General features: G+C 32.7%; 7 protein-coding genes across 8 annotated transcripts; 3 read left to right on the top strand and 4 right to left on the bottom strand.

The window, feature by feature from the left end:
* Nucleotides 1–7,549: 7,549 nt before the first annotated feature.
* Nucleotides 7,550–8,668, bottom strand: LOC145566807 (LIM domain-containing protein WLIM2b-like). The gene is made up of 5 exons (XM_081626109.1): nucleotides 8,534–8,668; nucleotides 8,268–8,370; nucleotides 8,104–8,120; nucleotides 7,927–8,016; nucleotides 7,550–7,831 (listed from the first exon to the last, which is right to left on the bottom strand). Exons 1-5 carry the CDS (start codon nucleotides 8,666–8,668, stop codon nucleotides 7,550–7,552), a joined length of 627 nt encoding a protein of 208 aa, XP_081482235.1.
* Nucleotides 8,669–10,386: 1,718 nt separating this feature from the next.
* LOC145567709 (DEAD-box ATP-dependent RNA helicase 6-like) lies at nucleotides 10,387–26,833 on the top strand. The gene is made up of 10 exons (XM_081627070.1): nucleotides 10,387–10,944; nucleotides 15,962–16,022; nucleotides 18,118–18,352; nucleotides 18,560–18,798; nucleotides 20,328–20,579; nucleotides 20,670–20,850; nucleotides 23,763–23,851; nucleotides 23,941–24,014; nucleotides 24,088–24,180; nucleotides 26,299–26,833. Exons 1-9 carry the CDS (start codon nucleotides 10,616–10,618, stop codon nucleotides 24,164–24,166), a joined length of 1,539 nt encoding a protein of 512 aa, XP_081483196.1. The 5' UTR covers nucleotides 10,387–10,615; the 3' UTR covers nucleotides 24,167–24,180; nucleotides 26,299–26,833.
* A 1,712-nt stretch (nucleotides 26,834–28,545) lies between these two features.
* On the bottom strand, nucleotides 28,546–31,009 carry LOC145567708 (remorin-like). Its single transcript, XM_081627069.1, has 5 exons — nucleotides 30,722–31,009; nucleotides 30,137–30,214; nucleotides 29,916–30,003; nucleotides 29,346–29,427; nucleotides 28,546–28,931 (listed from the first exon to the last, which is right to left on the bottom strand). The coding sequence occupies exons 1-5, from the start codon at nucleotides 30,864–30,866 to the stop codon at nucleotides 28,737–28,739; spliced, it is 588 nt and encodes a 195-aa protein (XP_081483195.1). The 5' UTR covers nucleotides 30,867–31,009; the 3' UTR covers nucleotides 28,546–28,736.
* Nucleotides 31,010–45,507: 14,498 nt separating this feature from the next.
* On the top strand, nucleotides 45,508–49,342 carry LOC145569114 (putative purine permease 4). Its single transcript, XM_081628482.1, has 2 exons — nucleotides 45,508–46,243; nucleotides 48,620–49,342. Exons 1-2 carry the CDS (start codon nucleotides 45,543–45,545, stop codon nucleotides 49,077–49,079), a joined length of 1,161 nt encoding a protein of 386 aa, XP_081484608.1. The 5' UTR covers nucleotides 45,508–45,542; the 3' UTR covers nucleotides 49,080–49,342.
* Nucleotides 49,343–91,139: 41,797 nt separating this feature from the next.
* On the top strand, nucleotides 91,140–96,865 carry LOC145567707 (uncharacterized). Of its 2 annotated transcripts, none has more exons than XM_081627068.1 (9): nucleotides 91,140–91,525; nucleotides 91,617–91,817; nucleotides 91,945–92,067; nucleotides 92,259–92,308; nucleotides 92,395–92,506; nucleotides 92,677–95,322; nucleotides 95,500–95,655; nucleotides 96,025–96,134; nucleotides 96,235–96,865. In XM_081627068.1, exons 1-9 carry the CDS (start codon nucleotides 91,457–91,459, stop codon nucleotides 96,479–96,481), a joined length of 3,714 nt encoding a protein of 1,237 aa, XP_081483194.1. In that variant the 5' UTR covers nucleotides 91,140–91,456; the 3' UTR covers nucleotides 96,482–96,865. The 2 variants fall into 2 exon arrangements, with proteins under 2 accessions (XP_081483194.1, XP_081483193.1); XM_081627067.1 differs by having other exon boundaries at nucleotides 96,019–96,134.
* A 4,810-nt stretch (nucleotides 96,866–101,675) lies between these two features.
* Nucleotides 101,676–103,954, bottom strand: LOC145569113 (F-box protein SKIP23-like). The gene is made up of 2 exons (XM_081628481.1): nucleotides 103,794–103,954; nucleotides 101,676–102,927 (listed from the first exon to the last, which is right to left on the bottom strand). The coding sequence occupies exon 2, from the start codon at nucleotides 102,888–102,890 to the stop codon at nucleotides 101,955–101,957; it is 936 nt and encodes a 311-aa protein (XP_081484607.1). The 5' UTR covers nucleotides 102,891–102,927; nucleotides 103,794–103,954; the 3' UTR covers nucleotides 101,676–101,954.
* An 8,059-nt stretch (nucleotides 103,955–112,013) lies between these two features.
* Nucleotides 112,014–113,209, bottom strand: LOC145569112 (protein LURP-one-related 11-like). The gene is made up of 2 exons (XM_081628480.1): nucleotides 112,862–113,209; nucleotides 112,014–112,753 (listed from the first exon to the last, which is right to left on the bottom strand). The coding sequence occupies exons 1-2, from the start codon at nucleotides 113,105–113,107 to the stop codon at nucleotides 112,382–112,384; spliced, it is 618 nt and encodes a 205-aa protein (XP_081484606.1). The 5' UTR covers nucleotides 113,108–113,209; the 3' UTR covers nucleotides 112,014–112,381.
* Nucleotides 113,210–121,896: the final 8,687 nt, after the last annotated feature.

The raw sequence follows: 121,896 nt of genomic DNA, 5'->3' as shown, positions 1-121,896 counted from the left end.
AAAGGTTTTTATATTGAATGGTTTTGTTAAGGGTCTGGTTCCAAGTTGTAGGTTTGACTTTATTTTACTTTGGTTTGACTTTACTTTCGGGAGTTGACTTTTAAGTTGAGTTGTTTTAAATATTTTAAAGGAGAGTTTTCCGCTGTGTCTTTGATAGTTGCCTTAGCCGTTTTCACGGTGGCGGTAATATCTTAGATTTTCCTATTCAAAGTTTTAAACAGGGCAAAACAGATATTTCAAAAGAAAGGAATTTCTAGGGTGTTACATCAAATTTCAGAGAATTCAAATCACAAAAATGGAGAAATCAAACAACACGATGATAATTGAAGGAGAATCTGATTCACCTATATAATCAATTTCGAGTTCAATTACTGCTGAAAACGGTATAATTTGTTTCATAATTTTAGATCGTATTTAATTTTAGATCATATTTAATTACAGATTGTATTGAATTTGTACAATCAATTTTGAGTTTATAAGTTTTCGCAAAAGCATTAATTCAACTTTGCATGCGATTTAAATTTGCATGCAATCAATTTCGACTTATAATTTGAATGGAAGGCTAATTTAATTTCAAATCGTATTTAATTTTGACTTATAATTTGAATTTGTACAATCAATTTCGAGTTTATAATTTTTCGCAAAAACATTAATTCAATTTTACATGCGATTTAAATTTGCATGCATTCAATTTCGACTTATAATTTGAATGGAAGGCTTATTTAATTTCATATCGTATTTAATTTCGACTTAATTTTGACTTATAATTTGCATGCAAAGCTAATTTAATTTCAGATTGTATATATAAGATGTCACAGTAAATTAATTTAAATTTGATTCCAATTTATTGATAATTTTAAGTTGTGAAATTCAAATATACTAATATTAATGATGAATGCAGCAGATAATGTAATTATAGAAGAGAACACCAATCAAGAAAAAGATGATGAAGAAAGAGATGAAGATGCTGCAAATATAATAGGTATGTTTGTTTGAAAATTATAAAAATTATAAGTACAATACACTGATAATTAAATGCTATGTAATTATAATGATATAATTGCTGACAATTAATTTAATATAGTCTAATTTCTGACAAAAATAATTTAATTCCTGACTAAATTAACCTAATATTTGAGAAAAATAATGCATACCTAACTAAAATAATCTAATTCCCGACTAAAATATACCAATTCCTGACCAATATTATCTTAAACCTGACTAAAAACTATTAAATTCCTGACTAAAATATTGTAATGGCTGGCAAAAATAGACCAATACCTGACATAAATTATCTAATTCCTGACTAAAACATGCTAATTCTTAAGACTTAAATATTGTAATTCTTGACAAAAATAGACCTGTACCTGACATAAATTATCTAATTCCTGAGTAATACATGGTAATTGTTGATAAAAATTAATTTCTAATTCAATTCCTGACTGTATAAATCTAATTCCTGATTGAAATAATCAAATTCCTCACTGGCTGAAATAATCTAATTCATGTATGTAATAATCTAATGAACAAAGGAACTAGGATTTTAAAACATACCAATTCCTGACTAAAATATTGTAATTCCCGATAAAAATAGACCTATACCTAACATAAATTATCTAATTTCTGAGTAATACATGGTAATTGCCGATAAAAATTAATTTCTAATTCAATTCCTGACTGTATAAATCTAATTCTTGATTAAAATAATCAAATTCCTGACTGTTTTAATCTAATTCCTAACTGGTTAAAATAATCTAATTCCTGTAAGTAATATTCTAATGAACAAAGGAACTAGGATTTTAAAACATACCAATTCCTGACTAATAATATCTTATTCCTGATTAATATTATCTTAAACCTGACTAAAAAACTATTAATTTCCTGACTAAAATATTGTAATGTCTGACAAAAATAGTCCAATACCTGACATAAATTATCTAATTCCTAATTAAAACATGCTAATTCCTGAGACCTATAAGTTTCAAAAGAAGTTTAATTACTGACTAAAATATTGTAATTCCTGACAAAAATAGACCTATACTTGACATAAATTATCTAACCAAATGAAAATACATACTTAAAAATCTCATATGTTAACTGTGAATATAACCAAATGAAAATACATACTTGAAAATTTCATCATATTCATTCACTTCAAAAGATATACAATAAGCACCTAAATACTAAGTAATGTAGCCCTATGACAAAATAAAACTAATTTTTGACTAAAATACTTTAATTCATGAAAAAAAAAATAACATAAAAAATTACCTGATGCGCCTGACCAATAAGTAAATGATGTTCTTCTGTAACTTTAGATTGAATTAAATCATCAAATTTAGTAAAAACCTGAAATCATATGTATAATACAAATAAAAAATATATACATTTATTTATATAAAATATCAAAGTTAAATACAAAAATTATTTTAATAAATTATTCAAATAAAATACAAATATTAGACCTTAGATGTGCTGTCATCATCCTTGTCATTTTTACTTTCTTTTTCAATAGTTACCGGAATTTCTTCTTCAGTAACTTCTGCATTTTTTTCTTGAGATGGTTGAGGAGATGGTTGAGGAGTAGGAGGAGTAGGAGTAATTAATAGAAACTTAGGCATAGGATCAGCTCCCTTGGAAAAACTCCTCCCTTCTTGCACAACCTTAGCTTGATTCTCATTCAAACCAGCAGAATAAAATTCATTGAGTCCCTTGGCTTTCTTTGGTGTTCTTGGAGGTGATGTCGAAGTTTCTAATGGTCCTGTGACAAGTTCAGAACCAACAACAATTTTTGAACCAAGAACAACTTCCCCACCAACTAAATCAACCACATTTTTTGATGGTCCTGTGCCAGGTTCAGAATATATATCAGCTTCTACACCAACTGATACAACAACTGATTTTGGTTCTCTATTCAAATTTTGACCAACATCAGTTCCTTGGTCAACAATCAAGACATTGCCTTCATCTTTATTACCCTCTGGTATCTCTTCAGGCATATCAGTTTCAGGCATATCAGTTTGATCCTCTACATTGGTTTTGTTGCCTTGATCTGCATCCTCTAAATTACCTTCATTATCTTGACTTTGGCCTTTTCCCAAATTAAGATCAGCAATAACATTATGCACCTATATAAAATCAAAATTAATATAAGATACAAACCTTAAATGAATTTAATATATAAAATAATAATAAAGATAATTAAACTTACAATATCATCAGGCTTAAACTTAATATCAAACTGATCCAAATTAGAAGCTAACTTTTTGCTGTGCATAGCAGCTTCCACTATTTCATCAATTTTTGCTAAGAATTGAGGATTAGAATATATATCATCTTCTCCTTGAGATTGAGACTCTTGTGAAAATGTATTTGCCTCATCCTTAAAATCAATAGCAAAGTGAATTTGGTTCTCTGATACGATCTTCAAGCTAAGTCACGACCAAATTTCATCATTTTCTTCTTCACAGGCTAATAAAAAATAGAATAAAGAGTGAATAAGTAAAATATAATAAAATATCTTAATTCCTGACTATGAACAAAAAGTGAAATATTATAACATTCTTATTCCTGGCAAAAGTAATAATTTCTGACTGAAACAATCTTATTCCTGATTGAGATAGTTTAATTCTTGATAAAAGTAACCTTATTCCTGACTAACATTTTTTTTATTCCTGATAAAAGTAATCTTATTTCTGACTGAAACAATGTTATTGCTCATTGAAATAATTTAATTCTTGACTAATATAATTTCTTTCCTGACTAAAATAATCTAATTCCTGACTAACATTTTCTTATTCCTGATAAAAGTAATCTAATTTCTGACTGAAACAATGTTATTCCTGATTGAGATAACTAATTTCCTGACTAAAATAATTTCATTCCTAGCCAATATTATCTAAAACCTGACTAACATTTTCTTATTCCTTATAAAAGTAAACTAATTTATGATTGACAATATTAATCCTCATTGAGATAATTTATTTCCTGACTTAAAATTTCTTATTCCTGATAAAACTAAACTAATTTCTGACTGGAAAATTTTAATCCTAACTATATTATTTAACTCCTGAAAAAAATCGCTTAATTCCTGACAAAAGTTTAAGTACATATGTAGCAGGTTATACAGTATCAAAACTTGAATAATAAACTTTACAAAATTAATAAAAAGATGAAATTTTAAACTTACGTAAATATCCATCTTGTCAATCTCATCATCAGTGGGATAATCTTGAGGAATCCTGTACATTACATATCTAGCTTTCTCATCTTCAACTTTCAAATTAATGCTAGCAGATTGTACACCATGGCCTTCCCTCTTTTCATCAAAATCTTCATCATTAGTATCTTCAAGCTTAAACTCAATGCTCTCAAGCTGAAAAGATTTTAAAAGAGCCTGTTCACTTTTTGCCAGCATACTGTTTTGGTATGGTATGAGGATACTATTTCAGAGTACCATAATCCATATTTTCTGCAACAGACTTAATCCTCTCATTCAGACTTTCACAAATCTAATTCATTATAAATGACTTCCTATCCAAAGTGATCCCAAACTCAAACTTTTGCAAAACAGCAATTACAAACACAACCAAACAGCCATTTACTTGTCTTGATTTAGTTTTCCCTTCCCCTTCTGCCTTCCTCTTCAAAACAAATGCTTGAAAGTCTGCTATTGAATCACATAACCAATTCATCACATAACCAGCCCAATTGTAAGTCTTTATGAAATGTACATCTTCTAAAGACTTAATGATATTAAAATTGGGGGACTTATCACCCATTGAAGCCAAAAAATTAGATACAACAAACATAATAAAAAGTCTCTTGAATTCATAACCCCCTCTCTACATTTCTCAAACAACTTTTCATAAGTACCAAAATTGACATATGTCTTCTTCTTACTTTGAACAGCTTTTTCAGATTCATTTCCAGTTTTCCTCTTCTTTTTCTTCTTTGTTTCAGATTCATCTCATTTTTCAGATTCATCTCCTTTTTCTGATTCATCTTCTTTATCCAAACACAAAAACTTCCTCCACTCTAACTTCAAACCCTCATCAGGATTAAATCCTTTCTTGATCTTAGAAATCTCTTTCACAGCTAGATCGGTATAAGGAATACCCAACACATCAGCAATATCATAACTATCAATATGAATGGCATGTTCCTTTTTACCAACAATTAGATTTCTAGCCTTAGGATTATAATGAGTTACTACATAACTGCACAATTGATGGCTAATATTTTCCTTCAAATTAATATGAAGCAAACCACCAAAATCAATTTCTATTACATCCTTCTTTTTCTTCTCACTTAAATCTTCCAGAATTAGACAAAGTTGATTAGCACCAAATTTATTACCAGGTTCTAGGTCTGAAATATCATCTTCAGTAAGAGAACTGAAAATTTGAAAATTAAAAAATCACATTAAAATTGTAAGTTGACTAAAACATTCTTATTCCTGACAATAATTATCTTATCCTTGATAAAAGTAATCTTATTTCTGAGTATAAATATCTTATTCCCGACAAAAATAACTTCATTTCTGACCAAAATAATCTAATTCATGACAAAAAGATGGTATTGTCAAACAAAAGCTATCTTATTCCTGATAAAAGAAATGTTATTCCTGACTAATGTAATCACACATATATCTTATTCCTGGTTAAAATAATCTTATTTCTGATTGAAACAATCTTATTCCTGATAATTTAACTCATGACAAAAATAACTTAATTTTTGACCAAAATAATCTAATTCCTGACAAACATATACTACTATCAAAATAAAATAATCTAATTCAAGACAATCTAATTTGCAAATATGATTTATCACAGAATAATAAGCTAATTTCTGATACAAATAATATAATTCCTGACAAAGTAATTGTGAATCCTAACAAAAATAATCTATTATCAAATTACAACAATATAATTACAACAACAATAAGCTAATTCTACACAAGAATATTCTACATAAAAACCAAAAATGCTATGTTTCCTAACAAAAAATATTCTATAATAAAACAACAAATACTATATTCAAACAAGACTTTTTGCGAAATAAATAGAATAGAATTTCACACCTAACAGCTCGACTTTGTTTAGAACCAGGTTTAGGACCACGCTTCTTCGATGGAGGTTCAGAATGATCCCTACAAAACGTAATAATAACTTATAAAAAAGGATTTTAAAAAAAAAAGTATAACCTAAAAATAACTGAAATATAATAAACCTTTCAGCCATTGCAACTGTCTTCTCCTGTTTTTGTGCTTGTTTACTTCGTTTAAGATAAACTTTTAAGGGCGAAGAATCCTTAATCGACGAAACGTCAGACATTAATGGAGTCGAGAATGACGAAAGTTAGGGTTTATATATAAGAACTAAAAATTACGTACATGCAAATAAAATTAAAGCTGAAAAATGAAGTAGTGATGCGAATTATTCGGGAAAATGGAGTTAATTCCTTAACCTAAAAATTCATGAATATTTAAAGTTCGGGCTGCGCGCGGGTTGAACTTTAAATAAACGGGCTGAGCGCGGGCCGATTAATAGAACGGAGTCCGTTCTACACAATATTTTTCGTAATGCAAAAGTAGATTTAATAGGTGATAGTGGTGTCTTATATATACTCCGCATTAAAGAGTAGATATGATAGGAGATAGTAGAATAATTTTTAAAAATTGGATATGACAAAGTATTGGACCCTCACTTTTTGGGTAAGACTTAAGAGAAATGTTCAAAATAATAATAGAGTTTTTGAAAAAAAAAAAAAAAAAGGTATAGAAACCAATGTGGGACAATTAAAAAAGAAAGTGTCAATACTAATTTGAGACAATAAAGGGAGTAATGAATGGATGGAGATATCATATGGAGATGTTATATTTGTTTAAACAAATTACACTTACGTGAACTGCAAATTGTTCAACTACTAACAGAATTTGTACATGGTTAAGTGTTTGTCTTGCATAAAAATAAGTGTGTAGTAAATATTGTAGATTTGATGAGATGATTGAAAATAACTTTTTAATAAATATGAGATAATTGGATTAAAATGTTAAATACAAAGAATATATATTTGTTTTGTGCGGAGAAGTAGCATAATTACTAAGTTTAACATACATCCACAACATATATATGGCATTTGTGGGTACAAATTATATCAAGAACTATTGAAAAGGGAATAATAAATAATTTTATTAACTCACATAAAATTGAACCACAATGAAAATTCTCACTTACAAAAATGCATCTCATTCCAAATCTAAATATAGCCATAAACTCAAAAGTACACCTCAATATCGTTCCAATTCAACAAGGAGTTGTAATACGACCTTCCATATTGTATTACCCCTCAATCATATGCAAATTAAAGAACATGATTTTTGTTCTATTAAACTCAATGAAAATTTTGTTTATTAACTGAGCGCCTAGTTTACGATCTAATAATAACCTCGTTTGATATATGATCCGTATAGGTTAAATAAAGGAAGATGAACTTGGAATTGAAGAGCAAACAAAGAGGTTGCATTTGAGGCATACTAAACAAATCACTACTCTTGTGATGATTCTTTCTCTTTTTCTTGTGCTACTTCAAGTTCTGAAGTTGTATGTTGCTTATCTTCTTCGAAAGATGGAGGAGCAAAACTATTTTTCTTCATTGAAATTGAATTTGTAAGGTAGTTATATGATCCCTTTTCCTTAAATAGTTGGGCAAAGTGAGGTTTGCAATACAAATATCCATCTAGAGCAGCATAATTTGACGCGGAAAGGAAGCAACCTCCTTTTGCACACCTAAAGCATGTCTTGTGGTAATTTTCTCCCTCTACAACAATCTATAATATGTTGCCATTCATAAACAAGAATGAGTGAACCTGTGATATTATATATAGACTAAAAATGGTTAAGTATATCTTATATATTTGCTAACCTTCTCAAGGGGGTATGCGGTTTTCTTACAGGTAGCACATTTGTCTTGGGTCCCAGAAAACATTAATGAGAGCTTGCTAGAAGACTTGCTCTAAAATCACAAACATCAAAGAATTTAGATTTTTTTTTTATCTTGACATCATTTATTAATTTGATGATCAAAGTATGAGAAGCTTACCAATTCAGGTTTTGCAGCTGTTACACACACACACACACAAAAAAAAAAAAAGTGTCAGACTATAAGCATATACTAGTGTATCAATCTTAGAAGACTTATTCATACAAGAATAACATAGTATTCTGATCCGTATATGTATAAGAGTTTGTGGAGAAAGAAATTACATGATTGAGACTTATTATTGGAATAAGTGCCATTTTTCTTGAAATGTTGCTCAAAATGCGGCATACAATATAGTATTCCATCCAACGATGAAAATCTACCTGTCTGTAAAGTAAACAATGATGAATTGATAAATTGCAATAGATGTACCCAAACTTAAAATGTCATACAACCAATTTCGATATTCTATGATTACCTCATATGAGGTTTTATCGTGTAATTTGTATAAGAAACATTGTACTAAAAAAAAAATGATAAATGCACTTACCATAAGCCTCCCATTGCAATGGCTGCATTTGAAACAAGTTTTATGATAAAGAACCCCATCAGTCGTTACCATATCGACCACATACACCGTTTTGTCACATGCCTTACATTTGTCGAGGGTTCCTGTAAACACCATTCTAATTAATCTTCCTCTTCCTCCTCGTAAGATATAATTGGATTATCTTCGAATGAGGAATGTGGAAGAAATATGTTCACACTAATTGTATTCAATGGAAACACTTTGATCTCAATATCTTAGACAAAATATTGAGATATAAAACACAAACGAAGTTGATGTAAAAACTAGAGGCCACAAAATCAAACATTGATGGATGGACATTACCCACTTGATCTACCATATTTTGAGGAGATATAGATATATTTAGAAGATGAATTGTTGCTTGATTAACTCTTGGGAGATAAAGTTAGGAAGACAATTTGACCAAATATTTTGAAATGTATTAATTATGCTTCAAACTTAACCGTTAATATGAGAAAATAGAGTATATATCTAGTTAATTGATCTATATTAATATGTACTATTTTCAATCAATATTAACTTATTAATAGTGTCTTGTAAATTCTTATATTATCATTGTCCATATAGGGTATTGGTTTAGCATCATGCATATAAACCACATATTAAAAATTAATATATATTAAATTATCATGAATAAAAAGATGAATATCACCAATGTCTCACAAACGGTACAAAATATTTTGAAATCCAATAATTAAAATTAGAATCAAACATTTTGACCTTAAATTCTTTTTCTATAACATTTTAATAATTTTGTATCCAAATCTAAAATAATCCTAAACGTTACATCCCCTACCATTATATGCTAACCACTAGATGATATATTCCAGTGTTATTGGAAGCAAAAATATATGTTAGAATGAAGATGTCTTTTTTTTTTTTTTTTTTTTTTTTTTTTTTTTTTTTTTTTTTTTTTGTGACAAGTAGAATGAAGATGTCTTAAAAATATATAGAACGTGCTTAAATGAACTAAGCTTAGTTAAGCCTAAGTAATATGACGCTTTCTCAATTTTATTTATTTATTTATTTATAATAATCTTTAACTATTAGCATTTAATAAATTTCCTTGATAGATTTGATCTCAAAAAAGTTTTGACAGTGGCTAGGAAGAACACTTAAGCAAGGTGTGTTAATATATATCCTTACTCCTTTGTACTCCATAACTTAATCTTGTCACCATGTTTAACATTTAACATTTTTTTTTATGGTCTAGGGTAACACCTAGTTTTAAAAAAACTTACCAATGTACCCTCATAAGTTCAATAATGCACTAGGCAAATCCTAATATACTAGATTCCTTTTGCTATCGACCATTTAAAGTTTTATGTTAGATTATTTGATATTTTGTTTACAAGTGATAAATTGAAGTTTTATGTTAGAAGAATTCTTAGAATTCAATCTTAAAATCTTTGACAATGGATGATAGGTGTAGGCTTGTGGCTTGGTCATGGTAGATTCAAAAGAACATAGGGAAAAATTAGATGTTTTGAAGAAATCACGTGAGGGCTAATGCCGGAAAATTAAGTCAACAGTCAAATTTCATTCAAAGGTCGAAATTCATCAATCTTAAATACTTTTAAGGTCTAAGTTGTTTTTTTTTCCTTTTTGTTTCTTAATTAATATATAAAGAACCCTCTTACAAAAGGTATCCATTGAAAGGTCATTTCCTATTAATTTTCCTTGAAAATTAAATTTAAACCGATAAAATCAGATAAAATTCTCTCATCACAAGTCAAATGTACAACATTGCTGGATAAAGTTAGACGAACCGAGACAAAACCTGCTCGTCACAACTCACAAGTCACAAGCTCACAACAACAAGAAAGCAATCATCCAGTAAAAAAAGTGGTCGCAGTGAACTACTAAAGTCCCTCAACACCCACTCCTCTTACTACCAAAGAATGTTCCATTTTCATTTCTTCTTAGATCCAAAATAATACTCCATCAAAATTCTTCGTTCTTAATAAGTCACTCTCTACTACACTCTCTCTCTTTCTCTCTCATCGTTTACTCTTCCTTTGACCTTCATCACTCCAGATTCCGATGAACCACAACGCTCGGCCGAGGTTTCCGCCGGGGATCGGCAACGGTCGCGGCGGCGGTTATGTGCAGCAAAACCCTAATTTTCAAAATAGGCCGCCGTATCACCACCAACAACAGCAGCAACCTCAGTATGTGCCGCGCAACGCGCCGCCGCAGAATCAGCATCAGTATCAACAACAGCAGCAACAACAACAGCAGCAACAGCAACAGCAGCAGCAGTGGATGATGAGACGTCCTGCTAATTCTGCTACTGATGGTGGTTCTAATCAGTCTTCTGTTAATCAAGTTGAGAAATCTATTCAAACTGCTGCTTCTGGTGTGGATTCTAGGTATTGTTTTTTTTATCCCAATTTTAGGGTTTTTTGTTTGATTGTTTTGTGATTTTTGATGTTTTTGGAATTGATATGATATTGTGTAACTGTTGAATGAGGGATTGTGATTGTGGTTACCTTTAATTGATTTAGTCTCTTATGGAGTAGGATTGGAGAGTAAGATTTGGGTTTTTTCAGACTTTGAAATTTGGAGTTGTAAGTAGTAGAGCGTTTATTCAGGAGATACTTTGCGATTATTGATTCAATTTTGGGGTTTTGGAAGTTAGAATAAGAGTGAAGATCTGTTTTAGGGCATTTGATTTGGTTTTTAGAGTGGAGACCTGATTGGGGACCTTTTGAATCAAGTAGATGTTTGATTTGTCTTGTGACCGCGTACTTCTTGCAAAAAACACCCTTTATGTTGCCTGGACTCTTGGTTCTCGCTTTGTTTACCTTGTTTGTAGCTGGATAGGATGACTCAGGTAAGCTGTGACATTGTGAAGCAGGTAAAATTGGATGGAAGTTTGGTTTCTTAAAAGAGATGGGTATTCTCCTTACGACAACTATCCTTTGCCAGAGTTCAAGTATCTGCAGGTCCTATCATGATTGACTCTTGACTTCTTTGATTACATTCCGATTTTACCCTCTCAGCCTCTCATCATTAATGGATGGATAAGTCATTTGTAGGTTGTCAGTGTATTTGTGCTGAATTGTTATAATATTGGGGTTCGCTTGCTCTGACTATTTCAAATGGGATAATCGACATAATTATCATAAGATGAGCATCTAAAAGTATATGTTCATTTTGATGGCCGTATTTAGAATTTTAAATGAAGTTCTTTGTTTGTATAGTACATTAGTACTTGAGAGTGGATGGAGTTATGCTTCAGGTGGATAATGTGGGGGTTTGGTGCTTGAGGACTAGATTGAGATCTCGGCATTTGGTTGTTATACTTATAATAATCTACCATTTACGATTTGTAATGCTACATTCCATGTCCAAAACACGCTTAGGTGGCTATTTTCTCATTTATGTTATAGACTACAATCTTAAGACTAATTGGTGAATGGTGAACAAAATTTCAAATTTGATTTGGTATGAAGGTACTCTATATTACCATGATCCAAACTTCTGCATTCCCAAATGCTATCTAAATCATCATTTAACCAGCATGTTTGTGGCAGTGTTGGTGTAGACTGTAGAGATATAGTTTGGGTGTACAGTTCCTATGGAAAGTTATTCATTTGTATACAGGCTAACAGGCTATTAAATATTAATGGTATAATCCATGCTTTGTGGTACATGGTACAATGGTTCACTTCTAGACTAATTTTACAAAATCAGGTAGTAAATAAGTAAATTGTGTTGTTGTACCAATTCCACTTCCTAAACCATACCATGACTTAGGTTAACCTTTAATGAACATAACTCATGGGGCATTTATGTAAATTAACTGTGAAGTGATAGACTTGAGGTTATAAGAGTTAATGAGGCAATATTTTGTTGAAGTTAAGTTATATGGGCAATTATTATGGTATTTTATTGAAAAAGGTGATAGGAAAGTAGATGATGGGGGATCAAACTAGGATATTAAATAGGAAAAATAATGGGTTCTTTCTTATACAAGGAAGTGAGTGAGTAGAATTTTGTAATATTTGTTTGCTTTGGGTTGATGATTTTGGAAATTTATAGCCATATTGTATTATATATAGACAAATTGAAGAGATAGAAAAACTAAGAACTTACCGCCATTGCTCATTGGAAATAATTGTTATAAACAACTAGTTGGTGATTACAGCTATTCAATTTCTATCTAAAAAGGCTTTTTTTAGTAGAGCTTGTTTTATAAGTTTTATGCAAAGTAGGAGGATGCTAAAGGTAAGGAAAATAATAGGCTAAATCAAGGGTTCATAAGGATTTGAGATTTATAAGATATCTAGGAGGAGACAAATGATGACCAAGGACTTTTATAACATGAGGTGCTAAAGGGTAAGAACCAAAGAATTCTTGTTTTGGGTAGTGAAGGACAGATAGAGGGAATCTTTTGGTGAGATATGTAATAGAGTAGTAGGTGTTATTGCAGACATTTCATTTGAGAATCAAGAAGTTGGAATTGCATGGAAGGATTAAAAAATTATAGGTAGAGATAATTTGGAAAAAAATTAGAATAAGGAAAGCATTTGTGCTAGATGTTATTCTTATTGAGGTTTGGAGAAGCCTAGGAATGGGTTTGCTTAATCCACATTCATGCCTATTTATAAGAACAAAATAGATCAGTATGTCGAGGAATAAAGCTTACTACCATGAAATTGTGGGAAAGAGTGATTAACATTGATTGAGTAAATATACTAACATTATAATAAATTAGTTTGGGTTTATGTCGAGACAATATGAATAGTAGTTGTCCATTTGCAGAGGCAAATAATGGAGTATTATAGGGCAAGTAAGAAGGATTTGCACCTTTATTTATCTATCTTATTTAGAGAAGGCATATGACAAAAAATCAAGAGGGGCTTTGGTGGGTAATGATGTAGAAAAGAATATCACGCAAGTATGGGCCTAGTTGATGGTATAGATCGTGATGTGAAAACATTTGGTAGTGGAGCAACAAAATATTTCCCTATTACGATCAGTTTACACTAAAAACTACCCTAAGCTCTTCCTCTTTGCAATAGTTTTAGACATAATAAGGTTTATCTAAAATGATATACCATGGTGTTTGTTTTTTGTGGATGATATTGTGTTGGTTGTGATGAGACTAGAGTTTTGGTTGATGGTAAGCTAGAGTGGGAGGATACAAAGGCTGTAGTCTTGAGGTTTACACTAAATAGGAGTTATTAGTTCCTGATTGATAACTGGCTTGCTGGAGTTGTTAGTTCTGGGCTTTTGGCCAATGATGTTATCTAGTGCCTTGCCAATGCAGAAAGCTGATGCCTTCAACTTGGTTGGAAGCTGATATCCCATTTCACATCTGAAGTTCCTTGGCAAATTTCCCAATATCATTACTCCCATAGCGTTATATGTATCTTTGTGGACAAATTTGGAAATAGATAGGTAAATATCGTCAAAAAAAAAAAAAAAAAACAAACAAATCGTTACTTTTAATTTGGGAGGGAGGGGGAGAGGGGAAAAGTAGAATGATATTTTGGTCAAAGTTCATCTTTTAAATGAACTTTGAAAACATTGTGAGCTTAATCAAAGTCTTTATATTCAATATGGTTGTATACTCCTCTCCCCTCTGAAGTATATTCCAAGCTTTTAGTTAACTGTGAAACTAATAAGGTTCAAATCTGTTCTTTTCTTTCAAACATATATGAGTTGTCTTCATCTTGTCTGCCACATGTTCTTTAACTTTATGTGCTTCCCACCCTCCATACCCCAAAATATGATCTTGTGGTGCAGGTATGACACTTTGTGTTAATCCAAGGTTATTGTTGTTTTCATTTTTGAGAGCAGACATATATCATAAATATCTCATAACATGCTGATGGAAATCGTAAAAAATATATTGTTAGACTTGTATGGCAAACTACTTACAATATGTTCCCTTAATTCGGAATCAATTTTCACATTATTCTTGTCCCTCTTAATTAAAGATTGTTAGGAAATAAGGGTGTAATTGTGTTTGATTACTGTGGAACAAGTCAATGAAAAATAAGAACGAGAAAAGCAATAAAGAAGATATACAAAGAACACAAGAATTTAGGTGGTTCGGTCAAATTAGACCTACATTCACAGATGGGACGAGAGCTTCTTCACTGTGATGGAGAAAAAACGAGAGAATAATATAAGGAGTCTTAAATCTTAATGGCTCTATAAGGTGTGATCTAATTGATTAGCTAAAGGGTTTTTTATAGCATAAGGAAACCATATTAAAACTCAAAATTGTTCCTCTAGTATACTCAACGGCCATCATAGAAGGAATATAGTTATAGGAAATTTTCCATTAACCACGTAAGCTTAAAATCCAAACTAAAAACCGATGGACGTGCCTCTTTTTTGGCACGGATGTCCCTTTCGAGTCAGCATCGTCTATTCTTTGTAGAATGACCTTAACTTTCTCGTTTCTTTATCTAAATTGAGCATGACCTATCGTTGGAAGTTCTTCCAAACAAGCTATGACCTTTAACTTGAATCACCTCAAAATCACTTATAGTTTGAGAGATATCTGCATTCAAAGTCAGCTCTACTATATTTTAAGTCACAAATTAACAAGGATATACCATGAATTTACTAAAAAACACTTTATATTGGTTTTCTCATCCTCATCGTCTATCTTACTCTATTTTAGTGAGGTATGATGAGAATTTTAACCATGAATTATCTATGATTTTGTAAGCATGGCAATTTTTTTTTTTTTAATACATCCCAAAGTAACATACTTATTTCCAAACATAAGGAGTAATTTTTTTTATTATATATAATACTTAGTTTATAAAGCGTGCCTAGGCATAATGGTATTAGCGCAGTAAGGCATGAAAGTTGGCCGCCTATCTATGTTTGCTGCAAAGACCTACTAATGGCGTGCACCTATGCGCTTCTTTCTAGGCTGCCATGTGACTTTGCATGGGTCAGATTTACTTCGATTCTAGAGGAGAGAGAAACCCCATATTCCCCAATTCTGTTCAAAGAACCCTAGGTATCGATCACATGGCCTTTTTCACCTTATTATCAGAATTTTGTTTTTTGACTTATTTAATAGAAACTATTTTTTTTTATTAAAAAAAAAATTGTGCCGCACCTAAAGAAGGCATGATCCTTCTCCTCATGCCTTTAAAAACTAAGATATAATGAATGAGTGTTTTCAGATGAATTAGTGGTCAAACTTGAATCAGGAAAAAACAATAAAGGCTTATTTGGAATGCAGGGAGTATAACTCGTGTCTTGTTTGCCAGATCAATGAGATTGCTACTGTTTTATAGTTATGGATGTCAAAAAGTAATTGATATATAAATATCATGTACTTGTGTTTCTTTAATTCGATGCTAATTATGAAGGTTGTTGTGATGTGACTTAATATTGCCTTTGGTTCAGTTCCCAAGATTGGAAGGCAAACCTTAAGCTTCCACCTGCTGATACCCGTTACATGACAGAGGTACTGCATATATACTTGCCAATTTATGCTTGTTTCACATCAGTTACACATTGGTGTCTACATATTGCTTCCCCTGGATAACTGTAGCTGGCTAAACAAGAATTGTAGATTGCCAAATTTTTGATTTTGAGGAGTTATGGTTGCAAGGAAAAAAAAAAAAAAAATCAAGACTGAATTGTTAAACCTAAAAAATTATTTCCTGACTTTCAGGATTTTATATTAGAATAAGGTGATGTAAGTTCAATTTTTTTTTTTAATCGAAAAAAAAAATCTTAACAAATATAAAACAAGGTGGACCAGGAGAACTGAAAGAGTCTTGTAACTAGTGGACTTGTAAGTAGCCTTGAGAAAAATCATTTAGCAAGTTATCTCTTTTTGTGACAAGTTTGAAAATGGCCTTGACGCATGTAAAAAATTATACCTAGTTATTTGCAAGTCAAGTAGCTTGCCAGCTTGGTGTCGTGTAGCCTTTTTAAAATCAGAAAGTCTTCCTATTTTTTTGATTTAGATTTTTGCTTTGCACAATCATTTTAAACAGTAGAAATCATGGGGGCATGACTTTGATTCTAAGAACCTAAAATAGCTTTCTGTTTTTTTTATGAAGAGTCTCAAACATTTCACGCATTTTATAAAAAAGCCCCCTCATCTTAGGGTGAAGTCTGTAGCTTTAGTAATTGATTGTGTTGCAGTGGGAATTGAACACATAATTCATTTTGATGCTGTCATACACTTATATGTGCTATCTTTTTGTTACATCCACTTTTCTTGAAATCTTAATGTTACCAAAAGACAATCTTTCATGATTAATTCCAGTATTATATAATGCTTTCTCCGTTTCATGTTAGTTGACGCAGTTCACTTAGGCACGTTTGTCAATGCTTAACTTCAAATAGCATTATCTTCAATTATGTACAACCAAAAATTATACAAATTTGACGTTTGGAAAATATATGTTCAGACGGTTCAAACATGACCCGTTACAACTATGTTTTTTTTTTTTTTTTTTTGGGAAAATTCACATAATGATGTCAAAGTAACTTGTATGAATAGTGGTGAAAGTCAAAATGTGTTAACTAAATTGTAATGAAGGAAATATAAGAATTGGGATAAATGGGAAGGAAAAGGTGAGTTAGGGAAAACAGGCTTATGGCTTTGGAATTTGGAGTAGTGACACTGCCACTCTTGGTAAATTACATGAATTCTGTTTTCTTCTTCGGAAAGCAATAATGCACTAACAACATTGAAAGAAGTTCCATTATAAAGGTACTTGGTGTTGTTGGGGGAAGTTGAGACGGGGAGAAGTATTAGCGCATAGGACCTATTTGTTTTGAAACAAATAGGAATTTTAAGTTGTAAATACTAACATGAGTATAAAGTACTGTTAAAGGAATTTTAAGTTGTAAATACTAACATGAGTATAAAGTACCGTTAAATAGGTAAATAGTATCATTAAATGCTGTAGTGATATAATTATTTTTCTAATAGTACAAAAAAGTATGTAAATTGTACATCAAATGTTCTACCAGTGTGAGATTTAATAGTACTACTAATCAACCTATACTCTAATGGTATATATACATCAATAATGCATTACAGTACACAAAAAGTACCACTATAACCATAATAAAATACCTTTATGAATGTCAAATTACTAATTTACACTCCTATGTGTTTCCAAAACACATAGAAGCTATGCGCCAAGATGATAGGTAGGTTGATATTCTGTTTTGCTCATGTAAGAATTTCGCAAAAAGTGTGGCTTTATATGCATCCCTATGTGTTATTATATAATCATGCTCCCTCCGTTTAGCCTCATTTTGCATACGTATAAGTATATATTATACAGTAACGCATAGGGATGCAATTATATTGAATCCCTACTTGATGTAGCCATGAATACTTGGTAAAAGTTAAGACTGTTGTATCTATATTTAATGTCATGAATCTTATGATTATACTTCGTAGTCCAAACATTAATTAAAAAATAAAATCTTTAATGGATTCTGATTTTTACTGAATTTTGTCTCTAAGAGGCTCTCATAAAATGCTACTTGCTGGTTGATTGTAAGCTGATGTATAATTCATCCTGGATCAGGATGTCACTGCTACAAAAGGAAATGAATTCGAGGATTATTTCTTGAAACGTGAGCTACTCATGGGTATATATGAAAAGGGATTTGAACGTCCTTCCCCAATCCAGGAGGAAAGTATCCCGATTGCGTTAACAGGAAGTGATATTCTTGCCAGAGCTAAAAATGGAACTGGAAAAACGGCTGCATTTTGCATCCCTGCTCTGGAAAAAATAGACCAAGACAACAATGTAATTCAAGGTGATAACCAGTATTAATTATTCCAGCATCTGCCGATTATTAATTATTCCAGCATCTGCCGATTTGGGTAGCCTAACTAAGCTTTATTAGTTTCTGACTTTAAAAAAATAAATTATTCTAGCATCTAAGCATTGCTGCCTCAGCTGCGTGTTCTATTAATAATTACTTGTCTAGTAGCTCAATGGGTGTCCTGGTTGTTCACTGCAGCTGTTATACTTGTTCCCACTAGAGAGTTGGCCCTTCAAACATCACAGGTATGCAAAGAGCTTGGCAAGCATCTAAAGATCCAAGTTATGGTCACAACAGGAGGGACTAGTTTGAAGGATGATATTATGCGTTTGTATCAACCAGTGCATTTGCTGGTTGGAACACCAGGAAGAATACTAGATCTTGCAAAGAGGGGTATATGTGTTCTAAAAGACTGCTCCATGCTTGTAATGGATGAGGTACTTCCATATTTGCCTGAATATTTAGTGTTGATTCCTTACACTTTGTTCATTCTGCAAGTCCTTGCCAAATGCACTCTCTGCGCAGACCTATCATCATTTTGAAGTATATAAATTCATGTTAATCTTAAAATGCTAACCTTAGTAAAGTTTTTTTTTTTTTTTTTTATGAAGCACGGAAATCCTGGGGGCAGGTGTTTTTTGAGCTCCATTTGCATTCCCCTAGATGTTTCCAGAATGTTCCAGGTGCTCAAAATGTGTACAATACTTTAAAAAAAGTTTAGGGTGGCATACAGCTCATTTCTGGTTCTTGGAAGTTGAAACGTCTAATAGTGATATTATGAGGACATTTTGAGACAGAACTGTAGCTCATGCACGGGTCTTATTTGTTTTATTATTATTCTTAGAAATGTCTTAAGAAGAAATAGTAGTTGCATTAATCTCCTGAGCAATCCCTCAGGACCATGAAGAAGTTATCCTTGTCCTCACTCACTCTATTTTTGTCAGTTTGTTGGCTCTCTGTTAACATTTCTGGCCCGGGCTTCCCCAGAAAGGTTCTTCCGGCAAAATTAGAGTCAGTTGTCTGGTCAAAGTTTGTCTCAGGCAACTTTCTTATTTTCTTTGTCTTCTTATTCATTATCCTGTCAGTTACCATATTTGTGAATGACCAGTGAGGCAAAATGTTAGGAAGAAGGGATGGGGGACTGGGGAGAGCAGTTGATATAGGGATGGCAATGGCCAATGGGTCTAGTTTACTATCCTAATTTAAGGGTATGGGTCTAGGTTCAAATTTTGAGATTTGACCATTCAATCACCCACCCTTAGTGCAACTGTGGACTGATGTTTTGTTTGGCTGCTGGCCCATTTAGCCTTTTTTTTTTTTTTTTTTTTTTTTTTTTTTTGCGCATTTTATGTAATGAAAAAAAATAGGCAATAAGATTCTATAAATAGTATGTGAAGGATCCATATCGGATCCTAGACCTTGGCCATATCCTATTATACCCTAGGGTCCAAGTAAGGGTTTTAGTTATTTAGAGCTCATGGGTCAGTGTAGGGTATATGACTATACATAAAAAAAATAAAAAATATAGGGATTGTGCAGGTGTTATCGGACCCGCCCAAACCTTACCCATTGTCATCTCTAATATGATGAGTAACTTTGCAGAGGTGGTGGTTTTGGGTATTTAATATTTATTTAGTAAAAGATTAATGTGGGTTTTTTTATGGTTATTTTATTCTTTTTAATATATTATTTAATTTTGTATTTTCTTGTTCTTTAATTTAAAGGTAAGAATTTGTTTGTGTCCTTCTAGAGAAAAAGAATTGTTTTGTTTTTTCATAAAAGCAGCCCATGTATTTTTCTTAAAATGAATATTTCAAAATATATTGACTGACCATTTTTGATGCTATATTGCATTATTGATCTTGAGCGAATTCTCTTAAAAGCTGTTTGAAGTTGAGTATCAAATGCTAAGCTATTCTGATTAGATGTGGATTTATCTGATGCTCCATGCTTCTATTCTCTTCAGGCCGACAAACTTTTATCCCCTGAATTTCAACCATCCGTGGAGCAGTTGATTCGTTTTCTTCCTGGAAACAGGCAGGTTTTGATGTTTTCGGCTACTTTTCCCGTCACTGTCAAGGATTTCAAAGATAGATTCTTGCAAAAGCCATACGTAATCAACCTTATGGACGAGCTTACTCTCAAAGGTATTACACAATTTTATGCTTTTGTGGAAGAAAGACAGAAGCTCCATTGCCTGAACACGCTTTTCTCAAAGGTTTGTCCTTGTCCTATGTGCTAGTGTGTTTCTACTGTTTCTGCATCATGTCTGAAGGCTCTCTGATATCGTTATGGGTTTGCTTTTCAGCTGCAAATAAACCAATCCATTATTTTTTGCAATTCTGTGAATCGAGTGGAATTATTGGCCAAGAAAATTACAGAGCTTGGTTATTCTTGCTTTTACATCCATGCTAAGATGCTCCAGGACCATCGAAATAGAGTATTTCATGATTTTCGCAATGGTGCCTGCAGGAACCTTGTCTGCACAGGTAATAGAAAACATGTGATCCTAATGTCATAAACAAGCCTTTCAATTGGTTTCTGGAGCTTTCTCCTATTTCCTTGATGATCATTGGATGATTGTATTTGGGCTGTAGTACTAGGTTGGGTGACCATGGGAGTTCTTTGTTTTGCATATCCTCTGCTCCACTGACCCTGTATTAGTTAGTTGGAACTTGGAAGTGTTGTAAGATACTCTTTAATGATTACTTGATTTGTGTGATTTGGTCAGGATATTGTTTGTTTGTTTGTTTGTTTATGTTTATGTTTTTATTTTTATTTTTATTTTATTTTTATTTTTTCTATGGGCTATAATGCTATATACCTGAAGGACGAGGATGGTCTCTTAGTTTGGTGGACTTAGAACTAGGGTGATGTCTAAGCAATTGTGCTATTACCTTTCCTCTATTGCTTTCTTTGTAAGTGCTTGTAAGTATTCATTGGTTGTCATATTACGCATGGACCAGTGCTTGATTGGTTTCTCTTGAGAATAACAACTGTGCCCTATAATTCTATGTGCAAGGATATTGGAAAAGCATAATGATGATTCTTCCTCCCTTCCTCATATCCTAGACGAGTGGAAACATACCTACTAATTATATCAAATGATTTAACCATAATGACAACTTGAAAAATAGAGCTACTTCATCATCACGTTCTAATTCATTTTGGGGGATATCAGATGTGACTGCTTATAGGCAATAGTATATATCCTCTTTTGGATATGTTAACACAAACTCTTCATTGCTTTCTGTAGGACTGGTGGCACCCTTTACTTTTAGTGCTGTGCCAATTAGTACTACTAGAATCATGTTTTTTGATCTTGTTGGATATTAGGGTGCCAGGATGTTGTTGATAATAGGTGTTTATATGTGGGATTGGAAGGGGCTACATGGATTTGCTATTTGATTTTGTTAGAAGTGAGGTAGAGCTAGACCTCTTAACATTTGATGAAGATGCTGTCCTGCTTGGTGTTGTTTGTTTCGAGGGTGACTTGTCTTGGCCACAGCGGAATTGGAAATTACTTCTTCCGTTTTTTATTAGATGCATCACTTTTTAAGTATGGAAGTATCAATTTAGATGCATCACTTTCCCCTTAAGTTAATAAATTCTTTCTATCTCTCTCCTATCACATGGTCCTCCTTTATTTTTCTCTCTATCTCTCTCTACTGCAAAACTTTACCTAGGAGTCAGCAATTACAAAAGTGATGCAACTAAATAAAAACGGAGGAAGTATTTGTTTGGCCCCTTCTGCTTTGCAATGGGTCTTAATGCCTAGACAATAGTCATTTATACTATCTCTTTGATTTTTAGTCCTTCAATGCTTCGCTTAAAAGCTTTTCTTGATTTGTACAAAGATTTCATGCTTGTGATGGAAAGTAGTTTCCTCTTGAGTTTCCTTTAATCACTTCATCATTACTTGTATTAGTTGCATTTTCAAGAATACATGGGATTTTCTATTTAAAATTTTCCTGGTTACCTGAAGATTAACAAAACAAGCTAAAATAACAATCTCATCTTTGTTGGACTGTTTGTGGTAACCCTGAATATGCTGCTCAAGTTTATGAATGGTCTTGCTATTGACAGCCACCTGACACTGTTACTGCTGTTGTAAAGTAATCATCTCTGGTTTTCTTTCTTCCCCTTTCTATGTTTTCCCACTCTTTCAGCTCATCAATGATAAGTCTAGGGTTGTTCTTCTCCCGGAATCTTACCCTTTTTTCCCAACTCCCACTTTCATCTGTTTGGTCATTGACAGTGTTACCCAATGCCCCCCACCCAATTGCAGAACACTTTTGCTCTACTCTACAATAATTTGGTAGCAAACAAACTGCATTCCGCGATATCAGCATATTCCCAATTGCGGATTAGGTAACACTTGTCTCCGTAGAAGAGTAAGGCAAAAGTGTAGTGGAAGACCACAATATCAGAAGCAGCAATGGGAAGCAACAGTAGCAGTAGTGGCAACAGAGAGGTCTTTTAATGGTGTAGAAAGTGTTGTAGGTAGGTGCAAGTGTGCAACCACCACCACAGATTATAGTAGAGGAGATAAAGTGTATGAGAGAAAGTTGGTCATGAGAGAATTCTCGAAATTTAGTCTTTACCTTTGTGTCTTGCGGGAGCCAAATCTTGTCCAAATAAAAGGTTTGGTAGGAAGTTTTATAAATGAAATTATTACTGTTATCCCTCCGCTGCACCCCCCCACCCACCCCCCCCCCCCCCCCCCCCCCCCCCCTCTTTCCTGGTTTTGTTCTCTCCTTGCTTTCTCCTTGTTGATGTTTGTTATTGGTAGTATGGAAAAGGAAGGAGTTGAACAAGGCATATAATTTTCATTCCTTGCCTCACAACTTACGCTATTACTGCTAATCAAACTCTCCTGCTCAGTTCATTTGTTTTTGGAAAACATAATCTGGTTATCTGGTCTATAATGTGTCACCCTGCCATCATTTTTAAGGGCAAATTGAAAACAAAAACAGTTAACTCAGGGATACCATGGGCAATCCCAGAACCTCAGATTTGTTTCGGCTATTCATTCAAACTTAAGGGTTGCTGTACATAATTTCATTCAAACACTTTTTTAGTGAAGTATGGCTACATAGCCTTTTTTAACTGGAGAAACAAGTGTTCTACTGGTCAATTGGTAATTGAAGAGTGGAAGTGCGTCATATACTAGATTTTGTTATAATTAGTGATTATTCTTTTCTTTGCATCTGTTAATTACACTTGCATTAGCATCCATAATTTCTTACTAATAATTTGCTTCTGTGGCAAAGTTTCAAATTACATGCTGGATTGCTCTTTTTCCTACGAGTATGTAGGATAGCTTCTCTAATATCTTTTTTTTTTGGCACCAGTAGGTGTTATGTGCTTACAGCTAGTGTTCTTGTTTGGCCTTTTTCAGATTTGTTTACAAGGGGTATAGACATTCAAGCAGTAAATGTTGTAATCAATTTTGATTTCCCAAAAAACTCAGAAACCTATCTGCACAGAGTATGTTAGGTTCTTTCTTTTAATTTTGGTCTGCTGTATGTTTTTTTTATTCTCCCCTGGAATGTACTTAATATCTATCTGCTATACAGGTTGGTCGTTCTGGAAGATATGGGCACCTTGGATTGGCTGTCAACCTAATCACATATGAGGATCGCTTTAACTTGTATGTGTTGTGAATTGACATTCACAGGGAGTGCCAACAATTAAATGTTAAGCAAAATTCTTCTTTTTTTCAGGTACAAGATTGAACAAGAGCTTGGCACCGAAATCAAGCAAATTCCTCCGCACATAGATCAGGGTATCTACTGCCGGTAACAAATTGTTCTCTGGTGAGTTAGTGGGACAATAATCCACACATGGTTTTTGTGGCTCCAAGTTTCTGTCTTTTCTTGTATGTTTAAATGTTTTTTGACTATTGTCTTTTTCATTTTTATAGCCCACATCCCTTTTTTTTTTAAATCAGTGTGTTGGGTTGGGGGGGGGAGGTGTGTTTTCGTGTTTGGGGCTTTATACGCTCAAAATGAATTCTGTGAGAGAGTAGCTACAGGTGTGAAGCTACTTTTCTTGAGGTAGTATTTTGCATGAATTCTGACACAGTTTGAGAGAAAGGGTTTTGGCATCAATGGTTTGAATTTTTTTTTTACAGGATATTAAGGAGTACTTTTTATTATTCCTAGAAGTACGAGACTGATTTGACTTCTGAACATACTTGAGTTATTGTGGTTTCTGAGGTGTTGTCCTCGTAATCACATTTTACTTGAGAGTTGAACTTTTTCATTGCAAGGATGTGTGGTGCTAATTTTAGTGCATAAACTGCCCCCCCACCCTCCTGTAATACAATATTGTTTCTCTATGCTGAATATCTTAGTGGTGTGATCTGATGTGATTGCATTACTGCTGATTAAAATTGTTTGTTTGGGATTGTGAATTGAATTTTGGGTTATGAATTTGTGATTCCTTCTGAGAGTCTGTAGTTTAGGGTGCTTCCAATGATAGAGATTGCCATCTCCTGCTACTTGTGCGACTGGTTTTTAGTCTGTAGCTTGCTAACACTTGAAGATTCAAGAAAGTAACAATCAGAAGTTGTAGTTTCAAATAACAGCAAATTTTTTTTGACAAATGTATCAATTTTTTTTTTTTTTTTTTTTTTCCCTCGACTCACCTTTGTCTGTATTTACGTATGGCTGAAGGCCCTCCTTTCCCTTTTTAGTGATTTCTCCATAGATCTTCCCTTCCTCTGCATGAGCTTAACTTGTTTCTTCTGATTGGCTCTGTATGGAAATAACTTGCTTCTTCCTCAAAATATTTCGCCGGTCAATGCCACCCTTACTCTTGTTGCTCTTCTGGACAATACTCCCTCTACTCCTGTCAGTATGTATGGACCAATTTCTTGTTTGCTCTTGTTGAGTACTCTGTTTGATACCCACACTTGTCAAAATTGAAGTTGAAATAGTTTCTTCTTTATATCAGATGAACTTTGTTTCTTTTCGATATTCAAAATTGTAAGGAGTATATTGTTTGAAAATCAGTTTTGCAGTTAATTTGTAGATAAATTGAAAGGAAAGTGAATCTTCCCTTATGGGATGAAAGATATCTTGCTATATACATCCCCCAAGAATTCAAGTTTGGGATTTTATTAAAACTAGATATGAACATGTGATCATAAAACATCTGGTCTGATGTAAACTAGCTTTGCTGCTTGAGCTAATTTGAGTTTAATTGGATAAAATGATGTTAGAGATTAAATTGTAGCATCTAGAGTTTGATTAAACCATAAAGGTGTTTTTGGAATGAAGTTTATCAGAAATTATTAAGCTACATTAGCCTTTTTTTTGGTTGCAGTTAGCACTTATAATTATGTAAATTGGGCATATGTTGCCCAGACTTGGGCTTGGGTGTCGTGTCCGATACGGTGTTGGATCCTCTTATACTCTAGATTTATAAAATCATAGAAGGCAACTATATATTTGGGTGTAGTTTTGAACTGTTGAGGATCCAACTTGCGTCATCTTACGTACAGCAGGGCGTTGAAGACTTGAAGTAACATAGGTTGGGCCATATCTCATTGTAAGTTGTTCAATATTAAATAGAACAAGCACCTCCCTTCTCTTTTCCTCCTCCCACTGCCCCTCCCACTGTTCCTCCCCCGTGTGTGTGTGCACACTCAAATACACACATTTAGCCTCTGCCTTTTTGTTAGAAATGTCAAAGTTGGCAGTCTTGATGAGCACATTTCAATGGAAAAATGTATTTTCACATGCAAACTTTGTTAGAAATTTAGCTGCACTTGCTGTGGATGGTTGGTTAAATGGATCAGTGCGTTCCTTCTTCCTTTTGCCTTTCTATATTTGGCATTTTCCTTGCACTTGTATATTGATTTTAAGTTTATCCATTGTAATTTCTCTCTGTAAGGGTGGACTGATGTTTGAGCATATTTCTGGTTCAAGGATCAATGCAGAGGATGGAGAAGAAGCTAGCAACACTTTTTTAAGAGGCAGCTGAAGACCTGTGCTGATTTGTGAGATGATATTGAGGGGGTTGTCCATTAGACTTCCCTGAAATTGATGAAGCCCGACTGCTTGAAGACGCATGTTTGACAATTCACATATCCTAGCAGTGAAAAGGTTTCTGTAACTTCCTGTTTTTTTTCATATTCTTTATTTGCATTTAACTTTAGGCGTCAACTTTCCAAAAAAAAAAAAAAAAGAAAAAAATAATAAAAACCAAAAAAAAAAAGGTAGGCATCAACAGCTTTAAACTTAGTTACATGTAGAGGGCTTTTAAATCTTGTACTTTTTATTTTAATCCTTTTAGAATTTAGACTGTGTATTCATCGTGTTATTGCACATTAACTGTAAGGAGGTGGAATGTTACGTGATAGATGTTAAATTCCAGCAAACCACCAGAATCTGCTTCCATGTTCTGAGTGGAAGATGTTACTCTGGTGCATCAACCCTCTATATTGTGGTTTTTGTCCTCAAATTGCGCATTGCCGTTGTAGTGTTTTTTTTTTAATTTAATTTTTTTATTTATTTTTTTATTTATTTTGAAACCTTCAGCATATTCTCATTCGTTGTCATCAACAGCGATAAAACTTTAGGGTGTTACTCGAGAAATGTGTTTCATGACTCATGATCGTCAAATTCATCACTGATCAGTTCTCTCAATGGTCTATCTGTCTGTCATGGAGATGCCTTTGATCAGCAACGATACCACGCTTCTTAGATTGGAGCATATTTTCGTCATTCTCTTAACAAGACAGTTATAAAGATGATGGAGGATGTCAAACCACATTCTTAATGTTTTGTGGAATATAAACTCTTTAAGTTAGCTGTCCAACTAAAAGGTGCGTAAGTATAATACCTCAAATGACAGCAAGCATAAGAAGAAACCAAAATTATTAAGAATTCAAGTTAGCACATGGTAAGTTGGAAGTTGTAGCCCTACCAACTTGGGTATGACTTGTCTGTCTTTAAGGGCAATTTTCAATAGTTGCAAAATTAATTTTGGACCTTTTATCATAATTTTCCAAAATGTTTTTATGATGAACTTTTTGCATGCAGTACAAGTGAGGTCAAATATATGCGAGATTGTGACCTTGTAGGATTTTTGTTTAAAGAAAGAGGATTTTTTAAAAAAAAAATATTTTTGACAAAAAATTTGTTAATGATGAATTAGTGATAAATAAAATCTGGATTAGTTAGTCAAAGTATTTTGTTGACTAAGTCGTAGAGAGCTAGTTTATGCGTGACATGATTTAGGAGACTTATCTGATTTGTAAGACTAATAAAGGAATTGGCAAGAGAATGATCATTAATACTACTGCTACATTATAAGCTAATCTTTATGTTAGGGCTATAATGTAGAGAAGAGTCGATCCTAGGTCTTCGGTACTATCCTTGAAGTTAATTAAGATAGTTGACATTTATTGATAATGTTTTTTGTAGACGTAAAACAAATTGATTTTATTTAAAGTCAATGATTTGACATGTAATAATACACTTCATTCGTTATTTTTATTTGTAACAGTTAAACTTATGCATTATTCACTTACTACCTCCGTTAACTTTTAGTTGCAACTTGTAGTACTTTGTTTGGACTAAATTTGATGATTAATACTATAGTTAAGAAGAAAAAAAAAAGGACATTTTATAAGATTTGCATCAATTAGTACTATTATAATATGAGGTTTTATTGATTATTTTTTTTATATATTTTTATTAACTAATGATTAAAAATATTAGAGGTTTAAAGTGTATTGGCTCGTGAAATAAGATGTGAAACAACTTAAAACAGTTTAAAGAAACATCTAGGGAGTTTTCTTAATTTCTTTTATGGTTTGTGTTTGTCTTAAACTCAGTTAGAAAGAGTTGAAAGTTAGGGTGTTTTTGGATGATGGGAGAACAATTAGAAGAAGGTTAGCCCTACCTCTAATGATATCGTTGGCACAACATTTGTTTTCTAAAAGTATATGTCGGCAAAACATATCAAAATTTACACCCTTTCAAATTTTCACTTTTTCCCTAAAAAATTGACAGGAATATCACTTAGTAGTTGGTATCTGTTTTTTTCAAAAATGGGGCCTGAACTTCAGCCCCACCCTTCTTTAAAAATTGAAAAAAAATAATTAAAAACAATATAAAAATAAAAGTGAAAACAATAAACAAAGATGATCAAAATTACCCATAGTAATGTGCAAACAGTCAAACACTGAACATAATTTACTGATAAGTAATTAACCACACCAGACAAAATCTTCACTGTACACATTGACAAACCAAATCCAGACACCCAAACAATTGAAAAAAAAAAACTTATAAAAATAAATAAATTACACAATTACTTTCAATTTTTTTTGTACTAGAATTAATTAATAAACCAGCAACTAAAAGCAGCCAAGAAATTTCTTTGGTACATGGCCAGTAACACGGAATTTAGCAGCACATTCTTCTGCTTTAAGTAGCTCTTCTCCTTTCTGGGCTTCAATCATTGCTCTCTTTTCTTCTGCTAATTTGTGCACTTCTGCCACCTTATTCTTCATTTTCTCTGCATACTCTGCCTTCTTTTTCTCCAATTTTTCCTGTTTCATTACACACGAGTTTCTATATTACTCCTTCCGTCCCAAAATATTAATAATGAAATGACTAAAGGGTGCGGATATAATGTGACTATCATCAGTTATTCCTGTTTCATTACAGGATTATCAGGAATACTCCTTCTATCTCATATGATAATACCACTAAAGGGTGATGAATTGATGATAATACCAATTCGAGTGAAAATGTGTTGATATAATGTGACTATTACCAATATCTCCAATTTCACACAGGATTTTCACGAATACTCCTTCCATCTCATATAATAATACGACTAAAAAGTGTTTGAGGAAAAAGGTGTTGACATAATGTGACTATTATTTTCAGACCGTCAAAGTGTTTCAGAACTGGAAGTATTATCAAAACATCAATACATGTAAAGGTTATATTTGAAGTACCTCCATATGTCTGAGTTCAGCTTCTAATGTAGCTTTCTTGCTCTTTTCCCAGGCTTCTATGTCTGACAGCTTTTTGCATGCCCTGTACATTAAAAACCCAGCAAATTAATCATCTTTGTCAAAGCATATATATTCTGGCAACTCCACTTTCATAAGTTAAGATTACTTCAAATATGATTAACAATTCACATAAAGTTGACAACTTCACAGAACTTGGAATTAAAGGATGATAAGTACAACTATACAACTATACAAGTTGTCAATTAAATTCATTAAACTATTGCTTAGGCGATAATCTATGATCTTAATACTCGTATCGATTTTCTAAAATGTGTTCATGACCACTTATTAAGTTTCATCATACTCCGTATTTTATATTTAGGATATTTCTATAGTAGATAAACCGTAATAACTACCCATGGGCACTCGTTAGAAAAACCGTTCTATAATTAATATAACTATATGAATCACCCCCTAACAGTCCAACTGATGTACTAGAATTATGGAGGTTATAATAAAACTAGTAAACAAAATTATGGTTAGCAGATACAATAAGAAAAAAGTACATACTTGTTTTCTGCCTTGGATTTTTCACTTTCTTCCCATGCTTTGACAAGGGCCAATTTCTTGTCTTCTTCAACCTTTGCCATCACAACATCTGAATTTTGCAAAGATTAATAATAATTCAGTTTATTTTAATTTCAACCGAAAATACAGAATTATTTTTGTAACCTAAAATTTAAAAGAGTAATAATAAATAAAAATATTTAAAAAAAAAAATGGTAAAATACCTCTGTCAATTGAACCTCCTGAAGGTTTTTTCTCAGGTGCAGGAGCTGGTGGAGGTGTTACTACTGGTACAATAGCCTCTGCCATAATTACAAAAATTAATCACTCATTAACACCAAAATTACTTCATATTATCAACAAAGAAAAAAAAAAAAAAAAAAACAAAGAAATCAATTAATTAAATAAAACTAGGGGCTAAAGCTAAATTAATTATTTTTATTAAACTAATTTAACCCCTCAAAATACTTAGATTATAAAGCTTGGAAACTACAAAATTCTTCAAATTAAAGAACTTTAGGCTAAAATAAGTAAGCATTTAAACCAAAATAACTAAAATTTAGAAACCCAAATCATTTCAAATTAAGCAAAAATGAGTAATCAATTAAACAAAGGCTAAATATTGTAAGAAAATTAAACTAATCCAAACCTCACAAAATTTTCACTAAAATTAACAAAAAATTAATCAATGGCTAAATACTGTAGGAAAATTGAACTAAACTAATCCAAACCTCACAATTATTTCACTAAAATTAACAAAACAAAATTAATCAACGAAAAAAAATTATGGGTTAGAGAAGAAAAATTACTTTCATCAGCAGGAGGCTTGGAGTCAGACTCTTTGTGATCAGAAACAACAGGAATCACACTCTTTTCTTCACTAACATCTTTTGATGTTTCTTCAACAGTTTGTGTTTTCACTTCTTCTACTTTCTTTTGTTCTTCTTCACCCATTTTTTCTGTTATTTTTGCTTACAAAAATTATGGTGTTTTTGGTTGAAAATTGAAGAAAAATCTAGAAAGAAATGAAATGAGAGTGGTAGGAGAGAAAGAGAAACAGAGGAGATGATAAAGAGAGGTGGAGGGCAGGTTGAAATTATAGGAGTTTATAATAATAATAATAATTTATTGTATGATGTGCCAGGAGAGCATATCAAAGATACAGCTGAGATTTACCAAACTATTTTTATTTTTATTTCTGAAATTATTAAAAATTTCATCATTTTTATTATAAAGATTATTATTTTGTTGTGTTGTGTTGTGCTGTGTAGGTATGAGTTGTGTTAGATACTGTATCAAAAATAGCATGAAGACTAGTACTATTTGTTATAGGTTTGTTCTATAGAATCTTGACTTTCATGGAAATAATCTTCTTTTAATGGTAACCCCAACTAGGACTTCTAGGAGGATTTTGGGGTGGTCAGGTGGAGAGATTGTTATATACACTCGGGGTGTACGATACATTCAAGGGTATTTGTTTGTTCATTTGATGATAAAATGAGCAACAATCATCGAAATGAGCAAAAAATACTCTTGGGTGCACCGTACATCATCATCGAAATGAGCAAAAAATACTCTTGGGTGCACCGTACTTCCGGGTATATAAAACAATTTCTAGGTCAGGTGGCAAATAAGTTGTTTGGTTTGGGTACGATGGTTGTTTTCGAGTTAGACTCTTCGATTTGAGTATTTGTTGACTTGCTTTTAAACTTGTACAAAAATATATCGATTTTAACCATGGTCATTTATAAATTGCATTGCCACAATTTTAACATAATAATAGTACATACTATACATTATATATACCACTTTCTAAAATTTAAATTAACTAAGCTAATTTTTATCTGCACTTGAGGAATTATGTAACTCTTCTAATTGTAATATTAGAGTACTACTTCATAATTTAAAGTCCTTAGTACTCTATCTTTTGTATGGTGCATTCTATTCACCTAAAATTATCTAAACTTAACTTATTAAAATCAATCATACCTATTTATCCTTAACTTTAATCTTATTGTTTATACTTAATTGACCTTGATCAACTTTGATTAGATCTAATTAACCTTAAAACTTACTTTATATATATCGGGTAACCAGAATACACATAGTTACAGGCCTGTCTTAGAGCATGTTTTTTATGATACACAGAACAGGGCCCCCAAAATTGAGGGCCTAAAATTTCGTTGGTTCAAGTCCAAAAGAAAAAAAGAAAAAAAAAAGAGTAAATATCTCATCTTTATCATATTCCCGTAAAATAAGGCTACCATTCCAAAACCATATCCAAACTCTTCACATTCTTTCTTCTCCAAATTCAAGTCTTTGATTTTAGTTTTTAAATTTCCAATTAAAATTAAACACTTTTATTATTATTATTATTATTATTATTATTATTATTATTATTATTATTATTATTATTATTATTATTGTTGTTGTTGTTGTTGTTGTTGTTATTAAAATAAGGCTATACTGTGTGGCCTGCTGCACCAAAAAGACTCTGTAATAATAATAATGCTTTTTTCTTTATTTAAAAATGGTTCTTTAAAAATTATTAAGAGCCTAATTTTTGTAATTAGAACAGGGTCTCCAAATTATCGGAAATGGCCCTGCATAGTTATCTAACTTACCTTATACAAAGTTTATCTGGAATCAGAGGGATAATATATGGACATATGGTAAATAAAATTCGACATTTTTTTTTAAAACCAAATAAAATTCGACATAGTAAACCTCAATAGCGTGTTTACCTTTCTCTCCAAAAGAAAATAGGGAAAGAATTAAGTACATAAAAAATATAAAAAAAAAAAAAAAGAATCATGTCGGCTCTATATAGTATACATCAATGCTTGTAAAATGTGAAAGATATAAAATTCTGAAATGTGTCCCTCATATTATTTCAATATATTTTTTTTTCTTTAAAAAAAATAAAGGGGAAAAAGAGAAAGTAATGTAATTGTGTCCCATTGGATTCTATATCCAAAGAATAAGTTCACTTAAAGATTTTTATGAATAAATAATCAATCAAATATCGTATGTGGCCTGTCTTTGACCATATCCAAAGGCCCAAATTAGTAGGCCCCATTTATGGGTGGCGAATGACCTCTTTCTACTTTACACTCTACTCTATTATGTCCACATAATTAATTGAGTAATTAAGAGAACTAATTATAGATTCACTAGCTAATTAGTTGCTTTTTTGAGTTGTTGATATATTCCTATAATATTTCTCCATTTATTTGGCCACCTAAAAAAAGCTCTTTAAGGATTCTTCTTTTCACTTGGAAAGTACTGGAGTAGCTTACTTTCTTCTTGTTGATAAAGATGGCACGACTAAAATACAAGAAATTAACCTATAGCTTGGCTACTTTAAGAGCGAAGTTAATGTATACTCTATTCGTTTTACTTTTTATATTTCGAAAGCTCTATTATTTACTTGATTTCTATAATTCTATAGATAATAATTGACTTTGATATTTTCTTATAAAAACTAAGTTTTACTGAAATAACAACATAGACACCAAACTATGAACATTAGAAAATGTTCCCTAGTTCAAAATGCCACAAAAAATTTTGTGAGGAGGGGTGTGTGTATTGGATGTTCCAGCGTGCAATAACCACTTGTTACCATCAATGTTTCGGCCCAATTTTAACCATTGACAACTCTGATAATCTAATATTACTCTTTTCTATTCAAAATATAAGTCGTATTAAAATAAGAGTAATTTCATTTTATCTATTCAAATAAACCATTCTATCATTTTTAATACGGAGTAGACCGTGTGTCATTATAGATCATTTAACAGTATTAAACTACTAACGCGGTATTTCATAACTTTACAGCACCAATAAAATACAACTTTAAAAGATTTATTTTTTACTACTCCGTAAAATCAGTAGAACTACTGAGTTTTTGGATTCGTAAGTAGAGAATTTTGCTAAGTTAAAGGTAACTAACAACCTCGGAGGAAAAAATAACTGACTAACTGCTCAAGTGAGTCTTTAAATTCAATGTTCACCGGCCATTTTGATTTCGTTACTACAAGGACGTTAGTCTTTCAATTAGTATAACACTTGTACCTCTCAGCCTTTAAAACTGATTCCATTCCTTTTTTGCCTGTCTTAGTTCATTGAATCATTAATTGGGTCACACGTAATGTCATTCAATTCTTTAACTCAATACTTGGTATCATAAAAAGTTTTATGAATTTGTTATCGTTTAGTAATAAATAAATGTGAAAACTAGAAAATGTGTGCTATCAATTTTCAAAATTAACATACTACTTTCATTACATATTAGTTACAATTTTGGAATATTTTATATCACATGAACAATACTCAAAAGTTATAACTAATGTGTAACGGCATATTTAAACTCATTATACAATCTAGATTAGTAATTTTTTGGTCAAAAGAATATATTAATGATTATGATTTTAAAAATCTAATAACCAAAAGCTAGAAATTGTATTATACTTAACGACCTAAACTTGTTTTTCTTAGCTGAATTTTGGTTTCTCATGTGATATGCATGAGCCCAAAGATCATTAATTATTCCAGCCCAAAAGAAACTGGTTTCATATCCTTTATTGGCCCAAAGCGTTCATGTCGTAGCCCATGTACAACAATAATGGATTGTGCCGAGTTCCACTATCCCTGCTAAGTTTTGTTGCACATTAGAGTTTGTACGACTATTTTTTTTATTTCTTTTCTTTTTTTTTTTTTTGGTAAAAAACTTTTCTTAAAGCATACCTACATTAATATAAACGTAAACAAGATCTTGTCAAAAAAAATAAAATAAAATAAAAATCACCCCTTAATCCCTTTACGGATCATAACTAGAGTTGGGCATGGGTCGTGTCGGCCCACGGGCGGCATGGGCAGATTGGCCCGACACGACACGAGCTTTCTAATAGCACGACACGGCATGGTTCGGTGACCGAGGAGTGGGCCGTGGTCCGTGCCGTGAACACGATTTCAAGAATCCGACACGAGCACGGTTCAAACCTGCAGGCGGCACGATAATTTGGCCCTCCAGCACGGCACGCCAAGCACGAACATAAAATAACATAAATAATAATAAAGAACTATAATAATATAAATAAGAATAATAAAAAAAAACAATAATAACATAATAATAAAAAAAAACATAAACATAAATTAATAAAATAATTTAAATTGTTTATCCATTTTAAAAGTTGTTAAATATATATATATATATATATATATATATATATATATATATATATATATATATTATGGACGGCCCAGTGTCCGGCACGGCACGCCAGACACATGGGCCGTGCCGTGGGCTAGGGTGTGCTAATTGGTGGCCCGACACGCCAAGATGCAGACACGACATGAACCACCACTAGACACGGCAAGCTAAGACACGATCTGCGGCGGCCCAACACGGCACGTTGCCCACCTCTAATCATAACCATTCACATGAGAACTAGACCATATTTTTTTATTTTCCCTTTCATGCAAATCACAACCGTTGAAAAGAAAACTAGGTAATCAAATTCGCTATCAGGAAAAATGTACTCCATGACTAACAAAAAATGTGACAGGAAAGAGAAATTTCCATCATCATTGCAAGGCATGTATGCACCACCACGTTACATTTTGTCTTATATAATTACACTTTCCTTTATTTAAACAATATAGCATGAAATTTCCTCCATTGTTATATGATTATATATGATTTCCATAAAAACCAGGTGTTAGACATACACTTTGCCAACAGAAATAAATTCACAACAATTTCGTTAATCTCGAGTACATTACATTGCACCAAAAACCATGACTTTGCCTGTTTTGTAACCCACAGTTTCTCTTCATATCTAAACGCCCTTCTATTTATATAAGTCATTTTCATTCCACCTTTATTCTCTTCATCAACTAATTACATATAATTTCCTTACTTTTTCCTATCATTTGCCTAATTAATTAGGCATAAATTCTACGGTTGTGTAACTGTACAAATAGCTGCTGCTTAAATAATTTAATTAGTGAGTTAAGCAGATAAGCACATTGTACGTACTTTTTGTTACTACAAATAGGCAGTTAATACTTAGTTTTTAACCAAGAAACTATAGTATAATGGATGTGTTTATTCCGGAAGAATATGTGATTAAGAGAAGAATGGAGAGAAGGGCTGAGGCGGCAGCGGAGGGGTCGAAATCGAGATCGAGGTCAGGGAAGTGGTCGGAGACGTCGTCGTCGTCGTCAAGTGGCAAACAAGTAACTAATAATAATCAAGGTCAATCAATTTCATGGGTTGATCATCGTAGTGACAACTTCCTACATAGCTGTTGCTTTTAATTAAGTTATTTATACTAGATATAGTAAATTACCGAGCTCTTTTTTGTATTACCTAGTTGAGTGAAAAAAATAATGTAATTATTACCGAGTTATATTTTACCACTAGACCATTACTAGCTACTTTTTTATTTTTTTTTTATTACTTCATACAACAATGTTGTCCTGGGCTGGGGTTATTCATCCCAAGTCTTACACTGAAGAAATAAGGAAGAGATGACTTTATTATAAGTGAATTCGCACTCTAATTAGTATGAGATTTTTTAAGGAAAGTGCCTAAAAATAAATTGTTGCGAACTTGGTTTGAAGCGGATATTATCATAGATTGTACTTGTGCTAAGCTGCTAGTGCTAGCTAATGCCCACAATCAAATAGTCACATAATCTCTCAGTTTTTTCAATAAGTTAGAGTTAGATTTGCATATTTGTCGAGATATAATTTTGATCATTAATATCAATGATTAGAGGTTAGCAAAATTTATGAAAAATAATAATATACTCCCTCCGTCCCCAAATGATAGTCCCTTATGGGCAAAAATCACGGGAATTAAGAAACTTAAATAAAAGTAGTAAAATTACATTGGAAATATAAATTTACATTGGGTATGTAAAATAGTAGAGAGAGAAAGTAATAAAAGTACATTGAAAAACAAAATTTACATTGAAAAGTTAAATTTGCACAAATATTGTTGCAATTGGAGAGAATTTTGATAAAAAAATTGATATTAATGTTACTTGAAAAAAACAAATGGGACTATCAATTTGGGACTAAAAATAGGTCATAAGGGACTATCATTTGGGGACGGAGGGAGTATAAAAGTAGACATTATGACAAACTCAACAACATGTTACTCCCTCCGTCCCTAAAAAAATGATTCTTTTGGCCAAATTTTAGTCCCAAAATGTTCATTTTATTTTTGCATTAAATACCCTCCTATTTGCAATATTATTTGTGCAAAATTACCTTCCCAATGTAAATGTTTCTTTTTCCATGTACTTCTATTACTTTATCTCTGTACTTTTTTGCAAACTCCATATAAATTTATCATTTCAATGTATTTTTATCAGCTTCCCCATACATTTATACTTCCAACTTAAGTTTCTTAATACCCGTGAAAACTCCCCAAAAGGGGCGTTCTTTTAGGGATGGAGGGAGTATATGATTATATTTATATATTTATAAAAAAAATTAAATTAATGATGACACATAAATAGTGGAAAATCTCAATTCTAGTTTATAAAAATAAAAAATAAATAAAAAAAACCCGAAGAGAGTAAAATCTAAGGAAATTTGGACATAAAAAATAAATTGTCACATAGATTTTCCATATATAACATAAATCTTGTTGTTTTAATGCCTTGTAAGAAAATAAGTTGTATGATTAAATTAGCATGATTAATTTTTAAAATACTAGAATCCGACAACTTAATCTTTAAAGTTTGTAATCGACTAATAGGTGAGATCGAGTTTTGCACAAGCTAGCTATCGGGGCAAAGTGGCGCAACGTTGAGTATTTTTGTGATGTAAAAGAAACATGAGGCTGGTTGCTCGGCTTGTGCAAGTATCAGGCGAACTCGCCACGTCTCTGGTTGCATGCCACTACGTCTGGAGTGTCATGTGGCTTCAAACTCTCACTCAAGAGTGCACTTGTATGTGGAGTGTCATGTTTCTCGGTCATACTATTTTTTATGTAGCCTTCAAAACACATTATATTACCAAAAATCAGTACTATGATCACTAATAAATATAGAGTAAGGGCCTGTTGTGATTTACTGAACTGAGTTGAATTGAACTTAGCTTAACTGAACTGAAGTGAGAGACGGAAATTAGGAACTGAACTGAGTTGAGTTGAACTGAAATGAACTAAACTAAACTAAAATTAAGCTAGAGAAAAAGTCCTAATTTAAATTTGGTGGTGTATGTGATTGAATCTATCTTTTTTTGTTATCCGTGAATCATTTACTAGAGGAAGATATGATTTTATATTGTGAGATTTTATATAATATGAGAAATGAATTTTCTTTTGTTGTGTAAATTACATTCTAGTGTGTTTATATACAAGTTTTTAAATCCTATGTTAGAACCTTTTTCATCAGTCTCATCTTATTAGTTATGAAAAATAATACTCCGTACAACCTTAAATTTCAAATGGTAGGTAGTACTGTGAGAATTTTTATTTGGATACAAAATTGAATTATTATGTTATAATTTTCCTTGACTAAAATAGAGATTTAATAGCGCTTACAAAAAAGTTGTAAAAAACCTGAACTCTATATTAAGTTTGTAATGTAATTTTATTGGGATTAGCTATAATAGTGCTTTATAAGAACTATTTTCAAGCGAAGAAAATTTTATTTAATTTAATGCTTAACTTGTATTAGGGCCCGTTTTATTCCCCTGATCACTGCACAAAATTTGAAATTATACATTTAATTCATTATTATCTTTGATCTCTTAATTTAATTATATTTCTCATATTGTCCTTCACTACATTTTAGAAAATTAGTTTGCCAAAAAAACCATGAAGTAAGATATCATTTTTTGGTAAGACATGTAGTGTTAAAACTTGAGATTGCGTGTTTTTTTTAATGTTATTTAATTCATGATAGTTAATTTGCGTGGAATGAGAAACAATGAATGATAGAGAGTGTCATATGACTTCTTTTGAAGCGTTTTTTTTTTAATATATATCTATAGATATAAATATAGATGTGGTGTAGTGTACATAGTTCATAATAAGTTCGAAAATCCCCTAAATTGCCACCTCATTATAAAGAGGCGATCTATAACTAATATGAAATAACCAAGAAAAGAGGGGGGGGGGGGGGGGGGAGGAGAATCAAATAACAACAATTTCAAATCAACAAAACAAGATAAACCTATCTCAGCAATTACCGAGATATATGAAATAGGGGTTCTTAATCAAAGCTAACACAAAGTAAAGCTAGGAATAAGGTGTAATCACAAAGATTACAAAGTAGCAATCACAAAGAAAGCAAATAATCACAAAGATTATAGATAGAGAGAGAAAATCTCAATGATTTCAAAATTAAGCAAAACTTCATCCCAAAAGAAAGCTTAGCCCTATTTAAAGGCTTTACAAATAAACCCTAAAGTTCTTAAATTACACCCATTGGATTACAAACGAAAGGTCAAGATTAAAAGACAACAAAAAGAAGCATAAAAGAAAAGAAGTTGTCCGCTTGAAACAGGGCCTCGGGAGTGACTGCTCTAAATGGTAGGAGCGGGCGACGCTCCTCACTACTGAAACTTCAAGTGACACCCATGAGAGCGGGATTTTGAGGAGCGGACGCTCCTCCTTGGGGAGCGGGCGCTCCTTGTAAGGGGAGTGGGTGCTCCTCGCGACTGTCTGGACAACTCAACTTCAAACGTCCATAACTTCTTCTTTTCTTGCTCAAATTTAGCATTATGTGACTTGTCTTTGGAAAGCTATATATTGAACTCTACTTTCACCTCCAACTTGAATCACCTAAAAATTCCTTGTAACGAAGGAGATATGGTTGAATGAAGTAGTTGCATCATACGTTGATAAGTTTCTTTCTTGGATAACACATGGAATCCATGGAGCTTTATTCTAAGAAAACAAAACTTACTCAAGTTTGATGATAGTCAACCCCGAGAGGTGACCACCAAGGAGTTTAGCACTGCTACGTGTCACAACACGTGGCACGTCTTCAACTTCCTCCACCAAGTTCCATGCACCCGCGTCAATAACGTAACAATGAATCTAATAATGTAAGTGTTCCATCCAAACAATGATTATTAGGTTACAAAATCCTTATTTTTTCTTGATGTGCCAGATATTTTTAGCCAATCTCCTCTTATGATTACGCGACGACATAGATAAAATAAGAAAACACTTACAAGCTTGGAATGAGTAGAGGGCCATGATGATCTAGCTCGCTCACATGCTTTAGGGATGCCAACCCTCAGAGGAACATTAAATTCAATATAACCAAGGCTTGCGGTGGTGGAAGAACAATGTCGATGTTGAGGCATGTGATAGAGTATAAAACATATTCTTGTGCCTCAACAATTAGCTAAAGCTTTTGGTTGGGGCCTGGAATATGTTTTATACTCAGCTCTATCAAGTTAACCGACCAACTCAACCAAAAGGTTAAGCTAATGATTAAGGCTTGAAATATGTTTTATATATACACTCCATCATGCCTCTTCACACGATAGCGCGTGGGGCTTGAAGTGTGGATGCAGCATGGACCCTCCACATAACCCACGCGAAATATTTCACTTTGAAGGTTGGGGGTGGATGAGATTCGAACCCGTGACCTTTGTGTCACGTTGGCTTCGATACCAAGTTAATGGTTGATACCCAGAAATATGTTTTACACTCTATCAGCATGGGTCAAGGTAATCATGATGATGGTCAAGGAAAGTTCCAAAGCTATCACACCAGATTCTTGAATTAAGAAATTTAGTAGTGATAAGATTTTTCCGCCCTATTGGTGGTATGTTGCCGGATTTGCTTGCCATTGTCCTTAAATTAGCTTAGCTTCCTTGATTAGGTTAGTTATAACTTATAAAGCTTGTTGTATTTTTTTTATTTTTTAAAATCTAGTATATTCGTCTATCCTGAGGCATGGGAAATTTATGTACATGGACCTTAATAATTTCAAAAAAAAAAAAAAAAAAAAAAAATCACTTTATCTAGCAAACAATCTATTGGTCCCGAAAGTATCAATTTGTACATACGTCAGGTACATTTATAGCTTTAAAAACAATAGACACGTATGCGATAAAAATCACATTTGGCCCACCATTTATTTCAAAGTTCTGCCTGATAAAAACTAGAAAAATTATTCAGGTGAGATTATGTATCCTCCTAGTTCCTAAAGTTTTGGAGTAACGGATATCTATGGAGTAATTTTGACAAAAAGATATGTACATTAAAAAATTCTATTGTCTGGCTTGCTTTATCATTAAAAATATCTCTACTTTTCATTTTCTACAATTAAAAGTAACGAGTATCTTTATAATCTACCGGAAGAGGCGAGGGAGTGATGCCCTCATGAAAAGACTTTTTAACCCCTATTAAAATATTGACCTTTACACATAATAATATCTTAATGATTGACAAAAATAATACATTCGACAAAATCAAAGGAAAAAACAACATAGTATCCAAGTGATTTACTAATAATAATCCATATTTAGGTCATATATTAGACAACTTAATGCATAACACATTTGTTTATATAATATAATCAACTATAATCAATTGTAAGGACAGAGGTGTTAATGAGGGTAGGATTATGCATGTATTCCATTATTATTAATTAAAAAATTTATACCTATCACATAAGCATTAACTATTAATTACGGAGTAGTTAATTATTAGTGAAGTATTTTTTTTTTTTTTTTTTTTTTTGACATAGACTTACTTAGCTTAGTCCTACACTAATTAAAATATTTCACAAAATAAAATAATAAATTAAGAAAAAAGATATATGCAGCCCTTATAAATTTTCAACTTAATACTAAAAAAAGACGTATATTAAATATTTATATGCGCATATTTCCTATAAATATATACCTCTATCACTTTGTTTTTGGTTCATAATATTCTTATAAATAAACACCTCTCTCTTTGTCTCAATTATTTATTTATTTATTTATTTTTTATTTTTGTTAATTTTTTTTTGGTTTTTTTGACGAGTTTTATCACTTTCTTTTAAATGGAATAATTTTATAATTTACAAATTATTGTTGTCGAATTTTATTTTTTTTATTCCTCAAGATCGAATATTAGCTTTCAAGTCATTTTGTGTTTGTGGGATGGAAGATATTGGGTTGCATTGTATTTTTTTTTTCTCATCATCAAAAATAGTTTGTAAATAAAAGATAATTTCAATTTGAATTTTGGATTGAAATTTGGCGGGTCAAATGAAAAGTTGGTAAATCTTGGATCGAATTGGACTCAATATTTCAAAACATGCAACCAAATTTGAATTTAGATTGGATTGGGTTGGATTGGATTAGATTAAATTAGATTAGATTGGACTTTCATCCAAAACATACATAAAACTACTTTTCTTTTTACTATACTAGCTTAGGGCATCTACCTCGCGCAATGCACGGGTCATAGCTAGTTATATCCGGGAAGTATTTTTGGTTTGGCCTTATGTTTATGTGACTTATGTCATCACAACTTTATTTGTTGCAAGGATTAATAATGGAAAATACGTAGTAAATAAATATTTTTAATGCATAAATGTTCGCACACTATTTTTAAGAGTTAAAAAAAATAACTAACATTAATGAGGAAAAATAAGAAGATAAACATGTCAAGGGTCATATTTTTTATTTTTATTTTTTCGACAAGAAGAAAGGATTTCAGTAATAAAGATAGTCAAACAGTACTGACATGGGACAAATAACTCTTAGAAAAATTAGAATTCCAACACAAGTACATATCATCTTAGAACTAGATATATTGCAGATTCGATCAACAATTGCCTTAATAAAAGAAACTTCATCTGAAAAGTTAGAACTAATTTGGCTTGAGGTCCACTAATGAATAGTTGTTTGAGTGAAAATACTCCTATGGTCTTCTAGATATTTTCGAAAATTATGAAACCTAAATCTTCAATATACGGCAGACAAACAAAAAAAGAAATTAACCCTAATAGAATAATTACCATCTCAAAAATGGAATCCATATATATTCTTGAAAGTAATTAAAAAGCTTTTGGGGATTACAACTGGTAAAAACACCAATGAAAGCCCCTATAAAGATTCACAAAAGAGATGAAAGAGAAAGAGAAAGAGAAACAAAGAGAAGAGTGAAGGAAAACCTTTTTTAAAAAAGCAGAAAAAATCTAGCAATAGAGGCTAGAAAAATCCTCTTAAGGTTGAAACCCTAAAGAGAACCAGAAAAACCCTCCCAAGGGAAATCTTAGAGAGAACCTAATAGTACTTCTTAAGTTGATAAAGTTTATATTAAGGGTCGTAATTGTTTCAACACTATTTATAAAAATGCTGTAAAAGAATTATATTTAAGGGTAAATATGTAAATAAACATTTTAAAGGGCATAATTATCTCAACACTATTCATAAGTGTTTAGTCATACTTTTAAAAAAAAGATTAGGGATACACCCATTTAATTCAGAATAATAATAATACTCCCTATGTATACATAACTCCCACAAGTCACCCAACAACCCCAAAAAAAAAAAAAAAAAAAAAAAAGCCTTTATTATGCTCACTTTTATTTTTTTCTAAACTTATTATTTTGGTGATTTTACTCAACAATTATATGTAGGAGTAGGGTCCATAAAGAGAGAGAAATAATAAAGTGTCATATGTAGAAGTGGAGACCAAAGAGTAAAATAAGACATTTTGGGGCTTAAATGTAGTATCTATACTAGTTTAGGAGTTTATTAAAAAAAATTAAAAGTTTATGTATCAGTATCATATGTCACTCTCTTCTAATGCAAATATTTAGTCTCTATGTCAATTCTTCAATTTTTTTTTCAAGAAATCAATATTATTGCTCCTCCATACAAGAGTATAAAGTATCGGATGGGCGCATGACCGTATTGTTATGAACAATGAGAAATTAACCACCAATATAATTTAACATCATTATTCATAGTTAAAAATTTACAAAAATAAAGTCTTACAAGTATAATCCTTTAAAAGACAAGATTTAGGCCATGTTTTGTTTTTTTTTTTTTTTTTTTTTTTTTTTTTTTTTTTTTTTTTTTGCCGAACTGAAATTATTTTTTGTTGAAATTAAATTATTTTTACTAATTAACACTTAAAATTTCTAATTCTCTACAGCATTTGTTTTTTGAATTTCTTGATTTATATTGATTAAAGGCCTGTTTACATTTACTGAACTGAACTGATTGGAGTTGAACTGAACTGAACTGAACTGATTGGAGTTGAAGTGAGCTGAAATGAATATTTTATGAGAGAGGAAAATTTGGAGCTGAACTGAACTGAACTGAACTGATTGGAGCTGAACTGAACTGATTAGAGCTGAACTGAACTGAAATTAAGCCGAAGTGAATAGACCCTAAAACTTATACTTATTAAATTGAACTCATTTTTGTAGAACACGAATTATTTTTATTGAACTGAATAAAAATAATTTTAGTTCGTTATAACTAATTTCAGACAAGTGAAAATAATTTAAGCTCAACAAAATTAAATTTAGTTCAGTAAAATTAATTCTAGTTCAACACAAATAAGGTGAAGTAAACAAGACCTTAGGGTCTGTTCTAATTGACTGAACTGAACTGAATTAAACTGAATATTTTATGTGAGAAGAAAATTAAAAACTGAACGGAACTGAACTGAACTAAAAATAATCTGAAGAGAACAGACCCTTACTCAACTACATATGGTAAATATAACTGTGCATTATAAACATCTTTTCTTGGTAAAATAATACAAATTGAAGTACAATTTAAGCCGTTGTTTTTTCATTTCCAAACTTTTAAGGGTTTTTTTTTTGAAAAAAAAAATATAAATAAAATAAAATCATGCAATCAATTGTATAGTCATCAAACCCTTTGTTCTTCACTAGGCAAAGATTACCAAAAGTATTCTTTCAAAAAAAAATTATAAAAAAAAAAACCCAAAAGTAACAATATGGAGCATCGCTCATGACACTCATCAATAGCTATTAACTAAATTATCATAAACAAAAGGAAAAACAAAAACCTCTAATGATTTTGATCTTCAAATAATTACTCTGTACTTTATTTTTAGTTAGACTAGGGCCTGTTCTTTTCAGCTAATTTTCAGTTCAGATCAGTTTAGTTTAGTTTAATTAAGCTCCAATAAGTTCAGTTCAACTCAGTTTAGTCAATCAGAACATGCCCTAACCCCTCAATTTGTTTTGAAACCAGACTAAGGTTATTGTGAAAATGAGAACAATGAATGATTCATGACTGATTTTTCATTTTTAAAAAATAAAGCCCATTGATAAATAAAGATAAATTACATTTAAGAAGATATTAAATCATTTGAGAGTATTATTAACTAAGCTTATACTGTCATCCATTTAATTAGTCACATTTTTTTTTTTAAAAAAAGGGGTGATTTATTAGTATCCTTAAAATATTTTTAAAAGGGAAATAAATCCGCTTACTTTTTTAGTCCTCACAAAAAACTCACAAGACATTCACCAATACAGCTACACTCACACAAATTGTCCACTGCTCACAAGACATACACATTTAAAAACCCAAAAGTTGCAACATTTTTACTAGCCCTTCATTTCTTTCTTTCAACAAACCAAAAAATTTATCCTTCTCCATTTCATGATGACTCCTTCCTCTCAACCCAAAAAAACGTCCCCCGTCCACCAAGCTCCACCACCACCACCACCGCCCACCACCACCGACGAAATCATGCCAATTATGTCATCCTCACCATCGTCGTCCCAAAAACCAACAAAACGTTACATGGTGCTACTAGTCTTAAACTATATGTTACTCTTTGTAGGCTCCTTGGCCTCCTCACTCTTAGCCAAATTTTACTTCATCCACAATGGCTCAAGCCGGTGGGTCTCGACTTGGGTCCAATGTGCCGGCTTTCCCTTCCTTATCATCCCTATAGTTCTCCCTTACATGTTTAAATTAAGCCCTAGAAAACCCTTCAAAAAATTCACCAAAAGATTAATTCTCCTCTCTATGATAATTGGAGTTTTATTTTTCCTAAACAATTTTTTAATTTCTTGGGGCACTTCTTATTTACCGGTTTCAACTTCTTCCTTGCTTTTATCTTCTCAACTCGTGTTCACATTAATCTTGTCGTGCCTCATTGTTAAGCAAAAAATCACCTTTAACAACTTAAATTGTGTGATTTTATTAACCATAAGTTCGGTTTTATTAGCTTTAATTTCTAGCCATGATCGTCCCGAGGGTGTCACCAAGCGCATGTATTTTATTGGCTATTTTTGTACCATTGGTGCCGGATTGCTCTTCTCTCTTTATCTTCCTCTCATGGAGAAAATTTATAGGTACATTTTTTTTATTTTTATTTTTTTCATGTCGTCTTAATTTTATGATTTAATTACGTATACTCTTTAATTTGTTTGTGAATTTCTGTCTCCATTTTTTGGTACATATTCGTGCATTAATTGCATGCAAGATTGTTATCTTAGGAGAATTATTAGAGGGAATTTTTTTTTTGGTAATTAAAATTATTATTGGGGTAATTATTATAGACTAGGTGACATTAAACTTATTATTGGGGCAATTATTATTATTATTATTATTATTTAGGTGACATTTGGTATTTTTTTTTTTGTTTAATTTATTTATAACTTTTTTTTAATAAAAAAAACTTCTAACTATTTTTTATTTTTAAAAATATAGTCCCTTGTTTTTTTAAATAGTCCCTAAAAAAATAATCCCTTGTTTGTAATTCATAAATTCTCTATACATTTCTCAAAAAAAAAAAAAAAAAAAAAAAAAAAAAAAAATGAAGTTCTCTGTACATTTTTTTTTTATTGTATCGTTACAAAACATGTGTTATGTGACAAGGGTCAACATAAACTGTTTTGAAGTAACTGAAATTTGGAATTAATTTTAAAATGAGTAAACAACTATAAAAAGCTAATGCTTTCTCCGTTTTTCAATAGATATACACAGCTTGAAATTTTACATTGTTCATAAACTTTCTTTGACCCTATGTATCTTAAATTATATATCCCGATACATATATATACATTGAGATGTAAGCAATAACAATTAAAATAACGACATTATTTATCATTTCCTCAATAAAAAAAAATGACATCATTTATGATTGTATATTTATTCATACATAAAAGTATTCAAAGTTAGTAAATACTTAAATTGATGCATCTGTTAAGAAACGAAGGTTGTATAATTTTTTTTTTTTTAAAATACTCCGAATCTTTTAAAAATCCATTAATAACTATGTAGTATAAGAAGATAACCATAGTACTCAATCTATATTTGACATTACGATGATGGATTAAAAGAATTCAATATATGTCTTTTAAAAACAATTTTAGTTGAATTTCTGAAGATCGCTTCTTAGCTTGATTTAATAATTGTGCTATCCACATCTTTTTTCCAACAATGTTATACGATCGAAACTAGAAAGAGAATGAAAGTGACAAAGCCATATTCCTATTATGGATATATAAATTGCTTACATTTTTCTTTAAATCAATCCAATAATGGGTAATAAATCACATATGTTTTGTGTTTGTTCGTATTCCTTTTCAAGTTAATTAATCCATTTGAAAGTGAAAAAAAGTTTTTGGGAATTTGGATTTAGCAAATTTTCATCGTAGGATAGTACCAATTTCGTCTACTTAAAGATTTTACCAAAACTCACGAAATGTCAGAAATTCCAAAAATAAATTAAAAAAACAAAGATTGGAATGACAAGCTAACTAGTTATATGCCTAGAGCAAATGAGCAATTGAACACAGATCTTTACAAATTCACCTTTTACTTTTTATTGTTTTTTTTTTTTCATTTTTTGTTTATTAATCTTTTATTATTATTTTTTTTTTGTGGCTTTTAAAGAAAAAGACAATTTTGCATTTGATAAAGTAAAGAAGTATTTGCAAAGTCCATTCTATTCTACATATACACGGATAGTTTTGGTAATAAAAGTGAGAATAAGAATTAGTGGATGACGTGGTAATTCATTAACTTCTTACTTGTTATATTGTTTGGATTGTAACAAGAATGGTGTCGAAATACGTTATAAAACTACCCATAAGCCTGGCCTCCTTAACATGTAGTTCTCCTTGTCAAAAAAAAAAAAAAAAAAAAAAAAAAAGGGTAGTTCTTCCTTATTAGATCACAAATTATTGTTCATAATCTTTAGCACGTTTATTTAATTCTTATTTCTCACAATTATTATTTATGATTCGTCTATACCATTTTTTTTCCTCCTTACCATATATTTATATTTATATTTTATTTTTGAGGAAAATTTATATTTATATTTACATTTTCATTTTAGAGTTCTTATATTTTCATAAATAACATTAAACATATTACATATATACCAATAATTATATTTTAATTTTATAAAATGTATGAGTCAATGAAAGTTGTCAGCTACATCCATTTTCTTGACTAAGCTAATTGACTATCTATAAGCTATCGCATCACATGAAATCTCTCATATATGCTAACAAGTCAAAATCTTATGCAACTTTAATAAGAATAGTCTTAATTTGTATTTAACTCCATGAAGACCTAATTACATAAATAAAAAATGGAAAAGTACTAATTGATTATAATGCTCTTCATGTAGTTAATTAAACACTAATTTTCATTTATCTTATTTTCTAATAATATTAAACAATTTATGTAACGTTACACATATATTGTTCTTTATATAGGGAGGTGTATTGCTATGAAATGGTGGTGGAGATGCAATTTGTAATGGAATTTACAACAACGGTGATCGCCACCATAGCAATGGCGGCGGCTGGTGGTTTCAAAGAGATGAAGAGGGAGAGCATGGTCGAATACGACCTAGGTCGTAACATGTACTGGCTAACCGTGATGGGTAACATAATAAGTTGGCAAGTGTGCTTCATGGGCACCGCGGGGATGGTGTTTCTGACCACCTCGTTAACGGGTGGCGTGTGCATGACTGCCCTCCTAGCGTTGAACGTGATCGGCGGGGTGTTAGTGTACGGAGACAACTTTAGCGGCCCTAAAGCTGTGTCCACCGTGATATGTGCATGGGGGTTTTGCTCCTACGTGTATGGGTTGTATGTGAATAGGGAAAAAGGTGGGAATGATGAGAAAAATCGTGCAAAAGAGATGACCCAAATTTTAATTGATGAACATTGAACTTAATTTTATTATCTTTTGAAATAATAAGCCTAGCAAAAACAATGGTATAGTGTTACATACATCTTACATGTTATGAAAAACAAAACAATACAAAGTTTGTTTTGTTATTTACAAAATGTTTGTACTTTTAAATGGAAATGTGTCAATGGGTATTGAACACTTGCTATCAGTTTTGGTGCATTGTATTTTAAATTGGGTTTATCTTCACATTTTTTTTTCTTTTTTTTTTTTGTATAAGCTAAGTAAACAAAAGTAGTAAATCTAACATATCAAAATTCTCATAAATAAGGCTATATACAATCACTCTACCATTTTGAGGGTTATCAAGAAACATGCGTTTAGGGTAAATAAATTATTATACGATATATGCTTCTAGAAATTATACGTGTAATATGTTAGACTCTTTTCTAAGTTATTAACCGTGAGTGCACGGATCTTACTGTAAATGTAAATGCCAATCAATACATGTTGTGTTCCACACTAACTAACCATAATACATGCAAATTATGAATATGAATCAACTATAACTAAGTCTACTAAGATCACACTTACATGGTACTTGTATATGCTACTTAGATAGGCAATGTGACAAGGACGTAACCAATTAATTATAAATGGGATTAGGACTAGGATTTTTCACTAGTTTCCACAAATGTTAATGTCTACTCATATATAGTCGTCTACGACTTGCTTTAACGTTATATTAACAAAAGGATGAATTATATACTCAAGAGTCAAGAAGATACGTGCAATGCCTAAATAATACCAAATTAAAACAATATTTGATAAGTAAATTGTCTTCAATTCACAAGTTATCTATTTTTATGGGAGCAAACATGAATTGGACATTGGATATAGAACCCTAACATACATACAACTGATTCCTACCGCGAATATTAATGAGATAGTTCGTGGTAAAATTAGTGTGTTTAACCAACTTAGCTCTTCAATTTAGATCAAAGTTGTATCATGTATGTGTATATCACAATATAATGAAACCCAACTTCATATAATTATAGTGCATTTTTTGGCCAGAGTCTGTACCTTTAGTCCTACAATATATGTGTGAGGACCGAGGGATTTATAAAATTGTGGTGACGTTGTTGATGTTGTGTTACTTGTGTATAGCAAATGTGAATGATGTGTGAATGATGAGTTATTTTCATCTCTTAAATTGTAAGAAGTATAAATTAAATAATCAAATTTGAAGTAAAGCATTAATAATTAATTGTAAGTCACCTAATATGTTGGAATGTGGGGTAAATTGATGTGTGTAGGTTTTTTGAACTTTAAATTTGCATGTTGAGAAATTCTATTCATGTGAATAAAAAGAAATTGTCCCATTGCATCGAAAAACTTGGAGAAAAAAATTTCCTCCACTCTAATGTATCTTAAAAATAAATGTATGTATAGTTTTCCTCAAAAATGTAATTAATAGTTACAATCTTTAAAATGGGAAATTGACATGGTATGCAGTCTGCCAATATATACGCTTATCTATAGTAATATATAAAGAAAAAGACCTTCTTAGTTGATAAATTAGTCTTTTTCCAAAATACCCTTCTCAATTTGCAAAATTACCCTTCTTAAATTTCAAAACTACCTTTTTTTTTTATTTTTTTGGTTACCAGAAAAATTTCATCAATATTTGCCGGTTACACACCAGCACAGTATACCACAACTGTTCCCACTCAAAATTTCCCCATAACTACTTTCTTTTTTTTTTTTATTTTTTCTTTTTTAAATTAGCCTAAAAAATAGGGTGCTCTCCTTAATAGTTTATTCCTGAATCCCAAACAATGGGGTAACTGCAAATTTAGCCAATCATCTCCATATCATCTACTATCACACGTAATTTCAAAAACATGCACAACTCACGAAAGAGAGAAGATGGAGAGAGCAATAAATTAATTAATACACCAATTCAACATGTATATGTTGGATAATAAAGAATTCCTCTGAATTCTTTCTTATGAAAAAGAATCTGAATTTGTGGGTAGTTTGACAATTGACACTTGCTCTTCGATCAAAAGCCAATATCAATTGATTTTATTTTGTGAGTCCTCTATTCTTTTTCCACCTATTCTATAACCCCTGATTTCGTGTCATGTGCCTTTACATGTTTGTAATTTTTGTGTTTTTTAATTTAAAATGTAAATTTTGTATTTTGTACTTCTGTTTAAGTTTAATAATTGAAGTTCTTCTTTGGTAGAAATTGAATTTGAATTTCGGTTGTATTGTTTTATTTTATGTAGTAGTAGTATGCCCCTTTTTTTTGGGAAATTCTCTCTCGTAATCACGAACTTTTATTTTTTCTTGGTGGTAAAGTCTGAAATTTTTTATTATCAATGGTAATCACAAATTAATATTATTAAGCCAATGGTAACATTAATGATAATAAAACATAATTAAACGATTAACTAGGGTTAATCTTGGTTAAGTAACAATGAATTTACATTAATACCCTTCAAAATATTTAAAAAAAAAAAAAACTCTAAACTCTCACCCAACCGGCAGTCAGCCACCTGAGCCGCCGCCGTAGAAACCACCCACGAAACCCCTTCCCCTGCTTTCCCTCTTTCTCTCCCCCTATTACTTTCACTCTCCTCCACATTGCCCCAACTACCACCAGCGCCACCCACCTGAACCGTTGGCGTAGAGACCACCTGAACCACTCCCTATCCCTCTTCCTTTCCTTCCCATCTCCTCCCTTTCCCTACCTAGAAAACGCCCCCTCCTCGAGTTTTCAAAACATCCGACAATATGCCATGGATAATTAGTACTAGATTCATGGTTAGCCATTGTCCAAATTAATCTCTCCATAAAAACAAACCCCCACAAATAAAAAAAATGCTAAGCGTAGAATTGAGCATTTCATCCAACATAATCAGTAACAAATGGGAGGATCTGCCGAACGAAATCCTTGAAATAATTGCAAAACCCCTTCAATCTCGTATCAACATATTTCGATTTTGCGCCATCTACACTTTGATAATCATTCTCCGGCGAATTACAGGTTGTTAGCCCACTCTCTACCAAACCATTTCTGGGTAATAGTAGTTTTCAGAGGACGATTAACTTGGTGGATTTTTGATTAATTGAGTTAGATAGAGGTTATCGATCTGAGATTGAAGCTTCGCGTTAATGGAGGTCTTCGAGAAATTCAGGTGGGTAAAATCGAGTATTTGGGTGTTTGATTCTTGGGACAGGTTTTGGAATTGATTGATTGTTGGAGATTGGTGAAATGAGAAGTTAGGGATTTGTATAGATAGGTTCATTTTCGAAGATGTTATGGACTTTGTGTCTTTGTTAAAGAAGGTGTGTTGCCATTGATGTTGGAAGGAGGAAAGAGAAAGGAAGAAAAATAGGGGAAGGAAGAAGGGGGTCGTTTTTGGGGTATTTGTGTCTTTTTGTAGTCTAGTAGCTAAACTATGGTTAAGGATTAACAAATTGTTTAACTTAAATTACCATTTGCTTACTAATATTAATTTGTGATTACCATTGATAATAAAAAAATCAGACTTTACCGCCGAGAAAAAATAAAAGTTCGTGATTACCAGATAGAATTTCCCTTTTTTTTTTTTTTTTTTTTGAAGCATGTTACCCATGTTTTTGCTAATATGGGATTTTATGTGTGAATACAGACTACATTTTTTGTATCAAATATTGTATGAGTATGATTAATGTTCATAAAATTGTGCTCGGAAATAAGTATTACATACGTCATTATCCTTTTTTTTTTTTTTTTTTTTTTGTTCAGTTTGACCGACTTCTGTATATGGGTAGTTTGCATAAGTAATTGTTTTGATTACTGAATAAATTTCTAATATTCTACACGTGTAGCGTGTGTCTCTTAACTTGTTGTTTTAAAGATGGTGTAGTAGCAATCTACTATATATACCAACCTATATTTCTAAATTATCGATTGACTTTGGTAGTAGGACAGAATAAGACCCTATTCACTTCACCAAATTTTTGCTAAAACTAAATTTTTTTACAGAATTGAAATTAGTTTTGTTGAATTTAAATTATTTTTACAGAAGTGAAATTAATTTTACTGAAATGAAAATACGAGTATTATTTTTACTAAATATAAATTATTTTTGATGATTTTTTATTATATATCTTCTTTAAAGTTAGTGATAAAAAAAATTAAAAAAAAAAAAAACCGAACTTATTTTTACTGAACTAGGGCATAAAATGACTCGGAACGACTGCCAAATAATCCCAAAATGGTAACTATAGTTGATCAACTTGGCCAACCTGCCCAATTTAGGGCATAATTTAATTTCATTTCAAAATTGAATTTTTATAAAGGGATCCTAAATTTGATCACATATAGACTGTTGTTATATATATATATATATATATATATATATATATATATATATATATATATATATATATATATATATATATATATATATATATATATATTAGCCGCTGACATCATCAGTTTTTTTAAATTGTACACATGTCACCTCCTCTTTCATTTTTTTCCCACCCTAACTTTTTTTCCCTTTCATATCCAAACTTTTTAGTTTTCATTGCTTTTTTTTTTTTTTTTAAAAAAAAAAAAAAAAAAAAACTCTTAAAAACCTGAAGGAAAACCAATATCAACCTTTTACAATTTACATATGTGATTATTCCATCTAATTACAAAACTCGCTAAATGTTATTGTAGACTTGAGTTTTCTTTTGTTTATTAAATTATTTTAATTTTTGTCGTTTGATTTATGTTAATAATGTCGTCTGTAATATAAAGATTTTACATATTTTGACTGATATGTCTTTGAAGTAGTTTACACAATTATAAAAACTTTTGTTATATCCGTGCATAGCACGGGAGTTAATCTAGTGTATATATATATATATATATATATATATATATATATATATATATATATATATATATATATATATATATATATATATATGTATATATATATATATATATATATATATATATATATACACTAATACGGTTTTGATTTTAACTTCCTTAAATAATTTATAATTTTAATTTTGCTCTTTAATTTTTTATACCTCTTTAATACTTATCGACAGAAAATATTAGTGGCGGTAAAAAAGAAAGAAAAAAAAAACTACTGTTATTAGTACCTTAAATTCTCCTTTTTTAAGGTGGTAAATAAAAAACATTAAGCGGTAGTTAAAAAAAAAAACAAATTTCGTTTCATCTTTAAGATTACAAATTTATAATTATTAAAAAATTATGAATAACTAATAAAATCGACTTTATTAAAGGTAGCGAATATTTTTGTTTTTAAATAAACTCATATTATTATCAAGGTACAAGTTAGGCCCAAAACAAAATACTTAAGCCGATGTTGGCCTAGCCCAATTGTTCGGGCATAGGTTTAGTCTTTAGACGGTAACATATATTATGGAATCGACCATTATCTGGTCGACTGGATACCGATCCATGATTACCATATGTATCCTACCTAATTAAAACAATTACCCCATGGTCTCCAACTCTCCATGGTGGTCCAAGTACATGTTTGGGTATTATGGTCTCGGCACTGCACATGTTAGTCAAAGCGATACAAATATTAAAATTGAAGTGATTTTAATTTTCGTTCTTTATTAAGATGTCTAACTTTGTCACAATTACACAAAAGTATTTACAGTCATACAACTATACAAGTAATCAAGTATACAACATCATGTGACTTAAAAACAAAAGGCAAACAAGCTTGGCTACTCAAAGTGATCATCCCCCTTGTGACTAAAGTTGTTTCACCTGTTTACGGACTTTTATGGCTGAACAAATTTATGGTTTTTGACTACAGATAAAGATCAACTAGGGTTTTAGGCTAATCCATTCACATTTACATGAACAAATATTCTTTAAATGGATAAACTAACCAATTTCATTATTCATTGAATTGAGTCATTGACCTTTTTGTTTGTCTGATATCAACTATATTAGTACCTTTTATTTTTAAATTAGGTGACATTAACAATATTAGTGTGACCTTATGTACAAAATAGTAAATATATATATGAAAGTAAAATGGTGGTCCTTAACAGTCATTTTTACGTGGAACAAATTAAACCCCACAGCCAAGACTAATAATCCCGCTAATAACCTTAAGCACACATTCATTGCTAGCCACCGGAGTGGCGGAGCCAATCCTTGTTGATGTTGTAAAGCTCCATTCATGAGTATATAACAATATTTGGAAAGCGCCCCCCCCACCCCCCTAACTCTGCCCTTGGTAGACCATATACTCCATCGCAACTCACCATGTTAAGCATTTCGTACTTTCTCACTTGCTTAATTTTTGAACGTCCATATGTGCAAAATATGAGTATGACATAACGATTTTCAACTATGACTATAATTCACGGCAATCAGAGTATATATATAAGGATTTAGGAGTAGAGATCATGTATTCATAATGATACGTGTTCTTGTCCTACAAATTGAATTTTTCAACTTCATGTGAACTTTAATTGCTTGATTTTTACCAAATAAAAATCAGTGAATTAAATAATTTAAGTTCATCAAAAATTATTTAATTTTAATAATATACTTTAATTGTTTCAAATAAGATATACTTTAATTTAAATTCAATAAAACTAATTATTTAATTTTGATGAAATTCTACACTTTAAGGCTTTAATAGAACATGGCCTTATTTGATGAGTGAAATCTCCAAATTCCAACGAACTTTATAATCGTTTTTAACAAGTGTAAGAACATCGATCTAACAATTATTATTCATAAAACACTTGACAGCAAAATTCAATAGTGTAAACGGCTTAACAACTATACCAGCATTGATGACCGATTATCAGGCATGATCTTGTACCATTATGAACAACATTCCACCTTTTTTTTTATGCAGGTTTCTAGTTTTCTACATGTGTTCTTCTTTGCTTCATTTATGTTTCGAACTTTTGAAGGTTAAAGTCTATCAATTGTTTCATTTTAACACGTTGCATGGCTCATACACCATTAAATGGTGATATTTTATCAAAAAATAAATAAATAATGATAGGGTAATGCTACATTAAAAACACTCTTGAAAATTGTACAAAATTAGGAATTTATGACAAAAACATGCGTAGATCAGTGTAATTAGTGTGTTTTTGTCATGACTTTCTAAATTTAAACAATTTTCAAGAGTGTTTTTTAATGCTTATACGTAGTGCTAGGGGTTATGTATAGCATTTTCCTATTTCATATACGAAACAAAAATCATGTACTCCCTCCGTCCCCAAAACTTCGATCCTTTTGGCCTAATTTTAGTCCCAAAATGATCGACCCATTTACATTAAAATACCCACCAATTTACAGAATATTTATGCAAAATTAGCTTCTATATATAAATTTTTTTTTCATGTATTTTTAATAAATTATCTCTCTACTTTTTTACAAATCCCATATAAATTTATCTTTCCAATATGTTTTTATTTCTTTTTGTTTAAGTTTCTTAATAACCTCGAAATCAACCCAAAAGGGTCAAAATTTTGAAAACGGAGGAAATATAATGTTCTTGTATCCGTTTCAATGATTAAAACTTTTTTTATAACGTGTCACACCAATATTTATTAGTATAAGTCGTGTGTAATATGCTAATTAAAGTTTAAATGCATATACTCCGTACATATAAATATAAATATCGTACAAGTCAAAGATAAATGTCAATTTCAAGAGACGACGAAAGGTTTATTAATTTTTAACGACAATAGACTTTAAAAAGTGGATTTTGAAAATACTGGATTATATTGTTTACGATTAATACATTACTTTTGATGTGAATCGCAGTTTCTTTTAGGCAATATGGAGAATACTTCATCATATTTATCTAAAATGTATTAACTTGACTAATGCATTCGCCAGTTAATATGGGTAATTATAGGTTTAAAATTGTAGACAGTTAAAATAATATTATGAAAAAACAATGTGACTAATACAAGTATACATCAAATGGAAAAAATGGTTTTTATACTAATATTTAATAATGTATATAATTGTTACATAATAACAACTATATAAATTATTAAATATCAGTATAAAAAAAATTAGATCATAAGTAAAAGTGATCAATTTAAAAGTAAATATAGATGTTTTTTTTTTTTTTTTTTTTTTTTTGGGTGGGATTTGGTGTGTGGCTAATGAATTGTGGTAAATGGACAAAATGGCCCAATCAACATACATACACCAACTACTAATGGCTAGACCCAAGACTACGGGGGCCCAGTAGACATAATATTGAACTTTCTGATGGGGGCCTTGTAATCTAATAAGAATCGCTATTGGTCCCAAACTTAATTAATAAATAAATGTTCCTTCAAGTCGAATAGTTTTTGTAACCTTTTTTTTTTCTTTAACGAAGGAAACACACAAAGAACTAAAAAACAAAATAAAGTAAATCCCTATGCCGAGCAGCCCCAGCAAGAGAGTGAGCCTCCCCAACTGAAACCCTTGAATCCTTCCGAATGTGACACATAACAAAGGAGCCTACGATATCATGGATTTCCTGTAGAATCCAGACCACCGAAATATCCTTAGCTCCAAGATCTGAAAGCAGCTGAAGAACAACCAAACAATCAGTAACTAGGATAATCTGAGTAAACCCCTGTTGGGAAGCATGCTTAAGCCCAAACAGACAAGCCAATAACTCAGCATGGAGAGCCGAACTGGCCACACAAGCTCTGGCTCCACCCCCTAAGTACTGGGACGAGGAGGAGTCCTAAAAACACCAACCGGTACCGGCCTTATGACTCCCTTGCTCCCAGGCACCGTCAAAGAGCATATAAATGTCATATACAGAATGTAGAGGACCTCGAAGAACCCGAGTCAAAGGGAGGCAAAAGAAACCGAGGGGAATACCAACCAATAAGTCCAAAACCTCAGGAGCCCGCTTACTTCTATCACACCAGTCATAAGCCAAATCCAAAACAGACTGGGGGGAATAAACTGCCGATCGAAACTTAACATGATTCCGCGTTAACCAAATCGCCCATCGAACTCCAAAAAAAAAAATCTAACTTAGACCATTCCCTGGCCTTAACATAACCAGAATTAAGATTTGAAAACCAACCAGTAAAAGAAACTGAAGTGTCAGGCCTGGGGAGATGGATCCAAGAAAAAGTGTCCCAAAGCCTTTGAGAAAAAGGGCAATCCTGAAATAAATGTTCTACAGACTCGTTGGAATGGTGACACAAAATGCAAGTCAGGTCGATAGGAAGGCCCTTGATCACAAGTAACGCTGCTGTCGGAAGTGCATTATGTAACACTTTCCAAGCAAACAACTTCCACTTTGGAAGCACAGGTAAACCCCATAAACGTTTCCACCAAGAAGCTGGAAGAGATCTGCTATTCGAGGGAAACCCTTGAGAAAGTGTACAAGTTTAGGCTGATTTAGTAGAGAAGGATCCATCCCTGGTGTATTTTTAGTAAACAAAATCATCAATCTTCTGAGGTGGACATTCAAGACCAAGAATTGTAGAAGCAACGCACTCGGGAAACAGATGCCTAACCAGTGAGGCATTCCAAGCAGACGAGGTTGGTAACATCAACTCCGACACCAAGGATGGACGAGCATCCTCAGGAATACAATCCTTAAAAACAACCGTAACATTAGGCACCCAACTGTCATTCAGGATACTAACATTGTCTCCCGAGCCAACCTTATAAGCAATACCCTTGGATAAGACCAAGCGATCATGTAATAGACCACGACTACCCCAAGAAGGATAAAAACAAGTAATACATGGATTGGAAGATAATAAAAAAGGATACTTAGCTCTAAGCACACGAGAAACTAGAAGCTGTGGGTGATGCATCAACCGCCACGCTTGTTTGGCAAGCAACGCCGAATTGAAAGATTGAAGATGGCGGATACCAAGACCTCCTAATCCTGTAGGGAAATGCACCACAACTGAAAAGGCCAATACCATGCCCTTAGAGTCTTTACCAGACTTCCACCAAAACCAAGTGAGCAAAGAATCCACTTGGTCACAAATAGTAGAAGAAACCTTGAACACTGAAAGAATGTGATTAAAAGAGGCTACCAAAATAGAGTTAATAATGACCAAATTTGCTGCAGCTGATAAATTAAGAGAGGCAAACGACGACAGCCGTTGAACCACTCTATCCACCATAAACTGGAAATCCTTGTATTTGCTACAACTCAAGTCCACCGTGAGACCCAAGTATTCCCCTATGGAAGAACGAGACTGCATTCTGAGCCTAGACGATAAATAGTCGCGGTAGTCGTCAGGAGTATTGGAACTAAACCTGACAAAGGATTTCTGCAAATTAATCATCTGACCTGAAACCGAGCAAAATTCATTTATCACAGAAAGGATATGGTCACAAGTCACAGGAGAAACCCTGAAAAACAACAACGCATCATCTGCATAAAAGAGATGAGAAACAGAGGGGCCCCGACATGAAACACGCAGTCCTTGAAATAAGCCCCTGCGCTCATGTCGACGAAGCATCAAGGAGAAAAATTCCATGTAGAGAACAAAAAGTTAAGGAGACAGAGGATCCCCTTGGCGTAGGCCACATTTAGGGAGAAAGGGCTGGGAGGGAGAACCATTGACCAGAATCTGGTACGAGACCGTAGTAACACATTGTTGTAACATATGAACCTAGTACTGAGGGAACCCAAATCTACGGAGTGCCTCCCAAAGGAAATCCCAATTCACTCTATCATAAGCCTTATTCATATCCAGTTTCAAAGCAGCCGAGCAAACTTTAGGAGAAGAAGTCGACATAGAAGAGAGAAGCTCATGTGCCAGCAAACTATTATCTACCATCAACCTACCCGGGACAAATGCATTCTGAGTATCAGAAATTAGAGAAGGTAACACCCGACGAAGTCGATTGGTAAGACACTTCGCAATACATTTGTAAAGCACATTACATAAACCAATGGGCTGAAACTGGGAAGGAGTTTCAGGGTGTTCCACCTTCGGAAGTAAAACCAAGAAGGTACGATTCCACTCCTTTAATAAGTAGCCGTGAACAAAGAAATATTGAATTGCTTCGGTGACCAGTTGACCCACCACCACCCAGTGTGTCTTGAAGAAGCCAGCCGTGAAACCATCAGGTCCTGGCGATTTATCAGAACCAATATGAAACATAGCATCCTTAATTTTTGAAGTGGAGAAAGGGGACGCAAGAAATTGATAATCCGAAGGAAAAAGAGTGGGAATTTCCAAATCTTCCCATTGACAAGGACTAGGGGTAGGAGAAGTCCCCTGACAATTATGCAAAATAGAAAAATGTTTTCCTAAGAGATTAGAAATCCCAAGCTAATCAGAAACCCAGTTATCAGTATAATCTCGTAAACTCATAATTTTATTCCGTCGTCTACGGGTTTGCACCGAATGGAAGAGAATACGAGAATGACTATCCTCTACAGCATCCCAGCGAGTCTTGCATCGTTGTTTCCAGAATAAGAAAGCAGCCTAGGCACGAGATAATTTGTCTTCCCGTAGTAAAAAAAGATCACCCCGGGCCTGCACACTCTGCAAATTGGATGAACCCGAGGCTAGAGAATGTTGTAAGTCTTGCCAGTCAATACCCCATTTCCTTTTATTTGAAACACACCAAGAAAGAAGACTGTGCTTTACATCATCCAGTTTTTGGGAAATCGAGAACATATGATAGCCAGGATGGGAAACCTGCCACCTATAACCAATAAGAGAAGAAATTTCTTTAAGACCCAAACACCAATTTTCAATCTTATACGAGCGCCTCCGAAACTCGAAAAACCCCATTTCTCGTAAAATAATAGCTGCATGGTCCGAGAACAGGATCGGTTGATGGAAATTAACGCCTTTGGATGTAAATCCAACCAAGAAGAGGCAGCATAACCTTTATCTAGTCTTTCATAAGTGGGGTTCTGAAGTTGACTATTAGTCCAAATAAAGTGGGGTCCAGAAAACGAAATAACCATCAACTGAGAGTTTAGCTTCCACTCTATAAAATTATGGCGACCAGGAATATCATAAGAACCTCCTACTATGTCACTAAAATACTCAACCTGTTTAAAATCGCCTTGTAGAAATGTATTTGGAACTGAATGTAAAATGGAAGTTATTTCATCCCAAACCGAATTTCTAAAAGTAACACGAGGCAACCCATACACAAAGATGATATATTTTAGTTCTTGAACAGTAACCATGACTTTGCAAAATATTACATGAGAAGAAATGAAAATAGGCATAACTACTACCGGGGCAAACCAAAAAACAACCAAACCCCCACTAAGCCCTAAATCATCCATCCCACAAAAGCCATCAAAGCCAACTAAAGACAACTTTTTAACAGCTATATCTACAGAAACTAGAGTTTCCTTAAGAAACATAATATCTACACCAAAAGAGCGGACTAGGGAAGCCACATACGGAACCTTAGGGGAGTCCACCGTACCGAGGACCCTGTAGTTCTACGGCGCTACATTCATGGCTGCCTTGGTGGCTCAGTTCGGGGAGCCACCGTACCCTCAGAACTGGTACAAGAAGAAGAACCATCATTTCCACACTTGAGCTTCTTAAACGGTATAAAAAAAGAGAGACAAACTGAACCAGCATCTAAAGCTTGAGGACGCGCAACTGGAGCTGTTGGAGATATAGATCGGTGCTTACAGGACAAGAATCTTTGACCCAATTCCAAATGAGATCCCCTTTCTTGGATAATTTCAAGGTGAGAGGTGTCTTGCGCTAACCAGTATCACGTACAAGTTCAGTAGAAGCTTCATAGGTTAGAGAGCCTGGAGATGGAGGCATAGATATTGGGGGAGAACAGTCCATTGGGACCGGATTGTCAAAGCTCGTGTCTGAACTAATGTCTTGAACTTGATTCCCCCCAAGAAAATCCGAAGACACCTGGGAATCTTGAGAGAAAGCAAAATCGTCTGCAGACAAGTCAGCCATGTAACCTGATTTTTCAGCACTTTCGGTCGGAAAAGAGCCTGCAAGAGACGATGAGGGAGAAGGAACTGAGGCCGGGAAAGCATAAGGTTGAGCAACGGCAGCAGGGGCATTCTAATTACTCGGCCCTGCCTCAAAAGGATTCGGGAAAAGCGGGCCGGAAGGGCCTAAAGGCGGCGGAGAGAACCGTCGGACCGCCATCGTCTGACTTGGTCCCTGAATAGAGCTCGTAAACAGAGCATATGGGTCGGAGTTCCTAAACAAAGGAGCAATATGAGAAGATTCCGAAAGAAGACCCGACCTTACAGGTGCATTAAAAATCTGGGCCTGTAGATGGAAATCCGAACATGGGCTTTGGCTCCCATGGAATTGCAAGCCCATATCAGGTCCCGAATTGAGAAAAGCCTTAGACATGATTGGTCCAGGTAAGTTCACAGATTGGGCCAAGCCCAAATTAGAAAATTGAGCAGCAGCTTGATTAAAAGGACCTAGCTGATTGTGGGGAGAGGTAGGCCCGTTGAAACCATAAGGTGGATCCCTAAATTGGGTTGACTCCAAAGAGATAGAAAAGGACAGAGCTGACGTGGCATTAAAACTCCCAGATGTCGCATTCATATCTGATCCTAGAAGATCAGGACGGAAAATCTGATGAGGCAAAGCTGGAGAATTACGTGGTAGCAGACTACATCACGCCGAACAAATGTGTTTTACATAGTTGATAGGTGGCGGGGAGTTGTGCCAGGTGCCGTGATAAGCTGCACAACGAGAAAAAGTCATTGGGAGGGTAACACGTGGTACCTGAGTCTGGTGGCTGGGCATCACCGGAGCTTCGAATTCCGACTGCATCGCTCGATTGATACCCAAATTTCGACGCCATACCTCATCCTGCTCATTTCTGAAATTTCCTGGTGTAACATTTGGGAATAATCCTGGCAGAGTACAGGAAGGAAACAAGCTTGGTGGCAGAGAATCCAAGTTACCCGCCCCAAAAAAATCACCATCTGAAGGATGTGAATTCCCGGAATATTCAGAAGGATCATCGTCATCATGGTCGCCAAACCGAAATTCCGTTGTCCAAATCTCCAGGTTCGGTGAAATCCCTCTAATTGCATTGAATATAAAGGAATATTGGTTGGACCAAATAAAACTCGTGCGCCGCCTTCATGTACCTTACGAAAGCGACGCTCAAGGTGGAACGTCACTTCATCTTGTTCTTTATTACACGTAGTCCGACCGTGTCCGACAAAATCACACTTTTTACAAAATCTAAATATACCTTCATATTTAAATCGAACCCATGTAGCGCGGTTGTCATAGGTAGGGAAGTAACATCCCGCAATTAATGGTAGAGACAAGTCCACCAAAATCTTTACTCTAGGACGAGGAATAGGAAATCCACCTTGTAACTCTTCCTCCATAGTAACATTACCTACATGAGCTAGAACCGAAGCCGCCACCACCGGAGTTGAGTAACGGATGGGAAGACCCACAACTGTGACCCACAACTGTGACCCACAACTGTGACCCACATATCCGCCAGATTTAGGTTGAGGTTCTCGGGAACAGAGTGTCTTCGAAGGCGTTGGATTAGCATTAGACTTCCTTTAAGATGAACCCAACCTTACGTATCAAGATCAACAACATCCTCTTCATTCCCACAAAAAAAGATAAAGTCTTCAGCATAATTGGCCGACCGCACGGTTAGGCTACCTTTGGGAATTCTTGAAGATATACCGGTTCAAGTTGGAAGAGTATTTGTGCCATGTGATTTTGTGGTAATGGAAATGGAAGAAGATACTACGGTGCCCCTAATCTTGGGAAGACCGTTTTTGAACACCGCGGGTGTTGTGATTGATATGAAGCAATGAAGATTGACCTTGAATGTGGGAGATGAGAAAATATCATTTTTATTCCCACAAACATTGAAAAAGCCATTGTATGATGAAGTTCATAGAGTTGATACATTGGAAAAGGACTTAGAGAAGTTCCAAGAAAATTTGTTTGAAGGAGATCCTTTACAAGCTATCCTAATGGGAGGCTTAGTTGAGGAAGGTGAAGAAACGAGGGGGTATGATCTTTTGCTCAACCAACCTTTAGTCCACAACGAAAAGAAAGTGGAAGTGCTTAATGTGGAGGTAAAAGAGGAGAGGACTACGCCTCCTCACAAGGTTGAACTTAAACCCCTTCCTCCTTTACTTAAATATGCTTTTCTTGATGATAGTGAGAATTATCCCGTTATTGTCAATGCTAAACTTGATGATACCTCTCTTGAGAAACTCCTAGTTGTTTTAAGGGAGTATAGAGGTGTCATTGGGTACAAAATTGATGACATTAAGAGGATAAGTCCTACTATATGTATGCATAAGATTTTACTTGATGATGATCATGCTTCCTCGATTGAGCACCAAAGAAGGCTCAATCCAAACATGAAGGAAGTTGTGAAAAAAGAAGTTTTAAAACTTCTTGAAGCGGGCATAATCTACCCTATCTCCGATAGTAAGCGGGTTAGCCCGGTTCAAGTTGTGCCTAAAAAAGGAGGCATCACCATCATCAAGAATGATAAGGGTGAGACCATTTCTACGAGGTCGGTCACCGGGTGGAGGATGTGTATTGATTATCGAAAATTGAATAAGTCCACCCGGAAAGACCACTTCCCACTCCCCTTCATCGATCAAATATTGGAGAGACTAGCATCACATAGTCACTATTGTTTCTTGGATGGATACTCGGGATTCTTCCAAATCCCAATCCAACCCGAGGATCGGAGAAGACTACATTCACATGCCCTTTTGGCACCTTTGCTTATCGAAGGATGCCATTTGGACTTTGTAATGCACCTTCCACATTTCAAAGGTGTATGATGTCTATTTTTTCCGACATGCTTGAATCATCAATTGAAGTATTCATGGATGACTTTTCTGTTTTTGGTTCATCTTTTGACATTTGCCTTTCAAATTTGATTAAAGTATTGAAAAGATGTCAAGAGGTGAACTTGGTTTTGAATTGGGAAAAATGTCATTTCATGGTAGAAGAAGGAATTGTTCTTGGTCATGTAATTTCTAGTAGGGGCATTGAAGTAGATCGTTCCAAAATTGAGGTCATTGAGCGCCTCCCACCCCCTGCAAATGTGAAGGGGATAAGGAGCTTTCTTGGACACGCGGGTTTTTACCGCCGGTTCATAAAGGATTTTTCAAAAATCGCAAAGCCGCTCACTCAATTGTTGGTAAAGGATGCCCCTTTTGTGTTTACTAATGATTGTTTGCTAGCATTTGATAGGTTGAAGGAGGCATTGATTTCGGCTCCTATCATTCAACCCCCTAATTGGGAGCTTCCTTTTGAGCTTATGTGTGATGCTTCGGATTTTGCCATTGGGTCCGTTCTTGGACAAAGGAAGGATAAGAAGCTCCATGCTATCTACTACACTAGCAAAACTTTGGATGATGCACAAAGGAATTACACAACCATGGAAAAGGAGTTTCTAGCCATTGTTCCATGCAATTGAGAAGTTTAGGTCATACTTGTTGGGATCTAAAGTCATAGTCTTCACCGACCATGCGGCCTTGAAGTACCTCTTGTCCAAGAAGGAACCAAAGCCAAGATTGATACGGTGGGTCTTGCTCTTACAAGACTATGACATTGAGATTAGGGACAAGAAGGGTGCCGAAAATGTGGTGGCCGATCATCTTTCACGGTTGCCTATCCTATTAGGTGATCTTGATAACTTTCCAATCGACGATTCATTCCCGGATGATCAACTATTTGCTATTCTCCAAGCACCAGCACCATAGTTTACGGACATTGTAAACTACTTGTCTTGCTCTATTCTCCCTCCCGACCTCTCCTATCAACAAAAAAGGAAGTTTCTTCATGATGTTCACCAATACTTTTGGGACGACCCCTTGCTCTTCAAACAAGGTGTTGATGGCCTTTTTAGAAGGTGTGTCCCGGATAATGAAATTGAAGATGTTATCACAATGTGTCACTCCTCACCTTGTGGAGGACATATGAGTGCCAACAAGACCTTGGCGAAAATATTGCAATGCGGTTTATTTTGGCCAACAATGTTCAAAGATGTGTGGGGTGTGGTGAAAGCTTGTGACCGGTGTCAAAGAACCGGTAATATTTCAAAAACAAATGAAATGCCTTTGAACAATATCCTTGAACTTGAAATTTTTGATGTATGGGGCATCGATTTTACAGGGCCTTTCCCGAGCTCTTTTGGGAACAAGTTCATTCCAGTGGTCGTCGATTACGTATCAAAGTGGGTGGAAGCGGTTGCATCTCCTACTAATGATGCTAAGGTTGTGGTCAAGCTCTTCAAAAGAGTAATTTTTCCAAGGTTTGGAGTGCCCCGGGCTGTGATTCGTGATGGAGGTTCACACTTTGCAAAGCGATCCTTTCAAGCTCTCCTTGAGAAATATGGTGTGAGGCACAGGGTGTCATTAGCTTACCACCCCCAAACAAGTGGTCAAGCTGAAATTTCAAATCGGGAGGTAAAAATGATCCTTGAGAAAACGGTGGATAGGTCTAGAAAAGATTGGTCTACAAAGCTTGATGATGCTCTATGTGCCTATCGCACCGCGTTCAAAACTCCTATTGGCACCACACCATACAAGCTTGTTTATGGGAAGTCATGCCACTTGCCGGTAGAACTTGAGCATCGGGCTCATTGGGCTATCAAAACATTGAATTTCGACCTTCAAAGCGCCGGTGAGAAGAGGTTGCTTAACCTCCACGCCTTGGAAGAATTAAGAATGGATGCATATGAGAATGCAAGGATTTACAAAGAAAAGACCAAGGCTTGGCATGACAAGCATATTAGCAAAAGGGAGTTTAAGGAAGGTGATAAGGTCCTACTTTTCAATTCCCGGTTGAAGTTGTTTCCGGGTAAGATTAAGTCAAGATGGAGTGGACCTTTCACCGTTAAGAAGGTGTTTCCATATGGAGCGATAGAAATCTCAAATGACAATGGTGAATCGTTCAAAGTGAATGGCCAAAGGCTTAAGGCATACTTTGACGGTTATGTGCATGAGGAAGCCAAGGTTGTTCACCTTAATGAGTTTGATGTTCCTAACTCTCATTGATCTAGCAATGTCGTCAAGCTAGTGACGATAAAAGAGCGCTTCCGGGAGGCAACCCGAGTTTCTCAACTCTCTCTCACAAACTATTATTTAATTTCCATTACTCTTACTATTACTAACTTTTCTCTCAATGTCTTTTGTAGGTGTTAATGAAAAGAAAAGTAAGAAAAGGTTAAAAGTAAGAAAAGGTTTTTGTGGAAGTGAAGTAGTAGATAATAATAATAATAATAATAATAATAATAATAATAATAATAATAATAATGGTAATGATAATAATCTTATTATTATTGTGCCTTACTATTACTATTATTCCAAAAGGGGGGGGGGGGGGAAGGATCGTGCAGCATCAGGTCTGCACGGACGTGCAGAGGCAGTCAGAAGCAATCAGAAATTTTGATATAAATTTCTCCAGATTGGCACGGACGTGCCAAATTAAGCACGTCCGTGCAAGGTGGCTAAGCACGTCCGTGCTAAGTATTGCACGTTCGTGCTGAACAAGTCAGTATGTTATCTAACTTTCTGTCTGAGGCTGCACGTCCGTGCCAAATTACGCACGTCCGTGCAACGTAGCACGTCCGTGCCGCATATTGCACGTCCGTGCCAAATAAGTCAGTACCCTACCCACGTTTCTGTCAGAGGCTGCACGTCCGTGCCGCCCGAAAATGGCTGGCAGCAGCACGGTTATAACGAAAAAAAAAAATTTCTCATTCTTATTTCTCTATCTCACGATTCTCACTCCTCCTCTCTCTAAAACTCTTACTTCCTCCTTCAAAACCCACTCAATTCTCCATTCTCACCCAAATCCTCACCCAAATTCAACAATTTTCTCCAAAATCTTCACTCCATTTCAACATTTTCACAATCTACTACTCCTTTTCTCACATTCAAACCCAAAAATCACCCAAAATACTCAAACCCTAACCTTGAAAAATCAATTTGGGGGTTTTCTTTGGAGTTAAAGTTCAAGACAATTGGTTGAAGGAGTAAGTTCAAGTAAGCAAAAGGAAGGTTAGAAAGGTTCATTTGCGGGTTTTACACCCACGATAAGCTTGGTATAATCGTTCCTCCCTTTCACTAATTTCATGTTTAATTCCTTGAATTTTTGCATGAAATTGCTTGAGAAAGTTTGTTTGAATTGGTTGTGAGTGATTGATAGTTGATAATTGAAAAGCATTATTGAGTTTGAATGGATTTTGGTGTGTTTTGAGAATTGGATTTTTTGTAAGTGAGGTTGAAAAATTGATTTTCATGAAGGAAGAACATGCTTGTTTAGGTGGATTGTTGTGTTGGTTTGTTTGATAATATTGCATGAAATCGATGTAGAATTGTTGTAGATACATTATTGAAGTGGTCTTTGTTACTTGATGATTTGCTTGTTTTAGGTGGGAGACTTAGAACTTGACTTGATTGTGTTGTGTTCATTGGCCTTGTTTGAGCTTTGGTTGGTCGACTTGTGGACTTAGTCTCTTTGTGTGGTTGCGAGGTGATTATTTTGTCTTGGTTTGTTTGATTGCATTGCATTAAGACCGACCATGTCTAGAAGAAATCGACCTAGAAACACGGATGCTAGGTACCGCAACCCCTCTCCTCCTCCTCCCGTTGATCCACCACAAGTGGACACTATGGGAATCGTGTTCAATGAACCAACATTTTTGAACAACTATATAAGAATAAGTAGGAGGAGAGTTCGACCTACAAAGTTCTATGACGAGAGTGTTGCCGAGGCTTTAGGGGTAGGGGACGATGTTAGGATGCTTTTCGAGGGTTGTGGATTAGGAAATTGGCTAGATTTAAGCACCCCGACCTACAAAAGGTTGACACTTGAATTCCTCTCCACCCTTCAAGTGCAACGAGACAACAACAGATCCCCCCGCCGTCTTACCTTCTAACTCATGAACACCCAACACAACTTGAACATAAAGAGGGTGAACCAAGCTTTTGGGTGGCCAATTAACGGCACCATAGGACCAAAGGATAGGCCCCCCCATAACTATTGTGCGGGTGAGTTTTGGAGGAAGATCACCGGCCTTTTCGACTACAACCCTAGGACTGATAAAGCTACGACCATAATCCACCCCGCCTTTAGGATGTCACAGCGCACCATAGCGAACACGACGTTCGCTAGAGGTGATAGTTCGGGTGTAGTGTCCACTAGGGAGCTTCACTTCCTATGGCACTTGAGCGAGGGTAATACTGCCCTAGATGTAGGGGCCTGGTTTGTCGATCACCTAGAGGATGTTGCCACTGGGTCCGGCAACATCACCATAGGTGGCATGATCACTATTATTGCTTCTGCTCTTAACCTTGATTTCGCAGATGAGCAGGTTTGCCCAGGGTCGACGCAGCTAGACATGCAGTCGCTTAGGACCATGAGATGGGTTGCGGACGTGGAAGGGCCGCATCCTTACTTGTGGCACGTGTGTGGCCGCCCCTATGCCTACCTCCCTGATCCGGAGCGGACCTTCATCTACGACGAGAGCAACTGGGTCTTCGAGAGGGACCACCCTTGGATTCCTGGTGATGATGAAGAAGAGCATGAGCAAGAGCAAGAACAACCGCAACAACAACAATTCCAACAACAACAACAATATGAGCACCAACAAGGGTACCAAGAAGGGTACCAAGGTCAAGGCATGGGTGAGGAAAACCCACCCCTTTCCTTCGAGCAACAAATGCAAATGATGAATGCCGGGTTCAACCGCATGTCCACCGAGTTCGAGACTATGAGAAAGTCTCACGAAGACATGAGGTCCTCCTACGACAATACGAGGACAAGCTTTGAGGATCTTCGATCGGAATTGGGTGAATTCTGGAACGTCTACCGACATTGGTACCCCGGGGGCTCAAGCTCCCAAGGAGGCTCGAGCCAATGAGTTAGTTCTCTTTCTTCCCCTTCTTGTGCTTTAATTGTTTTAACATTGGGGACAATGTTTATGATAACTTGGGGGGAGTCTTTCTCTTTGGTTCATATGTTGGTTCTTGTATGTTCTTGTTGGTATAAACTTTGCATGTTGTTTGTTCCTTCCCCTAGCATCCAAACCCCTAAAGATCCAAATTTGCTCCCTTTGAAATCCAACACCCTAAATCCAAATCTCTTAATATGTGAATACTTCTCTTCTCTTCTCTCTTTATTTATTTAGATGTATAGTTGTGCTTCAATTTTTTTTTTTTTTTTATGATTAGCTTAGTTTTCTTAACTTTTTATCTATTCTTGTTTTCTAGCAACCTCTAGTAAAAAAAAAAAAAAAAAAAAAAAAAAAAAAAAAAAGAAAAAGAAAAATGGCCCTTGGATGAGACTCAAATGACGATGCTTATATGATTTGCTTGCTTGACTCTTGAGTGATGAGTAAAAGTTCTTTTAGAAGGGTGTGTGCAAGAGTTGGGGTCATTTAGAGGCTTATTAATCTTGATTGCATTAGAGTATATGAAATGAAAACCGATGAATGCTCAATTGCACGTCTAGTATAGGATATTGTCAAATTTGCCCAAAGTAGGATATGTTTGAATCGAATTGCGGTCCCTTGTGCCCTTGATGTTCCTCCCCTCCTCCCCCTAAATGAAACTCTATTAGGGAATTGGTTCTATTTGTATCTTGTGTAATAAGTGGCATAATAAGCCACATGTATCAAATAAAAGAAAGAGCCGCTCATAGTTAAAAGAGGCGAGGGCAATGAATGTTAAAGAAAAAAAAAATAGAAAAAGAAAAGGAGATCAAAAGCTCCTCCAAATTTCTCAAAGTTTTCACTTTTTCTTCTCTAGAGGTCAATTTGTGGATGCCTCCCACAGACTATCTATTAAGATGTTTCTTGTGTAAATTTCCCAATTAGAGCGTAGTTGAAAGGGCTTGGGAGTGCATTTTGGGAGGTGGACTTGCATTTTGAGATTTTATAACCGAAAGAGGGCTTTTTGCAACTTTGGAATATCTAGACATGCTCTAATGAACTAGTAAAAGGTATAAGGAAGTATCCTAGTGCAACCTTGCTTAATTCTCCTCTCTACCCCCAACTCATGTGCACATTTGTATGATCGGTAATTCTTGAAAGTCGCTCACTTGTCTCGCTTGTGATTTATATCCTGATGAGTTGACTTGGGCAATAAAAACATTGGTTTTGGTGTGTATTGATCACCTTGATGATGATGATGTGTTATGATAATTTTGGCATGGTTTGTGTGAGTTATGGGTTAAGCTCAAGGGAAATCCTCACGAGATAAAAACTCGTCCTCTTAGGCGACTTAGGGGTTTAAATTGCTTTTCACTTGTGCTAAAAGTGTTTACGGTTCTTGCCATGCGGATTTATGTTTGTGTTTTCTCTTTAAGTATCTTTTCTTGGTTTGATCATTAGCAAGTAATCTTCCTTCTCGATTTGACATGTTTGTTTTGCTCGAGGACTAGCAAAAGCTTAGCTTGGGGGGATTTGATAACTTGTTATTTGATACGATTTTAGAGTGATTTCGAACCTTGTTTACTTGGTATATTAGAATTTTGGTTCACTTTTACTCTATTTTTGTTCAACTTTTGTGTATCCCTTGCTTCACGGGTTGTTAGTGTTTTTGTTGGGTTTTTAGGTTCAAAGACGACCATTTGAGGCATTTGGATGATAAACCAAGGTTAGAAGCCGAAACAATGGAGAAAAATCGAAGAAAAGTGAAGATAAAGGCCTTAGAGAGTCTGCACGGACGTGCAAAGTATGGCACGTCCGTGCAGAAGTGTTCCAGCACGACCAGAAGCTACTGCCTACTGCTTTCAAGGCATGCACGTCCGTGCAGAGCTCAGCACGTCCGTGCAGGATATTCAGCACGGACGTGCCTGATCCTGCACGTCCGTGCAGGTTACTCAGCCCAAATCAGTTTCAAAACTGATTCTACTGAACAAGGCCTGCACGTCCGTGCCATATTTGGCACGTCCATGCAGGATGCCCTGACTAAAACAGTACCTTCTGCCTCCCAGGTGCACGCCCGTGCCAATCTCAGCACGTCCGTGCAGGTATAGCTGCACGTCCGTGCCAACCTCAGCACGCCCGTGCTGACCTGTAGCCGTACCCGACTCTTGTTTTCTCCGTCCTTTTTATTTGGGGATCTTTATAAATAACCCGGGGAGCTCATTTGTAGGGCAGCCAAGTTTTTAGTGCTTCCTCTTAGTTTGCAATTGTAGAAACACAAATATTCTCAAATCATTAGTTAGATTATAATTATTAGCTTGGAAATTTTATTCTCAATCATTGTAGAAGACAAGTTCCACCATTGATATTCAAGTTGAAGCTTCTAGTAACATTTTCTCACACTACAAGAATAAAGCCTATTTCCGATGGATTTAATCCATCGGAAATCACCCAAAAACCGTCGGAAATAACCTTTCCGACGGCTTTCCATCGGAAATGTGTCATCGGAAATCCCTTCGTCGGAAATTTCCATTTTTCCGATGGATAAACCATCGGAAAAGTTATTTCCGACGGTTTTTAAAGGCCATCGGAGACTTCCGACGGCTAAAACCATCGTAGATTTCCGATGGAAAAACCGTCGGAAAGTTCCTACGGCCGGCCAAACCGTCGGAACTTTCCGATGGCTTTTCCATCGGAAATCCCTTCGAACTCAAAATAAAAAAAAAAAAAACAATTCGCAACCCAAAACCACCCCATCAACCCCCACCCCTGCTAGTGCCCACAGCGGCACGGCCATCGCCTACCCTACCCATTTCCTTTCCCTCCCTTACAACCAAGACCACCACCACTCTTCCCCCCCAACTCACCTTAATTGTAACCCTAACCCTAACTTTAAACAGAAACCCCAGATCCGCCCCCACCACCCGAAACCTACGCTAAGCTACTTACTGTAACCACTGTATAACCACCGTAATTCACCAACAACCCAAAAACTTAAGAAAAAAAAGGATAATATCAAAAAATAACCAAAAATAAAATTATAAGTAAGAAATTAAAAAAACGAAAACATACCTTAATATAAAACACTTAAAATCCCGAATTTGGCTTCGAATATGGTTTTAAAGGCCAAATTTGACCACGAAAACTCTAGATCTAGAGTTTTCGTGGTCAAATTTGGCTCAAAAACCCTAAATTTGTTTTACTTAAGAAATATTCACGGCATGGAAGCTAAGGTTGATCTGAATGTGAAGAAGATTGAAGAAAGTAGGAAAGTGAGATCAAGATAAAGAACAGAGAAGGGGAATGAATTGAAAGGACAAAAGAAAGAGAAGAAGAAAGATAAAGAAAATAGAAGAGAGAACGAAAGGAAAGAACAAAGGGAAGAGAGAGAGAGAGAGAGAGAGAGAGGAATGGAAAGGGGCGGCTGGTGGGTCTCATTAATTAGGGTTAAGGTTTTTTTTTTTTTTTTTTTTTTTTTTTTTTTTTTTTTTTTTACTGTTATAATTTCCGACGGTTTTTCCTTAAAAGCCCTCGTAAATTTCCTACGGCTTTCTACACCGTTGGAAAACATATGTCTTCCGATGGTTTTTAGCCATCGGAAATTTCCTATGGCTTAAAAAAGCCATAGGAAATTTCCGATGGCTTTATTATCCATCAGAAATTCTGTATTTTCCGACGGATTTAAAAGCCATCGGAAATTTCCTAGGGCTTTTTCCATTGGAAAAAGCCATCGGAAATTAACTTTCCGATGGTTTTAAAGGCCATAGGAAATTTCCGAGGGCTTTATCCATCGGAAATTATTAATAGCCATCGGAAATTTCCTATGGCCAATATAACCATCGGAAATTATGTATTTTCCGATGGTTTTATGTGGCTATCGGAAATTATCCATCGGAAATACCGTGTTTTCTTGTAGTGTCACTCTTCTCTTCCATTTTAATTGCTTTGATTGTTAATTATCTTGCTTAATTCTTGTATGCTTAGATTGTTATTTAGCTTAATCTTTAGTTAATTCTTGTTCATGAGTTACTTGAAATCCTTAATTGCTTTAATCTCCATGGATTGTGAGTAGTCTAATTTTCTAGGGTTTGGGTAAAACCCTCAATGTAGTCACTAATTACTTGTTGCATGTGTTAATTTGGTAATTGTTGGGTGTTAATTAGTTGAGCTTAAGTGGTTTAATTGCTTAGTTCTTGTATATAGCCATTGCTAGAACTATTATCTAAGCTTTCTCAACGAAGGATCGAGAGATGAACTTGAGTTAGCTCCCTTATGCTTAATTGACTTGAAATGCCATGAGAATAGGAATTTCCAGTCAAGGGAATGTTTATGTCATCGTGATTATGCTTTAATACTTGTTTTATACTTTGTAACCACGAGAGTAGGTTGTATTCATAATTCAAGTAATCCCTCTAGCTTGAGAGAGTAGTTGGGTGCTTTAGATAACTTCCCCTATATTATCCCCTCAAATTACCATTGTTTGCTACTTGCTAATTGTGATTTGTGACGAAATTGAGTGGTATATCCCAAGCCCTAGAACTCTCTAAATATTGTTAATCTCCCCCTAGCTTTAGTTGACTTGAACTAGCACTTGTTACATAAAACCAAACCAATCTCGACTTCATTTAGCTTATTTATGCGGTAGTATCTCGGTGGTTGATTCAACGCCTCTCTTGGGTTCGACCCTTTCTTACCCTTGCTATTAGCTAGTGAGACCAAGATAGGACTTTATCTTTGGTAGGCTCAACGACGGCCTATCATTAGGGAAGATACGATTACTCATCTTGAAACTTAAACTTAGACAGAGAAAAGATAGGTAAGAAGCAACATGGAGCTTGAAGTTAGAAGGAACAGAGAGTAAACTTTGAAATAAAAGTTACGAAATAAGGAAGACCAGAGAGGATTTTCTCTCACTAGAGATTTTTTTTTCGCATTCTTGGTAACCTTTTTTTTAGTTGTCATGCCCTTTTATCCACGAATTATATTGGTATTTTCACGGCTTATCCTTTTGACTAATTCGGATTAAGGGCTTATTTATAGGTGATTAGGTTTCGGTCCCCTTTCAAATGTTGCTATGAAAGATCAAACATGCGGTATTCCTTAATTATCAAGTGCAGCCTCAATCACCACTATACCAATTTACCAACAACCAATTGATTATCTACGGAATATATAATATAGTATGTAAATCAATTAGGTTTTCAACCATCAAATTATGCTTTTGATTGAGACAAATCTTTGTATTATATCAAAGTTGCTGTTTTTCTAATTGACATATCAATCAAAACTACATGTATTATAACAAACAGTTAAAAAAAAAAAAATTATTTTGTCAAAAACTCATACGGAGATAAATGAATTTCGTAAACTTTACAAGTTACTGGTATATAATTACATAATTTAATTGGTTGGAAATTTACCTGTAAACAATGGAACAAGTTCTGTGAGTGGTGAAGAACGATTTTTGCAACAATACATAGTTGGAGTGGGCTTAGCATGCTGGTTGTTGGGCCATTTCCTAAAGGACCACCTCTTGAACAACAAATCCTCTTATACGAGTATTATTTTGGATGATTTTTATAAAAATATGGTTACTTTAAAACATATTTACACTTTTGCATCAGAATGAAATTTAATTATGGAACTACTGTTTATATAGGCTCGGATAAGTTTATTTTTGTTTTTTTATTTTCAGAGTAAAACCACTACCTCAAGCGGTTTATGTACTAAACCGCTACTTGAGGTAGCGGTTTTACCCTTTATAAATTGCTACTCCGTATCTTTACTTGGAGTACTAAAGACAAACCGCTACCTTAAGTAACGGTTTTTGTCTCTAAAGAAAAAATTACCCCAAATGTATTACCGAGCCTACGTGAACTGTATTTTCGTAAATAAGTTTCATTCCAACGCAAAACCGTAAATAAGTTTTTTAAAAGCTATATTTTTGTAAATCATGTAATTATTTTATCCTTTTTGTGACCGGATAATGCCTTGGGTCATACACTCATACTCAATAGTCGATACAATACAAGTATTCTATACTACACACTCCTTATTGATGTATATAAGTCCCACGTGAAAAGAGTAAGAAAGTGATGACTTGATTATAAGTGTTCACCTCTTCATTAGTATGAGGCTTTTTGAGAGGGTATCCCAAAACAAATCTTATACGTCAATGCAGTCAATTAAAATCAAGTGGTATCTAAGCCCATAGTACAAAACTCCGTACATAGTCGATGGTGTTGGAAATCTTAAATTAGGTGTAGGGTTGTGTGGCTTCATGGCGTGGGTACAAGTCTTTGGTAGTGGTGTGTGAGACCCTCATATATGTGACCTCACAATTAGAGAGTTGTGGTATCTTTTATGTGGGCTAAGTTCAAAACGAACAATTTTATACTAAGATGGGAATCAAAGTGAGCAAATTTCCTTGATCTATCCCAAAAAGATGTTTTGATATGATTAGATTTGTCTTCATGTGTAATTTCATAATGTCATATTTTTATAAATAATAATTAAAGATATTGGTGGTCAAAATAAAGATTTGATAACTGTACAAAATTAAAACGCAAACATCTTCTTGAAATGGAAGAATTATGTACTTATGATTTTTGAGATCATTCTCAAGAGTGTAATCAATTTAAATACTCCTTAACCGGTACGAAGCATTAAAGATAGATGTGTGAAATTGGTACTCTCGAAGAAGGTTATTAAAATTAGGTACAAGGCTGCTGCCATTAGTAGTCTAAAAAACAGCACCAAAGTACTAGGATTAGTACATCGTACCAGTATTTATGATATATGCAAAGTAAGGAGCTTTAAAGCCAAGTAAAAGCTTAAGCGGTTGTTAATAAATAAAAAGTAAAGAGAGATTGTTAAAAAGTAACTTACCAACATAACACATCCCTACTCTCAAGCATACGCTTCATTTCTGTGATCTACACTTGTTATTTTATTGATATTGGAAGTCATATTTCCAAAAGAAATTACTACTACTATAACGTAAATACGTAGCATATTTGCTACTTTATCTCAAGCTTTGTCATCATGTATTGGAACTTGAAAGTTGCAAACTTGCAATTATATATATATATATACTACCTCTGTTTCTTATTATGTGAAACAAATGAATATTTTATGTTTTATAAATAATACCCCTTTGTTGCACATAATAAGAAACGGAGGTAGTATATCTATTATTACACAAAATTAGGAGAAAATGTTTTACTCCGTAAATCATAAATCTTGTACGCAATCCTTAAAAAATAAAATTAAATAAATAAAATATTTGCAGTTTTTTAATTTTTACCACTCGCATGACTTATAGGGTATTGGGTATTGATGTAATTTCTTGTAAAATGAAACTCTTTTTCTAGAGTACTTTGTAATACGGAGTAAAGAGTAAGGAGCGATATTTTGTATATCTGATGTTTAATTCCAAGGATGAATTATCTATGGACTAATATGCATGTGATCTATATTCTTAACTTTTTTTAGGCCAATAGTATATCTGCTATAAACGTCAAAAAAAAAAAAAAAAAAAAAAAAAAAAAAAAAAAAAAAAAAAAAAAAAAAAAAACCCCAAATATGAGTACTCCATATATACAGTATAATCCATCTATTTTATTTTTTTTCACCACCCTTTCACTTATAGATTATTACATTTACCTGTACAACATGTTCCTTTTTAATGTAATTGATTCGTATTAGCTTTTCATATACACGGATCTGCTAATTATGCCATGTAATGTTCTGTTAATATAATAATATAAAAAGTGAATATAATCATGCATTCTGAAAAAATGCAAAGCAGATTATCCTCTTCTCGTGACTAAAGGGAAAAGGCAGAAAGATAGCACAAGCACAAAATGAAGAGTGATGATGTTTATCCCTACTTCTTTCTGTAACACCGTAGCTTTTTTAACATGCATGAGAATTGCTTCAACCTCAAGCTAGCAAAGCCTAATTTTTACTAAGCCTCATTTCTTTTTGTATTGTACTAGTAGAAAGTAGGGATGTCAACAGGTCAGACTCGGAGCGGATTATGCTAAATTCGACTCTGACCCTACAAGAAGTCGGAGGCTAAATCTGACTCCGAGACTCCGACTCTGATCCAACTTCAATATCCGACCTTCAACTCCGATCCAACCCGACTTCAAGTATTTTTTCAGCTATTCGATATACTTTGAGAAATTGGGCTATTTGAGCCTTTGCAATCTATAACCACTGCCAGCACGACCCACACCCAAATCCATAATTAGATTTTCCGTCAGAGTCGGATATTTGTCGAAGTCGGATTTTTCTTGGTTTTTATTGTAGGATCCACTCTGACCCTCCGCCGAGTCAGAGTCAAATTATTTTTATGGAGTTGGACTCGGATTGCTTTTTTTTTCGTACTCAGAGTGGATTTTTTCCTCGGATCAGGGCAGAGTAAGATCGGATCTGAATTGGATGGATTGCCATCCCTACTATAAAGTAATGCTGAACTTAATTAACTATATTCAATTAAACATAACTAATTTCATGATTTTCTATGATAGTTGTGATTCTTCATAGTATTAACCATGACAAATTTCATACACTAAGTTATCAATTTCTCAATGTGCTAAAAGATAATATTGCTAAATACATACAGAGTAGTAGTATTTATCATCTAAATTATTACTAAAATTATGGATATCATACTTATTGAGTTATTGTATAACAGTTTGTCTAATGTGTGCCTTAAGCTAATGCTTACATATAGTAAGAGCGGTTAGTATCAAAATCTGTATACATACACCCAATTGAAAGATTGAGGCTAAAACTCAAATCAACAAATAATTAAAACATTTGAATTGGAAAGTATGATATGATTACTCTAAAATACAATATGAGAAGTCTAATTGAATTGAATAATCGGGCATATTCGTTGCAAATTAGCTTTCTGGTAGGTGATCGTATGTCAATTCATTCTTAAATTGATGTAATTTATCATCAATCTGTGATAAGTACAATACTTTTATTTTAGATTCCTTTTCATTATTGCATTATGAGTTTAAAATAATTAGCCAAAAAGTTAACATCTTTAAGCACTACTACTTCTAGATTAGAGAGGGATAGAGACATGATTATTATTTGATTAATTAAGCAACTTCATTGGACCATACCTAATTAAGGATTCTCATTGTAATAATGCTATACCTAATCTTAACATATATTAGATAGTTGGATTGATACTCTAATTTTCAACCAAAAAAAAATAAAATAATTGATACCCTAATACTCTATACTTGATATTGAATCTGGTCTACAGTTTATACACTATAAAGAATTAAAATTAAAGGGGTAATTTAATGTGGAGCCCATGACTTAAAGTGGGAAAAATTAAGGATTTTTTTGGGAAATTATGAAAAGGTAAAAGAAAGCATATGATATGATATGATGACCATATTCTATTTTTCTGCAGATTAAATCATCACATCACTAGGATTTACTGACTGTCCCCTTCTTTCTTTTGTGAATGTGGAAGTTCTCCTGCTTCTAAAGTGTCTTCCCATCTTCTCTTCTTTTGCCTCTTCTCTAAAGTATGCTAATTTTCATTTTTTAACAACAACCGACACTATTTATATACGAAGTATCAAGTATATGACAATTATAGTATCATACTCCCAAAAACTTTTAAAAAAAATACAATAATACACACATAGGATTAGCACTATATATATACCAACTAATAAATACGAAGTATAAGTTTATAAGAATCAAATATATATTTAATTGTGTAATTATTTCACCAACTTTAGGAATAGTTTGACTTGAAAACCATGAAATATACATAAGACTCGAACATGGAGTACCATATATTGATGGGGATTATTTGTTTGTTATGTTAGGTAACTTGGGATTATTTATTTTAATTTTACATCTAATTAAAAGGGATCTTTGTTCCAAAAGATTTTAAGATTGGATCAAGGGCAATTCAAACAAATTGAAATCGAGGTTAAAAAGACATAAATACTCTACTTAATTTAGTTTAGATCAATTCAACAACGAGAAACATGTTCATTATAGGAATTAGGAAAATGTAAGTATGTATATGAGAACAATGTCTTCTAATCCCATACTTCTTCCGTCCCTAAATTACATTCCTACTTCTAGCATTTAATCCTTACATAATAGAGAGAAGTAGGGATATAATTTAGGGATGGAGGGAGTAATAGCTAGTGTTGTTTAACCATATTAAACAAGTAAGTGTTAACAACGGAGGGAGTATTAATTATGCATATAATAAGAAATGAAGTAATTTCTTTGTATAGCAACCTTTATTTATTATTATTTGGTTTTTTTTTTTTTTTTTTTTTTTAAACTGGTATAATTTATGAGTTTGAGCTGTAAACCACAACAAAGGAGAGAATCAGAGGATCACCGATCACGTGCCAAATTGCCAATGACACATGAAGGAGGACTGAGGAAGTGAGGAGCTAGCTTTATGCAAGTATTAATCTTTAGGAAAGAAGAAAATAAATACGTACGGCGGCTTAAATTTTTTTTTTTTTTTTTTGACAAAAATTATTTAGAATGTTATAATATCTTGTATTCAACCAATTTTAACATATGCAGATGGTGCTAGACAGCTAAATTTTTGGTTCAATATTGGAAAATCCACAATGATAATGGAATTGTAATAAGATACACTCAATTTGTTTTGGGCCCTATACAAATTATACATACATGCATTTTAGTGATAATGGTTGATGGTGCCTTCTACAACGACTATGACACCTTAGACAATCCTCATCCTACAAGAAAGTCTCCAAAATAAGACTTGAGAAACCACTTTTCCTTGTCTTGAACTAATAAGGCTATTTTTATTCATCAACTTACATTAGGAAAAATAAATTCGAATTGAATATAAAAGTTAATAAGTTAAAAAAAAATGATAAGTTCATGACAAATAAATTAGTTACTTTCTTACAAAGTTATAATTCGGGTTCCTCAAGTTTAATAAATTTACAGGAAATAAAGTCTAATGAGTTCATGTAACTTTAGAATTATAATAACATTACTTACCTAAGGTGATATAATATATATGATTGGGTTAGGTTTGATATCGTAATAAAGTCAAATGAGTTCGTGTAAATTCAGCATATACTTACATAAATGGTTGTGTTTCAGCCTATTTTTTTGAGTCATAAATATATGATCAAAAGAAGCATTAATTTTCTCAATTCAGAGTAAGAGAAGCATTATTAAGTTGGCAGTAAAACGCAGAGGGAGAATCAGTTCAGTAAATGCAGAAATGGAAAATACATACACGAAAATATTTTTCTAAGAACCGAACTAAAAAGGAAAGGATTTAGGCATTATTCTAAGTGGCCGTACGAATTGAATGTCATTTACTCAATCAATCATAATATCATAATAATAAAGGAGACACCAACAATGATACGTGTCACTTTTTTATGATGCTTTTTTTCCTTCAAAACTTTTTTTCTTTGTTTTTTTAATTCACTTCCTAAAAATAATATATTCATTTCTTTATATAATTGTGATTTACTTTTATAATTGAGATTCACTTCCTAAAAAAATATTCATATATTTTTCATATTTTTATTGTATAAAATATTTTTCTACATCTTTCACTTTGTTTTAAGGTATTCTGTCTTTGGTCTAATCCGGATTCGAGGCTCAATTCCGAGTATAAATTGAGATTCAAACATTTTCAATTTTATTTAAAAAAATATGAGGATTATTTTTTGGTAGATTTTGAATTAACATTATAACCATTATAATATTTTGTTAAACTCATGCGTAACACGGGACTTAATCTAATACACTATATATTTAGCATTTGAAGTGATAATAAGTGTTTAATTTATTAAGTAGGCTTTTTGACTCGTCAAGCATCATGTCAGTGGATTCAATCTCTGATTTTGTTTGAACTATTTTGTTACAACAGATGCAAGGAAAACTTGTGTAATTAACTACTCCCTCCGTTTTATAATTAGAAGCCTATTTTTGAATAATGTGTTTGCTATGTACTATACTTGTATTATGTATTGCTAGCTAGGTTGAAAGGGGAATTGGGGAGTTTAACTGTTTAAGTAGTAGTCCGTACTTCTATACGGAAACAGAATAGGCCTTGAAAATAACTTAAAATAAAGTTTTCATGCCTTGTAAAACATATACCAATAATTACAAAGATATATATTCTCTCTGTCTTTTATTGACAGTTTCTTATGACTAAATTTAAGTCCCAAAATGATAGTCCAATTTATTTTTTCCAACTACGATTAATATTAATTTTTTACAAAAATTTCCTCCAATTTGCAACAATATTTGTACAATTTTAGGTTCTCTATGTAAAATTTTCATTTCTATATACTTTTATTATTTTATGTCTCTACTTTTTTGCATACACCATGTAAATTTACCTTTTCAATGTACTTTTACTACTACTTATTTAACTTTTTTAATTCCCGTGAAATTTCAACGTACGGGACTATCAATAAGGTATAGAGGGAGTAAAATATATTTCCTTCATTTCTTTATATTGACAACATACACTATATCACGGTATTTAAGAAAAGTGGATCTCACATGATATAATACACTTGAAATGGAATTTAAGACTTAAGAGATTGTTAAGAATATAATCAAGTGGGTCATGAGCTTTAAATAAAGGTAATAGTATAATTTTCACCATAAAAACCTTTCTTTTATAGTGTGTTGCAACTATTGTGACATTTCCATTTTAGGGACGTGTTGCAATTTTAAAAAACGGTAAAAGTGTATTTGTTGAGCCCACATGTGAGTGAAAGTATTGACATGTATATAAAAAAGGGAAAATTGTGTCCACTTTATAAGTATAAGGGACTACTCCTCTCAAAACAATTTCAAAATTTTATATGATTTCCATATGCACAAGTTAATAATGTAAAGCTCCTCTAGAAAATAAATTTTAAAGAAATTGAATCATTTATTAAGATTGGAATCTAGACTCAAGCTTTCAAGGATTAAACATTAGAAAACATTTAATTCAAGTCTATTATAATCTTTTTAATTTCCTAATATAAAAAAAAATCTGTTCTAATCTAATTTTTAAAAACAAGTTTAAGTCCGGGGCGGAATTGCACACCCCGGCCTTGTTAACCTCATATATGTGTGTGTTTTGGGGCGGGGCCCGGGGGTGGTGGTGGAGGAGGAATTAAAATAATCCTTGACAATAAATGTTGTAATAGAAAGAGTTACATTGCATGGCGTTAGGTATATATGTCTACTCAAATTAATACAAAAATGTAAGCACATTAAAGGATAATAAAAAAAATGAAATTCACCGTTGATGAAAGGATTAATATCATGATAGATAGATGTAGGATGTCCAATTCCCTCCAAGAGACGTCGCATAATCTGTCCCTCAAACTTGGAGTATCATTTATCATCCACGAGGATGGATCGGATCTTCCATATTTTGTCTGTTCAAATATATATTGATTTGTTAATTACATTTTATATCTTTTGCGCAATACAAATATCTTGGCCTGGATGTTATATTCAAAGGCCAAAAGGAGACCATTTCCAAAACCTTCCCTGACACTTAATTTAAATGTTTGGCATATAGAAATCTTATCATAATTCATAAGAAATTACACGATGCTTCTTCTGTTTTGTTTTTAGCTGCATTTATTAATCCAAACTTAGCAATATTTATTTTATAATCCGTACATTAATATAATAATTATGATAATTTTTTTTCTTCCTAACAAGTAAAAATATATGTTACTCGCACTATACATTAGAGATCAGAGTCTCAATTATATACCCTTATTTGTCTTAGATATTATTCTCCCCGTTTCATATTGTTGTTCCTACTCTATATCAATGAAGAAAACAATACAACCATGCGCCCTTGTATGCTACTTTCTCAATAAAAACTATCAGGATCGCGTTAATCTCTTAAAAGTTAAGCGTCGGCAAACATCATCAAGAATTTTAGAAAAAACATTAGAAAAATGCTGATTCGAATGCTAGGTTAATTAAATCAATATTAATGCCACCCACAATGATCAGAAAGATTATTAACACTCCCTACATAAGTGCTACATAGATTATGAGACGCGGAACTTTACTAGAGGTGTCAAAACCGAACCGAACCGAAAAAAGCTATTCGTTTCGAACTGTAACCGATCCGATTTGATCCGAGAAATTCAAGACCCAAACCCGATCTGTAACCAAACTGAACTCAACCCGAATCCGAATTCGACCCAATCTAAACTTAACCCGGCACCGATTTGATCCGACCTGAACTCAAGCCGAATCCGATTTGACCCGACCTGAACTCTAATCGAACCGATTTGATCCGACCCAAGCTCAACCCGATCCGAAATTGAGCCGGCAAATAACCGATCTAATCCGATCTGTTTTGACCCGAACTGATATTAACCCGACCCGATTTTAACTCAATTTGATTTTTACCCGATCCGAATTTAACCAGGCCATAATTAATTTTTGACCTTTTTATTCAAGTTCTTGTACTGCTCCGTTATTATTAATAAGTTTACGTTTTTTACTAAAAAGAAATATTCTAGAGTAACAAGTTTACTTCATGTATATACCAATTATATAAAATTATTTTCTAAGCTTTATATTCATCTCATCTAAAATTTGCTACAAATAGTTTGTAATACTTGAACATTAAAACCTCTTCTTTTAACTCGATAAAATATACTCCGTATGATACATGAATGACTTGATATGGACACAATAATAAGGTAAAAACTCAATAATAACTCTAGTTTAAAATAACCTTATTTAAATATGAATTAAGTCAACTCAATTAAAATCCAGCCAAACACAAAAAGGAATTGAATTGAATTGAAATTGACCAATTTTATGAATCAACGGATCAATTTTATCTTAATCAAACCGAACTTGACCGAATCGAAATCATCCGAACCGAAATCAACCCGACCCAAATTCATCCGACCTGAAATTAACCTGGTTAAACCCGTTTTGAACCCGATCCAAATTTATCTGAACCGAACATGAACCAATCTGGAGTTGATCCGACCCATATCCGACCCGGACTCGATAGACCATGACCCGATTTGACCCGACCCGATCCGAATTATAAGAATAATTTTAACCCGAACATATCCGACCCGAATAGACCCGACCCAAACTCCATCCGATTATCCGAATTAACACCTCTAACCTTACCATTCATAAAAGAGGAACATGCAGCTACTAGTGTTTTGCACCCCTCAAAAAAAGAAAAAAAAAATGTAATAATAAAGAAAGATTTAAAGAAACAGAAGTGACGCGATATTGAATAATAAAGTGAGCAATTAATGAAAGTTAGATATGATATGGATATAACTTAAATCATAGTGCTAATAGAATGATAATAATACTGTACTTAACTCCGTATTTTATATATCTATTATTATGATAAAATCATACAATAATTATTATGATAAATTCTTAATATCTATGTTGGTTATAATTGTATCAAGAACTTATGTTAATGTGTCTGTTATTTATATGACTGAAAACTCACGCAGAGAAATCACATGGTGTCCAGCTCTAGCGCAACACTTGTTAATTATGCATCAAAGTTGAACAATATTTAGCCAACTTACTTACTTATTCACGCCCACCATATGACCAGCTTTAAAGCTAAGCCAACTAATTTAAACATTGATACTAATATTCCAACCAATTCTCATACACCTCATTTATGTTCATTCGCCCTGATGGTCCTGCATTCTTGCATTGCTTGCTTCATGTTTATTAACAATGCTGAAATGTTAGATGAGTATTACTTCTGTGGGCACATAAATATCAACTACACGGATTTTTATCGTTTAGGAACATGAGTTATGCCAAACTGTTTCACTTTTTGTATGAGGAAGAAAGTAGATCGTGTTAGGTTTAATTTTGAGGACCATCTTATTTCATTGTATGAATTAATTGTGTTTTCCATTATATGTTTATAGTTTTAATAGAAAATTGTTTGCACAACCTACTTTTTTTTTTTCATTTGTTTAAGATATTTTACACTTAGCCTTTTGAATTCTACTTATATGACAATACGTAGGTCCTTAGACTAGATGACCTTGATATTTTATATATGACACTGCATGAAACGATCGATCATACTTTGCACATTTGATAAACTTTTCTTGAATGTTAACTCATGATACACTGCATATCTGAAACATTTAAGTACAAGTGTTGTTTGACAAAGAATATCGAGATTATTTCTCCTCATTGTTAGGTGTTAATAAATAGATCAGAGTTAAATTCATAGGGAAGTCGATCATAAAGGAATTTTTTCATTGACTTTGAGTTTATTTTATTTACATGCTTCACTTGTCTAAACTTAAATGTACCTACCTGAGCTATGATTTGAATTAATTATATTTTATAAATTTAATTTGAAAATTTTCCAAAACGTGAAATAATTACATACATTACCTATTTAAACATATTTTAAAATTGATATAAATAATGTAAACAAGATAAACGAACCTATTTACGTAGCAATTACAGAGAAACAGTATCCATACATTTGTGTGGAGTACAACACTATATAGACCATACAAAGGTCTACATAAATACATATGATTGTACAAGCACTATAAAGACTATACAAAGGTCTACATAAATATGTATGACTACCCAAACTTTGGTATTTTCAATAATGACAAATGTATTATATCATGTATAGGATACATAATTAGCAAATGATGAGAAAATATTTGGTAAAAAGGCGGCTAGTCGAAGCTACAAATAAAAACATACTCTAGTAGCTAGGTCATACGTAATTTTCGAAAGAATGAGCAAAGTATGCAATGTAAGTGGTACAATATTAGGAGGTTAGATGAGTTAGTTGGTGCGAGCCACCGTCAAGCCAGTACAATACCTTGTTCAACACACAATACAATATATACATACGCCACTTTTTAAGATGCTTCTCTTCCAATCATCGAATACTTTGTTACAGCCTTTCTTTTTTCATATGCTTTACAATCCAACATCACATCCTTCCTAACTTCCTATTTCCTAGCTTAGGTTCTACCTACATACATTTATACTCTAATTATTATTACTAACTTTTTCTTTCTTTATTTATTTATTTATTTTATATATTTCGGTGGTACCAAAAATATATGTATAGTGTTTATATACCAAATTGCTGGTGGGCTTTTGTATGGTTTTGTTGGAAATTGAATGTTTAAAGTTATAGTTGCCTTGGAAGTTATTCTTATATTATAATAAAAGAGTATAATATCAATGTTACAAGAATTTATAGAGGACAATAATAAAAATGAACTTAATTAAAGATTTGAATATCAGATCAACATATTATCCTATAAAGTTAAAATCATTTTTTTCTTTAAGATTCACATTTCTTCAATTTAAATGAATTCTTTTCCCTTTGTTTTTTCTTTTAAAAAAAAAAAATCGGTCATACTTAATTTAGTATTCATAGATTAAATCAAAAGTTAATTATTAAGTAAATTTTTTTGTGAATTTATCGCAGTTTATAATTTCAAAATATTAAGTTATAATTTTGACTAATAAGTAATTAAAGATATTATTGATAAATGCTACACATACATAATACATTATCTGTATTATAAAACATTTAATTCAGTATATACTAAAATTAATGAGATAGAGAATGTATAAAGGTAATCATATATATACTCTCTCCAACAGTAGTTTTGTTCTTCCCAGCTTTCTATGCTCGGAAAAAGATTTACTGGAAGAATAAAAAGGATCAAAAGAAGTACTTTGTTTTACTTAAGTTACCAACTTACCATGCATAAGAGAAGAATTGTACTATTTATTAGATTAATCGATTTAAATTTATATCCCCATCAGAAATTAATTTATCAACTATAATAACTAACAAATGAACTAGTACTTATTATGCTTGGGAACATCCATATGCAATTGTCCTATTACAACTAACCAATGTAACCATAAATTATAATTCAAGTCATAAAACAACTTATACATGTACGTACATGTATTCCTTTTCCAAGTAATGTAGCTCCAAGAAGAATAATGATTTAATAATTAGCGGGGAATGAACATTAATTGAAGGGTAGCTAGGTCCCCCTAATATAGATGAATAATTAAATTAATTTATAAGTTATCTATCTTACGGACTCTGTAATGTCTTTGACCTTAGTACTACAAATCTGGATCATTGTTCTTCTAGGAACTTCTTAAGCACAATTTTACACAAATTTGTATCTTAATTAAAAATTTAGCAAATCAAATCTGAATTTAATAATTTGCCATTGAACGTATAATAATGGCCTTCTTTGATCTTATTAAAAATTGGCTTATGTATTATTTAAATTACAAGTGCTAGTACTGTACAGTGTACATCAAAGTCTAAGATAATTAGTACTATAATAAAATAATAATGTAGTAGACATGATAAAGGAACCAGATCTAGGTAAGTCACACGACTCACCTTCATGCAAAACAAATTTACAACTAGACATGGAAGAAATTATCTGGTGTACTTGAAAAAATTCTTGCACACTCCTTTGCATGTCATTATTGATAATGTGCTGCAAGCTAGTGTAAGTTTGTAACACTATAAAATTATACTCTCTTTGTTACTTTGATTATAACTATTGTTTGTACGTAAATTAAGACAGCAAATGAATGAGATAGTAAAAGTTAGATTAGAAGTGGGTGCATGTAGATGACGCAAGTAGAAGAAGAAAGCATAAAAAGTATTCAACTAACTGTATTCATAGCTAATTAAGTTGATAATGTGTGTGGGTGCTTTTGTGTGACCATGTGAGTATATAAAAGGGTAAATAAGAGCAACAATACTCCCAAAAATGGAAGGAAGATGAAATGTATGCAAATTAAAAAAAACATCAAAGAGAATAGTTGTATATACAAAGACGAATTATGTTGTTAGGCATGATTGTGAAATGCAAAATTAGTATGAATTGAATTAATACCCTATATATAATTGGAATCAAAATAAACGATTAGACACAATACACGACTATTACAAATTTACAATACACCCGGCCCCTTATATATAAAAATTCATGTTTATAGAAGACAATCAACAAGATTTATATACAACCATCTTTTTTGTTTGATTAATTAAAAGATGGTATATCACATCGTCATACTACTTTTTACTATTTTGTCTTCCCTTCTAAATTATGGAAAGATACTTCCGTAATCGGTAATTAAGGTGGTTGTTTTACATTGGCTAAGCCTAATCTAATTTTCCTTGACCGTTGGACTTTGGGTCCCACTAAATATATACACATAGTTGCATAGGATCTAGATGTCTATTGGAGCACCAACGTAATAGAACAATCACAACAAATAAAAACAACAAATTTTTATATATTTTTATTTTATTTTCTCAAGTAGTCAAATATAGCATCGTTTACTAGTGAGTGGACATTATATGAGCATAGAAATAATTTTAATACCAACAATAATTAAGGTTTTTCTTAAATATAATTTTTATAAGCAACAATCGTAAGCCACCTTATTTAAAATTTATAAAAGAAAAATAAATTTATAACACAACTTGTAAGTTGGTATTTATTATTTTGTCTTGTTGTTTAATTTGTAATAAAGTTTGGAATTTTAGATTGACTAATATTGTGATTACATTATTATAAATTTATAACTCATGAATGTCCATATCATTATGACGTAGAGTAGATTATAGAAATACAATATATATTAGGAACTTATTAGATCATAAATTGTATAATTTCAAGTTAATTACGGAGAATTGATAGCTACGTTTCTATATAAATATTTAGTTGAATCAATTTTAGTCAATTAAAAATAAAGAAGTTTGAGCATTTTAACTTTGAGTTAGCTAGGCATTTTGATGTTAGTACTTGGTAGTGTGTGATATGGAGTACCAAGTACTTGATGATTTCAAAGGTGGATCTAACACAAAATATACAGTGACTATTCCCAATAGACACTTCTTTACCAAGTACTGTAGTAGAGTATACCGAGAGAAACACATCGAAGTAGCAATGTGGTCAAACAAACTTATACATTGGTTATGTTGGAAGAGCTAAGAGGCACATATGTAGTACAGTATATCACTTTTTTTTTGTCCTTTTTAAACCGTTATTTTGTTGTAATTTGGTAATAGTGTTAAAATATTTCAATTTTATAAGTATTTGATATTTGTTTTGTGTGATGCTTTGACATATGTTTCAGGGATATTTTAGAATTCCTCGACAGAAAGAGTGAAATACAGTTTCTGTACGACTTGGACACCTACAAAATGTCTTTGATGATCAAGCTAGTGATTAAAAAAAAAATTCTAGAGAGAGAAAGTAAAGAGAAGCTAGAGCGTTTTTAGGCAAAAGATTATTTTCAAAATTTCGTGTCCAGTTCTGAAACCGTACAGGGCTTAACCGGCTAGGCGGCTACGGATACAGATTCCAAGTACCTAATGACAAATATTCGTGATTTCGGATCGAATATCCAGCATCCAATATACATCCATTTGGACATTGCAGGTCATATATCCGCCCTAATCTCGGAGCTCCAAAAAATTGGGCAAAATCTATTCACAACCAAAAATTGGACAAGGCGGAGAAGAAGAAGACACCAAAGTCAATCCAATAAAAATTCATTGGAAGAATCACCGTCTTACGTAATCAAACTACTGTTCCCCTGCCGTTAAGCACACCCCTTCTCTCCTAATATACTCCACTTTTTTTAGTTTTTATTTTGTATTATTTTTTTAATACATTTTTACTTTACACTCTCTACTATATCTTGTCATTACTTTCTCCCCACCTAATTATTACTCTAATACCACAATTAACCCTATATTTAATCAAACTCCTTTCATCCTTAATAATCTTTTTGTTAACCCTGAACACATAATATAAAGAATGAACACATAATATAAAGAACTTATAAGATATGGTAAGAATATTAACAGTAAAAATGACGAATATGAGTGTGTAATTTACCCTATTATACATTTTAAATAGTTACAGTTTTCCAGAACACACAAGAAGATTAATTGTAGACGGAAGAGTGTATTTATAAATAAATCTCAACACCCAAAAAATGAAAAAGAACGTGGAGTAATTGAAAAAGGAAAAAAAAAAAAAAAAAAAAAAAAAAAAAAAAAAAAAAAAAACTTTAATTTACAATATTAAAACAAGTCTACATCTTCTTCATTTTACCTCTGATTTAATATTTTAAGAAGTCAGTCGTTTCTTTCAATAACAACACTGTTGCATGCTTCCACCTTACATACATAGAAGAGAGAGATTCAGATACTAGATTACCCTCTCTAGATCTGCACATTCCTACGATCTCTCACTGAGTTTCTCTCCCGAGTCAACCTCGGAATGCGATTCTGCTACTCGTCTATTTAGTATCGTTTTCCGGCAATGCTCGCCGGAGCTCCGTTAATTTTCCGGCTGAGCTCCGGTTAAACTAACCGTAAAAATTAGATATGTTTAAGTGGAGGAGTGAGAGAACTAAAATCACTGCTATTTTCAAATTGCAGTTTCATGCTACTCAGGTAACTTGATTTTCTTTTTTAATTAATTGTGTCGGCGGTGATTACAACTTTTCCAATAATAATGTGGTTGAAATTTTTGAATAATATTTAGATATTTGAGTACGGCGGAAATGGTTTGGTGGTGTCGGTAGTGCCGGCGGAGAATGGCAAACCGACGGCGAGGTTGGAGAAATCGACGGTGAGGGAAAATGGTTGTTATTGGGAGAATCAAATTTACGAAACAGTGAAATTGATTCAAGATCCTAAAACTGGAAAGATTCAAGAGAGAATCTACTACTTTCTCATCTCAACTGTACGTTTTGTTGATTTTTATTTTTTAAATTTGTTATTTTGTTTGATTGTAAGGTTTCTATTTTTGGAAAGAATTGTGATGTAAAATTGGTTGATGAGTTGTTTTTTTGTTGGCATTGAAATTGCAGGGATCACCAAAAAGTAGTTTAGTGGGAGAGTTTTCTGTAAATATAGCGGATTATGTTGGAGCAACAAAAGCTTGTTCAGTTTCATTTCCATTTAAGAACTCGAATTCGGATTCTTATTTGCATGTTAGTACTCTTCTTAACCTTTTAATTTTCGTGAATTCTTGTATGACACGGTCTCATTATCAGGCCGGGTTTTGGCCAATTACTCAGAAATGATTCATTTTGGTTTTTAAAAGGAATGTGATTGAATCATTGAGAAAAAAAAGTGTTGAGTTTTTGAGGTTTCTTATCAATGTGATTGGTTAATGTGATAGGTTTCCATTCAAAGGGTACAGGAGAATAGTAATCATGGCAGAGTTCAAAGGTGTGAATTGAGATATCTATGTATTACATTTGCTTTTCGAATTTTCGTGTTTGGGTATTTTGTTGATATGGTATGGGGGTATGCAGAGATCTTGAAGAGAATGAAGGTTTAAGAGTAAAAGAGGATGAGGATAAGAGCTTAAGACGACATTTTAGCAATGGCGATGCAGAGCAAGCTACCATGTCAAATCCTATTGAAGTAAGGTCTCACATTCGGTTTTTGTTTTGATTTAATCTTTGGCATTGTAATTCTCTAGAGAGATTATTGGAGAAATGCATTCAATTGATAATAAATCAAGTCATTGATAATGCTACTATTCTGATTATTTGGTTTTCAATTTGCTTATTGTTTTGGATAATTGTTTGCAGGATCTACCCTTGAGAAAGACGGTGTCACATACAGTGGGGTTGAATGGTACTCGTAGAGGGTCCAATGGTTCGGACATCACATTGTCGAGCTCTGATAGCAGCTCAGGATTAAATACTCCGCGAGAAGTTGGAGTAAGAAATATTAGTAATGTCAAAGATCAGACCTCAAACAGCTCAGGCTATCAAGATGAGCACAAAACACAGTGGGATCTGGCCATTGTTCCTGTCAATGACTCAAGCACTGAGTATTCGATGAACAGCCCTAGAGATTTCTTTCCCAGTTTGAGATCTCCCATGGGTTTGGATGATTCTTCTGACATGCTCAAAGCTGACCTTGTTGCTTTATCTAGGAGGGCAGAAGTGTCTGAGTTAGAGTTACAAACTCTGCGAAAGCAAATTGTGAAGGAGAGCAAAAAGGGACAGGACATGTTGAGAGAAATCACCAGCTTAAAGGAGGAGAGAAATGCACTTAAGGATGAATGTGAAAAGCTCAAATCCTCTTGTAAACGTTCTGATGATCTGAATGTCAAAAGCAAGTTTCAGTTTCAGGGGGATCCGTGGACTCTTGTCGAGTTAATCAGGGAAGAGCTCAGTTACGAGAAGGATATGAATGCCAATCTTCGGATCCAGCTGCAGAAGACACAGGACTCAAATAATAAGCTGATGCTTGCCGTGCAAGATTTAGAGGAGATGTTGGAGAAGAATGAGAAAGGAGTTTCCCATATACCAAACAGATCCACATCTGGAGAAAGTGCGGTAGAGATTGAAGAAAGTATCCAAAAGAGTCAGAGTGATGATGATGAAGCGCAAAAGGCTCTGGAAGACCTTGTAAGGCAGCATAGTGATGCACAAGGGACATATTTACTTGAACAAAAGGTGATGGACCTATGTAGTGAAATAGAAATGTATAGGCGAGATAAAGATGAGTTAGAGATGCAGATGGAGCAGCTAGCCCTAGATTATGAGATATTGAAGCAAGAGAACCATGAATATTATACTAGATTGGAGCAAAGTCATCTCCAAGATCAGCTGAAGATGCAATGTGATGGCACAAGTTCTTATACTGCAGCGAGAGAGCTTGAAGCTCAGATACAGAAGCTTGAAGATGAACTTCATGAAAACTCTGAAGAACTATCACATTGTTTGGCTGAAATAAAGGATCTTGAAGCTCGTAATTCAAGCCTTGAGGAAAAGCTACAGAAACAAGCGGAAGAATATGAAGCTGAGATAAAAGATATCACACATTCCCAGATGGAACAGCAGCAGAGAGCTGCCCGAGCAGAAGCTGATCTTATTGAGTCTGGTGCTATCATAAATGAGCTTGAAACTGTGATAGAGAAGTTGAAGAAAGAACGTAAAAAACATTTAGAAGATTTGTCAAGCTCTTCGGCTGCTATAGAAGAGCTTGAAGCTCATAACTATAATCTGGAGGTAGAACTAGAGAAACAAGCACAAAGATATGAAGCTGATATAGAAGCTCTTGTTCATGCAAAAACAGAACAGGAGCAGAGAGCATTGAAAGCTGAAGAAAGTGCTGCCAATACTAGCGCTACCGTGAATGAACTTGAAACCCACATTAAGAAGCTGGAGAATGAGCTCAAAAGGCATTCTGAAGTGTCTTCTGGTAATTTGGCTTCAGTGAAGGAACTTGAAGCTCATATCCAAAACCTTGAAGAGGAGATAGAGAAACAGGCGGAAGGATTTGAAGCTGATCTGGAGTCTGTTACACGTGCCAAAGTGGAACAGGAGCAGCGAGCAATCCGAGCAGAAGAAGCCCTGAGATTGATGAGGTGGAAAAATGCTAATACAGCTGCAAGAATTCAAGATGAATTCAAAAGATTGTCGTCTCAAATGCAGTCGTCATTTGATGCTAATGAGAAGGTTGCTAGCAAAGCATTGACTGAAGCTACTGAATTACGACAGCAGAATCGCTATCTTCAGGATATGCTTCAGAGGGCTCATGAAGAGCTTGAGTCAGCGAAAGATGAATACGAAACAAAACTGCATGAACTGTACGGTCAAATCAAAATGAAGTCAACTCAGGTAGAGCAGATGGAGGTTGAAATTGCAGAGAAGTCCAAGCAGGTGGAAGTCCAGAAAAAACAAAGTGATGAACTCCAAAGAAGTGTTTCAGCTGAGAAGTTGGATCACACTTCTGAATTAGAGAGACTAACATCTGAAAACAAGTCACTGGCTGAACAGATGAAAGAACTGTCCAAGGAAAGAGATCTGCTAATTCAGAAGGAGAATACTGCACGCGACAATTCAGTGAAGGAGGTGGCTGGAAAGTCACTTGAGGAATTGATTGTGTTGAGAAATCTCAAGAATGAGAAAGAGCAGGCAATTACAAGTCTGAAATTTGAAGTGGAAGAACTAAAAGCTCAATGTGGCAACTTGCAGCATTCTTTATATGAGGACGAGTTGGAGAAAGAGAAATTAAGGAAGCAAGTGTTCCAACTCAAAGCTGATCTAAAGAAGAAGGATGAAGCAATTTTGAGTATTGAGAAGAAGTTTCATGAGAATGGGCGAGCCATAGCTCAAGATAAACCGAGAGGTGCTTCCAAAAATACGAAATCAGAACGTAATCTTAAAGAGGTTGGTTCTAAAGAAGTAATCACTTTGAAGGAGAGAATAAAATTACTCGAGGTAAAGACCCTTCCTGTTTCCTGTATCTATTATGTTTATCTTGATTGCAAACAATTACATAATTGCATGGTATGCTGTTTATTCAGCAAGAAACTTGGTGCTACTTATCAACAACTATGCATATTAAATCCTGAGTTGTTCAACTTTGTATATTCAAAACATCTTTTGCAATGACAGGGGCACATTAAGTCGAAGGATGCTGCCTTAGAGACCTCTACAAATGCGTTCCTGACAAAGGAGAAGAGCCTTCAGAAGAAAATCGAGGAAATGGAAATCCGATTGAGTGAAATCAGTCAGAGTAATCAAGGTGTCGTCCATGATGAAGTTAAACAGGTTTGTTAATTTGTGTTTTTATTTTTAATTCAGCAATCAGCAACATGGCTTTATATTCAAGCTGAGTGAACATGTATTGAAACACAAAATTGAACATGAACCACCTGCCAACCACATGCTTGGATCAGTTGCTAAGAGAGTTAGTACAATCTTAACCAAAGGTCTGGAATTTTAGCCTTGGGACTGCAACATTATTGTTTGAGGTCCAACCTGGCTCGGTGCCTTGAAAAAATTAAACATAAATAATTACATTGTTTTTGCCTTGTCTCGGAATTGCATGTTAATCAGACAGCTTCGGAATTTTTCATACCTTTCTTTATGGTCTCAGAAGTGAATTCTAACGTTTGTTCGTTTATGACTCAGGAAAAGGTTTCTGTCGGGACACAAGTAGTCTGTCATTCTGAAGAAGTCACTTTAGGAAATATGCCTGAAGAAGCAAGCATCCCAAATGAAACTTCCAACAATATGGAGCCAAACAGGTAGTTTGATGATCAATGATGTTTAAAGACTTCTTGTTTCTGATTTTTTTGTTATTAAATAATTATAATGATCTGATGTATTTTCTTCCTAACCTGTCAGTGACAGTCAAAAAGAATCTGATGGCCAACAAAAACCATCCGACATTGATTCTGGAGACCAGCAAAAGATTGATGTTTTGTTGAAAGAGATGATTTTGTTAAAGGAACAGAACAAATCCATGGAAATTGAACTAAATGAAATGCAAGAAAGGTACTCTGAAATAAGTCTCAAATTCGCCGAGGTAGAAGGCGAAAGACAACAACTTATCATGAGAGTGCGAAACCTTAAGAATGCAAAGAAGGGCTGAGAACCTGATTCGAGTTTAAGAAATAACTAAAGGCATATAGCTTAATAGAAGTATCCCATAGTGAAAACCCAAAAACAAATTGTACTGACCTTGTTCCGGTGAATAAGATCATATGTAAATGTGCTAAGTTCATATATTTTTTTTCCCTTTTTCCTCCCTCGTTCGGCTCTGGAAATCTCCTCGAATGAATGTCAAATATTGAAGTTAGTGTTATACTGTACTACAAAATTGTTTGAATAGGCAGGTTTTTTTTTTTTTTCTTCAGTGTTTGTTACAGAGTAATTTGTTAATTTTTTAGAAATCTGGAGATGGGCATATTATGTCGGACATGAATTCATTTTATCAAAGTATAGTGTTCATTGATTTTGTTTGTTCATAGACAAATTGTTCAGACTTCTTGCATCATATTTACATTATCTTTACCAATTACTTTACTACGTTAGCAAGCCCATAAATTTTACCCGAAAATTTGTACACCAAAATTCAAAAAAAATTCTTTTTCTCCGTAAATGTTCATTATTACCAAGTATGTAGGAACAACTGACGAGGCTTTATTGGTTGATTATAGAAAATAAATTTTTACAAAAAGGTCGTCTTACCATGGACATAAGTTTAAATGCATAATACTCAGTACATTTTTTTGTGAATATTACGCGTAAATTAATTTTCATTGTTTCCATTTATCGTACTATCACTCGTCAAATGAGCCGTAGGACTGTAGGAGTATTCGTCTTAATTTTCCACATGTCGATACAATAATGAGAAACGAACTGTGTATGAATTTGGCATCATCAAAAAACCTTTGAGGCCCACCATCCCTCAACCATTGTTGACATAAAATCAGATATAATATTCAGGACAAAATGTGACACTAAAAGAATAAGAAGAAGAAGAATCAAGAATGCACAAAGCTTAATTTTGGTGGTAGTGAACTAAAGTGAAGAACTGAAGTAGTGAACATTCACGTGACATCTTCATGCCTACACAACATGTGGGCCTGGGCTTTAAATGGTAATACAGTAGTTGGGCCAGTTCTATTTGTAAGGTCACTTTGCCAGCACCATTATTGTTGGGTCTTTAATAATGTCAAAGTTTGCTCTGCCAATTGCCAATTGCCAATTGCCAATTGCCAATTGCCAAATATATTTGGTCATTCATTATAATCTTATTTAAATTGTTAAAATTGACTTATGTGATATGGAAATTCAAAAAGACCTAAAGACATTCCATTATTTCCCTAGAAAATAATCCAATAATTGTGACAAGTAACAATTAACAAGTCACGAAAATAGGAAACCAAAATGAGTCGCAAAACAAAACGGTTCCAAGAAGTTCATGCCTTGGTGATCAGGCTTCCTGGCCAAGGTTGAGTGAGACTGTGGACCATATTCCTCTATTTTCCATGTTGGGTTACCATTAACAACTTTGTTACAGAGTACTCCTTTTGTAATCCATATATAAGCTAATTATTTGAATAGTATGGGTTATGACAATTAGCAAATGGAGTTATCTTGACGTAGTTGGGGTTATTTTCAATGGGAAAACAGGGTTAATATTCATGAATAAGTGGAGTTAGGTGTATTCGATTCACTTGATTTTTACTTATCTGAAATTACCTTAACTTATTAAAACTAATCTTAGTTATAATTTGAACATGAGCAACCCTTATCAAAACTTATTTTTCTTGAACTGAACTTATCTGAATTTATTAAACTTGAAATAAGTGAAAATAAGATGAGCAAAACAAACCCTTAATCTTTCATTAGTCAAAAGTTCAAAACTCAAAATAAAAGAAAACGAGTTACTCAATTGAACAAATTAAGTTACTTATTTTTTTAATTACCTTCTTTTAGACCATATTTTTTTAATTACTACCTCCGATTTTTTTTAGTTGCAACTTTGAAATATTTTATATCTCTCAAATAATACCCCAAAGTTGCAATTAAAAAAAATCGGAGGTAGTACTTAATATTATTCATATAATTTGAGTTATGGACAAAATGGAATTACTCTCATGAACAAATGAGGTTATTCATAATTCACACCGCTTGGCCAGCCACACATAAGACTTCCCGTAATTGTTATAATGAAATGTTTAGATATTAGATATTAAACCAATCACATACAATTTATACGTTCATAATATCAAATTTTTGTACCCTTTTCTTAATGTCCAATAATGCATTTATTTTGAAAGAGTGTTTACATACTAAACATTTAAGGCGCACACACTAGGACATCAAGGAAAATTAGCTTATTTAAGACAAAAACATTTGTCCAAGCCATCAAAATCAAGTTATCATTCCTTTTTTTTTTTTTTTTTTTTCTTTATTCTTTTTGCCTTCCTTAAATTTCACTAGGATATTTTGAGTTGAGTTCAAATATCTCTTAAATCATGTTAGATTTTTTTCTCTATTCCATTAAAAAGGAAAAAAAGAAACAAAATATCTTACTAACATTAAGAACTTGGTTCCTGTTTCCTAAAAAAAAAAAAAAAGGAACTTGGTTCCTGTAAAAAAGGAAAAAAGAAACAAAAAAATATCTTACTATTATTAAGAACTTGATGAATTGGTACTAAAAATTAAAATTAAAAAAAAAATAAAAAATAAAATAAAAAAAAAATAAAAAAAACATTAAGAACTTGCTGGACGAAGGAACCGTTAAGCACGAAGTCAGTGAAGCAAACAAAGTTAATGAATGGCATTAGAAGTGTCAAATCGGATACCCAGATGAAGCTTGGGTTGAGTCACGATGGGTCAGGGTGTTTGGGTCAGGAATGACGGGTCATTTTATCCAAACAAATTAAATCAATCGAGTCAAGCTTAATTATATTCGAGTCAAAGGTGGGTCAAGGTATGGTCAGGTACAAATCGAATTTGGTTCAAGTCAAATTCAGGTCGAGTCATATCGAGTTCAAGTAAGCTCGGATTCGAATTTAATTGGGTTTATTTGGGTCAAAATAGATTTTAAAGACTTTGAATCGGGTCATTCAGATTCGGTTAGATCTCAGTTCAAATCAATTCAGTTTTGATTAGATCTCTGTTTAAATCAATCATGTAATTTTAAACTCATTATAGAGCTATTTCTATACAAGTATTTTAATATCTTTCACTCCTATCAACCCCATTTCTTAATTGTTAGTAGAATTTCTCACTTCTACAAACAATTAAATATAACCCCCGTAACGTCACTTTATGTTCAAAAACCCCCAGTCTCCACCATAATTAAAAAGTCGTTAACTAATTAACTCATAAGTCTTGGGTCGGGTTTAGTAGGGTCACGGGTAGTTTTGAATCGGGGAAAAAAAGATCAGGTAAAATAAGGTATTTTTCAGGTATAAATGCATGGTTTCGGGTAGATTTCGTTTCGAGTTAAATCGAATCCAAGTCTTGAATTGTTGGGTTTTATTGGTTTCGGACAAATAATGAGTCGATACCAAGTTGGGTTTAGATCGTAAATTTCCGGATAAAATAGATTTTGAGTTAGCTTCGGGTTGATTCCAGATCGAATTTAGATGAAAACTTTTCGAGTTCAACCAATTCGAAAACAGTTCTGTTTCAAGTAAACTTTTCGGGTCGGGTAAGTTTTTGACACCTCTAAATGGCATTGAGAGTAACAAGCAAGTGACTTTGTTTTTAAATTCTCTGCATAATTCCCTATAGCTATATGCCTATATATGATATATACAACCTTCCTAAGAGGTACTCATACATGCTATAAGAATTGTAATACTGTATATATCTGCTGAACCCTAAGAAATGTAGTATTATATACAAAGTAGGTAATATATGAAAATGTAGAACATCAATCATGAAAATGTAGTGATATGGGTTGTACCGTAGTATATATAATGTTATATATAATGTATAAGTGCATATATCTTGTCAACAACATTGTAATATTGGTTAATATATAAGGAGCGAGGTATAACTCTATTATCTTGTCAGAAATGAAGTTGCCTACATTGCTATGTTATCAACAACCCAATTCATAGATGAAATAAGAAATAAAAAATATAGGCAAAATTGGTATAAACCACCTTTTTTGTCCAAGTTTTTTGAAAAAATCACCCTTGTATTTTTTTATTTACTAAACCACCTTTTAAGTATCAAAATTCTTGATTGCACCACCCCTATTTCAAATTTTGACGAAAAATTTAACTGAGACGTCAAAGGGGTCCACAACTTGTGTCTTTCGCTCCTAAATCATGTATTTTTTCACCTCCAAAAACATTTTGCTACTTCCCTCTATGTAAATGCATGACTAAATTGAGTAAAGATCTAAAAAATCAAACCTAATTTTGCTACTCCCTCCGTTTTTTTTTAAGTGACACACTTTCCTTAAACGGCCGTTTTTTTTAAGTGACACACTTCCTCTTTTAGAAATTCCTTACATTTTAATAATATATCTTCACCCCACTATCTCTTACTTTATCATTTCTCACTCCTTTCATGGTTCCCACTTCCTCTCACATTCTTTTACTTTATCATTTCTCACTCCTTTCATGGTTCCCACTTCCTCTCACATTCTTTTACTTTATCATTTCTCACTCCTTTAACCTACCCCACTAACATCCTATTTTATTAAAGTCAATAAAATCTCCTAAAACTAAGTGCCGGTCAAACTGTGTCACTTAAAAAAAAGGGAGGGAGTACAAAAATTAAATTATAGTATTTGTTTATTCTCAAACCCTAAATTGAGGTAATTGAAGTGATGGTTGAGATGGAAGGGAAGGTTTTGCTATGGTTGATGATTTGGAAAGTGGATGGTTGAGATGCAATCTGTTAGATTTGAAATAGGGGTGGTGCAATAAAAAATTTAGGTAATTAAAATGTGGTTTAGTAAATAAAAAAACATAAAAGATGATTTTTTTTCAAAAAAGTTAGACAAAAAAGGTGGTTTATACCAATTTTACCAAAAATATATCATAATATCACAATATAACATCATAAAGAAGACAGTTATGTAAGAGATGAATGAGATTTCTCTATTGAGGAACAAATATTCATTTGGAAAGCATAAGAAAAACCAATCTTTTCTTTAACTTGTATTATGAGCATCTGATTATCTAGGTTAAAGCTCAAAAGAATTTGTTCAAAACTTAATAAATTGATACCTTCATTATAATTATAATTATAAAATATTATAAAAATTTCAAATTAATGGTTATGCTTTATTTTGCACAGTTCATAAATTAAAATTTTCCCTAAATCCAACAACATTACTAAAATTTTCAGAGTCTAATAATGAAGGCGTTCCACCCAAATAGGTGGAGTAATAAAACAAAACTGTGATGGACCTTTATAAAATTGCTCAATGATTTTCCTTTCTGCTAAGCTGTATACATCCATATCGCTTCCTCCTCCCAACTTAGAACTTAAATAATCGTCTATATTGTCATCAGTAAAATAGATACAATTAGCCTTACAACCGCATTTATCCAAAAATACATCTACAAAGAAGGTAGAAGATCCTATGCCGACGAAGATAGCTCGATTCCCACACCCTCAACTTTTTTAGCTTTCCCATTGTCAACATCCAACTCATATATCTCAAACTCAGTAGTCCTATAATCCGCTACATCTATTTTCGGATAGTCCGGATCATCATCATCTCCGGATATATGCACATACCTATGTATCACCAATAATGTACTTTCCGCCTCCACTAGGTATAACTGTCCTGTTGATTGTTCCAATAAAACACCTTGATCAATTAAGTCTACTACGGTTCGTGGTGGTTGTTTTGCTACCTCAACTCCGAAGGCTATAATTTTACCTAAATGATCAATGGCATAGAATTCCCCTTTGAAAAAACACACATCAAAAAACCAATTATTCGTTGTTGGAATAACAGTCCACTGGTGTTCCCCAGGTTTCCAAACAGCCAAACGTTGCGTTATGTCGAATATCATTGCAACTGCAACATCATCATCACAACAAGATGGCCACCCTGTTATAATAAATTTGAAAAACTGGTATGTATAGCTTTCATCGTCCCATGGCTCTTCCCGTCGTAGCATGCTAAGTGGAAGAGTTGGTGGCTTTATGACTTTGCCGGAAACGGAATCAAAAAGGGTGATGTTGCGGTTTCTCCTACTCACAGCAATAAGCCACCCCTTGGAAGAAAAATATCTGTGGTGGTCATCATCTTCTAGTTTGGGAAGATCGAATTTTCGAAACATGCGTTTGGAAAGGCTGTAAAATCGACGGTATGAACTGGTAGGAGAGTCAACTAGCATTAACCAAGGGTGTTGTGTTTTTTTAGACGGGCAGAAGTTGACACCCTTCGTTGCATCTCTCCAATTAGAAGAAACCTCCAAAAGAGTTTCGAAATCTTCCAAAGATTCGACATGTTCAGTTGCAATCTTTCCAGCAATGTCTTGTGGGATATCACTCCAATTTGCCATGCCAAATATTTGAAGTCAAAATCCAACTTGAGCAGACCTTCAAGATTAAACACAAACAATTAAAACATAGTACTCACTGCTTTCAAAAAAAAAAAAAAAAATCATAGTACTCACTTGTGAAATAGAAGTTGATTATACTTTGTCTAAAGTACAAGAAAACAAAACTTTATGAAATAGTTTAAAACAAGAATTTAAAAAAGCATTTAAGACATACGAAGCATTGACAATTTTAAACTACACCTTATCCATGTATATTTGTGACAATCTTTAAATATTCATAATCAAAAAATTTGAAGCTACAATACAACTCTAGAAGAAAAAACCCAATTCATATAGTCTATTTGATAAACCTAACTAATGATTAGTAGAGTTAGTTCTACGCTTCTAACAACTTGCAATCAAATATGGAGTACCCCTTACAATTTTTTTTTAAAAAATTACAATTTATGTGACCACTTTTAAAAACTTTTAAAAAAAATTACTAAAAAAATTAAAAGTTTGAGTACTATTATCACATTCTGCATTCTCACAATAATCTCCAGTTAAGTAAACTCAATTTATAACATTTCCGTCCAAAAAACCTATATGAACTAAGAAAATTGTCTCTTACAATAACCCTAAATTGGGTAGTACAATTCAATTGTACCAAAACTCTCAATTTAATAAAACCCTAAATTTAATTTTTTTGACATAAACCCTAATTTTAATATTCAATTGAGAAATTACATCATCTATAGTGAGAAATTAAAGATAATTAACTTATAATTGTATTCGTGTTCCATTGTTATTTCTACCGCAATTGATTGAAATTATATAAATTATGTTGTAAAAAAAAAAAAAATTAAGAAATCGATATTTACAATTAAAAAAAAAAAAAAAGATAAATTGAAAGAGAGAACAAACCTTAGGAATAGAGTGCAGCAGACAGAAGTATTGAAGATGGAGAGTTTTTTTTTTTTTTTTTTATTAAATTTAATTTTTGTTATTAAAAAGATGAGGGAGATCGAAGAAGAGTACACTATAAAAAGATGCGGAAATAGAGGACAAGAGGTACCGTATATTTGGTCATTCACTTATTCATTATAATCTTATTTAAATTGTTAAAATTGACTTATATGATATGGAAATTTAAAAAAAACCTAAAGACATTCCATTATTTCCCTAGAAAATAATCCAATAATTGTGACAAGTAACAATTAACAAGTCATGAAAATAGGAAACCAAACTGAGTCGCAAAACAAAACGGTTCCAAGAAGTTCATGCCTTGGTGATCAATTTTCCGGGCCGAGGTTGAGTGAGACTGTGGACCATATTCCTCTATTTTCCATGTTGGGTTACCATTAACAATTTTGTTACAGAGTACTCCTTTTGTGTTGAAGCTTAAGAGTTTTGATGATGATGAATATAAAGAGCAAACTTCGTCTAATAAGAATTTTCTAAGTGTTGTAATTAGAACAGGTGAAGTACACTTTAAAAATGGAAGAGTAGCCTAACTATGAAGACTCTAGGAAAATCATGAGGAAAGTTAAAGCTAAAGGAAGAAGAGTTCCACTTTGGAACTAGCTGAGTTCCCTAACAGGAACATGAAGACAGTAAGTTGAGAAGCTCAACTTGGCCTGCGAAGTTCCAGTTGAGAGCTAGAAATCAAGTGACAGCAGGAACTTAGTCCTCGACTGTGTGAAGCCCAAGTATCCTGAAAGTGCAATAATTGATGAGGCAATTTAGTTTTGTTAAGTTTTTATTCTTTAGAATTTCTATAAATATGATTGGTAAGTTTACAAATGAGATCTATTAGAAACGTGACAAAAAGCTTAGCACGTAAATTAGGAAAGTTTAATTTAAAAAGATAAGTTTTATGAAAAGATATATTAAAAAGATTTTATTTCATAAAATCCGGATTTATCTAAAGGTATTATTCTTTTCACAGTTTATCTTTGATAAGTTTTTCTAAAAAGATTTTCTTCTAAAAGATTTACATAAACCATGTTTTCTGATTTTGGTAAAATAACTAAATTATCTTTTGAAAACCCTACTTTCTATACGAGCTAGTCTTATATATATTGTAGAAATCACATTTCACATTTTCTTGTGAGTTTATGCGTGAAGAATTCGAACAGTGCTTAATTGTGTAAGTTTGTCAACTTCATACTTTGTCATATTAGTTTTGTATTTCATGTGTAGCTTTCCTTACGTATACTAGAGATTGATTTATTGTATTGGTTGGGTTCTTGGGTGTGTGACTTATATCTTTGCATACAGTTCTGTAAGCTTCGAGGTTGAAGCTGAGAGTGAGAGTACTCAGGGAGTACGAGTAGTGAATCTAAGTCAGGGACTTAAATTGGGTAGAATAGGGTTCTACTATGTAGCAAGTTCAATCTGGAACTTGTGAGTAAAGGTCTGAGTATAATAGGTTATAACTCGTCTGTTTTCCCTATTATAGTGGATTGATTTTGTGTTGGAGTTCCCTTAGAGGGTCGAGATTTTACTTCCAGTTGGGCCCTGGAAGGTTTCCTCGTAAAAATCTTGTGTGCATTGCAAGTTCCACTTACATTCTGTTTTATATTCCGCAAAAGTAGTCATTAGAAACTCACATACAATTCACCCCACTTCCTCTTGTAGTGTTCGCCTCAACTAAAATTTTGTAATCCAGATATAAGCTAATTAATTGAATAATATGGGTTATGACGATAAGCAAATAGGGTTATCTTAATGTAGGAGGGGTTAATTTCAATGGAAAAACAAGGTTAATTCTCAAAGTGGAGTTAGGCCAGGTGTATTCGATTCACTTGAATTTTACTTATTTGAACTTACCTTAACTTATTAAAACTAATTTCAGTTATAATTTGAACATGAGCAACCCTTATCATAACTTATTTTTCTTGAACTAAACTTATCTGAATTTATTAGTCCTGAAATAAGTGAAAATAAGGTGAGCAAAACAGACTCTTAATCTTTCATTAGTCAAAACTCAAAATAAAAGAAAACGAGTTACTTAAATGAACAAATTAAGTTACTTATTTTTTAATTACTTTTTTAGACCATATTTTTTAATTACTTAAAATTATTCATATAATTTGAGTTATGGACAAAATGGAATTACTCTCATGAATAAATGATGTTATTCATAATTCACACCGCGTGACTAGCCACACATAAGACTTACCGTAATTGTTATAATGAAAATGTTTAGATATTAGACATTAAATCAATCACATACAATTTTCTTGATGTCCAATAATGCATTTATTTTGAAATAGAGTGTTACATACTAAATATTTAAGGCACATACACTATTGGAAAATTAGCTAATTTAAGACAAAACTATTTGTCTAAGCCATCAAAATCAAGTTATCATTCCTTTTTTTTTTCTTTGTTCTTTTTGCCTTCCTTAAATTTCACTAGGATATTTTGAGTTCAAATATCTCTTAAATCATAGTTAGATTTTTTTTTTTCTCTATTCCATTAAGAAGGAAAAAAAGAAACAAAATATCTTACTAACATTAAGAACTTGGTTCCTGTAAAAAAGGAAAAAAGAAACAAAAAGTTATCTTACTATTATTAAGAACTTGATGAATTGGTACTTGGCTCCTGTAAAAAAATTAAAAAAATAAATAAATAAAATAAAATAAAAAACATTAAGAACTTGGTGGACGAAGGAGCCGTTAAGTACTTCTTAACTAACCTTCTTTGGTCTCTATTTTGTGCCTTAGTGAAGAGGGGAATTCCTACAATAATAATCAATAAACATGTATTGCAAATGGTATTCGATTATAATCAGACATTCAACATTCAATAACTACGAAAATTAAACAGCAGTTGATTGCAAAGTTTGTTAGCCAAATCATAGTAAAATGTTGATTTGCTTATTGTATTAATCAATATTTTTATTTTTGACACATCCTTGTATACTTGTTTGAAAGTATATAGTCATTGTCTAAAATACAACTAACTATAGACTTTTATTTATGTTTAAGCCTTTTCATGTGGTATGTTTACAACTCTTCTCAAGCTCAAATAATACATTTTTCGGCCAAAAATAAATATTCACATGTATTCTATAAAGATATCAATCCAAACTATGAAGCTGTTACATTTTATAAACTACAAAGTATTAATCAATTAATTAGTACTATTAGTTGTGATTATCATTGTATATTTTAACTAAAATTTAGTTTGGCTAAAGTATAAGAATGATTTGGTCGTACTTATAATAACTATACTGAGTCTTAAAGTAAATTAGCTAGTTTATTAGTGGCTAGTGATGTGCAACTTTAAAGTAAAATTGGTAAGCTAATTCTTCATATTTTGTCATAGGAAAATATGAGTAAATGCCCACTAAAACACTGTCCAAATTAAAATACGAGTCAATATTAAGATCATTGTACTATGAACGAGGTTTGTTCTAGCACATTATGATGATGATTTGATCATTATATAGTATAATTGGAAATGATTGCGTTGCTATGAACTTTGAGAGATACTGTAGTGTTTGTTTTTTGACAAATAAGAATATTGATGTCTTGAAGTCTTCATTTTAGGTACAAATTTCCACGCCAACAGATTCCTAGGTTTTGGCCTCACTTGATGGATTACTTGGTGATTTAGATCAAAGAGCTATAAGTGTCTTGTAGGTTGTCTTATCCAAATGACTTTTTCTTAATGTGCTCACTAATACGAGTAATTTGTATTTAGAGCAAGTTTAGCCCCAAATATTAAGATTTGGATGTGACATCATTTTTTATGATCCCCTTTGAAAATGATGTCATCAAATTCTTGTTAAGACTCACTAAGACTTGCACAAATTTATCACTTTAGCCCTAAGACTTAAATATATAACATATTATATGTAGAAAAGTGTAAAAAAGAAAAAATAATAATAATAATAATAAAAATAATAGTGAGGTGGGTCCCAATCTCAAGTCTTAAGTTGAGTCTTGAAATTTCAAGACCCAACTTGAGACTTGCTTGAAATTTAAGAAGAAAAATGGGAAAAGTCTTGAGCATAAGTCTTAAGACTCAAAATGATGATGTCGTCACCCCAAGTCTTGGGGCTAAACTTGCTCTTAGGGTGCAAAATAACTAATAAGTTCGATCGTTTTTTTTTGTGTTTTTAAGCTAAGTTTGATGAGAATTTATAACTAGCTCATATGAGCACATTATGATTTCTTATTCAAGTTTTGCACATTCAGTATTTGATTGAGTTGGACCTTTGGGACTTGGACAATATTTCTTGTTAGTTTGATTGCACACAATCATACTTTGTATATCAATCTCTTGCAATTAGGGAATTTTGAAGAATAGATATAATTAGCTAAATTCGAGTTCCTAATGCTTGCCTTTTTTACTCATGAAAACTTATATATATATATATATATATATATATATATATATATATATATATATATATATATATATATAATTTTTCAAGCTAATTGATCATCAATAAACTGCGTATTTTAAAAATAAAGCGAAATTATTGAATTCTAAGCTTTTTATTGGTTATAACTTTGTTCACGTAAAAAAATGGTTATTACAACTTTTTAAATATATTATTTATCTTGTCACTTAATACTTAATGATTGACATCTCTCATACTTCGTACATTTCACCAATATCCGTCTAGATTTAAGCTTTTTAAATGTTTACTATATTCAAACTTTTCAAAATTTACTATTGTTAAACCAGGAAATATATAAGAATGCTTAAGCAAAACATTTATTTAAAAAAATTTATATGTATCTCTAAAAATAAGTTAGAATAGGTGAAAAACAAAAGTTTTTCTAGTTTATGTAGATTACAGGCGAGTCTGATCCATTTAGGGCATTTTTCGTTTATTTTATTTTTACTTATTTCAGGTGTAATAAGTTCAGTTCAAGAAAAATAAGTTTTAATAAGGGTTATTCAAGTACAAATTACAACTTAAATAAGTTTTAATAAGGTCTAATAAGTTCATGTAAAGTTTATAAAAGATAAGTGAAATTAAATCAGGTGAATAGAGCACACACCCTAATAAATAGGGTTAGTATGAATAACTTGTCAAATCCACATAAAAGAGTTTGGTTTTACCATATTAAGTCGGTATTAAATAATATCGAGTCATAGAGAGATGTCCCTTTTTTTCGCTCAAATCAACAAATGATCACCTCTAGTTTGCAAATAATACGCTAATTTGCAACCCAAAATTACGGCACAATCCATACAATCACCCCATAAGTTACTTTCAATGTGTAACAATGTTTTGTTTTAGGTGCAAGCATAACACACAATTCGAATTTCCATTGTGAGTTCATTGTTCAACCTTCTACAATAATTCTGATTGAAACCTTCACTTATATAACTAACCAAAATTTGATTGTGCCAACTGCCGTTAGAAACACCACTCACTTACACTGATATTTATTTTGTGGCATGTAATAATGTCCAAAAGAAAGAAATAAACAAGATTAGTAGCATTTTCTACTATTTCACGGTCGTGTCATAGTAGTGCTCCTTGGGCACCACCACCACGTGCCAACGTAAATCTTGTTAAAATTGGTTTAGTTGGTTTGTGTTATGATGCATCCTTATCCAATGTGTGCCTCTACTATTATTATAGCCAGCCATTTTTAGCTACTCATTCTTTTCACATTTGCAATATTTAGTCTATTACATCAAACTAGATTTTCTCCTTTTACTTTTGGTAGGTAGTGTTTGTCTACATATCATTGACAAATTTTTATTTCTCCCCTTTATTTGGAAAAACTAAAGTTAAATACAGTGCTATACTTTACATATTCCCTACTTACGTTCGAAATAAATAGACACTACATATAATACATTAAGAATTTAAGATGTTAGAAGAAAAGAAGTGTCAATAATTGTGATGTGGTTGATCGAATTTCATAATATGTCACTACTTAAATTAACTAAGATAGCTAGTTAATTTAAATTAACTAAAAATAAAAATAAATTAAATTAACTAAGATAGCTAGGGGATAAAAATAAAAATAAATAAATAAATAAATAATTATAGATGTTACAACTTTACCTTCGTTCTTACTCAATTGCTTACGTAGTATTTATTTTTTTGAGTGTGTGTGAGAGATAAGTAATAAGTAATAAACCATAGGTAAATAAAATACTACGGGGTACTTGTTAAAAAGGTTAAAAAAAATAATTTTTGATATGATCTAATTTGTTCATAGATATGCAAATATATGGTTAAATAAGATAGATTGAACATAGTGTTATTGTCCTAGTCCACCATACTCATAAAATTCCACTTCTCTTGATTTATCTATCATTTTCTTATAACCTACAAACTTTATACTCCACTTAAACATTTGAAACTGTTCAAACTTTGCTCGATATACATATCTACAGTTTTTGAATTAAAATAAAAAATAAAAACTGGAGTGAAAGTATAAAGAATTATTTGTATATGAACATATCTTAAATTATGAAAAGGTTGATGAGATAATGCATGTAATTATTAAGGACATGTTCATATTTATTGAACTAAGCTGAACTGAACTGAATTGATTGGAGCTGAACTGAATTGAAATGAATATTTTATGAGAGAAGGAAATTAGGAGATGAACTGAACTGAACTGAAATGAATATTTTATGAGAGAAGGAAATTAGGAGATGAAGTGAACTGAACTAAACTAAACTGAACTGAAATTAAGCTAAAGTGAACAGGCCCTAATTCTGATCAGAGTGAGAATTATGTACAAAAAATTGTGTAACTAACTAATAAAATGCAAACATTTGTAAGCTATGGAGTACATATATCTACGATAATTAGTAGAATAAACACAAAAATAATAGTATAGACAATCATCTATATATTGTCATATCATTTATACGTGTCATATTATTTATATATGAACATATCCTAAGTTATGAATAATTAATTGAGATAATATGATAATTAATTTCGATCAGAGCGGACAAGTATATTACATGCAAAGAATTACGTAACTAGCTAATGAAGTGGCAACAAAAATAAGAAGCCCAAAATTGTACGTGTCCAGCCATAAAATGTCAATAAAATTGTTGTAGTAGGGCACGTTAAATAGGGCCATAGTGCTATAGTTCCCACCGGGCACATGCAAACATTTCCATCAATGAATTGAAAATACTTGGTCCAAATTCAACTATTTTAGGTATATGACTAACTGATTCACTCAAAACATAAAATCAATACATGTGATCGACATTAATTTATGATTTCTCAACTTTGCTTTTTTGTTGAATTCTATTGTCTTTGTCAACTAATTAAATTCTCTTTATTGAGTAGAATTTTTAGTTAACTACGAGTCTATGAGCTTAGTCGTCATTAGATATCATATTACAAGTGGATATTCTTTTAACTTCCACGAAAAGAAGTAAAATTATAGAATAGTTATTGAACTGTTTTTTGATTAAGACTTAATTTTATTTGGTCATCTTTGGCGATACCTTTTCAATTTTTGGTTCTTCATAAAGTCAAAAGTTACTAAACATAGTATTAGTAAAATTGTTTTTTAAGAACAAATCTATTACTTTTAGGTGTTGGTAGATTAGTAGCATCATATTCGAGGTAATATATGATATGTTTGCATGTAGACATGAAATACATATTCTAAGTACGTATGACTTGATAATTTATTAATTTATGACAAAGTCATGTATCAATCTATGTTATGGAGTATTTTGTATTATTTATGCTTAATGCGGAGTAACTCTTAATCTTTCAAACTTTTTAAAAATTTTAAAGTAAAAAAGATTTTTGTTGGAGAAGTAGCTTTTAAAAGTCATACAGAGTCAATAAATTGCTTTAATTATGTTACCAACTTTTGTAAGTCCAATTAATGCAACTCTAACTCGTCACTGGACCTATTCTTACCTTGCTCAAGCTGATGTTCTTCGAACCAACCTCTCATAACATTTGGTATATCTCCGATTCATTAAAAATGTTGTCCGAAAATTAATTCAAAAAAACTTACTTTAATCATTAACTAACAATTTAATAAAGTTTAACTGGTAACAATTAACGTATATAATATATACTTTTATCGAGCATATCCTTTAAATAATCAAGAATAAAGATAGAAAAATAAACTCAATTCAATCTAAATTGCATAGGTTTAAACCAAATCGTTAAAAAATCAAGTCCAATTTCTCATTAGTATAAACAATTATACACAAACCCTAATTGATTAGGCCAAAAATTGTATACAAAAATAATTAAGGTTATGAAAGAACGAACAAACTTCATGCTTCCAAGCTTCAATTCTGTACATATCTACACGCCGATGGGTAGCTAGCTTATTGCTCACAGAATGTTGTGATGCTCGAAAATCGCCCCCTCAAGCAAGCAAACACACACTTCTTCTTGTATGATGGACGATGATGAAGGCCGAAGTACATTGAATTGATCATACGTACACCATTTCTTTCATGTATGCAATTTTGATCATTCTTTTTTTTTGGTGTTAGAAAATTAATTTTATATGGGTTTGTATAGGTCAAATCTTATGAGAAATCAGACCATGAACTACAACAAGTGAGATAATGAAGGCATTATCCATGTTTGGTTGTACTTCCAAGCTTAATACGTCGTCTCCCAACATTACTCCGCTTGTTGATTGCTTTCTTTTAACCTCCGCAACCACAAGTCCGTCGCCTCTAATAATCTTGAATTCGGATTTTTGAACACACCCTTGTATTTTAAAGCAAGAAAGTGCTTGAGACTCGTCGCCTTCCATTGTAACTTGACATGAAAATCCATCTCCGTTCTTGTTAAAAACCTTGCTTATCTTGTTTACTCGAAACCAAGGCTTATCATTTTTTACTCTATCGTTTTTGTATCCACACCAATGCTCATTTAATCTCAATTTCTGCAAATAAGAATCAAATTTATTTAGTACATGTACATATTTGAAGTGCCCTAATTAAAGAAATTGAACATTATTTGTGTAATGTATATAAGTTTATAAATCAATTACCTTTCGAATCAAGGTGCTTAAGACTTTTCCCTTAAGATCCATGAGGAAAACTTGGCTGCTACACTTGGTGTCGTAATTATCGATACGATACACAATATTGCCCATGGCATCATAGATGGTGCAACCATTGCCATTGAGTACTAGAGACTTCATCCAAACAGTAAACTTTTCGGTCTCTTCTTGAGACAACGAACGTGAAGGCGAAGCAGAAGGAGAAGATAAGAGATGAGGGTGAACTTTTGCCATGTATAAAATTTTTGAAGTATAAGTGTTTGAAGTTATAATTCAGAATTTGATTTGTAACTTAGGCTTAATAGAAGAAAAAATAAGTGAGCTACTTGTTGAATATATAAGGCTAGCAATGTAGATGAGCTAAGTTTGAATGTTCTCCGTATATAACGGGGTGGTGTGGACAGCATGACAGTGCTAGGTAAACAGGTAGGACCCACGGTGCTGGGTTTTATTGTAATATATTAATGTGCTGTTTATAATATTGTATTGGTGAAATGAGGCATTATTTGTTTGTGTGTTTGACCTTGTAAAAAAAATGTGTATGTATTGTATGATATAATACATGAGAATATTATTGAAGTAATAGTATAATAATTTTTGTCATGAATCATGGGGATTTGGGTATAATACTATTCAAATTTAATAATGTTGATGGTTTAACGAGAAAGATATCATTTGAATAGGTGAAACAAAATCAATAAAAATAAACGAGTTCAAACCATTAATTGTCACATAATCCCTTTTAATTTATTACGAATTCTTGATTAAGGCGGAGTTTCATTAAAATTATTATTAAACGGGTTAAAGTCATCCTAAAAGTATTTAAAGTTACATACTCATATATCTACATAAGTTACCATTTTTCTAACATATGTTTTACCCTTAAAAAATTCTTATAATGCAATATTAGATTTATCATATTAATCTTAATATCATGTATCCATCAGAAATTACACATTAAAATACAATCAAAAACTCGTTACAGATTAAAAGTTACCCTTCAGGAGATTAAAGTTATTATAAAAATTGTTAAAGTTACCCTTAAATTGATTGTCTTACAATAAAATTAATGCAAGTTAGCCTTATATAAGACTTTTTGTTAATTTAATTAATGCTTTATTTTATTTTACGGCTTACAAATTTTGTCAATTTTTAGTTGTCACATTTATTTATCTATTTATCAAAATTAATGGCAATAAGAGGAGATACATATGAAGGGAGTATTAATTTTTATTTTACTGTCGTTCCACTAAACTCTATTCCCACCACTACATTGTCAAACACTCATATTTTTACTCCCTCTATCCCTATTCTTTTTTACCCCATTGCAAATAATTGCGTCAAAATTTAAAAACTTTGATCATAAATATCCATTAATGTAAAGAGATAATTTAGTCAAGTGGGGTCTTGTTGAATTCGTCTCATTGTATATTTTATTAATATCAAGTTTTTATATTTTTTACGGGTATAAAATTTGAGTTATATACGTTATAAGACACATCTTGGGAACCATGAATAGTCAAATTGGGCAAAAAAATAGGAACAAGGGAGTATTAAGTAATGGTATGAATAAGTCAAACCACTAAAAGCTACTCAAAAGCTAATGTCGAACATGCCCGAAAAGATCAAACTTTTAAGATGGTACTCTCTCCATTACTTTTTATTATTTATTTATATAAATAATTTATAGTCAAGTTTTACAAACTCTAACCATAAAAACAAACTATTACCTCTGTTTCATATTATTTGTAACAAAGGAATTTTTTTGTCTCACCAATTCACCAAATAACACTCTTTGTTGCAAATAATACAAAGTAAGAATTTTTATGTCTCACCAATTCACCAAACATCAAAACTATATTAAAATATAATTTTTTTTGAAAATTTCTATTCATATCTATTAAATGTAATTGTGATCAAAGATGTATATTAAACATTGTAAAATCATAACATAAGAAAAAAATATTAAAAAAATCTCAAGTCTCAACAAGAGGAACGCTGGCAGATCCAAGGAAGGGGCCTACCAAAGGGTTGGACCACCCAATGGATTAAGTAATAATGGGTTGTTAAATGTTAATTGTGCACAAGTCAAAATTAAGCTTAGTTGCCCTAGTTGGTAAATTTTGGGTACCATATATACGCTGTTGCATATGCAGTCAAATTTGTTGAGTTTCAATCCAGCGTTGCACGTTGCATTTGCAGCCCATTACTTGCGAATTTTTCTGTTGTTCTTAACTTTGACGGTTTTTTATTATGTTAATTTATACTCCGTATCATTTTCTACTTTCTATTACGGAGTATGTTAATTTATATCATTTTCTCTTTTTAGTTGTAGTTTGTCTAATATTACCTATTTTGTACTCTCTCCGTCTTAAATTATTTGACACAATCAAATTTATGTTAATGTATTAGTTTGACTTTATTTTTATATAATTAAATATTAATAAAAATTATTTAATAAAACTTTATATTAAAACCTATCTATCAACATATTTTATGATAAAATATATTTTTATTATGTTAGTAAAAAATTTTGGTCCAAGTCTTGTCAAAAAAAAAGGTCAAAGCTAATAATGAATAGTGAAAAAAGTCCAATGTCACATATATTCTAGGACGGAGGAAGTAACATTTAATATGAGCAATTTATGTCACTTAATGCTTGCCCCAAAGTTTGCTTAATTGTATTGTAAATTTGTAATATCAAAATCCGCCACTACATGCGCATCTTCATTTATTTATAATAAATTTTAAAAACTAAACTAGTTATTATTGGCGTGGGCGATATCTCGACTCATCATAAAGTTACAAGTTTAGCAAAATTAATTAAGAAGGGTGTTAATGTTGAATAATATTTATAAGTGAATGAAAAGTTTTATAACTATATACTATTAACCCTTCTTAATTAATATTTAATCCTCTAACTATATACTATAAACTCCCTTTGTCCCAACTTAATGTACTAGACATGAATAAATCAACCTTTTCTTATGTGCTGGCACAGGAGTAAATTAAACTCTCATGGTAAATCTAAATGCAATGAAACTACGGTTGGGTTTGATTTCTATCAAAACTCAAAACAAAGATACTAATAATATGATTTTAAAATGTGCATGAAAATCATTTAAAGTTAAAATATGCGTATAATTATTTATAGTATTCTGCACGATCCCTCCCCCTTGTTCAGATAATTGTATAAAAGATGCGTCTTAATTATGGAAAGTGTTACGAGTATACGACCTACCACATGATGATTATATTATACATGAATAATATAATTATAATAATGTTGCCAAAAAAATATAATTATACTCCAAATTTCCAAAGTTTTGGCTAAGATAGTGAAGTGGTGGATATGTAGAATCTGCAATTATTGCTACGGAACAATTTATGTTATTCACGTATATACAGTATGTAGCTAAAACTCTAGAAGATGTTAGGGTCCATATTTTGATATAAGCAAATTCTTTTCTAAATTGTTTTGATATACGTATTGGATATGATTTGTAAATTTGGATAACTGGGACTTTATTTTTGTCATGGGCCTCATGTTTTTTAATTTATTTTTTCTATTAATTTTTGTCGATAAAAATAATATGTAAGAGAATAAGCTTTTTATGTCCAAAATTTATTATTGCATTAATATTGTAACATTGTAACGTATGTAAACATTGATCAGGTCAAGTCTGTTCATCTTATTTTCACTTATTTCAGAGTTAATAAGTTCAGATAAGGGTTAATAAGTTCAAATAACATAAGTTCAGCAAAAACAAGTTCAGATAAGGGTTAATAAGTTCAGATAAGTTGTGATAAGGGTTAATCAGGGCTACCAAGTTTAATTTATAACTAAAATAAGTTCTAATAAGGACTAATAAGTTCATATAAGTAGAAATCAGGTGAACAGAACACACCCTAATTCAATTTGGTGTAAGTTGTTGCAAAAGTAACAACAAATTTAAGGAAAAAGGAGATTAATTTTTGTTTCTGTTTATTTTGTAATTATCAACACATGAGTTGGAGAAATACTGGTCAAAGCACTCAATGTTATCTTAATACTACAAAATTCAATTAATGTGGATTTGAAGATAGTTGGCCTCAAACCAGATGATGATTCTTCCTATGTGATGACTTGAAGAATAAAATATGAGGATGTTGGCAAATTCTATAGCAATTTATTCGGTACAATCTAAAGCAATTTATTCGGTACAATCAGATTACCCTTTTTTTTTTATCATTTGAGATGATTTCAAATGAGCCAAAATAAATAAATAAATAATAGTGTTCTAATTTATCGTGTGAATTGTCCATGTACACTTTGTTGTTGCATGTCGTCGAGTTATACTAGTCATTGATTCAAACTCACTAGCAAGATTAGGATGGCAATCCAGGCCATAATAGAAAACTCTATGGCTTATTCGGCCAAAATAAGCAAATTTATACATAGACCATTCCATTAACATTTTTACATTTGTGGGAAAACACACTGTTAATGTCCTTTCTTTGTTTCAAATTAGTTGAAACGTTTTGTCTTTTAACATTATTAACAAACTCTACTCTTATAGTTCATAAATTAAAACTTATGTATCTTGTGGTATTTTTCTCTCAACGTATGTGTATTTTCGAAATATCAACTTTTTTTTTTTTTTCAAAATATCAACTTTTTATTGTTTTCTTATTGAAAGTTGGAGATATATGATTGATTAAATATATTGCATTTTCAAACGTAATAAAATAATTGTGTATCAAAACTTAGAAAAATACTATGGGAGTATAAATTTTCCACCAGAAATAGATAAAAAAAAATCCGGCAAAGTATCAACGACATCTGCATCTAGCACCGGTCCACCCCACTAAAGGATGAACAAAAGAGGTCACCGGCCCATGCAAATAGCAAAAATATCGATGAGCAATATATGCAATAATACAATAGAAAAAGAAAAAGTAGAACAAAATTGTGGAGTACAAAAATAAGGTAACCCTAAATAAAAATTACTAATAAAAACCATCATATTTAGACAATGAAACTACCTATTTAAAAATCACTTTCAAGAGAAAATTGTTGTTTGAACCATGTCTAAGGGCCCAAGAGACATAAACAAGACCTCTATAATTTAGGCCATTAAATGTCCCTACAAATTAACCTTCGATAATCCTTTAATGTTAAGGCCATATGTATTATTTTCTCTCTCCAACTTTGTCCCTTAAAATTTCTCAATCATAGGTCATTATGTCTAGTAATAAACCACCAAACCCAATATAATTGTCACCCATTAATGAAGCATCTATTTTGATCTAACACAATACTTGTTTTTTGGACTATAATTAGAGATTAGTTCTACCTCAAAATGTAGGTATATTATTGGTTGTTCAATCTATATCTTATTTTATTGTAAATTTTATTGGATTTGATGGTCTTGTAAAGGACCATTATGGGGGTCCAAGCCACCTATAATTGAAAGAATAACATCAAGAATGATTTGTTTTTGAGCAATTTGTATATTTGCTATGTACCAATAAATATACCAATATTTGCTATGTTCATTTTTTATATATTCCAATTTAATCTAATTTCATGTTTATATAGATGGTGATAACTTTGACTGTATGTTAGGATAGGTAGACCATAATCAATAAATGATGTATAACTAGTATGAGTAATGAATTTATCTGTTATCTCAAGAGAAATTTAAATGATGATTTGGCCATCAGGTGATGATTTGCACCTCTATTGATGTTCCAGAATTGAATACAGGTTGGGCCTATTCGGCTCAACCTGCTTCTTTGACCTATTCAGATAGCTCTAGATTTTCTTCACAGATATTTATTTCCACATACTACATTACCTGTGAAGATATGATAAGTAAAGATACTTTTTTTTTTGAGATAGAGTTGCATTAACATGAACATTTTTCTAACAATAATATGTAATGATCATTATACAATTTAATACCACCTATTAGTACGAGTAATGAATTTATCTGTAATTTCAAGAGAAATTTAAATGATGATTTGGACATCAAGTGATGCTTTTCACCCCTATTGATGCTCCAGAATTGATTACAGGTTGGACCTATTCTGCTCAACCTGCTTCTTTGACCTATTTGGATAGCTCTGGATTTTCTTCACAAATATTTATTTCTACAAAGTACATTACCTCTAAAGATATGATAAGTAAAGATACTTTTTTTTGGAGATAGAGTTGCATTAACTATATAATTTAATATCACCTATTAATCAACTATAAATTGTGCCTTTAAAGGAGAGAGAGAGAGAGAGAGAGAGAGAGAGAAAACGAGTACTATATTAACAAGCCTATCATTTATTCATATTTTCTCATTGGCATATTCCAATCATTGAATTGGGCTCAAATTAAAACAAAGACGGAGATGGGAAAAAATGGAATGGATCATCAATAGTGTTGGGCTTGGGCTAGTGGGCTAATAAAGGTGCATTAATTCATATAGAATATTACATCTTATCTTTTCATTTTTGTTAGTAAGCCCACCTTTTATGAAATTTGCTCCTATTATTTCAAACATCAAACATACTTGAATACTTGATGCTTCTAATTTACGATAGTGTATCCTAACAGAAAATAGGTGGTAGAGTAGTACACTAGTACGGACTATGGAGTATCATCATACAAGCATAATTGTTTCTAAAATTCATTATACCAAAAATTATACTTCAAGCTATTTCCAGTTCACAAGCGCTTTTGGTTGAGCCTATGCAATCGATCTCAGCTTGCTCGGCTTTGGCTTGGCTCCCGAAGGAGTTGATTTTTTACTTAAGCCAGAGTGAGCAGAGCTTGAGTAACTTGTGAGTCACCCTTTATTCATATTTTTATCTCCTAATTAAAGTACGTATGTTAAATTACCTACTAAACTAGCATAGATTACAATATAATTGAGGATTGATTCCTTTTTTCTTAAAAAAAAACACATGTTTGAATATCCAGGGCTTAAATGGGCCTAAAAGAAGAAGAAAAAAGGTAAGACAACTAAAGTCAAACTCTTAACAAATGCGTTGAAGCTGGGCATTATATTCGATTTGTAGCTTTAGACTTGACTTTAATTTGTTTGATATTATTTCCATGATTGATTGAATGATTGATCAAGATTCCGTACTATACTACGCCGTACGTACTAGCCTATTAGGTTATTAGTCTATTATTATATCTGATGTCTCTTGTGAAATTATATGATTACGTATATTCCAATCTAAAAAGAGTTAACAAGGAGCTAATTACATGCAATTTAACCTGTACATCATGTGTTGTAATCATCCATTAAGAAAAACAGAAGATAAAATAAGCATGCATTTTTGACAATTAAAAATGCTCTATCACCTTGATAATTTTAGATCCGCCTCTAAATCTCTGATTGACACAAAAAAATTATAACTACATAGGATAAGATACAATTCGCACCCATATGGGAAAAGACACACAATGTTGGATTACGGATTTTATTTATTAATTGAGTGAAAGCTTAGGATTTTATTTATTAATTGAGTGAAAGCTTAGGATACTTCTTCGGTGTGTATCCAGGATGTTAGACTTGCAAAATAAGAAAGACTTGCCCTAAGGTCGACCAATAAATTAAATGATCTTAATTTGACTACTCAAGTCAACAGAAGTATAAAGAAAGATACTTACAACTATTATGAAGACATGGATTATTTAATTTGTTAACAGTAGTAAAAAAAATATATACAAGTAGGATAGTGAGGTACTGAGGTTCGTTCCTTTAGTCTTTTTTTTTTTTTTTTTTTTTGGGATTTTCTTATACATTATAATATGAAGGAGACAAGGAAGAAATGCATTTAATTCCTAGAATATCTTATGTCTTCTTACCAACAAAGAGAATAATCCAAAGAACTATCATTCCAAGCATAGGCATCTATATCTATATGTATACTATACTTAGGACGAATAGATGTTGTGATGCATGCATAATTTTTTGGGGAGGTTTTAAATTTGATTGATGACAAATTTAAATAATAAAAAAAATTGTATGTTAATTACGGAGTATTGTATTCTTTGTTTAATTATTGGAATATAAAAGGCTCACGATTTATTCAAAATGAAATCAAGGACACGCCTTGTTATTTCATATTATAGGTGACAATAACTCAATATCATAGTATATTAGTATTTACTTACAATAACAAAATGTGTCAAAAATATTTCTAAGGATCAAACTGAAGGTATTATTATTTCATAGAAAAATTGGTTATCAATTGAAACCTAGCTAATTTGTGCCTGTGCCAGAATTGCCACTATATGTTATTGTATATGCAAGTAATGCAACCATGATCTAAAGCAGATGGCTTTATGCATATCTAGATCTCTATCAATTCTTTAAAGAAGCTTTAAGTTTGAAATGAACATTACAGAAAACTAGGCTTAGATTGTTTCGACGACCTTATTAGTACTCCATACGTGGAATTTTTTAATGGTTCCATACGTATGGTCATGATCATTAGAGACCAGGATGAAGTATAAGAATTCTTCTTAATGTGATAAGAGTACAAGACAATTTAGATAGATAGATTGAACAGATTTTAGACATTAATCTCTTATATAAGTCGTGGATCAACCTTTTTTAAAAAAAAAAAAAAAAGAATTACGTATCATATCAAAGGATAACAAAAGGAGAAAGAATTGTTGATTCGATCGAGTATGTTAGTTGATTCGATCGAGTATGTTAGCAATGAGTCCATGACCATATTGAAATGATGAATTTCTCGAGTTAGAAAATAACTTAATAAAGCAAGGCAACTTATCAGTAGGCCATACTTTAATTTATCTATTTTTGTTAAAGTGGAAATTCCTTATTTTACACTCAACCGGCCATAAAGTTGATCAGATTATTACAGAATTTGAGGACCAAAAATTTCTACGTATCCATTCAAAATTGAATCCTCTGCTTGTCAGTATATTTGCTTCCCTATCACAACATGATTAACTTGACACTAATTTCAAACAATCATTTATTTAGGTTTTGATTATAACATTATGCTTG

The sequence above is a fragment of the Chenopodium album genome, chromosome 11 (assembly GCF_948465745.1).
Source record: "Chenopodium album chromosome 11, dcCheAlbu1.1, whole genome shotgun sequence".
NCBI classification, from domain to species: domain Eukaryota; kingdom Viridiplantae; phylum Streptophyta; class Magnoliopsida; order Caryophyllales; family Amaranthaceae; genus Chenopodium; species Chenopodium album.
The sequence above is the reverse complement of the archived record's forward strand: the minus strand, read 5'-3'. Positions and strand labels throughout refer to the sequence as shown.

Coding starts and splice junctions, on each gene's coding strand:
- LOC145566807 (XM_081626109.1), bottom strand. CDS start 8,668: ATGGTGTTTACAGGAACCCTCGACAAATGTAAGGCATGTGACAAAACG. Junction 8,371..8,533: donor ATTGCAATGGGAGGCTTATG/GTAAGTGCATTT, acceptor TTTACTTTACAG/ACAGGTAGATTTTCATCGTT. Junction 7,832..7,926: donor CCGCATACCCCCTTGAGAAG/GTTAGCAAATAT, acceptor AACATATTATAG/ATTGTTGTAGAGGGAGAAAA.
- LOC145567709 (XM_081627070.1), top strand. CDS start 10,616: ATGAACCACAACGCTCGGCCGAGGTTTCCGCCGGGGATCGGCAACGGT. Junction 10,945..15,961: donor GCTTCTGGTGTGGATTCTAG/GTATTGTTTTTT, acceptor CCTTTGGTTCAG/TTCCCAAGATTGGAAGGCAA. Junction 20,851..23,762: donor CAGGAACCTTGTCTGCACAG/GTAATAGAAAAC, acceptor GGCCTTTTTCAG/ATTTGTTTACAAGGGGTATA.
- LOC145567708 (XM_081627069.1), bottom strand. CDS start 30,866: ATGGGTGAAGAAGAACAAAAGAAAGTAGAAGAAGTGAAAACACAAACT. Junction 30,004..30,136: donor AGGAGGTTCAATTGACAGAG/GTATTTTACCAT, acceptor TGCAAAATTCAG/ATGTTGTGATGGCAAAGGTT. Junction 28,932..29,345: donor CTGAACTCAGACATATGGAG/GTACTTCAAATA, acceptor GTAATGAAACAG/GAAAAATTGGAGAAAAAGAA.
- LOC145569114 (XM_081628482.1), top strand. CDS start 45,543: ATGATGACTCCTTCCTCTCAACCCAAAAAAACGTCCCCCGTCCACCAA. Junction 46,244..48,619: donor CTCATGGAGAAAATTTATAG/GTACATTTTTTT, acceptor TTCTTTATATAG/GGAGGTGTATTGCTATGAAA.
- LOC145567707 (XM_081627067.1), top strand. CDS start 91,457: ATGTTTAAGTGGAGGAGTGAGAGAACTAAAATCACTGCTATTTTCAAA. Junction 95,656..96,018: donor TCCATGATGAAGTTAAACAG/GTTTGTTAATTT, acceptor TTTATGACTCAG/GAAAAGGTTTCTGTCGGGAC. Junction 96,135..96,234: donor AACAATATGGAGCCAAACAG/GTAGTTTGATGA, acceptor CTAACCTGTCAG/TGACAGTCAAAAAGAATCTG.
- LOC145569113 (XM_081628481.1), bottom strand. CDS start 102,890: ATGGCAAATTGGAGTGATATCCCACAAGACATTGCTGGAAAGATTGCA.
- LOC145569112 (XM_081628480.1), bottom strand. CDS start 113,107: ATGGCAAAAGTTCACCCTCATCTCTTATCTTCTCCTTCTGCTTCGCCT. Junction 112,754..112,861: donor TAAGCACCTTGATTCGAAAG/GTAATTGATTTA, acceptor TCTTATTTGCAG/AAATTGAGATTAAATGAGCA.